Here is a 144,179-nt window from a genome sequence, read left to right as displayed (position 1 = left end):
ATTTGATAAATATTAACAATAAATCCACAGACCAAAAATGTATGTGTTGTGTAAAACGTGTCAAACAGCTGTATAATATAACACGGCTCACCGATTCCAGCAATACATTAGCCTAATCAATGGCAAGTAACAAAAATAAATAAAAAAATGAAATTAACAAATAAATAAATAAATTTACATTCAACCTTTCCAAAGCGGGTAGCCGACATTTGGTGAATAAAATCGTGTTATTAGCCAGAATGAAATGAATTAAGTAGGGCAATAAGATGAGACCATAAGACATACACTAGGCAGTTCCATGTCCCTCACCACCTGTCATTCCTATACATAAACTTGTCTAACCTTCTCTCAAAACGATCGATAATTTCAGCGCTCACTATATGGTTACTAAGTCCATTCCATTTGTTAAACCAGTTCTTGCCTATTTCCTTTTTAAAATACTAGAAGGGAATTAATCTAATCTTGAAACCTGGGGGACACCCCAATACGCCTAATAAAACAGTCTGGCGCTCGCCAGAATAAAATGTATAAAGTATGGCACATTTTGGAAAAGGTTATACCTCAATAGTGTAATGTGATGAGACACTGTATCATAACTCAAACATATATCATAACTATACAAATATATTTTCTTTTACGTTTCTATATACAATGGTTTTCTATTGATATAAGTTGTTTGATTTCAGAATAAATATTTATTAATGTAACATATTTTGTTTTACCACAGGACAGTAGTACAAAAACCCCTTCCATCGAGCCAGAGAGAATAGGTATATACACATATACACACATGTATATATATATATGCAATAAAAACACTAGGAACGTGTGTTCACAAATGCGTAAGTAACCACTAGGAAAAAGTAAACTAAAGAAGCAGTGCTTTCGTATAATTACATCTTCGTGCTGATACAAAGAAGGAATTGTATCAACACTGAAGATGTAATTATACGAAAGCGCTCTGCATCGTTAGTTTACTTTTTCCTAGTGGTTACTTACGCATGTGTGTGTGTGTGTGTGTGTGTGTGTGTGTGTGTGTGTGTGTGTGTGTGTGTGTGTGTGTGTGTGTGTGTGTGTGTGTGTGTGTGCAGCTTTTTATGTAAGCAACACTAATTCTACGTATTGTGATAGCGCAGGGGTGGGCAAGCTTTATAATCGCGCCTGCCAAAATCGGCCAATCTTCGACGCTTTTTTTATGTACCAACCAAAATTGCTGGGAACTTATCATTATTTACTACATCTTATTTTTTTGAGGCAACTTTTAAGAAAATGGAGAGGTAAACTTGAAGAACAGTGTCCACTATTTTCAGTGATTATGTCGTTGTCACCCCCAGACTATCGCCAGGGAGTTTGAACTATCATTCGCATTAATTATTATTTTTACTATCGTGATCACTACTACCATTCTGGTATTAAAGATATTACTCAAACACCATCATAATAGTCTCTACCAATTACATCATGAATACTATTTTGATCAATTCTCTAACCATCACATTATCGGATTACACACACACGCGCACACACACACACACACACACACACACACACACACACACACTTAACGGCGCAGTAGTAGCGATCGCGGCCGCCACTACGGCGGTTCGGGTTCGAATCCCGCCCAAGGCTGAAATAATTTCAGTATCGCTGCGCTGCGAGTCGTTACTCCGACTCTCATAGGCGGGGAGTTGGGTGTGAATGTGCATGTAAGGTCACAGCCTTACCCATAGATAGGTCATATGTATGAGCTCTGAGCTCTCTTCCGGAAGAGAAATATTTGTCGATCACGAGTCCAACACGTGATACAAAGACCATGGTGAATCACACACACACAGCTGAATAAAATCATTTGGCGGCAGTCAGGATAATTGGGTTAGGACAACCCGGTACGCCAGGAGGCTAAAACAATACAATATAAATATGATCATCATATTGTCATCTTTGGCTATTTTCATTATGATTCATGTCATCGCGGTCCGCATTATTCATAACTTTCTAAATCTGCTCACCCAATTGGCACAATTTACATATTTTGTTTCGTTGTACGATAGAAAATGGACCCCTATAGAAAATGGACCCCCGGGTCCATTTTCCACAGCGGAAAATGGAGCTCCCATATAGGAAATGGACCCCCCTCTCAAAATACTAGTAAAGTTTATTTCTCTATTTATAAACAGATAATACATCAACATTGAATAAGTATTGTTTATCAAAATACCTAACCTAATCTAACCAAACCTAACCTAATGACAATAAGTTGCATATTTTAGTAGGGTGTCCATTTTCTATAGGGAGTGTGTTCATTTACCGCTGTGGAAAATGGACCCCGGGACGTTACAATACTAAATCTCGAGGATCGAAAGCGTGCTATTCTCGCATTCGCTTGGTTGTGGGTTCGAATCCCGCAGTCCACTCAGATTCCCAGAAGTGACTATTACCTACCCCAACAGTCCACGAAGTGCAGAGCTCCTCAGCTCCTCCTGGCGTAGGTTCCTCACCACCTTTGTTGAGGATACTCGTCAAAGCTTGATCCAAGTCACTCACATAGGCTACAATGATTCCACGTTTAGCCAGCAAATGATAAACTAGTATGCTGAAGGAGTTTAGGAGAACAATTAACCCGCTCACTCCGGATGCCAGCCTTGAGCTGAATAGAATCGTCTGGCATTAGCCAGAACGAAACTTATAAAGATATTTATGTACGGGGTGAGGCATAAATACTGCCTTCAGAAATCGTCCACAACAGTGTAAAGTGAATAGAGGGCACCAATAAGGGGATGTGATTTTTAAACTGTAACCTTTTGTTTAAACAAGAGTAATATATATGTATGCATGTATATATATATATATATATATATATATATATATATATATATATACACACACATATACATAACTTCTGACAGTCGACCCTGGGTTCGAACCGAGGTCTCGCTCATCGTTGTTACTAACGTTTCACTTCAGTTTTATATATATATATATATATATATATATATATATATATATTTTTTTTTTTTTTTCTCTCTCTCTCTCTCCCTGCACCAACACATACATACATACATACATATACCAAGGCTTTTTTCCCCTTACAAGGGAGGTAGCCAAAAAGGGAAAGGCATAAAAACACTCCCACCCATTTCATCCCTACATACACTCCACACACCTCCCACCCTCCCTCTCATCTGAGCACCTCCTGGATGACGGGTCATCCCTGCACCCTGCCCACCGCCCTGGGTCAGAAGCAGTGTCGCAAGACACAGCACATCCACAGCAAGGCCGCTTCATTTAATCGGCGACCCCCCCTCTCCGTCCCCCCTTGCATATAAGGAGAGGACGGGGAGAAAATCCCTTCGGGCTGCGTCAAATGGATGCGAAGAGGAGACTGTATGAAGGAGTGATTGTGCCAACAGCACTGTATGGGGCAGAAACGTGGAACATAAGAGAAGAAGAGAGAAGGAGTTTGAATGTGTTTGAGATGAGGTGTCTGAGAAGTATGGTGGGGGTTACTAGGCTGGATAGGGTGAGAAATGAGGAGGTGAGGAGGAGAACAGGGGTGAAAAAGGATTTGGGAGATAGGGTTGATGAAAGAATATTAGGATGGTTTGGACACATGGAAAGAATGAGTGAAGAAAGACTAGTAAAAGAGGTATGGAAGGCAGATGTGGAGGGAGTGAACATGAGGGGACGTCCTAGGATGAGGTGGATGGATGGGGTGAAGGGGGCTTTGGGGAAGAGGGGAATGTCTGTTGAGGAAGGAAGGGAGAGGACGGAAGACAGAGGTGAGTGGAGAATGGTTGTATATGGATGATGTTGTGATTGCATGAGGAGGAATGGGCAGGGGGGTGGGGTAGTATGTGTGAGTAAATTTTGACGCAGCCCGAAGGGATTTTCTCCCCGTCCTGCACCAACACAGGAGTAAATATTTCCTGGAACGAATTTTATCGTTATCCTTTTGGGAGATGAGAACTTACTATTTCACATTTTCTACATTTTTCATAAAATATGCAGATCGAAGTAATCTTGAATGAACATGGAAATTATCTGCTGCAAATTGGTCGAGAGAGTCTGAAAACACTTCTAACAATGGCGTTTTCATACTTAAGGTTTCTCATATTCTATATTTCATATTCTATATGTACTTAGTTATTTCATTAGACTTTTAGATCGGAATATTATTCTAAGACAAAAATCTGATCTACTACAAGTTTATTGAAGATATCTATCATCAATGCTTTGTATATTTCACATTCTATCTTTCTATAGCTTAAAGCTACGGTTACACTCCAACCTTGGATGAAATCCAACAAAATGGTTGGAATCCACCCATTCCGTTGACTAGTGTAATCGTAGCTTTATCAAATTTAAAGATTAGAACACCATTCCTCAAAGAGCGTTTCATTGATCTACCACAACGATGATTAACAGATAATGATAAATTATGTTTTGAGTTCCAATTACAAGAAATCCGCAGCCCCACAGTAACCGGCAATGGTCATCGTATCACCTTACAGATCTTTGGGAAGAAACTTTGGATTGTTGTATGTGTTGTAATAATGGTCACATTTTCATGATAGTCACTGGAGTATCGAAAGAGTCACTGACTACCAGGTCTGGTTTACCAGTGGAGTGGTTAACGAATGGAACAGACTTAGTAACCATGTAGTGAGCGCTGAAATTATTGGTTCTTTTAAGAGAAGGTTAGATAACTTTATGGATGGGGATGATAGGTGGGAATGAACATGGAACTGCCTAGTGCAGGCCTTACGGTCTCTTGAAGTCTTCTTCATTCTTATGTTCTCATGTCACCTTCTTGAAAAGGTGAAAAAATACACCTAATGTTGATAAAGAGAAAATTTAGGCTCGGTCCGGGGACAGAGCGTCAGCCCCTCGGGGTTGCACCTCCAAATGAAGGTGAGGATGGTTACGAGTTTTGAGGATGGAAGGCAGGGAGACGATTCTCTCTGACGTCCATCTTGTAGGATCACAAATAGCAGGTACCTGTCATCGGTGATTAAAAGACTAAAGGTACGATTTGCTCGTTGCGATTATCGTTCAACGGTGATCGTTCATGGCTCAATGATGGCCCATTAAAAAAAACAGAGCTACAATTCTTTGTTTTTGAATGGGGCTGTTTTACTTCGAGCTGCAAAGTACGAGGCTAATCATTTTAACCGAACCTTCCAACGCGTTTACACAAATGATGCACGTCAACCGGCATTGACTGCGGTACGCTACTAATTGCATCGAGGAATACAATCCTGGGTTTGAACTGAGGCTTCTGCTTTCTGGAAAGAAATGAATTTTTGGGAAAGAGAATTCGGTGAGGCAATGCCGCGGCAAAGCAAGCGAGCTCGAGGGCACTGTTGCATAACAAAACCGAAGGCCAAAAAAACAAAGTAAACAAGATGAGGAATAAAAGTTCGGTAACGACTGGATTTTTGAATCGGAGGGAACAGTCGACAGTAACGGTTGTGACGGTTTGTAACGGTTTACGTAACGCCCCAAGACGGACTCTACCACACCATCATCTGAAGGCTTAACCGTTCACTAATTCAAGACAGAAAAAAAAAAAAAATAGGCTGGCAACTTACTCATGAATATTTTCAGGTAATTTATTTTTCATCCTTCCTTGGTGTTAATATTTAAAGATTATATTGCAGAAACCTGATCTTAAAAGACTACTAAATAGGCTTCTCCACTGTTGAGCTCAAAGGTCCAATTTTTACAGTCAGAAGGTAATACAAAGACTTGCACAGCCTAGTCTTACTCATTGTCTTGCATCTGGAAGTCTCGTGAAATATTCAGGTCCTTGTATACGCCATCATTTTTTTCTAGTATATGCATGTACACAAGTACGCATGTATGCATGCATGCATGTTTTTGTATGTATGTATATATGTATGTATCCATGCATGTGTATATGTATGTATACATTTTTGAAGATAGGGGTGAATGGAGAAGGGTTGTGTATAGATGAGGCTGTGATGCATGAGGGGGAGGGGGTGGGGGATGGGGGGGGGGTGAGGAAGTATGTACGAGAAAAATTTTGACGCAGCCCGAAGGGATTTCTCCCCGTCTTCTCCTTTCCTGCATGTGGGGACGGAGAGGGGGGTCGCCGAGTTTATGAAGCGGCCTTGCTGTCGATGTGCTGTGTCTTGCGACACTCCTTCTGACCCAAGGCAGTGGACAGGATGCAAGGATGACCCGTCACCCAGGAGGTGCCGAGATAGGAGGGAGGGAGGAGGGTGGAGGGGAGTGGAATATATGGGAAATGGAATGGGTGGGAGTGATTTCTATGCCTTTTTCTTTTCGGCTACCCCCCGTGTAAGGGGGAAAAAGCCTTTGGTATATGTATGTATGTATATACGTATGTATATATGTATGTATATATGTATGCATGCATGTATGTATGCATGTATATATTTATGTATATATGTATATACGTATGTATGTATGTATATATGTATGTGTGTATGTATATATGTACATATGTACATATGTATGCATGTATGTATGTATGTATGTATGCATGTATCGTACGAAAAAACATAGACACCAGACTCGATGGGTGAGGTTTGTTTTCAATAAAACTGAGACATCAAGACTGGATTCCATACTCCAGGTCACACGTATGAATGTATGTATACACGCATGTATGTATATATGTATGTACGTATGCATGAGTGAGCGAGAAGGAAATAGAGACAGAGACAGGTAGACAGAGAGGTAGATAGAGAGAGAGAGGGAGAGGGAGAGAGAGAGAGAGAGAGAGAGAGAGAGAGAGAGAGAGAGAGTGGGGGAGAGGATGAGAGGGAGTGAAGTAGGGAGGGGAAGGGAGGGGAAGGGACAGAAAGAGAGAAAGAGAGGGAGGGGAAGGGAGAGAAAGAAAGAGAGAGAGAGAGAGAATGAGTGTTTGCAAAACTATTCCAGAAGTTATAATGTGAAAGAAAAAAAAATGGACACGCGTTAAGTCCAAACATACGCCCATCTGAGCCATGTGAAAAAAAAAAAAAAATCAGTTCCCCGACCCCCATTTTTTATTTCTACCACCAGGCTATTTTCTTCATCTGCGAGGGGCCCATTTTGTTCCAGCTCTTTTCCTGAAAAAATGAGAAAAATCGCGCTTTTGCCAGCCAAAACACTTGTGAGTAAACAGCTTCGTATTACTTCCAAGGGCTTAAAGCAAGAAAATCTGCAAAGATTTTTTTTTTTTCTGGCATATTTCGGTATACTACACTTTCTTTCAAAACGTCCACTGAAGCCCAATTTCTTTTCATTTTTATGTACCTGAACTTGTCTGCGGAACTCTTGCAATGTAAACTTTAGGAATTTTAATATTTCTCCAGCCTTGTCCGATAAATATTGAAACACGGTTGAATATACTAAGAAAGACTTGCTTCCCCCCCCCAAGTTCCCTTTAAGCTTTGATCGATTTCAATAGTTTCCGCTCAAATCCAGGTGGATATTCAATTAATACACTGTATCTCTCTGTATATACGAGTTCTTTTGAAACTGGAAAGTCATTCTTCGGTTGAATGAACTCGATTCTTATTCACCCGTACTGAATACCAAACAATACCTTCACTAAGGCCCTGTTCACACTAGCGGTTTGAACCGCGCGGAAACCGCGGCGGTACCGCAGAATCAAGGAAAAACTGCGCGGAAGTGTATGATCTCCTCCATTCGATTGCAATGTAAATGAGGTGTCGCGGTTCTAACCGCGGCGGTTGAAACCGCTAGTGTGAACAGGTCCTTCTGCTGTTTGACGCCAGGGAGGAGCGGGGAGTGGGGACACCCGATCTTCATCTGAACACGAGAGCCTCCTTGAACAAACTATATAAAGACTGCCACTCGGGTAAATGGGGAAAACTTAGGCCCTGTTCACACTAGCAGTTTCAACCGCGGCAATTAAATTACACTGTAAGTCAGTGGAGGCCTTCACACACAACCACGTAGTTTTCCCCTTGATTGTGCGGTGCCAACGCGGTTTCCGCGCGGTTCAGACCGCTAATGTTAACAGGGCCTGATAGTGTAGCTATGTTCTAACCATTCCATCATCATCCACGTAACTTATATATGATCCTTCAGGTCCTGACGAGTCTTTTATGTTTTTATTCTGGCTAACAGTAGGCGTTTTTATTCGGTTCTGAGGACCGGGGGTGGTAACAAGATTGTATGGTAAGTTTCCAGCACCAAGTAACCCAAAATTGATTTTTTTTTTTTTTTTTCCCCTCCAAAGCCGAGGGATCCTATTCAGATAACGGTCCCAAAATTATTTAAATTCTTCGCCTCACCAAGGCCCGACTGCTCAAGAAAAAAATAATAATTTGGTCTTCATCAAAACAAAGTATCACTGACGACGTCACTCACAGCTGAGGTGGTGATAATTTCTATTATGTTTGACGCTGTGTGATTTTATTCAAATGAGCTATACAATTATGATCAAAAGTGTTGCAACAGTCTATGAGATTTTATTATGTAAATGCATCTTTATATCTGAGCTCTGGGCTACGTTTTTTCTGTAGTGTTTACCTAATAGTAAAATGATTTTTTTTTTAATATAAAACCAATATATATATATAGAATAATCAGCAACAAACGTTACATCTGCTTAGTGGGTCAGGAATTTTGTCCATGACTTTACCAAATCCACTAACCCCAAAATCACATACCCCCGGTGTCTGGACACACACACACACACACACACACACATACATACACACACACACGCACACACATTTTTTTTTTTTTTCAAACGCTTCACCATTTCCAGACGCAATGACCCGGCGTTCCTGGAAAATGCTGGAATACCCAATTCCCATTGTTTTCACTCATGAACGAATTCAAAATCACTTTGGGAGGTGGGGGGAGATGCCAGGGGGGTGGGGGGATGACTGCCTTCCCCTCCCCCCAGGGGGGAGTTGTTCGAACCTTTTCAACATGGTAATGTATTCGCGTCTTCATTTATTCATTTGTTTATCAATTAATCCATCTACTATTCTAGATCACGCCAGACAATTTTATTCACTCAAAGGGTTAGAGGAGTGTGTGTGTGTGTGTGTGTGTGTGTGTGTGTGTGTGTGTGTGTGTGTGTGTGTGTGTGTGTGTGTGTGTGTGTGTGTGTGTGTGTGTGTGTGTGTGTGTGTGTGTGTGTGTGTGTGTGTGTGTGTGTGTGTGTGTGTGTGTGTGTGTGTGTGTGTGTGTGTGTGTGTGTGTGTGTGTGTGTGTGTGTAAAGTGTGGGTCTGCCTTGAAGGTGAGAACATATTAACCGACCCCAAACGTGTTCAAGAAAATTTTTCTTTAACAAATAGATGTTCATTTTCCGCGAGGCGTTGAACATACACCTGAGGACGAAGAACGCATCTTGCATATACATATATATATATATATATATATATATATATATATATATTATATATATATTTAATATTATATATATATATATATATACTATACATATACATATATATATTATATATATTTATATATATATATACATATGCATATATAGGGATATATATGTATATACATATTTTATATATATATATACATATACACACACACACACACACACACATATATATATGTATATATATATATACATATATATATATACATATATATATGTATGCATGTATGTTACGGTCCAATACCTCCGACGTGATTGTTCCATTACTTCCGTGATGTCAAACTCCGAGTACCATCAGATCCCCCGGCATTACTACATCAAGCCCCGGGTGTTCATCAGTACTCCCTAGGTAACTTGGAAATGTCCACTAAGTGTCTTTACTCAAAACGTGTCTCTAGAACACCCGTCATTATTATTAGTACGAGAGTATTTATAATATAATTATTAAAGTAATTCGAAAGTATTTATTAGGTGTAAGGCCGTAGCTAGATCTCGAGATATATATATATATTTTAATATTCACCAATTACTCTCAAAGTGAAAGTATTTGTTGTTACTCTTCACTGGAAGGTACTTTTGGCGTTACCTCTTCGATTCGATTACTCTATATATTTTGTTCTGGTTATCGTCAGACGATTTCATTCAGCAAAAGGTTGAGAACAGACTCGAGATAAAATGGTTTCGGTCGATCAAGACGGGATCATTTTATTCCTTCAGCTGATTAAAATCATCTAACGACATCCAAGACACGTCACTTGATGACGTCATCGAGTTGGAAAGGTTACCGGGTATTTTTGTTACCACTTGAGAGCCAGGTCCTCGTCCCTTAATCAGTAGGGGGACATGCTTCCCTCCGACCACCCACCCACCCAACCGAGAAGGCTTCAGTCTCTTTGTGAACTTTACTTACCTTACCTACTGTTGACCAGTTGAAACCAGCTGGGTGGAAAGGCGACGACGACGACAACGCTGATGACCTGCTATCGTTACATCATCGACGGTGACCTTGCGTTCACAAATCTGTTCAGATGGTTCGCCAGCTGGAACGCGCCAAGATATTTCTTTTCTCTCTCTCTCTCTCTCTCTCTCTCTCTCAGAGGAGTAAAATTCCCAACAGATGGTTGCTGCTGCTGCTGTTAATGTTGTTTTGTTGTTTGTGTTGTAGCTTTTGTCGGTGGTTAATAACACCCTCTTGGATTGTCCGTCTGGTGTAAGAAAAAATAACGTGTCGATATGCAGAGATTCTTGTGTTGATAGAAGAAAACAATTTCCAAGTTGTGTTTCGTTAAAGAGGATTGAGCTCGAAAAGAAGAGGTCTAGGCAGACCTAATTTCGTCTAGAAATCGTCGCTAGAGAGTGGTCAGGCATACTGCACGCACCATCGGACTATCTAGTTACAATTATCTAACTATAAGTCTATATACATGCAACTGTTTACACAGATACGTTTATATACACTTAAATATATAGGTTTGTGTTTATTTCAAGGTGGTCTAGATTTCTCTACGGTTATGATGATATGATATGTATGCGGTTACCACATTAAGTTGCATCAGAACTTAACTACAAAGACATCGATAAAAGCAAGACATTCACAGCCCTGTCCTTTTACCTCATGCAAATGCCCCAGGGCGTGCGTGCCTGACTTCACACTTGTCGTTCTGTCAGTCGATTAAGCTCAACACTTGCAGCTGACCACCCCCCTCCCACAGTCTCCTCTGTTGTTGTGATTAAGGGAAAAATGAAGTAAAAGGGAGATGATGTAAATTATCTGTGTTGTATGTTGTGTTGTCGCAGCTGCCTTGTTCTTTCCAGCTCCCTTTTCTTAGGCAGCCAGCTGCAGCAGCTCCCGCGTGACGTCGTGAAGTTCCTGCGTCACGTTCAACAGCTGCCTCGTGATCCGAAACAGCTCCTGTATGATGTGACACAGCTGCTCGCCCAGCTTCGGGCGCCTATCTACTTTTCGCTGCAGCTCGCATGTCACATGGAGCAGCTGTCGTGTCGTTTGCAGCAGCTGCTGAGTCGTCTCGAGCACCTGCTCGGCAATGCAATGCACCACCTGGGTCGTGACAACCAGCTGTTCTTCGTTTTGGTTCACCCAGAACTCGGGAGGAGGAGGTGAAGGAGGAGGAGAAGGGTGCAGCTGGTCTACCTCCGTGGCGTCATGTGGCTAGAACTTCATATTAGTCCAGCTGCAAAAACCCAAACACATCTACGTCACCCTCGCCTGTAAAAAAAAAATCACAAGATCCTCAAGCTTCAGGTGTTCTTCACTGTCCTTCTGAAGGCGAGGACCTCACAACAAGCACACTCGCTCTCGCTCTCTCTATCTATTCTTTGGAGATGCCACACTTCCTGGTCGGGAGCTGATGAGGTAGCTTCACAGTGAGCGTGGCCTAGGTTCGAAACCTGCACTAAGAAGTACGCCAGAGACTCTGCAAGGCGTGAGACCTAAGTATCTTATCACTGACAGATGGTGGAGGTCATAGACACCGTGACAGAGCGGAGGGAAAAAGAAAGAAGAATTCTTACACGACTAAAGTTTTCGTAAAGAAAACTTCAACGAAATAATTCGAAACTTTCCGTGTCCGTCTGTCACGAGGTGGACTGCTCCACCATCTGCGAAGGGGGAAAAAATACTAAGGTCTACGATGAAAGTTCTCAGAAAACGAGAGGCAGAAACCTAGAAGCGTTCTCCAGTATCATCACGATTTTTCAAAAGCACAAAATATTCATAAGTTTTTTTCGATGAACAGTTAGGTGCACTGGACCCTGTGGTCATCTATACGTATAACGAACTTCCTCTCTTCTTCAGACCGATTAGAGAAACGGAAAGAAATCAAGGGGGGCCCACTGCATGTCACTATGGTACAGTTTTCCGTCGCGGAGATGTCTTGCCGTACGTTAACAATAAGTTCAGTACTACTTCCTTCAAAAAACTACCACGAGGTTTTATACGCACGCACACACGCATTCACACATACACGACGGGAGGGAGCGGGGGAGGTAGTGAGGGTGAGAGTGAGGGAGTGAGGGAGGGAAGCTAGGACCGTTCCGCGCCTCACCAACACACGCACTCAACTGACACCGCTAGCACGGCTTCCAACTCCCTCCCCCCGGCTCCTCCTCTTACTACTGCTACTCCTGCTGCTGTCGCTCTTGCTGCTGCGCCTCCTCCCTGCTGCTGTTGTTGCAGCTGCTGCAGCTGCTTGGTTGTGACCACCCTCCCCCCTCCCTATTTCCTCCTCCCCTCTCCTCTCCTCTCCTCTCTCCCATTCTTTCTTCCTCCTCCCTCCCCCACCTTCCCACCCAACATGCACTCCTATGTTACCGCGTGTTCTGATGTTGCAGAAGATGCTGAGGAGGAGGAGGAGGAGGAGGAGGAGGAGGAGGAGGGTGCCTCCCCCAGTCCCTCGATGGATGTTGATGCTGTTGATGTTGATGACGGTTGGCGTGGCTGATGTTGGTTGGTTCGTTCGTTTGTTTGTTTGACTCCAGGGGTGGTGGTGGTGGTGGTGGTGGTGGTGGTGGTGGTGGTGGTGATGGTGGTGGTGGTGGTGTTCTTCGGCGTTGCGTACGCTCCGCCTCGCCGCCTCATCTGCGGCCGGAGCCTCCTGCAGAGGGCTCAGGTCCCGCCAAAGCAATTGCTCTTCATGGCGAAGTTAAGGATCAGGATGATAAAGATGGTGGTAGTAGTGGTGGTACTGACAGCAATTGTGGTGGTGGTGTTAGTGGATGTGGTTGTGGTGGTGGTTGTGCTTGTTGCTGATGCTGTGGTGGCTGGTATGGTGATACTAGTAGTGGAAGTGGTGATAGTGGTGCCAGATGTGTTAGTGATGGTGGTGGTGCTAGTAGTGATGGTGTCAATTATGGTGGTGGTTGTGGTGGTGATTGTGGTGGTGGTGATGAGTGATCACGGGTAGAGGTGGTAGTGGTGGTGTGTGGTCCTGGGTGGTGGTTATGGTGGTGATTGTGGTGTTGGCGGTGGTGTCGGCGGCGGCTGCGGCAACGCTGGTGGTCCTTTGGCGAGGGTGGCCCTCGTCGTCAGACGTGCGTAAACAGATGTTGGCCTCCACAGTGGCCCTCTCGACGTGGCCCCTGTCGCATGCGGGCCACTGATGGTCCTCCTCCTCAAAAAAAAAAAAAAAAAAAAAAAAAAAAAAAAAAAAATAATAATATTTTTTTTTCTCGCAACTCCCGGGCCGGATCAAGGTCAGGACTATTCCGAATGAGAATCGACGTCCGAGGAGAAGATGAGATTCGACGTTTGAGCGGATGACGCCTTATTAGGGACTCGGGGTAGTGGTACGTAGTGGTGGTTGTGGTGGTGGTTGTGGTGGTGGTTGTGGTTGTGGTGTTGGAGGTGGTGTGGTCGTGGTGGTTGTGGTGGTGGTTGTGGTGGTGGAGGTGGTGGGGGAGATAGCCGAGTTGGCTGTGGTGAAGGTGGTGTTGTTACAGCTGTTGTTCTTCAGGGAGATGGGAGGGAGGGTTCTGCGATTTTAACCAAAACAAAATATATAAAGTATGGCACCGAATTCGGGGTCACAGCTGACATCAATTTTCCCTCGAAAGACAAGTCCCCCAATGTAATGCTGAAACTTGTTTGTCTATGCTAAAGGGCTTCCTTCATATTGAAGCTCTTTCAATTTATGCTCAAACTATTTCGGTTGATGCTGAAGCCGTTTCGGTTTCCTCTATTCTTGGCTATAACCAGAGTTTTCCCAAAACTATTCTTTAGGTTACCATACCCCTTATCCCCACCTTCAAGTGAATATGATTGGCTGCCTATTGGAGTGACGTCATACTTCTCCGAGGCTTATCAGCTCTTACTGTTCAGCAGAGGCGGGGCTTTGGTGAAAGGGGGAGGGGCTTCTTCACAAAGTGGGACCATGACTTGTACATCTAAATATATATATATATATATATATATATATATATATATATATATATAAAAGTGGGACCATGACTTGTATATCTAAATATATATATATATATATATATATATATATATATATATATATATATATATAAAGTGGGACCATGACCTGTATATCTAAATATTATATATATATATATATATATATATATATATATATATATATATATATAATTATATATATATATATATGTAATTTTTTTTTTTTTTTTTTTTTTTTTCCCCCACCTTGATACTTATGAGTTATGACGGTAGTACGATGACGTTTGAAGAGATTGCGGTGATGGTAGAGGTGGTGTTAGTCGTGGTAAAAATAATAACAGAGGTGGTGGTGGTGGTGGTGGTGGTGGTGGTGGTTCCTGCTGTGATAGGTAATATGTCACCAGCCTGGAGGGGTTGATCGCTGAATGCAGACATGTAGGATACAATCGTAATCTGACTTGACATGTTCATCATCATCATCATCATCGTCATCTTCATCAGCATTGCCATCTTCATCGGCATCATCATCATCATCGTCATCATCAGCGTCATTATTATTATTATTATTATTATTATTACTGTTGTTGTTGTTATCATCATCATCATCGCCATCGTCATCTTCATCAGCATAATTATTATCATTATCATCATCATCATCAGTCATCATCACCAACCTCATCATAATCATCGTCACCATTGTCATCATCATCATCATCACCATGGCACCTATGGCACTCCTGCCGTATTTCACGAATCTTTTAATCAAGTTAGGTTAGGTTAGATTTGGTTAGTACAGGTTAAGTTAGGTCAGGCTAGGTCAGGTTAGATAAGGATACGATAAGATAGGTATGGCCAAATATTGGCTGGGACTTTGAAAATACATAATCATAATCTAAGCCCAGGTCCCTTTCTCTCTCTAACTTCGTTTGTGTGGCAGTGTCGAACTCTAATCACTTTATTCTGGTCAACGACAGGAGATTTCATTCGACTGAGGGAGGAGGAGGAGGAAGAGGAGGAGGAGGAGGAGGAGGAGGAGGAGGAGGGGAAGGAGGAGAAAGAAGAGGAGGAAGAGGAGGAGGAGGAAAAGGAGGAGGAGGACGAGGATGAAGAGGAGGAGGAGGAAGAGGAGGAAGAGGAGGAGGAGGAGGAAGAGGAGGTAGGGAAGGAGGAGAAAGAGGAGGAGGAAGAGGAGGAGGAAAAGGAGGAGGAGGACGAGGAGGACGAGGAGGAGGAGGAAGAGGAGGAAGAGGAGGAAGAGGAGGAGGAGGTTGGGAAGCTTCAACCCTGTGTTACACTTTAATGTTTTTATTCTGTAGGGGGAAATCTGCTCTTTAAACGCGAAAGAGTTATTGTCCCTCCCGGTTAACCTTTTCCTTTGAAACTGCGGTTAATTCGTTTAACTTGGTGGCCCGTGGGTTAATCTCTCGCAGTTAAACCCCTTCAGCGTTTTTCTGACTATTCTGCCTAACGCCAAAACTATTCTATTCGTCGTTTCGTCAACATTCGATAGATAGTATGTGGGTGACAACTATTCCCATAAGCCGTAAACAGCGGAGATCTTTTTTCGTTCCTTCTGGTTGTCGCCAGGTGATTTTAATCTGACAGGGGAATGAATCCTTAACTCCTTTTCTCTCTCTCTCTCTCTCTCTCTCTCTCTCTCTCTCTCTCTCACGCAGTTTAAAGATTAATTCGTTCACGAGTATTAATCTTGTTGAGGGAAACCTGAAGCAATTTTACTGAGTCGAGACGAACTCCCGTGTCCGTAGAATTTGAGATCCAGCACTACAGCTGTCACCTGAGTGGGTCCTGTCGCTTCAGGGAGTTTACTTGTTGTCAAAGATTCGGGCAATGGCCCTTCAGATGGTGGAATCGTTTTCCACTGAAGTTGTTGACAACAAACTAATAACTCTCTTGCAAAAAAAAAAAAAAAAAATCTTTGCAGACAGCGTGATCCCATCACTCATAAATGTTATCAAACCCACACCAATAACAACCCATTAGGAACTTGTTGACCTGTTATTGGACTCAAACTGTTGCAAGGGCAGGTAGGAGCGGGACACGGGCGGCCACGCCCACCTCTGGCCCCGGGCCACGCCCACCTGATGCTCACCGCCTCCGGTGGCTCACGTGTCCCTAAACTCGTGGGTGCCGTGACGAGGGTCCCAATGTCTGTCTACCTGAGTGCGTGCGTGCGTACGTACGTTCGTAAGCTCCCGCGTAGGCCATGTTTGTACGTGCGTGTGTGCGTTCGTGTTTGTTTGCTAGCTGTGTGCGTGCGTGTATGTGTTTGTGTGTGTGTTTGGTTGCTTGTGATTTACCATGGTCTTGGATCACGTGTTGGACTCGTAATCGACAGTTATTAACCTCCCGGATGAGAGCTCAGAGCTCGTATGACCGATCTATGGGTAATACTGTGACCTTACACGCACACACACCCAACTCCCCGCCCACGAGAGTTGGAGTAACAACCCGCAGCGATGCGATAATGAAATTATTTCTGCCCTGGGCGGGAGTCGAACCCGGACCGCCGTTGTGGCAGGCGAGGACTCTAACCACAGTGCGACAAGGTGTGTGTGTGTGTGTGTGTGTGTGTGTGTGTGTGTGTGTGTGTGTGTGTGTGTGTGTGTGTGTGTGTGTGTGTGTGTGTGTGTGTGTGTATGTGTGTGTGTGTATACGTGTGTGTGTGTACCAACAGCCAAAGCAAGTGCCGGCAGCAGGGACTCGAACGGCAGCAGTCATAAAATTAAACGAAAAAAAAATCGATTCAGTTACTACAACTACGAAACCTTTGCCCTAAATGCTAGGACATCCTCAACGAGTGAGGTCGTCGACCTGCCGAATGTTGATCTTCCTTCATCATTTTACTTAATCTTTACACTTATTTACACATATATCTATTTCTTCATTTCTTCACTTATTTATTTATTTTTATCTACTGACTCTTTGATCTTGGAAAGAAATCTCTGAGGCTCCGAGGACCTAGTACTTTGGGCACAGGTAGCTCTTCGGTTCGACGTTCACGAGTTTCCGAACACCGAGTGCTGCGGTTTACGAATTCTTTTCCTTGGTGTTCGGAATCGCAAAGCGCCCACAGAAGAAGAAGAAGAAGAAGAAGAAGAAGAAGAAGAAGAAGAAGAAGAAGAAGAAGAAGAAGAAGAAGAAGAAGAAGAAGAAGAAGAAGAAGAAGAAGAAGAAGAAGAAGAAGAAGAAGAAGAAGAAGAAGAAGAAGAAGAAGAAGAAGAAGAAGAAGAAGAAGAAGAAGAAGAAGAAGAAGAAGAAGAAGAAGAAGAAGAAGAAGAAGAAGGAGGAGTTGAGCTTCATCAAATTTTTACCCGAGATGCGGTGAATGAAATACCCTGGCGGGCGGTAGCCCGGACGTGAAGGAAGGAAAAGTGACGCCAGGAACGGAAGGAATTTAGTATTCTTGTCCAAAGCCTTCTCGACACGAGAGAGAGGGGGGGTGGAGACGGGGGGAGGGAGGGACGGAGAGAGAGGGGAGGGAGAAAGAGAGAGAGAGGAAGAGAGGGGGAGAGAGAGGGGGGAGCGAGAGAGGGAGGGAGGGAGAGAGAGGGAGAGAGAGGGGGGGAGGGGGGAGGGCGGGAGAGAGGGAAGGAGGGATGGAGAGAGAGAGGGGGGTGGGGGGAGGGAGGAAGAGAGGGAAGGAGGGATGGAGAGAGAGAGAGAGAGAGAGAGAGAGGGGGGGGGAGTGAGGAAGAGAGGGAGAGGGGGAGAGGGAGAGAGAGAGAGAGAGAGAGGGGAGGGAGAGAGGGAGGAGACGGGGGGAGGGAGGGAGGGAGGGACGGAGAGAGAGGGAGGGAGAGGGAGAGGGAGGAAGAGAGAGAGAGAGAGAGATAGAGAGGAACGGAGGAAGGGTGGTAGAGAGAGATGAAGAGAGAGGGAGAGAGAGGGAGAGAGGGAGAGGGAGAGAGGGATAGGGAGATAGAGAGAGAGGGGGGGAGGGAGGGAGAGAGGGGGAGGTAGGGAGGGAAAGAGAGATAGGGAGAGACAGACAGAGAGAGAGAGAGAGAGAGAGAGAGAGAGAGAGAGAGAGAGGGGAGAGAGAGAGAGAGAGAGAGAGAGAGAGAGAGAGAGAGAGAGAGAGAGAGAGATATGGGGGGTTTCAGCCAAACATTTCATCCCTTTTGTAGAAGTGTTTCCTAGTCGGTGGAGATCGCCTCGAGTGGCCACCTGCTGCCTCCCCCCCCCCTCCCCCTCCCCCCTACGTTCGTCCATGCAGTCGATATTGGGATTCCTCCCCGTTTCGGTATTCCAAACCTTTAGAGGAACTTCACTAATTACAGCGCGCGCGTCCCGGGGACTCGACTTTGTGCTCTTGTGAGCCTAGGAACCTACATTTCTTCCTGTGCACGTGTAAATGTATATATGTGTGTGTGTGTGTGTGTGTGTGTGTGTGTGTGTGTGTGTGTGTGTGTGTGTGTGTGTGTGTGTGTGTGTGTGTGTGTGTGTGTGTGTGCGCACGCTTGTGTGTGTGTGTGTGTGCATACATGTATGTGTTTGCGTGTGTGTGTGCATACATGTGTGTGTTTGCTTGTGTGTGTGTGTGTGTGTGTGTGTGTGTGTGTGTGTGTGTGTGTATGTGTGTGTGTGTGTGTGTGTGTGTGTGTGTGTGTGTGTTTGGGTGTGTGTTTACATCATTGTTCCAGCGCCGTGAAAATGAACAGCGCAGCCTACCGCAGCTGCTAAAAAAAAAAAAAGAAAAAAAAATTAACTTTGGGTGCTTGTGGTTTTTCGTAATTAAAATGTGGGAAGGACAGAGCCTACAAGACGACACGTCAAGCGTGCCACTGATCCCTGTGGTGCATTCATAGTTTAGAGAGTCTCTCTCTCTCTCTCTCTCTCTCTCTCGCTCTTTCTTTCTTTCTTTCCCTCTCTCTCTTTTTCTCTCCCTCTCTCCATCTACCTATCTATCTATCTCCCTCTCTCTATCTGTCTCCTCTCTCCTTCTCTCTCTTTCTCTCGCTCTTTCTTTCTCTCCCTCTCTCTCTCTACCTACCTATTTCTCTCCTCTCTCCCTCTCTCTATCTATCTCTCTCCTCTCTTCCTCTCTATCTCTCCTCTCTCTCTCCCTCTCTCTCTATCTCTCTCCCTCCTCTCTCCCTCTCTCTCTTTTTTTTCTCTCTCTCTCTCTCTCTCAATGAACCACACGAAAGTATTTGAAGACGAGGACATATCAACGTTCCTAGAGTCTACTAAGGTAAATCAATACAAGAGTATTGCCTTTGAAAACGACGCCATTGTCGTCACTACGTAAACAAATCACTGTCAACACTTAACCTAACTTTACCTACGTTAGCCTAACCATACCGAAAGCCTCAGAAATCTAAAAAAAAAAAAAAAAAAAAAAAAAAACGATCTTGGTGCCAGTTTGGTCTCAATTGTGAGTCTGCAACTGAAAAAAAGTAAATTCCTCCTCATCCATTTCCGCCCCTCCCCCCCACCAAAGGTCAAGAAGTTCTCTGCAAGAAGAAAGCCGAGATGACACAATAACATATTGAAAGGAAATACACAAACAAATTGAACAAAAAAGAAATAAATAAGAAAATAAAAGACCTGAAATGAAATGGGGCTGCATCATTGCAAAAAAATCGTTGAAACGCCATATGAGAGAGAGAGAGAGAGAGAGAGAGAGAGAGAGAGAGAGAGAGAGAGAGAGAGAGAGAGAGAGGGAGAGACAAAGCGACAGAGCGAGAGTTAGAGAGAGAGCAAGAGAGACAGAGCGAGAGACAGCGAGAGAGACAGAGACAGAGAGAGAGAGAGACAGCGAGAGAAACAGAGAGAGAGAGGAGGGAGAGAGCGAGAGAGAGAGGGAGTGGGAGAGGGAGAGAAAGAGAGAGACAAAGCGACAGAGCGAGAGTTAGAGAGAGAGAGAGAGAGAGAGAGAGAGAGAGAGAGAGAGAGAGAGAGAGAGAGAGAGAGAGAGAGAGAGAGAGAGAGGGAGAGAGTGACAGCCCACCTGGCGTGAAAGAATGGTGGGACACAGGAGGGGGAGGCGGAGGAGGAGGAAGAGGCAAAGGGAGGCATCTGGTACCGAAGAACGGCGAGGCGACGAAGAATTGTGGGAACAAAGATGGGGACGGACGAAAGGAAAAGAGAAAAAAACGAAAGAGAAAAAGAAGAAGAAGAAGAAATGAAAGGGGGGAGGACAAAAGGGGAGAAGGAGAAGATTAATCAGGAGGAAGCATAGATGCGAAAACAAGATGTCCTCTCCCCCTTGCAGCGATGTGAGAGTGGGAGAGTGGGAGAGTGGGAGGGAGGAGTGAGAGGAAGGGGAGAGAGGCAGGAAAGAAAGAGAAGGAGGAAGGAAGAAATGAGAAGTAGGGAGGTAGAAAAGGGGGAGGGAGGGAGGGAGGGAGGGAGGAAGGGATGGAGGGAGGGAGGGAAGGGAGGAAGGAGAGAAAATGTGGGGGTAAGAGAGGCAGGGGAGGCTGGGGAGGGAGGAAAGAGGGGAGGAAAGACGGGAGGAAAGAGGGAGGGAAAGAGGAAGGGAAGGAGAGAGCAAGTAAGGGAGGGAGGGAGGTGGAGTGGGAGGGAGGTGGAGTGGGAAGGAGGGAGGGAGGGAGGAAGTTTGGGTAAGGAAGGGTTGAATCCTACACAACATATTGTTAACTTAAAGAACTTCGTTCTGGTTAACGTCAGACAATTCTTTTCAGCTCAGAGAAACTCATTCCACGGGCTTTTGGACTTAAAATTAAAACGCCTCAATTTTTTTTTTTTTTTTTTTTTTTTTGTCCAATTCATTTTTATTCTGATTAATGGCAAACGACTTTACAACCCAAAGGAAGTTCCTCCTCTACGACTCCATGTGGAGGAAAAGAGGAGGAGGAAGATGAGGAGGAGGAGGACGAGGAGGAAGGGGAGGAGAAGAAGAAGAGGAGGAATAGGAGGAGGAGGAGCAGGAGGAGGAGGAAGAGAAGCAGAAGGAGGAGGAGGAGGAGGACGAGGAGGAGGAAGAGGAGAAGAAGAAGAGGAGGAATAGTAGGAGGAATAGGAGGAGGTGGAGGAGCAGGAGGAGGAGGAGGAAGAGGAGGAGCAGGAGAAGGAGGACGTGGAGGAGGAAGAGGAAGAGAAGAAGAGGAGGAGGAATAATAGGAGGAATAGGAGGAGGTGGAGGAGCAGGAGGAGGTGGAGGAGGAGGAGGAGGAGGAGGAGGAAGAGGAGGAGGAGGAGAAGGGGAGGAGGAGAAGCAGAAGGAGGAAGAGGAGCATAAGGAGGAAGATGAGGAGGAGGAGGAGGAGGAAGAGGAGTAGGAGGAGGAGGAAGATGAGGAGGAGGAGAAGAGGAGGAGGAGTAGAATAAGGAGTAGGAGGAGCAGCAGGAGGAAGAGGAGGAGGAGCAGGAGGAAGATGAGGAGGAGTAGAAGAGAGAGAGAGGAGGAGGAGGAGGAGTAGAAGGGAGAGGAGGAGGAGGAAGAGGAGAAGGAAGAGGAGGAGGAGCAGGAGGAAGATGAGGAGGAGGAGTAGAAGGGAGAGGAGGAGGAGGAGTAGAAGGGAGAGGAGGAGGAGGAAGAGGAGAAGGAAGAGGAGGAGGAGGAGGAGGAAGAGGAGGAGCAGAAGGAAGAGGAGGAGGAGGAGGAGGAAGAGGAGGAGCTGAACGAGGAGTAGAGGGAGAAGGAGTAGGAGGAGCAGCAGGAGGAAGAGGAGGAGGAGCAGAAGGAAGATGATGATCAGGAGGAGGAGTAGAAGGAAGAGGGGGAGGAGGAGGAAGAGGAGGAGGAGGAGGAGCAGAAGGAGGAAGATGAGGAGGAGGAGCATAAGGAGGAGGAAGATGAGGAGGAGGAGGAAGAGGAGGAGGAAGAGGAGGAGGAAGAGGAGGAGAAGGAAGAGGCGGAGGAGGAAGAGGAGGAGGAGTAGAAGGGAGAGGCGGAGGAGGAGGAGGAGGAGGAGGAGGAAGAGGAGGAATAGGAGGAGGAGGAGGAATAGGAGGAGGAGGAGGAGGAGCAGAAGGAGGAAGAGGAGCAGGAAGCGGACCATGTATGGGAGGGAAAATAACGTCTCCTCCATCCCCTCAACTCCCTCTCCTCTCCTCTCCTTTTCCTCCCCTTCCCTCCCCTCCCTTCCTCCTCCGGAAAACACAATAGAAATGACGTCATGCACACTGGGGGGGGGGATGGGTACCTCTGGGGAATGGAAGAGGAGAGTCGGAAGAAGCATGTGGAGGAAGAGCTGAAGGTGGTGGAGGGAGGGAGGAGGGGGGAAAGAAGTTGATAGACAAGGAATGAACATGACATTGCAAACCTGTTCCTGCTTATATATGTGTGTGTGTGTGTGTGTGTGTGTGTGTGTGTGTGTGTGTGTGTGTGTGTGTGTGTGTGTATGTGTGTATGTGCGTAATCTTTCTCATAAGGGGGGAAACCCAAATCAAACAGACTCCCACACCAACAAACCAAAGCCCCCCCTCACCCCTTCGCCCCCCTTACCCCTTCACCCCCACCCCCACCCCAAGTCCCCAAAATAACAGAGTCCCAAGGAGTCTCAATCAAGTCTCAAAAAGTCGACGTGCTGTGCCTCAATTCTTGGAGAGTCTCACGAAGACCCTCAAGTCTTGAGGCTCCGAGTCTCAAGAACCAGTGCCCGAGTAGCAAGGTCCCACGTTACCGAGGCTTAAGCCCACAGTAACAGAATTTCAAGTAACGACATCACAGTTACTGAAGAATTCCAAAACCCCGAAGGCAACACTGCAGACTCTTCGGGAGAAGTCTCCAAGAAAGAGGAGGAAAAGAGAGAGAGAGAGAGAGAGAGAGAGAGAGAGAGAGAGAGAGAGAGAGAGAGAGAGAGAGAGAGAGAGAGAGAGAGAAGGAGAGTAAGAGGGATGGAGAGAGGGAGGAAAAGAGAGAGTGGGAGACAAAGATTGGGAGGGAGGAAGTAAGAGAGAATGAGGGAGAGAAAAGGAAAGAGAGCAAGATAGAGAGGGTGAAGGGAGGGAGGGAGAGAGAGGGAGGAAGGGAGGTAGGGAGAGAGAAGGGGGAGGGGAGGGAGGGAGAGAGAGAGGAAGGGAGGGAGGGAGAGAGAAGGGGGAGGGGAGGGAGAGAGAGATTGAGGAAGGGAGAGAGAGAGAAGGAGGAGGGGAGAAAGAGAGAGATTGAGGGATGGAGAGAGAGGAGGGGGAGGGAGAGGGAGGGAGGGAGAAAGAGAGAGGAGGGAAGGGAGAGAGAGAGGGAGTGAGGGAGAAAGAGGGTGGGAGGGTAAGGAGGGAAAGAGAGAGAGAGAGAGAGAGAGAGAGAGAGAGAGAGAGAGAGAGAGAGAGAGAGAGAGAGGAAGGGAGGGAGGGAGAGAGAAGGGAGGAGAGGAGGGAGAGAGAAGGGGAGGAGAGGGAGGGAGAGAGGGAGAGGGAGGGAGAAAGAGGAGGGAAGGGAGGGAGAAAGAGAGAGGAGGTTAGGGAACGAGAGAGAGAGAGAGAGAGAGAGAGAGAGAGAGAGAGAGAGAGAGAGAGAGAGAGAGAGAGAGAGAGAGAGAGAGAGAGAGAGAGAGAGAGAGAGAGAGAGAGAGAGAGAGACACACACACACGGAGGGAGCCGGCAGCCGGCCGGCTGAATAACCGCGCAGGCACTAGAGTGCCGGAAGAACCTGGGCCGGCGCCGGCCAAACCGGCAGCGCTGATCACAATGAATGCAACAAGGTCATCTCGGCCTTGGAGGAGATAAGAAAAAAATTATGAAGGAGCAGATGATAAGAGGAGAAAACTGCAATAGAGAGAGAGAGAGAGAGAGAGAGAGAGAGAGAGAGAGAGAGAGAGAGAGAGAGAGAGAGAGAGAGAGAGAGAGAGAGAGAGGAAGTGGAATGAAATGTAAAAGGAAAGAAGATAAAGATGGGAGTTGTAGAGGGAAGCGAAAACCGAAACAAAAGAGGGACGTAAACAGAACAATAAGAAGGTGAAGAAGAAGAAGATGAAGAAGATGAAGATGAACATGAAATAGAAGAAGAAGAAAAAGAAAAAGAAGAGAAAGATGAAAAAGAGGAAGAAGAAAGAGAATAACAAGAAGAAGAACACGAAGAAAAAGAAGTACAAGAAGAAAAAAAAAGGAAGTAGAAAGAATGGGAAAAGGCAAGGAGAGGGAAAGAACGAGAAAAGAGAGGATCGAACTCGGGAATACCTCAGGGTGGAAGCCACAAAGCCAAGACTCTCTTTCTGACCGCAAGAAACTCCAAGGGGAGTTGGGGTGGGGGGTTCAGCGGGCCTAATTGGTGCCATCCAGTCCGCCTAGGCCAGTAAGTATCAGAATTTTTCGCCCAATTTCCCCTTTTTCATTTTTTTCCAAAACCCAGCCCACCCACCCACCCAAAAAAAAATATATATATATAAATAAAATGAAATAAAATAGAAAATAAATAAATAAATAAATAAGACGTAAAAAATAATAATCAAACATTGCTTCATTACAAAGTTGATAACCACTGTTACTTCACGTCTGATGGAATTATTTTTATACTGAGATTCTTCACATCATATAGAAATATATAATTTGAAACATCAGACCATGACGCCCCCTCTAAATTCTTGTCATAGTTCCCTTTGGGGGTCACGGCCCCCATGGCCCCCAGTTTGAAACTCACCGAAGTTAAGGTCTTTGCGAGAGGAGGTAAAGGGTGAAGAACATTGCGTGAAAATAGTTTAAAAGTTTAAAGGAAATAAAAAGTAAAGAGAGAAACAGACAGAGAGAGAGAGAGAGAGAGAGAGAGGGGTGAGAGAGACAGATACACGAGTATATATATATATATATATATATATATATATATATACATATATATATATATATATATATATATATATATATATGTATATATATAGAGAGAGAGAGAGAGAGAGAGAGAGAGGGGGGGGGCAAAGCAAGAAGAAAAATATTCCAGTTGTAGAGGTAGAGCCAAGAGAAGGACGTGTAAAAAAATAAGATGAAAGAGAGCAGGAAGAGAAAGAGAAGGGAGGAGAATGCGAAGACGAAAACGAGATATAGAGGAAGGAGGAGGAGGAGGAGACGAGAGAAGAGGAAGGAGGAGGAGACAAGAGAAGATGAAGAATATTGTCATGGCACGGAGGAGGAATGAGAAAGTATAAGAGGAAAAACAAAGGATGGAAGGAAGAAAGGATGGAAGGGAAGAAGGAAGATGAGAATTCCAAGAGATATGAAAATAGGAAGGGAGGAGGAAAGAAGAATAGAGAAATGGGAGAAGGAAATGGGGAAAAGAGAATGGATGGATAACAAGAAGAGGAGTCAAGAAAGAAGGAAGAAAGGAAGCAAGGAAGAAAGAGAGGAACTAGGGGAGGAGGGGAGGAAGGAAGAGAAGAAGGAATGATGGAGGAAGGAAGAAAGGAAAGGATGACGGGAGGAAAGCAGGAAAGAAGGAAGGAAGAGAGGAAGGAAGGAAGATAGGAAGAAAGGAAGAGAGGAAGGAAGGAAGGAAAGAAGAGAGGAAGGAAGGGAGGAAGTAAGGAGGAGAGGAAGGGAGGAATGAAAAAAGGAAAGAAGGAAGAGAGGAAGGAAAGGAAGAGAGGAAGGAAGAGAGGAAGGAAGAAAGAGAGGAAGGAAGGAAGGAAGGAAGAGAGGAAGGAAGGAAGGAAAGAAGGAAAGAGGGAAGGAAAGAAAGAAGGAAGGAAGGAAGGAAGGGAGGATGGAAGGATGGATGGAAAGAAGGAAGAGAGGAAGGAAGGAAAGAAGGAAAGAGGGAAAGAGGGAAGGAAGGAAGGAAGGATGGATGGAAAGAAGGAAGAGAGGAAGGAAGGAAAGAAGGAAAGAGGGAAGGAAGGAAGGAAGGATGGATGGAATGAAGGAAGAAAGGAAGGAAGGAAAGAAGGAAAGAGGGAAGGAAAGAAGGAAGGATGGATAGAAAGAAGGAAGAGAGGAAGGAAGGAAGAGAGGAAGGAAGGAAGGATAGAAAGAAGGAAGAGGGGAAGGAAGGAAGAGAGGAAGGAAGGAAGGAAGGAAGGGAGGAAGAGAGGAAGGAGGGAAGGAAGGAAGGAAGGAAGAGAGAAAGGAAGGAAGAGAGAAAGGAAGAGAGGAAGGAAGGGAGGAAGGAAGGGAGGAAGGAAGGAAGAGAGGAAGGAAGGAAGGAAAGAGGGAAGGAAAGAAGGAAGGAAGGAAGGGAGGATGGATGGAAAGAAGGAAAGAAAGAAGGAAAGAGGGAATGAAAGAAGGAAGGAAACAAATGAGGAAGAGAGGAAGGGGAGAGTCAAAAATATGGATAAGAATGGAAATATGGGAATAAAAAAGAAACAAGAAAATGAACTAACAGAGAGAAAGAAGGACGGCAAGAAAGGCTGAGAAGAAGAAATAATGAGAAGAAATCGAAGAGAAGAAAAGGAGATAGTGAAAAAAGGAGGAGGAAGAAAGGAAATGAAGAAAGAAAAGAATATGAATGAAGGAAAGGACGAAGAAATGAAAATGGAGATGTGGGAAAGGAAAGAAAAGGAAAGAAGAAGAAACAGTGGAAAAGGAAATAGTAAAAGAAGATATGGAGGAAGGAGGAACAGGGTGAGAAGAAGAGAAGGAAAAGGGTACAATCAGAAGTGAAAGGAATGACGACGGAGAGAGGGAGAGAGAGAGAGAGAGAGAGAGAGAGAGAGAGAGAGAGAGAGAGAGAGAGAGAGAGGGAGAGAGAGAGAGAGAGAGAGAGAGAGAGAGAGAGAGAGAGAGAGAGAGAGAGAGAGAGAGAGAGAGGGGGGGGGGAGGGAGAGGGAGAGAGGGAGGGAGGTAGAGAGAGAGAGAGAGAGAGAGAGAGAGAGAGAGAGAGAGAGAGAGAGAGAGAGGGAGAGTACGGAAGGGAGGAAGATAGGGAACGCAGAGGAAAGGGGGAAACTGAAAGAAGGGAAGGCAGAAAATGGAAGAGAAGAAGGGTGTGAGGAAGAAAAAGAGGGAGAAGGGGTGGGAGGAAGGGAGGGAGAGAGGGAGGAAGAGAGAAAGTGAGGGAGATAGGGAGGAAGGGAGGGAGGGGGGAGGGAGGGAGGGAGATGAAGAAGAGGACTGAGGGCGATAGGACGAGGCAAGAAAAGTTTGAGAAAGGGGTCAGAACAGCTGGGCAGGAGGGGGAGGGGAAGGAGGGGCGGAGGGGGTGAGGGTAGGGAGGGAAAGGAGGGAGAGGGGTGAGGGTAGGGAGGAGGCAAGAAGTGAGGTATTGTCCTCATAAACTTGCAGGTGTCAAAGGCAAGCCCACTCGGACAGCGCCGCCTCGCGGGTGGTCTTGACACTAACTCGGCACTCTTCCCCCCCCTCTCCCCCCGGCGGGGTGGGGGGAGGGGGGTTGCCAACTTTCGAAGCTGTGCCGCGTTGGCAAAAGAGCCAACACGCCATTTGTTGCCGGTAATGACGTCATCACTAACGTTTCTGACAACGAGAGTCTCCGGGTCCTCCTCGAGAAGGATCTTCTTCCTTCAACGGGGAAGAACGCCACGGCGTTGGGGCAGACTGACCAAGTCAAGGCCATGGTGGATGTGGGTGGGTTGGTGGGATACTAAAATAACACACACACACACACACACACACACACACACACACACACACACACACAATTTTTTCACAATTTTTTTTCACCTTTTTTTTTTTTTTTTTTTTTTTTTTTTTTTTTTTTTTTTTTTTTTTTTTTTTTTTTTTTTTTTTTTTTTTTTTTTTTTTTTTTTTTTTTTTTTTTTTTTTTTTTTTTTTTTTTTTTTTTTTGTCTACCGGAAGTTCCAACAACTGTGAGGGACACACTTAACCTCAGGTGAAGAAATAGAGCCAGGACAGGGGACCACCTAGACACAGAATTCCCCGACACGAGGACCCTAACCACTGAACCCGTCCACCCTACCACCAAATCCACCTTCTGCTGAAAGATCTTTCGGTTTACTTACACATATCAAGGAGCAAAATAAAAGGTAAAAAAGTAAAAAGAAATAATTATAACAAAAATAAAATAAAATAAAAAATTTGCAAAGGACTGCGGCGTGTGTGTGTGTGTGTGTGTGTGTGTGTGTGTGTGTGTGTGTGTGTGTGTGTGTGTGTGTGTGCGTGTATGTGTGTGTGTGTGTGATTCACCATGGTCTTGGATCACGTGTTGGACTCGTGATCGACAGCTATTTTCCTCCCGGAATAGAGCTCAGAGCTCATATATGACCGATCTATGAGTAATGTTGTGACCTTACACGCACACACACGCCCAACTCCCCGCCCACGAGTTAGAGTAACAACCCGCAGCGCAGCGATACTGAAATTATTTCAGCCCTGTGTGTGTGCGTGTGTGTGTGTGTGTGTGTGTGTGTGTGTGTGTGTGTGTGTGTGTGTGTGTGTGTGTGTGTGTGTACTTGCGTTCGCATAAAATGAGACTAACAAAGACAACACTCATATCAACAACCGAGAATGAGATGGTTAAAACCAGACAATCTGCCCATGGGCCGAGATGTCGCGATGGATATGAACTAAGAAATTCATAGATGTTCAATACAGATATAAAAAAATATATACGATATCTCTTTATTTCCAAATAACAATTTGCCTTTATATCATCAGAATGCATCACTATTGATACATCAAGCACAGTAAAAACCATATATACAATCATATTTAGCGTAGTCAATATTCTATTTCATAATTATCAAAATATACATCCACAGTATCTCTATTATCTTTTTATATCATTTTACAGTAAATAATTACGGTTAGGATGATATTGCACTACCAATCTTTGATGACCTGAAATTCAATATGGCTGGCGTCAAATATCAGCCAGATGATTTCATTCTGTGCTGTGGGATCATGCCACTCCCCTCCCCCCCCCTTGCCCCTTAAGGGGAAACCAAGAGTACGGCCTTTACTCCTTTATTTCCCCTTAAAGGAAGAAAAAAAGGGGGTTACAAGGGGTCCTTCTCCCATCAGGACAACAGAAGACAATGACGGAGGAGCTCTTCCTCGGAGGAGGAGGAGGAGGAGGGGAAGGAGGAGGAGGAGGAGGAAGAGGAGGAGGAGGAGGAGGAGGAGGAGCTCAAAGGGCGGCATTAGAAGCAGCAGCATCTCTGTTGTGTGTGTCAGTGTGCAGAAGCAGCAGCTCCTCTGTTGTTCACTTCCGGATTGGGTTCTATTTTCGCACGCCAAGAGACAGAGAAAAAAAAGCAGGGGAGGAGGAGGGTGGGAGGGGGAGGGGAGGAGGGTGGGAGGGGGAGGGGAGGAGGGTGGGAGGGGGAGGGGAGGAGGGTGGGAGGGGAGGAGGAGGAGAGGAGGAGGGGAAGAGGGGGGAGGAGGAGGAGGAAGAGGGGAGGAGGGGAGGAGGAAGAAGAGGAGGAGGAAGAGGAGGGGAGGAGGTGAAGGAGGAGGAGGAGGAGGAAGAGGAGAAGGAGAAGGAGGAGGAGAGGGAAGGAGGAGGGGGGTGGGGGAGGGGGAAGAGGAGACGAATGTAATGGTGTGGTACGTTGTAGCATCGTACAATTATATATTATACTTACGTATTACTCAATTGGGAATTGCATGTTTTCCCCAATGTATAACTAATATTGTAACTGTGTAATTATGTTTGGGATGTTGTTAGTCCTTAATATTGTCATTGTATTGTTTATTTACTATCCTCGTACAGTCCGTAGGGAGAACCAGGCGAGCTTATGTACGTTTTCGCGCCGTGTCCAGGCTTGGCATCTAGTTGTAACTCAGCCTCCGAACTATACGCATGCATTTGTATATCGTGGTGCTTTGTCACATTTTCATTTAATATATGTTCGTTTGCAGTGTTCATGTACTTTTATTTAGCCACCCTACACAAGGAGGAGGAGGAGGAGGAGAAGCAGGAAAGGAGGGAGAAAGGGGAGGGGGAGGAGGAGAAGGGAGAAAGAAGAGGGGGAAAGGGAATGGGATGGGACGGGGTGGAGAGGATGAGAGAGGGAGGAGGGTAGGGAGGGTGAGGAAAAGAAGAAGGAAAAGGAGGAGGAGGAGGAGGAGGTGGAGGAGGTGGTTGGGGAAGGGAGAGGGAGAAGGTATGACGGGGAAGAAGAAGAATAGAAAGAGGAGGACGTGGATGAGGAGGAGGTCGGGAACGAGGATGAAAGGGTATAGATGTCCAGGGCTGGGGGTTGTACCATCTACTTGTAAACCATCTTTACCACCATCTGCCGCCAGGCGATTTCATCCACCTTAAGGAACCAACCTCCAGCTGGTGCAAAAAGTCACCTTCCCTAAGGTTAGCTGACAGCTGGAGACATGAGCCCAGCTGGCTGGTGCTCCTTAGAAAACTGACATGTGAATTCAAGCCGCGAATGTTGCAGGAATATAACAAGGGAAGTTCAGCGCGGCCGGCATAGCTACTCGAGTTATGAATTTCATTTCGAGTTATGAAATTCATTTCAAGGACAAGGTTGGACACGTGCCTGCTTCCTCGTCAATGTATAAGAATATATAAATATAAATGCATGTAATGTATATATATTTACTTGATTACATAAGATATAATTATATACATATGAGAGAAATTCGCTAGTGACAGCGACATTAATCTGATCATTTTTATGACAGTCGCATGTAGGATTCGAACCCCACTGCTTTCGGCTCTGTGAAGGTAATCTTACGGGTGGCCGAAAGCAGCGGATTCGAATCCTACATGCGATTGTCATAAAGATTATCATATATACATATGTATATGTTTGAGGTAAGTCCTAAAGGACATAAGGAGGAGACTGTTAGAGACCATAAGGCCTACACTAGGCAGTTCTATGTCCCTTACCACCTGCCATTCCTATTCATAAATTTATCTCATCTTTTCTTAAAAAAACAACCGTTTCAGCACTCACTACATGGCTTATTCCATTAGACAAACACTATGTTGGTAAATCAGTCCTTACCTATTTCCTTCTTAAACCATTTAGGGGCACATGGTGCAAGGACTGTAGAGGAGGTGGAGGTAAGCTGTAGAGTGAGATGAGCAAGTAAATATCCTGGAGGAATAAAAAGTGCCATGAGAAATAGGTCCTATGGATGGACGCAAAGAGAAGACTGTACGAAGGAGTGACTGTAACTACGATACTGCATAGGGCAGAGCACTGAAATGTAAGAGAGGCAGATAGGAGTTTAGTTGTGCTTGAGATGAACTCTGAGAATAAAGGTGAGAGTTACGAAGATGGATAGCGTGAGAAATGATGAGATAAGGCGGAGAGCAGAGGTTGAGAGGAGGTTGGCAAACAGGGCTAATAAAAAAATATTGGTATGGTTTGGGCAAATGGAAAGAACAAATGAAGAAAGACTAATTAAAAGGGTGTAGAAGGTAGAAGTGGATGGAGTGAACTTGAAGGAAAGACCGAGAATGAGATGGGTGAATGGAGTGAAGGATGACCTTGGGTATAAGGGGAATGCCTGTTAAGCAGGGAAGAGAGAGGACACGAGATACATGTGAGTGGATAATGGCTGTGACTGGACGACAAATTGACGCTCCACTAATGGATTTCTCCTCCTCGTCTCTATTTACGCGTGAGGGGACCAGGAGAGAAGGCCACCACGTAAATGAACCGAAGGGGGTAGACCGACTTCGACTGCTGCGCTCTGATGTGGAGGTATTGTGTCTTTCTACACTGCTTCTGATCCAGGCACTGTTTGTGTGTGTGTGTGTGTGTGTGTGTGTGTGTGTGTGTGTGTGTGTGTGTGTGTGTGTGAAAGTGTGAGAGATAGAGAGAGAGAGAGGGAGAAAGAGAGACAGAAAGAGAAAGAGTGAGACAGAGAGAGAGAGAGAGAGAGAGAGAGAGAGAGAGAGAAAGAGAGAGAGAGAGAGACGAATATACGAGAGAAGCGAGGAGCAAGAGAGAGAGGAGGGGGGGCGACATAAATCTCTCGTCTTGGAAAGCCACGAGACAGCAAGACCGCAATTTTAGTTTCTCCCAGGAGCTTCGGAATCTGTTGTCCTCTTCCCCCCTCCTTCCCACTCTCCCCTCTCCTCTCCTCCCCTCTCCTCTCCCCCCTCCTCCCCCCCTCCTCTCTCTCCACCTCCTCCCCGCCGCTGTTCTCCATATATATAATATAAGAAACTCATCTTCGCTCAGGGAGGAAATCATCAGCACTTGGGCCATCGCTAAACTGCGCAAATTCGTTATCTTTTAGCGCAAAACTTTCCGAAAAATGAAAGAAAGAAAAAAATCTCGCAAGGCCCATACATTTAGTGGCAGCAATTGTGGAAGTTTCTAATCTAAAACTGTTGAGCGGGTACTTCATCTTCTCCCCCTCCCTCCCTCCCCCTTTGTGGGGGGTAAGGGGGAAGAGGAGACGTATTAGGACCCTACCCCCAACCCCAAGCGACCTCATACGGAGGGCAAAACGGAAGTGAAAAAGTACAATTCAGGGAATTTTGGAATGGTCACTTCCGGTATTTGTCTCCTGGAGTTCTTCCGAAAGCCCAGGGTTCGGCCTGCCGCTGAATAAAGCTGTCAAGGAAACGTCAGTCCGAGACAAGTTTATTGATATCTTACAACACTTAAAAAAAAAAAAAAAAAAAAAGTGTGTGTGTGTGTGTGTGTGTGTGTGTGTGTGTGTGTGTGTGTGTGTGTGTGTGTGTGTGTGTGTGTGTGTGTGTGTGTGTGTGTGTAAAGCATACTTTTCTTAGCTCCCCGAAGACCACAATCAGAACTCCTAACGAGGGACGGATGGATACGTCTCTCTCTCTCTGCTGATGAAGACTAACCAAATTTCCATCATTTTTATCTTTATTTTCTGACCAAGGCAAGACGATTTCATTCAGCTGAGAGATCGATAGCCACGGTTACAAAAAAAAATCAGCCAGGTCGCTGAAGTCTACAACCATTAAGGCCAACTACCAAAGAGATTTCATTTTCGAAGTTTTAAAACTAACTGTAGATCAACAAAATGCTGAACAGTCAATGGACTAATTCAATTTGTTGATTTTACTTCACTGTTTGGGTGTTTATCTACTTCTTTATCATATATACAGCTGGACGAGTGAATAGCGCTGATAAGAATAGAATTCCAGGACACGAGACTAAAGTGAGACAATGAAGTTACACATGTCTCTGAGAACATTATTGCCACTAATGATGTGTACTGATCATCACAAAAAGAAATTAAAAAAAAAGACGATGGAGGAGAAGAGGAGGAGGATACGGAGCACTGGGGGAGAAGAAAAAGAAGAAGAAAAAGAAGAAAAAAGAAAAAGAAAAAAGAGGAAAAGAAAAAAAAAAGAAAAATGAAAGAAGAAGAAAAAGAAGAAGAAGGAGGAGAAGAAGAAGAAAGAAGGCTAAAGAGTAGGATGGGATTGAAAGAAACGAAGGTGGTGGAGGAATAAGGAGGATCTGGAGGAAGAAGGCGAGGAAGACGAGGGAGGCAAGGGGAGAGAAAGACAGAGAGGATCATGAAGGGTGTGGGAGGGGAGGAAAAGGGGAGAACTGCTGGAGAAAGTGAGGCCGGAGAAGGAGAAGGAGGAGGAGCGGAAGAGGGAGAAAAAGGAGGAGCCGGAGAAGGGGAAGAGGGAGGGGAGAGGCGAGGGGGAGGAAGAGGAGGAGAAAGAGGTGGGGAAGAGGAGGAGGAGGGGAAGAGGGAGAGAAAGGAGGAGAAGGAGAAGGGGAAGAGGGAGGGGAGAGGCCGGGGGGAGGAAGAGGAGAAGAAAGAGGAGGAGGAGGGGAAGAGGGAGAGAAAGGAGGAGAAGGGGAAGAGGGAGAGAAAGGAGGAGAAGGGGAAGAGGGAGGGAAGAGGCCGGGGGGGGAAGAGGAGAAGGAAGAGGAGGAGAAGGAAGAGGAGGAGGAGGAGAGGGAGGGGAGAGAAGAGGGAGGAGAGAAAAGGAGGAGTAAGAGGAGAGGGAAAGAAAAACTGGAGCGAAAAAACAAGAGGAGGGGAAGAAGTGGAAGAGGAGAAGTAAGAGGAAGAGGAGAATGGGGAGGAGGAAGAGGAGAATGGGGAGGAGGAAGAGGAGAATGGGGAGGAGGAAGAGAAAGGGGAGGGGGAGGAAAGGGGTAAGGGGGAAAAAATGGGGTAAGACAAAAGGCAGAGAGAAGGACAGGTGATGGGGGATATTAAGTAGAAAGACAGAATAACATTAAAGATTAATTTTGAAAAATAAATCCACCATTGTTAAAAAAAAAAAAAAAAAATCAGCTCCTCCGCAAAGAACAAGGAGAGGCAGCAATTGATTGGCCTAGTTCGAGTGACGTGATTCCTCATTACGTGACTCCCCCCCACATTCCCCCTTCCACCCCCTCCTTGGGGGGGGAGGAGGGAGAGGAGCGTCGTCAGCGTACCGTCAGTCCGCCCGAGGCATCAGCTGCAGCGGTGGACCAAACGCTTCGTCAGCCCAATGCTAAACTGCAATTTCTCTCTGTCTCTCTCTCTCTCTCTCACGCACACATACACACACACTCACGTACGTACGACCGCACACACACACACATTTCAGTATCGCTGCGCTGCGAGTCGTTACTCCAACTCTCGTGGGCGGGGAGTTCGGGGTGTGTGTGGGTGTAAGGTCACAGCACTACCCATAGATCGGTCATATATGAGCTCTGAGCTCTCTTCCGGGAGGGAAATAGATTTAGATCACGAGTCCAACACGTGAAGATCATGGTAAATCACACACACACATCCCTTTCAGAATTATGAAAGGGATGGAAGTTTTCGATAGAGATGACCTATTGAAATGGGACAAGAGAGAAACAAGAGGACACGATAAAAAGCTAAAGAAGGACAGTTACAGAAGAGACCTGAAAAAAAAAAACAGTTTCCTGCATAGAGTGATCGATGCCTGGAACAAACTAAACAGTGAAACAGTGAATGCCAGAACTAAACACGAGTTCAAGAATAAACTGGATGTGGAGAGATACGAAAACGGGTCACAACGAGCATAGCTCCCGTCCCGTAAAATACATGTAGGTAAATACACAAAATGTTTAAAAACCCGATCCGCCCTAAACTGGAATATGCAGCAGTAGTACGGTTACCACATTCACGTATTATTTTAAAAGAAAAAATAGAGAATACAAAGGACGGAGACCAGAATTATCCCAAGCCTGGCTGATAAAACATGGGGAAAATCTGTAAAAATAAAAAAAATAAAAAAAATAAACTATCCACATTAGGGGAATGACGAGAGGTGAGGTAATATTAATGTGATATTTACAATTGAAAAATTAAAAAAGAAAAAAATACATTGAAGATCTGAAAGAAGGGTAGCAAGTCATAGTGAAAAATTAAAGAAGACAGATTTCTTAAAGGATGTTAGAAAGTAAGCCTTTACACAAAGATGTCTCACTCTATGGACAAAATTAGAAGAAATAATCCAAACCAACAGCATAAATGAACTTCTGGTGAAGGGTGACAAGTGGAGACATACAGACAGGACCCCATGAGCATAGACCCAAGCCCGTATACCACATTCGGGTAAATACAATTAGGGATGCAACTGAGGAAGAACGTGCGAAACAAGAAGAAAGGGAGTGAAGTAAAAAGAGAATTAACAGAATAAAAGAAAATTGGAATAAAAAAAAGACGAAGTTTTACTAGGAAGTGACAGCTCAGAAATTGGGAAAGTGGTGTTGAAAGAGTGAACCAGGGGAGAGGAAAAGAGGAGAGAAAAAGATGAAATAAAGAGCTTGAGAGCGACATACACTAATGTGGACGTACGGATGTCGGTCAGTTTAGATATCAAAGATAATAAATGATTCAAAGGTAACAGTCCCAAATATAATGTGATTCGTTCAGACTAAGATTAGTATGGGAAGTGAGTAGAACTCGTGGTAATGGATTTAAACTTAACAAATTTAGAATTAACAAGAAAATAGGCAGGACCTGGTTTACCAATAGAGCAGTTAACGAATGGAATAGACTTAGTGACCATTTAGTAGTGAGCGCTGAAACTATCTGTTATTTTAAGAGAAGATTGGATAACTTCATGGGTGAGGATGATAGGTGGTAATGGACAAAGAACTACCTAGTGTAGGCCTTATGGTCTCTTGCAATTTCTTTCATTCTATTCTTATGAAGGAAACTAAGACATGTGGAGAAGGCTTAGAAGAGACAAAACGAGAACAGTGATGATAGCGGTAAGCAAAAGCATAGAGGTAGATAATAAGCATGAGAATAATAATAATAATAGAAGCTGTAAGAGAGTCTTTGCAATGTCACGCGTCCCACCAAAAGACAAGAACGCAGAAGGAGGCAGAATACAAAGAATTAGTGCTCGAGTCAACTGAACAATTGCAGAAAACGACTGAAAACGTGATAACGTAGTCCTAGAAGACTTAATGAAGAGAGGTGGATTGAGAGGCGTGGTAATTAGAGTTGATGAACGATGGGGTAATACGCTATTCAGAGGTCACCAAACTTTTAATTCTTCACAGCGGACCAGATAACCGAGAGAATGAAGAACGCGGGCAGCTTAACCATTTCGTTTAATACAATTCAGGAAAAAAAAAAAAAAAAAAAAAAAAAAAAAAAAAAAAAAAAAAAAAAAAAAAAAGATAAATAAATGTATAGTGAGGCGGCGGGCCATAGTTTGGTGAACCTATAGCTACCGCAGCAACGTAATGGCATTATGTGTCAAGGAAACTATATTATGTAGGGACCAAAATATACTACCAAGATTGGAACTTATCTTAACATAAGAATCCGAAGCTGTTGAATCTCTAAAAGTCAATATCCTATTGGTAAAACCGATTAATCATATGGAGAAGGTAAAATACAGCTTCACCAGAGCAATTTATACAGAACTGAAGAAATTATTTTAAGGGATTGGAAAGACTTCAGCGAGACAAATGAAACAAAGAGGAACTGGGAGACCTTCTTGGAATCTTACAATATGGGAGTGGAAATATATGTGCCAAGAATGATTGGGAAAGGATTTCGTAAAAAGGATTGGTGTAATAGAAGATGTGAGACAGCAAATTTATATATATATATATATATATATATAGATACAAAGATTACAAAGGATTACAAAGGCGGAGCATGCCGACAGGAGACCTTTTGATCCATATCTAGGTCGGATGCATAAAAAAAAAAAAAAAAAAAATAATAATAAAATAATAAATAAAAACTATAATAATGTAAATAACAAATAAAATACATAAATAAATGCATAGGTATAGTTAGAATAATAAACAAACAGGTAAATAGTAAATAATAATAAATTGACATATAACTAATAATAAATGAAAATCAGACAGACAAATGATAACAAAACAAAAACAAATAATATAAGATAAATTATAATCATTACAGCATCTTACTTAGGTATTTATCTAAATGATTCTTAAAGCTTCGAACTGAACTACATTGCACTACCTGTGCAGGAAGTTTATTCCATTCATTAACTACACGGTTGGCAAAGTTGTTTCTACCTACTTCCAAATTGAATCTATTTCCGGAGAGTTTGAGACCATTGTTTCTTGTCTGATTCTCATTCAATGTGAACATTTTTGTCACTTTTGATGTTGTCAATTCCCTTTAAAATCTTAAAGACCTGTATCAAGTCACCTCTGAGTCTACGCTTTTTTTAGGGAAAACAGATTCATGTGCTTTAGTCGATTTTCGTATGATTTATTTTTGATATTTGGAATCAGTTTTGTGGCTCGCTGTTGTACTTTTTCCAGTCTGTCAATGTCTTTAATGAGATTCGGTGACCATACGGAAACAGCATATTCCAAATGTGGACGAACTAACGATTTATATAGCTTGTTAATGAGTGATGGACTTTTGAAATCAAAAGATCGCGCAATCAGTCCCAGAATCTTATTTGCTTTCTCAGAGGCTGAAATACACTGCTTGGATGATTTGAGGTCGTTACTGATAATTACGCCGAGATCTTTTTCACTATCCACTTTTGTTAACGAATTTCCAAATAACTTGTAATCGTACTTACTGTTATTTTTACCTATGTGCATTACCTTGCATTTACTTGTGTTAAATTTCATTAGCCACTTTTCAGACCATTGCTGTAATTGATCTAAATCTTCTTGAATATCTAATTGGTTTGAGTGATCATTTGCCACTCCGCACAGTTTTGTATCATCAGCGAATTTGGAAACAGTAGATTTTAGTCCATGGTCTATATCATTTATATATACTATGAATAGAAGTGGCCCAAGAACGGAACCCTGAGGAACTCCACTTGCAACACTTTTCCATCCAGAAGTTTTTCCATTTAAAACAACTCTCTGTTTTCGACCATTCAACCAATTACTAGTCCAACCTAATAGGCTACCACTTATTCCATGCAAAGCTAGTTTAGTAAGTAGTCTTTCGTGTGGGACGGTATCAAAAGCTTTTGCAAAGTCTAGATATACTAAATCTATATTGTTTCTTTTGTCATAATTCGAGATAACTGTGTTGTAGAATTCGAGTAAGTTAGTCACGCAAAAACGTTTCCGTCTGAAACCATGCTGGCTATCATTTATCAAACGGTTACTTTCTAAATGATGTTCGATAGCATCTCTGATGATAGTTTCCATTATTTTTCCTACTTTTGAAGTCAAACTTATAGGCCTATAGTTATTTGGTTTCTTTTTGTCACCTTTTTTGAATATGGGAGTAACGTTAGCTAGCTTCCATTCTCCTGGGACATCTCCGGATAAGATGGATTTCTTGAAACTAATTTCTAATGAAACATCAATCCCATTTTTCCTTTCCTTAAAGATTCTTGGATGCCAACCGTTAGGCCCTGGTGTTTTATCAACTTTGAGTTTTCTTATACACCTTTTAATTTTTTCTTTTGTTATATTTACAGTAGTGAGTAAGATCACCCTAGATTTTTCACAGGTTTCAGTTTGGAATTCACTTTGAGGTGTTTCGTTTACGAATACCGAGCTAAAATAATTGTTTAAGATATTACACATTCCTTCATTTGAATATTCAAGTTGACCGTCAGCAGATAATAGTGGACCAATGTGATTCCTAACAACGTTTTTATCTCTAATGTAACTATAGAATTCTTTGGGATTCTCTTTGGATTTATCAGCGATGTTCATTTCGTATTGTCGTTTTCTTTTTCTTATTGTCTTTTTTAAATCTCTCTGTATTGATACATAACTTTCATAGTCATTAGATGCACCCGAGCACTTATATTTCTTATAAGCCTGTCTCTTTTTAGCAATACTTTTTTCAGTTTCTTTGTCGAGCCACTTTGGGCGAGCCTGATTTGGGGGACGTCTGTCCTTAAAAGGAATGTAAGTTTGAATCATCTTAGTGAGCGTATTTTGAAATATTTCCCACATCTGATCTACAGGCCTTTCGTTTAATTTTGCCTCCCAATCTGTAAGCTGAAGCTCCTGACGTAGTCCTATGAACTGAGCTTTACTGAAATCGGGTATTTTAGAAGCACAAGTATCTATTCTAAAATTGTTTAGGAGTTTGAATCTGACTAAGTTGTGATCGCTATTTGCAACAGATTCACCGACTTCTACATCACTTACCATACTTTCGCGGCTAGTGATCAAAAGATCGAGTAAGTTTCCATATATTGTGGGCTCTTTTACATGCTGAATTAAGTAATTGCCACCAAGAAAATCAATCAAGCGACTACCTATATGGCCATGTTCAAGGGTCATCCAATCAATGTCAGTAAAATTGAAATCACCCATTATCAATAAATCCCGGTTGCAGAAACTAGACAGTTCTTGAAATAACAGTTTGTCGTCTGCTAATGATAATGTCTTTGGCCTATATATTACACCTATATTCATTTTTTGTCCATTTGTTTGGGTTAACTCAACCCACAAACTATCATATGCATCCTGTTTCACTTTCTCTAAAACACAAGCATGAACATTGTTTTTAACGTACAATAGAACACCCCAACCTTTCTTGTGGTTTCTATCCTGATGAAAGTGTTTAAATCCCGCAATATTAAATTCAGCTTCGAACTCTGTACCATTTAACCATGTCTCAGTTATTTCTATCATATCGAGATTTTCGCTTTTGACATACGCCTGTATTTCTTGAAATTTGTTCCTAATACTACGAGCATTAAAGTACATGGTTTTAAGAAACTCGTGATTATTTCTTTTTGACACATTTTGAGTTTCAATATCATGTCTTATATTATCATTTTGTTTTTTATTTATACCTTGCTCTATATTATTATCATTTGGTCCTTCATTGACATTCAATGCCTCATTAACATTTCTCCTATCAAAATTAACATTTCCCCAATCACGGACATCTGGTCGATCACGGTCATCCGATCTCTTTTGTACATTTTGTCCCCCTACGTCACTGTGATTCACGCCGGCCTCCCGTCGTTCACATTATGTCCGGCATCCTTTTCATAGGTAGATAGAAAGAAAGAGAGGAAGAGAGAAGGTATGAGAGAGAAACCATACCTAAGGTAAAGAAAGGACCATTAATACAAGAGAAGAATACAAGACAACCTGAAACGAAAACAGAGGTAAAAATAAATAAATAAACAAATAAAATAGGTGTGAATAATACATATAAATATAAACCTAAGATGTTCAATACTTTCGCAGACCGCATACTAAGACATAGAGAAAGAATTTCTGACCCAAAAGTAGACGTGATCTTATGAGGCACAAAAGAAAGTTCAGAAAACAGTCTAATCGGTATTCATCAAGGACAGTGACTTCGAGAGGGAGAAAGAAATACCACAAATAAGTTGTGCGAAACAATATTAAAACGAAAGACACACAAGTTAAGGTGGAACGTGGACGTGCAATCTGAGGATTCCTGAATTACCACAACACAATAATATCATAATAATGCATCTAGAACTCATAACCGTCATGAAAGAACGATCAAAAACGTTTTGTTAAACTCTCCCAGTGCTTACGTGAGGAACTGTGAGTTTGTATATGTATACATACATATATACATATATTATATATATATATATATATATATATATATATATATATATCTTTACATACACTAAATGGTCCCTGTTCACTTGTTACGTCTGAGCTGGATTCGAGTCCTTAGCTTGACCACATATCAGTTTCCGTATATATGCTTCCATCGAGCTCCTCACCAGTCTCGAATGTGATAGCATGGAATTAAAAGGTGTGTGTGTGTGTGTGTGTGTGTGTGTGTGTGTGTGTGTGTGTGTGTGTGTGTGTGTGTGTGTGTGTGTGTGTGTTTGTGTGTGTGTTTATATATATATATATATATATATATATATATATATATATATATATATATATTTCTAGGGCACAGGTTCTCACGGAGACAATTTTGATTAAAATCAATTGCGCTAATAGATTTAACTATTTTCAGTTGTATCTTAAGTTTAAGGAAGGACTTCCTATCAACTTCATTCAGCTTATGAACGAAATCATCCATGGTGAATGTGAAAAGAAAGGCGCTGGTGAATGCCGATGGTTTCTATTGGATGTGTAACAGCATGTAAAAAACTGTTGACAACGACACCTAAAACTTCGGAGTTTTTTCACCTCAATAAGAGGCTTCCTCAGGGTGAGAAGGACTTCATTGGTGTAGCCCAGCATTCCACCCGCACTGAGTCGGCTGAACCGTTCGACCGAGTATAAAAAGCCTCCCGCTTAGCCACCTTCTTAACTTGCCTCTAGACCTTCAAGACTAGAACATCGCCTCTACACCAATGAAGTCCTTCTCACCCTGAGGAAGCCTCTTATCGAGGTGAAAAAACTCCGAAGTTTTAGGTGTCGTTGTCAACAGTTTTTTTACATGCTGTTATACATCCAATAGAAACCATCGGCATTCACCAGCGCCTTTCTTTTCACATTCACCATGGATGATTTCGTTCATAAGCTGAATGCAGTTGATAGGAAGTCCTTCCTTAAACTTAAGAAGATACAACTGAAAATAGTTAAATCTATTAGCGCAGTTGATTTTAATCAATATATATATATATATATATATATATATATATATATATATATATATATATATATATATAATTGTTGCATCAAGATTTACTGACCGGAAACCTGTAGTCCTTCAACAGCTGAAAATAGTCTTCAGTTCTCTCCTAGATCTCTGTGAGAAGACTCTTTGGACTGATGTCTACTTATGTTTTAGTGTAGGAGGACAAATTCTACGTCACAGCGTTGTAGTAGGAGGGGACCAGTCCCCTGTTGTCAGCTCTCCAAGTCTCCTTATATGAAAAAGGAAGAGTAAAATTCAATCGAATTTGACAAAATAAAATCTTGGTCCCAGCTGGAGGACCGAGTATCAGTCCATCAGGGCTGCACCTCCCAACACAAGGGAGGATATGATGAGTTTTGAAGATGGGCGAGAGGTAGATGTTTACAATAAGCATATATATATATATATATATATATATATATTATATATACATACATATACATATATACATGTATATACATATATATATATACACACATAATATATATATATATATATTATATATACATACATATATATACATATACATATATACATATACATATATGTATATATACATATATACATATATGTATATATACATATATACATATATGTATATATACATATATGTATATATTCATATATACATATATGTATATATATACATATATATATATGTATATATACATATATACATATATGCATATATACATATATATATATATATATATATATATATATATATATATACATATTTTTGTCCTTATTAACACAAGGCATCCGCAATTTATGCACGTAGAACGCACCCCAATGCCTTCTTCTTCTCAGATCCACAACATAACGATCAGCCACGGACTCTCCAGATCAAGTTATCAGACAGCGAGGGGGGGGGGAGAGCCGCCCTCCTCCTCGGCGGGAACAGGACACCGTCTAGACGAAGACGACGAAGAAGACGACGACGACGATACGACGATGACGAAGAAGATGACGACATCGACGACGACGAAGAAGATGACGACGACGGCGAAGAATAAGATGACGACGATGACGAAGAAGATGACGACGAAGACGAAGAAGATGACGACGATAACGAAGAAGATGACGACGACGACGAAGATGAAGACGACGACGGCAATAACATCATCTCTCTCTTCCTTCTCCTTCTTCTCCATCCTCTCCTTCAATTTCTTCTTCTCGCTCTTATCCTTCTCCTCCTTCCTCTCCTTCTTCTTCTCCTTCCCCTTCATTCTCTCCTTCTCCTTCTTCTTTTTCCTTTCTCTTCTCCCTCTTATCCTTCTCCTTCTTCTTTTCCTTCTCTTTTTCTCTTTCTTCTTCTTCTCCTTCCCCTTCTTTTTCTTCTCCTTCCTCTTTTCCTGCTTCTTCTCCTCCTCCTTCCTCTTCTTCTCCTTCTTCTTCACAGCTACTTTGTACAGGTTTGGGTCGAGCTTAACAGGACCTTAGGGAAACAGAGGTTGTTCTTGATACGCGTGCGTGTGTGTGTGTATTCACTTGGTCTTTGGATCACGTGTTGGACTCGCGATCGACAGCTATTTCCCTCCCGGAAGAGAGCTCAGAGCTCGTAGGTCCGATCTATGGGTAATGCTATGACCTTGCACACACACACACACCCAACTCCCCGCCCACGAGAGTCAGAGTAACGACCCGAGGCACAGCGATACCGAAATAATTTCGGCCCTGGGCAGGATTCGAACTGGCTACTGGGAGCACTTCTGCTTCCCAGTTCAGCGCTCTACCAACTGTGCCACCGTGTGTGTGTGTGTGTGTGTGTGTGTGTGTGTGTGTGTGTGTGTGTGTGTGTGTGTGCGCGCGCGTGCGTTCTCGGACGCGTCGTGAAGTGTGAAAGAGGAGCTTCCGGGAGAGATAAACGATGAGAAAGCCTTAATGAAAGCAAAAAACTTCCAATCCACCCTCCGAATTCACCTCCTTTCTTCCCGTTTGAAGAATGAGACGAGAAGAGGAGGAGGAGGAGGAGGAGGAGGGGGAGCAGGAGGTGTGGAGGAGGAGGAGGATGTGGGGAGAAGGAAGTGAAGAAGTAGATGGAGGTGAGAGTGTACGAGATGGAAGAGCAGAGAGAGGAGGAGGAGGAGAAAAAGGAGAAGGAACAAGAGGAGGAGGAAGAGGAGGGGCGGAGAAGAAGGGGTAAGAGACTGAGTATGCATAGAAGGAAGAGGAGTAGGAGGAGGAGGATACGAAGGAGGAGAAAGAGGAGAAGAAAGAGGAAGAGGCTGAAAAGAAGAAAGTGGAGGTAAAAGAAGTAAAAGGCGGAGAAAACGAGGAGGAAGACGATGTGGAAGACGACGAGAAGGTAAAGGAGAAGGAAGAGGAAGAGGAGGAGGAGGAGGAGAAGCAGAACCGGTAAGGGAGGATATGGAGAGTGAACTGAACAAAAATTGTGATAAATTAAACGAAATTAAATAAAAGTAAAAAGAAAAAAATGCATAAAAAGGTGAAATCCAGGACAGTGGGTCTGGGAAGATTTGTATGCAAGTCTAGAGAGGAGAGGAGAGAGGAGGAGAAGGAGAAGGGGAGGAAGAAGGGACGGGAGAAAGGAAGAGGTTGGAAGAGGAAGGAGAGGATGTATAGTGCGGCGAGGAGGAAGAGGAAGACGAGGAGGAGGAGGAGGAGAGGGAAGAGGAGGTGGAGCAGCAAGACAGAGAGAAAGAGGAGAATGACTGGGTGAAAGATGAGGAAGGTCTTCGGGTTGGTGGGAGTGGAGTTGGAATGGAGGAGGAGAGGGAGGAGTGGTATTAGGAGAGGAGGAAGGAGAAGGAAGGAGGAAGATGGAGAAGGAAGGAGGAAGATGGAGGAGGAAGGAGGAGGAGGAGGAGGAGGAGGAGGAAGGAGGAGGAAGGTGAGAGAGGAGGAAGAGGAGGAGGAGGAGGAAGGAAGGAGGAGGGAAGAGGAGGGAGGAGGAGGGAGGAGGAGGGAGGAGGAGGGCAGAGGAGGGAGGAGGGAAGAGGAGGGAGGAGGGAAGAGGAGGGAGGAGGAGGGAGGAGGAGGGAGGAGGAGGAGGAAGGTGAGGGAGGAGGAGGAGGAAGGTGAGGGAGGAGGAGGAAGGTGAGGGAGGAGGAGGAGGAGGAGGAGGAGAAGGAGGAGGAGAATGGAGAGGAGGAGAATGGAGAGGAAGATGAGGAAAGAAAAAATGGAAGAGGCGTAATGTGATGGGATCAAAAGAAGGAAAAGGAGGAAGAGGAGGAAGAAGAGGAAGAAAAGGAAGAGAAGGAAGAGGTGGAAGAGGAAGAGGAGGAGAAGAAGGTGGTGGAAGAAGAGAATGGAGAGGAAGACGAGGAGAGGTGGAGGCAAAAAGGAATAAGAGGAGTTGTGTGAGGAGAAGGTCAAGAGGAGGTGGAGAGGAAGCAAGAGGAGGAGGATCAGGAGGACTAGGAGGAGAGAGAGGAAAAGTAGGAAGAGGAGGAGGAAGAGGAGGAAGAGTAGGGAGGGAAAAAGTAGTAGTAGTAGTAGTAGTAGTAGTAGTAGTAGTAGTAGTAGTAGTAGTAGTAGTAGTAGTAGTAGTACGAGGAGGAGGAGGAGGGCAAAAAGAGTTATCCAGCAGAGAGCAACAGCAAAGAGAGTAAGAGGAAAGTCAACCATACGGAGGTAAACAAGAGAAGAGAAGAGCAAATTTGCCAAAAGCCGAAGAAGGCGAGTCATCCAAGGTGGGGGGGGGGGAAGGATGGGGGGTGATTTCTCCAAGGAGAAAGAGTGGTGGGGGGGTGAGACCATCGAAATCTCTCTCTCTTTTGCTGAGAGAGGAGAGAGAATCATGGACGCGGAAGGAATATCTCAAGTGGAAAATCCGGAATATGGACGGCCCTTCGAAAAAAGGTCTCCCCCCCCAAAAAAAAAAGTAAAGAAAAAGAATAATAAATAAACTTAAAGTGGAGGAGATTCTCAAGGTCCCGTTTTCCCAAAGGGGGAAAATTTTGAAAAAGACGAAGAACGAAGAACAAGGCGTCTTGAGACTTCTTCCTTCCCGACCGCATTAGAAGGAGGCATGGGTCTACGATAAATGGGGCCAAAGTGTTTTCGAAAAAAAAAAAAAAATCGAAATGGAGAAGGTTTGGGTCTCAAGGTCCTGGAATTTTCGTGAAGACGAAGAACCAAGAACCAAATGTCTCTTGAGAGTTCTTTCCCTTCTCTTTGCACTAAAAGAAGAGATGGACAGCAGACTATTTATTATGATTAGCCTACCACTGGTTTCCAGCTTGATCCTAGGCCCCGGACACGATATATAGACCATCACATTGGTCCACTATTATCTGCTGACGGTCAACTTGAATATTCAAATGAAGGAATGTGTAATATCTTAAACAATTATTTTAGCTCGGTATTCGTAAACGAAACACCTCAAAGTGAATTCCAAACTGAAACCTGTGAAAAGTCTGGGGTAAACTTACTACGGTAAATATAACAAAAGAAAAAATTAAAAGGTGTATAGACAAACTCAAAGTTAATAAAACACCAGGGCCTGACGGTTGGCATCCAAGAATCTTAAAGGGAATGAAAAATGAGATTGTTGTTCCATTAGAAATTATTTTCAAGAAATCCATCATATCTGGAGATGTCCCAAGAGAATGGAAGCTAGCTAACGTTACTCCCATATTCAAAAAAGGTGACAAAAAGAAACCAAATAACTATAGGCCTATAAGTTTGACTTCAAAAGTAGGAAAAATAATGGAAACTATCATCAGAGATGCTATCGAACATCATTTAGAAAGTAACCGTTTGATAAATGATAGCCAGCATGGTTTCAGACGGAAACGTTCTTGCTTGACTAACTTACTCGAATTCTACAACACAGTTATCTCGAATTATGACAAAAGAAACAATATAGATTTAATATATCTAGACTTTGCAAAAGCTTTTGATACCGTCCCACACGAAAGACTACTTACTAAACTAGCTTTGCATGGAATAAGTGGTAGCCTATTAGGTTGGACTAGTAATTGGTTGAATGGTCGAAAACAGAGAGTTGTTTTAAATGGAAAAACTTCTGGATGGAAAAGTGTTGCAAGTGGAGTTCCTCAGGGTTCCGTTCTTGGGCCACTTCTATTCATAGTATATATAAATGATATAGACCATGGACTAAAATCTACTGTTTCCAAATTCGCTGATGATACAAAACTGTGCGGAGTGGCAAATGATCACTCAAACCAATTAGATATTCAAGAAGATTTAGATCAATTACAGCAATGGTCTGAAAAGTGGCTAATGAAATTTAACACAAGTAAATGCAAGGTAATGCACATAGGTAAAAATAACAGTAAGTACGATTACAAGTTATTTGGAAATTCGTTAACAAAAGTGGATAGTGAAAAAGATCTCGGCGTAATTATCAGTAACGACCTCAAATCATCCAAGCAATGTATTTCAGCCTCTGAGAAAGCAAATAAGATTCTGGGACTGATTGCGCGATCTTTTGATTTCAAAAGTCCATCACTCATTAACAAGCTATATAAATCGTTAGTTCGTCCACATTTGGAATATGCTGTTTCCGTATGGTCACCGAATCTCATTAAAGACTGACAGACTGGAAAAAGTACAACGGCGAGCCACAAAACTGATTCCAAATATCAAAAATAAATCATACGAAAATCGACTAAAGCACATGAATCTGTTTTCCCTAAAAAAAGCGTAGACTCAGAGGTGACTTGATACAGGTCTTTAAGATTTTAAAGGGAATTGACAACATCAAAAGTGACAAAATTTTCACATTGAATGAGAATCAGACAAGAAACAATGGTCTCAAACTGTCCGGAAATAGATTCAATTTGGAAGTAAGTAGAAACAACTTTGCCAACCGTGTAGTTAATGAATGGAATAAACTTCCTGCACAGGTAGTGCAATGTAGTTCAGTTCGAAGCTTTAAGAATCATTTAGATAAATACCTAAGTAAGATGCTGTAATGATTATAATTTATCTTATATTATTTGTTTTTGTTTTGTTATCATTTGTCTGTCTGATTTTCATTTATCATTAGTTATATGTCAATTTATTATTTACTATTTACCTGTTTGTTTATTATTTTAAGTATACCTATGCATTTATTAATGTATTTTATTTGTTATTTACATTATTATAGTTTTTATTTATTATTTTATTATTAATATGATTTTTTTTTTTTTTTTTTTTTTTTTGGCATCCGACCTAGATATGGATCAAAAGGTCTCCTGTCGGCATGCTCCGCCTTTGTAATCCTTTACTCTTTTTGGTATCTTTCCACGGTTCTCGAATTCCTAATCAGTCCAGGACATTAAAGAAATCTTGTACACTGGCCTCGATGTGGATTACCAAATGAAATGAAACAACATAAATCAGACATGCCTGACAAGATTCTGTCTGATAAATCTATCCAAACTATTACAAAAGGAAACAGACATATACATATAAAATGGATAAATAATTAAATAAATAAATTAAGATATATAAGCAAACAAACGAATAATTGAATAAGTCAATAAATGAAAGGATAAATATATAAACAAGTAAATAAATGAATGAACAAAACAAGTAAATGTATATGTAAACAGACAAATATACGAAAAATAAAACGTAACACGTGAGGCAACCTCAGCATGGCCCAAGGAATTTCTTACTGAACTTGAAAGAGCTGCTTGGAAGGGAAGGAACAAAAAATAAATAAATTGAATAAACAAAGAAATAAAAAAAAAGTCTGAAATACTGAATCAGCGAAGAACAGCCAATCATTCAGGTAATAAGGAAAACTTAGAGGTAAAAACAGAGAATGAACGTGGAGAGATAAAGTCGACAGAAAATGGAAACAGTAGTTTTTTTGTTTTGTTTTTTTTTGGGGGGAAAGGAAGGGGTCCCAAAGGGGTCAAATTCATGAGGGAAGTGGAGAGGGGTGAGGGTAGGGGGATAGCGACCTTGAGAGGGGAAATAATGTAAGAACATACGAAATGAAGGAGACTGCAGATCATAAAGCCTACCCTTGGCAATTCCATGTTCATTGCCATCTATGATCCCCATCCATAAGTTATCTAACCTTCTCATACCAATAGTTTCAGCGCTAACAACGCTACTAACTCTATTTCATTCATTAACCACTCTGTTGGTAATAAAGTTCTTGACTATTTCCTTCTTACATCTAAATTTATCCAATCTAAAACCATTACTGCAAGTCCTGCCTTGCTGTCTTAATATGATGACCTCGTCTGCATCATCCTTGTTAAAGCCCTTGGCCCAATTGAATACCTCAATTAGATCACCCTCCTCCGGCACTCTATATCTTTCCAGAGAGTGTAAGTTAAGGTGTCTAAACCTGTTCTTAGTAAAGTTGATCTCTGATCCCATTTATGTAATCTTCGAGAGGGGAAAGGGAAACGCATTAAAAGGGCCCAGGAGTGGAAAATAAAAATTCTTCCTTCTTAGGGGAACAAGACACAATGCCAAGTTATCCAAGACACAGTGCTTGGCTGAAGACACATTAGGCAACCAAGACACACTGGGCAACGAAGACACAACGGGTGACTGAAGACACATTAGGCAACCAAGACACAATAGGCAACCAAGACACAACGGGTGACTGAAGACACATTAGGCAACCAAGACACACTGGGCAACGAAGACATAACGGGAGACTGAAGACACAACGGCCAACCAAGACACAAAAGGCAACGAAGACACAACGGGTGACGGAAGACACATTAGGCTGGACCAAGACACACTGGGCAACGAAGACACAACGGCCAACCAAGACACAAAAGGCAACGAAGACACAACGGGTGACTGTAGACACATTAGGCAACCAAGACACAATAGGCAACGAAGACACAACGGGTGGCTGAAGACACAACGGCCATCCAAGACACACTAAGCAACGAAGACAACGGGTGACTGAAGACACAACGGCCATCCAAGACACACTAGGCAACGAAGACACAACGGGTGACTGAAGACACAACGGCCATCCAAGACACAACGGGTGACTGAAGACACAACGACCAACCAAGACACAACGGCCATCCAAGACACACTAGGCAACGAAGACATTACGGGTGACTGAAGACACTACGGCCAACCAAGTCACACTAGGTAACGAAGACACAACGGCCAACCAAAACCCAAAGGACAAATAGGATACGAAAGCCAACCAGGACACAAGAGGGGCTGACCAGAGACACAGTGACTCACCAGCAGGACAATGGTGGACCATAGGAGCCTTCGGGCAGGGAAAGATGATACACCCAAGATTAGCAAGAAACAAGAAAAGTTAGATTACTTATCGCCAACCCGAGCTGTTGCACTTGCACAGCCTGGAAAAGGGGAACAAGAGAGGCAGAAGAGGGAAAGGGATGAGTGAGGGGAGGAAGCGAGGGGACAGAGCGAGGGAAGGAAGAGAGGGGAAAGGGATGTGGGGGAAACGAGACCATGCAAAGGGAAAATGGCGACAGGGAGAGACATAGTAAGGGGCCAGGTAAAGGAACCAGGAGAGGGGAAAGAGGGGAAAGGACAACGTATGAGCGAGGGGAAGAGACGAAGAGGAAGAAGGGGAAAGGGCAGGGTAAGGGACCAAGGTTATTGGAAAGAAGGAAAGGGTGAGTGGAATAGGTGAAGGAGGGAAAGGGTTGGGAGGAAGGGGGAAGAAATGAATATATACCGTGACGTAAGATTAGGAGAGAGGGGAAAGGGAGAGGGGAGGGGTAAGAGGAAGTACGAGGGGAAAGGGTGCAGCAAGAAATAAGAGGACGGGGTCGATGCAAGAGCTAGGAGCAAAGGACAAGAGGCAAGAGGCAAGCGGCAAGAGGCAAGAGGCAAGCGGCAAGAGGCAAGGGTTACGGTAAGAGGGGTTGTTTCTTAAGGGAACAACTTAAGACACAGAGGGGAGAGTTTGAAATAAATCAAGAAAGCGAAGGTGACGAAAGAGAAGACGAAGAAAACACAAAGGAATATTCCGACAAATGAAACAAAGAAGAAACGAGAACACGAATGAAAGACGAAGAAGAGGGAACAGCAACTGAAGGAAGGGATGAAAGAAACAAATAAAAGAACTAAAGAAAATGTGTTCTTTACGAAGAGAAGGTGCGAGAGGAAGTTCTTTGCGTTCCTCGCACGCACGCGCGCGCGCACACACACACACATATACACACAGAAACGCACACACATACATACACAGACACACACACATACACACAGACACCCACCCACACACAGACACACATACACACATACAGACACATACATTCACACACAAACACACACCCACACACATACACAAACATTGACACACACACACACACACACACATACATACACGCACATACACACACATACATACATACACACACACAGACACACATACACACATACATTGACACACAAACACACACCCATACACAAACATTGACACACACACACACACACACATACATACACGCACATACACACACATACATACATACACATACACACACACACAAACATTGACACACACACACACACACACACACACACACACACATACATACATACACATACACACACACACACTCGATGGCGCGGTTGGTAGAGTCCCCGACTGTTACTACGGCGGTCCGGGTTCGAATCCTGCCCAGGGCTGAAATAATTTCAGTATCGCTGCGCTTCGAGTCGTTAGTCCATCTCTCGTGGGAGGGGAGTTGGGTGTGTGTGTGCATGTAAGGTCACAGCATTACCCATAGATCGGTCATACGAGCCCTGAGCTCTCTTCTGGAAGGGAAATAGCTATCGATCGCGAGTCCAACACGTGATCCAAAGACCATGGTGAATATACACACACTAGCTGTTTAACCAATATGGGGACTAGATTTCTAAAGCTGTAATATGCTAGACAGCTGTTCTAATTATGCTAGATTGGCAAAATTAACGCTAAACTAAATATTTTGTTCCTCTTTATACGTTCGATTTCTACCATATAATTTGATTAACATAGTATTATTTCAAGGTAAATATGTTAAACTTAACATCAGCACCGCTAAATATGGTCTCATTGGGCGCCTCCAATATGGACCACGCATCTCATATTTGGAGCGTTTTGTCTCACTCAATTCTTTTGGACCAGATCAAGTCCAAAATAATTTATTTTTTATTTTTATTTTATTTATTTATTTATTTAGTTATCTATTTATTTATTTATTTGTTCATATACTGCGAAGTCTTCATCCTCACCCTGTTTTTTGTTTTGTTTTTTTCTCAGCATACATTCTTTATCCCATCTTTCCTTCCTCTCTCTCTTTCTCTCTTTAAAAGGGGGACAACTTGCCCATCTATACCCTTTCAATAATCGATAAAATAAAATAAATAAAATTAATAAATACGAGTAAGAGGTAAATGAGATCTACCATTAGGGCGCCTGTCTCTCTTTGATCGGTGACTTCCGACGACGACGACAACGACGACGTTGGGTCCATTCAGGAAGGCGTGGTGGTGGTCCTCATCAGCGCGAAGGTAATAAACCACATGACACACAAAGCTTTCCTTCGCCAATGAATCTTCACCTTGGTGCCAATACTGCATTTTTTTTTTTTTTTTTTTTTTTTTTTTTTTTTGAACGAGCTAGCAATTCCTGGGATTAGAGGATCGATCCAGGCATTCTGTTTCTTCCCATGAAATACATTAACTAGTAGATCGTAAATAAACACATACTGTAATTAAATAAAAAATAAATAGATTAATGAGTTTGTAAATGAGTGCGTGAATGAATAAATCGATCAATAATATTGACAAATAAATAAATAAATAAAAATGTATCCTATATCGAATGTGTACTGGGCTACCGAAACCAGTTAGTTCATGTCTTGACTGAATAAAATCCTCATATCTGCCTGTTTTTACAGTCACTCATCAATAACAAATTGCTGAGTACGGATCTATACTTAAGGGGGCCGTCGCGCTCGAAAACGAACTTCGTCAATTATGATTTAAACAACAGTACAGATATATATACATGTTGAGTTAAAACTTCCCGCTGTGTGAGCTTGAATCACGCACACGCACACACAATTATTTTATAGAATTATACTGAAATGAGCTTCTTCTAAACCAATGGTTCTTAACCTTTTTCCGTACCCTTAGTAGCCCTTGATATCTCAGAAAATGGTCTCGTAACCCCATCCAATACAAACACAATGCAAACGTATGGAAAAGGATTCATGATACACACCTTGCTTTGCTTTCTCATTGTAAATACACAGAACCGATTGCACTGGGGGTATCATGTCCCGTACCCCCAGGATCAAGATTTCGTAACCCTTGGGGGGTACAGTTACCCCCGGGTTAAGTACCACCGGTGTAAACCAAGCTGCCAATGAAGTCTTGTTTCTGGTTAGCGAAAGGTGATTTTTTTCAAATTCAGCTGTCACTTGTTTTACTCTGGTAGCACGGAAAGTAAAATAAAAAAGGAGATAAAAAAGAATACAATAAGATAAAAAAAAATCGTTTTTAGGGGAGAGGAAAGATAAATTGGGACGTAAATGGGGAAGGGGGGGATTTAGTGTGGGAAAGAGAAGAACGAGACGAAGTGGTCCGTTTTGACTCGTACGTGAAATATTACATTTTTTCGAACATTATTCTCAGGTGCATGTGGCCTTCCGTACCAAATATGATAAAGACCAACGATGCGGTTTCAAAACTGCTCATCATATATTTTCATAAACAAATGGTCGCGTTGTCGCGTTTATAACAAACTTCTTTGCCCACCTATCATGGTTCCCTATCTTTCTCCTTCTTTTCTAATCTAACATTTCTTCGCCTGTTACATAACAATGACAATATTCATGCTAAACGAGGTCTAATTAATTGCAACGATTTGTTTAATCAATGTAAGTTGATCTCATCCTCGAACGGGTTCCCAAACCAAATTAATGAATTATATGAAACAAACAATGATGATAAATGGCGCATCCCGGGTATCCGAGATTAGTAGGTCAAGTTACGTTGGTAGGCCTGCGATAAATTGAATTTACTAATAAACAAAATAAACAAATAAAAAGTATATATAGATATATATATATATATATATATATATATATATATATATATAATGTAAATTGATAACGATTACGACTGACAAAAAGCTATATGCATATGCCGGTTTTCTTTTCTTTTCTTTTTTAACTATTCTCTTGTCTTTCACTTCTATGGGTGGAGAGGCCTATTGGTGTATGGACGGTATATATATGTATATGCATGTACACACACACATATATATATATATATATATATATATATATATATATATATATATATATATAAGGAAATATATTAATCACGTGATTTAATTTATTTCCTTTGCATGCAAGTGTGTAGTGCACATTTTTCAATTGCTGCACAAGTGGCATTTTATTTATTTTATTTTATTGTATTTATTCTTTGTAAATTAAATGTATATGAGATCCTTTATGTACAATTGGGTATGTAAGGTGGTCCAGTCGTCCGGTACTCGTAGCGACTGGAAGAGGAGGGGGACCCGGACAGCTTCGGCATGTTGAATACCTCTCCCAATCCCAACCACGGACAGAACATCAAGTTATTTTACCACTGTATATCTTCACACCCCTGAAGACGGTCCTAGGACTAAGACCGAAACGTCGGGCATTAAACCTCCCACTTTGAGTGGTGTTTACGTTTCTCCCCTTCAACATGGATACCAGACTCCAGATCTTCGCATACACGCACACACACATATATATACATGTATATTTTTTGAATGATGGTGGAGAAAGAAATGAGAAAATAGTAGGAAAATTTAACGCTGACGTTTCAACCTCACAGTGTCTTTATCAAAGACACTGTGAGGTCGAAACGTCAGCGTTAAATTCTCCTACTATTTCCTCTTTTTTCTCCACCATCATTCGAAATCTGTCAATATTTTATTTAATATATATATATATATATAAACAGCAACACCGGTCTAAACTGTGTCTTCGTCGTATACAATCTTCAGCCGATAGCGTTGAGACTCGAACTCACCACGTGTGTGTGTGTGTGTGTGTGTGTGTGCGTGAGAGAGAGAGAGAGAGAGAAAGAAAGAGAGAGGGGGAGGGGTCCGCGTATGATCCTCAACGGCTATCGGTGACTTGTTTGTTTTTTGGCAACCCGCTGTCCGAACTCCTTAGAAGCTAGGCGACTCCTGGGGTAAATTCCATTACTTTTATTTTTTCTTTATTCATCTATTAATTTATTTATTCAATTATTTTATTCGTTTAATTGTTCATCTATTTATCTATATTTCTATTTATCTATTCATTTATTAATTTATCTATTCATCAATTTTATTTATCTAATTTAAATTCCCGAGTAAATATATATATTTTGCTACACTATAAAGATTCTTAACCTTGGGAGGGGTGGGAGGCATATTAGAACCACAATTTTTTAGACCAAAACTGTCAGAATATCATAATTCTATAGATTTCACAACCTACATCATCTACAGGACACTTCGCAGACTGAATACAGAATAAAAATTAACATGAAATTTTAGGCAAACTTGCAAATTGGGAGGGGAGAGGGTTGATATACTCATATGTTGAGAGAGATAGGGAGCGAGAGAGAGAGAGAGAGTGGGGGTAGAGAGTGAGGTAGAAAGGGGGAGAGAGAGAGGAGGCGCGAAACGGCCCACCAGACCCACGCTGATCACTTGCTCCCCCTTCTTGCCCCGCTGCCTATTCTGACTTGCCCCTTCCTCCTCCTCCACCTCTTCCCCCTCCTCCTCCGTCCCAGGTGACCGTACCGCAATCAAGAGAACACACAGACGACGCCATCTGCATTTCAAAAGTACGCCATCTGCCTTTCACACTCTGGCGCGAGCGTGACTCTGAAAGGGACACTCGTGGCGAAATGGCTGGCACCCATGGATTTTTTTTTTTTTTTTTTCACTACTTGATTGGGCATATGCATGGTCATCCGTAGCTCTACAATGGCTAACCATGTGTGTGCGCGTATTGTATGGACGTATGTATATATGTATGTATATGTATGTATGCATGGATATATGTATGTATAGACAGTATGTATGTATATATGTATGTATGCAATATGTATGTCTGTACATATGTATGTATGGAATATGTATGTCTATATATGTACGTATATACAGTATATATGCAATATGTATGTATGTATATATGCAATATGTATGTATATATGTATGCAATATGTACGTCTGTATATATGTATGTATGCAATATGTATGTCTGTATATACTGTATGTATATATGTATGCATATACGCAACCAGCGTACCATTAAACCTGTAACATAATATACATTTGCATTTCGCTGCCTCGCAACAGATGATTTTATTCACATGTGAGTTGGTCACCACAGCCCTCTCCTTTCTGTGAGTTTCGACCTCAAACCAAAGGTGGAAACCGCCCTAAAACTTAAAAAAAAAAAAAAAAAAAAAAAAAAAATCAGAAAAAAATGGACGGCTACACAGACACTCCCCATTCGACTTCAAACCAAAGGTCGAAGCTGCCCCCTAAAACTTAAAAAGAAAAAAAAAAAAAAAAGGATGGCTACACAGACACTCCCAGTTAACCTCCTGCCTCTGGGTTCTTCCTTCGCCTCAATAGAATTATCAGATATCAAGTAGAACAAAACCTTCCCAAGGTGAGCTACCGGATCTTGAAGAAATGCTAAGAACAAGACTTAGAGGACTTAACCCCTTCCGTACCTGGTGGAACTTTTCCTGTCTACCGCCTGGCGATTCTATTCACCTCCGTCGGACCCCCAAGGACCGAGCAGTCTAGGGTGACTTGTGGTTCGCATCCCGCTAGAATCAGCGCGTGACTGCCTTAAATCCCAAACTCTAACAAAAGCTACCACGCCAAGCCATCCCTCACAAAGCAAATAACAGTTGAAATGTTGAATATTCTTTCTTTCTTTTTCTCTCTTTTTCTTAAAAAGCTGATAGGAGACAGCTCCCGTGATGCCTACCCCCGTGTTTGGAGCGCGTCTGAATGAATTGCTTCACCACTGCCTACATGATATATAATGTAATATTAGAAGGCTGCAAGGCGGAGGGGGAAGGAGATTTCCACACATGATGGAATGGACAAGTGAGGAACAGGAGGAAAGGAATGGAGGAAGAGGGAGAGGGATGAGAAAGGAGAGAGGTAGGAGAAGGGAGGGAGAGGAATGTAGAAGGTGAGAGGGATGGGGAGGGAGAGGTGAGGAAGAGAGGAGAAGGGGAAGGGATGGAGAGGGTGAGAGGGATGGGAAGGGGGAGAATTAGAGAGGGAGGTAGAGGAGGAGGGAGAAAGGAAGAAGAGAGGAAGGGGAAGGTAAGGAGGATGGGAGGGGGGATTACTGACACCTTCCGTACCAAGATGGAAATCCTCAACCCCACAAAAGCCGGCAACGATCCTCAGCGCCTCCTCGGGACAGATGTCTGTTGTGTTAGTGTGGTGCTGTTTCTGTGTTACCGGCTCAAAGTATGCGAGAGCAGTCGCCGGTTGTCAGTTCTCCATACGTAAAAATGATGAAAGAAACGCAGTTAAAATTGACACAATGAGTTTGAGCCCGGCGTAGAGATCGAGTACCAGCCTCCCAGGGTTGCACCTCAGGGTGTTTACGGTTTTTGAAAATGGAAAGAAGTATGATGATCTATGCCGTCCATCTTGCAGAACCGCTAACTGTCATTGGCCGTGTGAAGGGCTAAATAGTAAAACGAAAGAGGAGTATCAAGGAAACATAAAGAAGAGATCAATGACAAAGAGGAAAACACACGACAAAGTGGAGAAAACGGAAGACAAAGCTTAACATTGAGGAAGACAAAGTAGGCCACGGAAATAAAATTAAATAAAAAAAAATCCAGGAATTGAAAAACAAAAATCCAAGCGAGCGTGGTGGGAGGGGGGGGAGGAAGAAGAAGAAAAGGGGGAAGAAGAGAGAAAGGACAATACGGAAGAACAATGAAAGAGAACAAGGACAGGAAGGTTAAAGGAGATGGGGAGAGGGAAGAAGAGCGTGCAAAGAACCTGAGGGACAAAACTGGGGGAGGGGGAGGGGGGCGAGACCTCATCCAAGTTCATTAATAGGGACATAAAAAGGGGGGAGAGGTGGGGGGGTAAAAATACGAGAAAGAGAATGGTGGTGATGGTGATAGCGGTGGTGGTGGAAATGGTGTTGACAATGATGATGGTGGTGGTGCCGGTGGAGGTAGTCGTATTGGTAGAGGTGGTGATGGTGGTAGTGATGATGATGATGATGATGATGATGGTGGTGTTGGTAAGGACAAAAACGAAGAACAACCTGAAGAATAAACGAGGCTAAAATGATGATTATTATGGTGATACAGATGATGAGGACAATGACATTTAATATCAGAGGGCAAATATATGAATAATAGGAGAGGAAAAAGTACTAGATGAAAATAAAATTATATGAAGACAAAGTAAAGTTTAAAGAGAAAGCAGACTACAGGAAACCGAAGGAAAAAAAATCGGAAAGATGGGAATAAGACAGGAGCACGAAAAGTAAATGTGCAGAAAATAAGAAGAGCAGAAATGGCAGAAAAAGAGAAGGAAAAGGATGAGATTTGTAAAACTTAAATAAATAAGGCGGGAGAAAATGAAGACGAAAGAGGCTCACAAAGATTTTTCACTTTATTGTCCATGTTTTCTTTTTATTTTTTCAGTGAAGACGACAAATGTATTTGATAACGGAACACTTTCCCTCTCCACCGCGGCTGATTGTCCTTCGGCCATTCTCAAAAAGTATCGTCGCATATTCTGGTTTAAACATAATTCAACCTGAGCCGATGAGCATTGGGAAGTGCGAGTAAGTGAACGAGCCGTTTCGGAAAACGTCGACCAGCCAGAAACGACGCCGACGACACAACGTCAATCAGTGTAAACTCCACCAGAAACGATTTTATTCGGTTTAAACGGGACCTCGACCGACGAAAACCACATTCAGCTTTTACTCATCCATCGAACAAAATCGCTTGCCTTAGCCAAATTATTGTAAATTAATTGCGATTAATTACGCTCATTGTCCAATTTCATATGTTTTGTCTCAATCCCCTTCAATCCATCCGTTGCCGAGTTCACTCATAAATGATAAATCTGTGAGGAGACGCGTTGTAGACCGAATTCGTCACTGCTGCCTTATGTGCGTTAACTGTTAAGGCTAGCAACAGTCACTGCACGGAACCTATTACCAGGCCGATGGCGTATGGGCAACATCTTTGAGGTGGCACCCCATAATGGCTGAATAAAATCGTCAGAAACAAAACATCTTACGACTCGCATTAGTTTTGGTTGTCGTCTACGAAACTACTACACCTCTCCCCCAAAATGCAATCGAAAATGGCGTGCAGGTTACAAGATATGTTTTTCATGTAAAAACAACCCGTCCAACCATTTCACGAAGCTTACCAATTATATATTCACTCTAGCTGCTGTCAGGTAATCTTATTAATTTCGAAATCATGTGAACAGAAATTCAATCCAGGAGGGAGCAATTCTCAGCTTGATGAAACCATCTAATATCAACATAAAAATACATTAAAATATCATGTCTACTATTTGTACAACTAAAAGTTGTTGCCGTTAACCAAAAAGAAATATGTACTGGTACCTTTGTGACGTTGTTGCACTGTGGGAAGCCTTTGTAGATTTTCTTCTCGATACCTCTAAGAGATCTTATTCATATCACCCACACACTTTTCGAGATTTTCCACAGGACAGTGAGCCGTCCTACGAACTTTAATTAAGGTGTTTCCCGGGTTTGGCCTTGGGTGGAAAATTCAAAGTGTTCCCATCCCATTCAAAATAACGACGGTTATAGTTAAATCATTACTGAACACTATCATAGCAAAGGAATGTCACTTGCACGTTGGAGGTACCGACCATTTCGCTTCCCACGTCCCCAAGGTCCAAAATCGTCACAGGTTCCTGTGGAAAACCTCTGAAATTCATATCTCATCCAAACTGACTACGGTGACAGTGAACCCAAGGTTGCATTGCGAACACTATAGTTCAAATTTGCACCATAAATGTCACCTCTCACTCGATACATAACTACACCGTGCACTATACTTTTTCGTCACCACTAAAAAACCACGTCCTTTCATCTAAAAAATATACGATAAACGGCTGTCGTTTTCCAAAACCTTTCGTTTCACTATTTTATGAAACACAAAGCACTATCTCTTCTATCTTTGGCAATTTTCACTTACTATTAAGTCTTGCTCACTTGTCACTGTGAATTTATTTCTTGTCTCACTCTAAACAAGTGGTAGAGAACGACATTTCACACGACACAGCCACTACTACATCTTATATTTTGGTAGTTGTCATCCAACAGCGCCTACAACCTATGCTCGAACGCCAGTAGCTTAGCTCTGACTTGGACAAAGAAATTAAATTATAAATAAATGAATGAATGAATAATTGGCCACATAAATCAATCTATAAAAAGATATATTTACATATATATATTTCTTTACAACCACGCATACTGGGAATTTTGAAATGGAACTTACTATAACTATGTCCGATAGCTTTCGATGTGATTCTAATGATTCTGGTGCACGTTTCCATCACAAACCAATGATCCCACCTCTCCCTCAGACTCTCCACCACAAACGAGCAAAGGCAGAAGGGAATGTGGAGCCCTTTGAATAACATAAAGTAGCCGGATTCATTTCAGCTATAAGTGGGGCACTGCAATATATACAGTGAATAGATTTATTTTAACTAATATCAAGACGATGTCATATACAGTATATATATATATATATATATATATATATATATATATATGTATATACATATATATGTATATATATGTATATGTATATATATATATACATATATGTGTGTGTGTGTGTGTGTGTATTCACCTCGGATCTGCTGCAGTCTTTGTCGAGACAGCCAGACACCACCCTACGGCAGTGAGCTCAGAGCTCATTATTTGCCGATCTCTGGGTAGGTCTGAGACCACTCACACACCACACACCGGGACAGCAAGGTCACAACTCCTTGACTAACGTCCCGTACCTACTCACTGCTAGGTGAACAGGGGTTACACGTGAAAGGAGACAAACCCAACTTATCTCCACCCGGCCGGGGAATCGAACCCCGGTTCTCTGCCTTGTGGTGTGTGTGTGTGTGTGTGTGTGTGTGTGTGTGTGTGTGTGTGTGTGTGTGTGTGTGTGTGTGTGTGTGTGTGTGTGTGTGTGTGTGTGTGTGTGTGTGTGTGTACGTACGTAGTTGTATTTTACGGGAAGGGGAGCTATGCTCGTGCTGTCCCGTCTTCATATATAATTTTATGTAAACTATTTTTAAATTCATGTATTGTTTTTGCACACACCACTTTCTCGTCTAACTTGTTCCAAATGTCTATTACTCTGTGAGGAAAGCTGTTCTTTTTCATATCTCTTCTATAGCTGTCTTTCTTGATTTTCTTTCCGTGTCCTCTTGTATTTCTACCATTCCATTTTATTAGATCCTCTCTATCAATAATTTCTCTGCCTTTCATGATTCTGTAAATAGTTATCAAATCTCCTCTATCTCTTCTTTGCTCTAGTGTCTGTAGCTCAAGTTTTGCTAGTCTCTCTTCATATGATAGTTTTGAGAGTGTTGGTGCTAATTTTGTAATTGCTCTTTGTATTCTTTCAAGTTTTGTTATACATTTTTTGTACTTGGTGACCACATCGTTGCTGCATATTCCAATCTTGGTCTTATCAAAATGATTAGTATTTTCTTCACCATTTCTTCATCCAGGTATGTAAATGCCACTTTGATTGTTCTTATTAGATTATAAGTTTCTCCAAAAAATTTATTTATATGTTTTTCAGGTGACATATTATTCATAATAATGACTTCCAGGTCCTTCTCATTTTCAACTTTTTTATTCCTTCTTCTCCCAATTTATATGATCTTATTATTCTTTTTTTGCTTTTTCCAAATTCCATTATACAGTACTACACTTTTTAGTATTGAACTCCATCTCCCACTTCCTACTCCATTCCCATACTTTATTGAGATCACTCTGTAGTGACTCACAATCTTCTTCTGTGTTTACTTTTTTAATAGTTTTGCATCATCTGCAAAGAAGCTCATATAACTTTCAATTTCTTCATCCATATCATTATTGGGGCCAGAACTGTTCCTTGTGGAACACCACTTATTACTTCATCCCAATTTGAGTGTTTGTCTCTTATCACTACTCTCATTTTTCTTTCTTGCAAAAAGTCTTCCATCCAATTAAGCAGTTTGCCCTGTATTCCTCCTTCAGTTTCTAATTTCTTAAGCAACTTCTTATGTGGTACTTTGTCAAAAGCTTTTTTTAGGTCTAGAAATGCACAATCAGCCCATCCATCTCTTTCTTGTATTATATATATTAGCCTTGAATAGAAACATATTAAATTGGTGACGCATGATCGTCCTTGTCTGAATCCAAATTGCCTTGGATTTAGCACGTTGTTTTTTTTTTCCAAATACTTTACCCATCTACTTTTCACAAATTTTTGCTATTGTACTTGTTAGAGAGACTGGTCTATAGTTGGTAGGGTCTTCTTTATTTCCCCCTTTATATATAGGTACTATATTTGCTTTTTTGCAATCTTCTGGAACTTTTCCTTCTTTCAAGGAACTATTTATTATGCTATGTATTTTGTCTGCCAGTTCATTCCTGCATTCTTTCAAAATCCAGTTTGCTATTTCATCTGGTCCATGCGATTTTCTGACATCAAGATTACTCAAGTGTTTCATTATTTCATTCTTTGTTACTTCTATTTCTTTCATAGGGGGGACTTTCTCTTCCCATTCAATCTCTCCAGGTTGTATGTTCTCCCTTGTAAATACTGATATAAAATGCTTGTTCATAATTTCTGCCATTTCTATTTCCTCTGTGTATTCAACTCCTTGTCTTAATTTCTCTAAATCTTGTTTGTTTTTCAGTTTGTTGTTTACAAATCTGTAAAATAGTTTTGGTTGATCTTTACATTTTTCAATGACATCTTTTTCATATTTTCTCTTTTTCTCTCTGCACACTTGTACATATTCATTTCTATAACAAGTATATATTTTCCATTTTTCAGGTCTTTTGTCTTTCTTTTATTTGGTCCAGGCTTTATCTCTTTTGTCTTTTAACTCCCTACAACTTTTGTTGTACCAGCACTTTACATATTCTTTTTCTTGTTTTTGTCTTGGGAGATACTTTTCCACTCCTTTTTTATAAATTTTTGTCAAAATATTCCATTTCTCTTCCACTGTTGTTTCTTCTTTGTATATTCTTTCCCAGTTTTCTTTTTGAAAGAATTCTCTTATTTTATCCATTTTTTTAATTTCATACATCATTCTTCCTTTTCTATATTATTCATTTATTTTCATGTATTTTTCCTCGTTTAGTTCCATTTCAATCAATATGTGGTCACTTTTACTTATTGGTGTTTTATATTCAATCTTGTCCACTATTTTAGGTTCAGATGTGATTATTAGGTCTAGTCTTGATGGTTCTTCTTCATTTCTATACCTAGTGTTCTCTTGTATCCATTGTGTCATTGTATGGTCAATAATCATCTCGAGTAGAACATTTCCCCATGAGTCGTCTCCACCCTTTACTGTCATCTCTTCCCAGCAGACTTCTTTGCAATTAAAGTCGCCCATCATAACTATTCTTCCTCCATCTTCCATCATCTTATTTAATGTTATCCTTGTGTCTTCTAACATACTTTTATGTTCACTCTCTTCTCACGAGGCTATTTTTGGAGGCACATAATTAATTTATCACAAATTTTCTGCTCTTCTTATCTCTGTCTTCCACTTCGATCATAATCATCTCTAATGTATTCTTTCCATATGTGACACTCCTCACGTTTATATCTTTCTTAGTCAGGAACATAACTCCACCCCCTTGTTTTGTCTCTCTGTTTCTAACCCAATAAATATATGCATCATGTCCTACACTGTTGGGTGGTAGTGGACCTTTCAATTTTGTCTCCACAATTCCCATTATGTCTGGCTCTTTTTCTTTTAGGTAATCATTCAGTTCGTTCAAGCCTGTTATTAAGCCATCTATGTTTGTGTAAAACATTTTCAATTTTCTGCTACTTCCATCGCGTTTTCTGTTTCCCTTCCGTTTTTCTCTTGTATGGCCCATTTCCTCACTTTAATATTCACTACTCTCCAATAGAATTTCTCTTTTTCTGTCTCTGTTCTTTTCTCGTTTTTTTCCTTAGCTTCTTGTCTTTTTGTTTTCTCATCCTCTCTTTCCTCTTTATTCATTTATCTTTTTATCCATATCTGTTTAAATTGTTCACTGCTTGCTATTTTCCCTGTTTTTGCTAAGATATTCTCTGCTGTTGTTTGTGACCTGAATTTGATCTTAATTGGTCTGGTCTTATCTGTATTGTATTTCCCTAGTCTATATATTTCTTCTATTTCTTTCCCTGTTTCTGTTCCATCTTCTTGAACTACTTCCAACATCTTATTTACTTTCTCCTTCTCCTCTTTTATTCTTGTAGTCCAATTTGTATTATACTTCTCTTCCATCCCTAATATAATTATACATTTATTTTTGTCCTCTAAATCTGTCACTATATTCTCTTCCTCCCTCATCACTTTAATAATTGTGTCTTTAGTTTGATCTTTCAACTGTTGTGCCACTATATCCTTAAATACAATTTTTTTTATTCTCTTGGACTTTTTTCCAACCCTGTACTTCTTTTGCTATGGACTCTTTATTGTTCCTCTTTAATTCTTCATTCCCACCTTTTACTTCTTTTAGCTGTCTTTTTAATTCTTCTATTTCTTTAGTTAGGGTTTAGTTCTCCTTCTTTAACTCTTCCGATTTATCAACTGTCTACGCTATCCGTGTAAGTTGACCGAACCTACTCTCCCAATGTTCGGTCATTTTCTCTAGTTTTTCTTCTAGACTTACTAATTGGAGGAGGTTAGCATCCCCCCCCCTCATTAAAGCCATGGAAATTATTATTTTCACTTTCCATTGTGTTGTTTTTATCTATATTTCTAACCTTAATGTTTTTACTGATATTTTCGATTTCCTCTGTGTCGTCAGCAGACCTCTTGTTTATATTTTTCTGCTGTCAGGGGGAGCCCGTTAGTCTCCCTCCTCATTCCCTTCCATTTCCCTCCCCTTCTCCCCTTTCATCACCTTTCTACTACACCACGAGTTTTCCCCTTCCCTACTAATACAAAAAAGTACTCCCTCGTAGTTGAAATCCACGGAAATTGCGTTTTTTCGGAGTTCCAATCTTCGCCGTCAATCCGACGATTGTGTGTGTAGAGTATTGCAACATATGCAGTGACTATATTTATTTGAACTAATATCAAGACGTCATATATGTACACACACACACACGTGTGTATATATATATATATATATATATATATATATATATCGGGAGCTTTTCCCCCCTTATAAGGGAGGTAGCCAAGTCAGAGGGACATACCTATTCCCACCCATTTCACTCCCACCACTCCCATCTCAGCTCTCATGGATGATGGGTCATCCCTGCATTTGCCAACTACCCTGGGTCAAATCCAGTGCAGCAAGACACAGTATATCCATAGCAAGGCAATTTCACTTAATTGGCAATCACCCCTCTCTGTCCTCTCATATTGAAAAAGAGAAGACAGGGAGAAATCCCTTCAGGCTGCATCAAAATATCATTCACACATAAGCATCCCCCATCCCTCCCTTCCTTGCATAACAGTATCATCCATACACATTCTCCACTCATCCCTATCTCCTGCCCTCTCTGTTCCTTGCTCAACAGACTCAGCACCCCCTTTACCCCTTATCTATCCATTTCATCCTCAGTCATCCCATCAAGTTCATTCCCTCCACCTCTTTTACTAATCTTTCATCACTCATTCTTTCCGTGTGTCGAAACCATCCCAATAATCTTTCATGAGCTCTATCTGCCATCTCCTTTTCCACTCCTGCTCTCCTTGTATCTCACTCTATCCAACCTAGTAACCCCTACCATACTTCAGACATTTCATTTCAAACATGTTTAAACTTTTCCTCTCTGCCTCTTAAATTCCAAGTCTATGCTCCATACAATGCCATCAGCACAATCACCCTTTCATACAATCTCCTCTTTACATCTATTCCCAGTTACCTATTTTCATAACACTTTTTAATCCCCCAAGATATTTACTTGCTTCTTTCAATCTACAATTTACCTCCACCTCCATTCCTCCCTTTCCTGCCACATGCAACCCCAAATACCTAAAACTATCCACTTCAACGTCTCTCCTTTTGGACTTCCAATTCACTGCCACCCTCTACCCTTGTACATCTCATCACCTTACTATTACCCACATTTACCTTAAACTTTCTCCAATTGCATACCTTTCCAAACTCTGCCACTAACTCCCTTAATCCCTCCTCTGATCCAGCCACAAATGTAGTGTCAGCAGCAGACAACAACTGGCTCACTTCTCACTTTTCTCCATTTTCTTTAACCACCTCCAGTCCCTGCCCATTGCCCTCACCTTTAACTTCATGCACCACCCCATGTACACATTGAACAGCCATGGTGACATAACACATCCCTGATACAGTCCCACCTTTACCTCAAACCATTCTCCCCATTTCCAATTCTAATACAGGCTCTACTGTTCTCATGAAAACTTTTGACTGCCGTAACAGCTTTCTCCCAATCCCACACATCTGCAAAACTTCCCACAGTGCCTTCCTGTCCACCCTGTCATAAGCATTTTCCATATTTATAAAGGCCCATAAAACATCCTAACCTTTTCCTAAAGCTTTCTCACATATCTACAAAAATTTGATCCACTCAACCCCTACCTTTCCTAAGTCCACACTGTTCAACACCAATTACTTCCTCTGAACTTCTAATCCTCTCAATCAAAACCCTCCCATAAGCCTTCCCAACTACACTCAACAAACTAATCCCTCTCAAACTACTAACAATTGTCCCCTTTTCCCTTCTAAATTGGAACTATACAGACACTCCTCCAACCCTCTGGTACTGTACCCTCTCTTATACACACATTAAACAAACTCACTAGCCAGTCCACTGTTACTATATCTCCTTTCTTCAGACACTGCATGACACCCATCTAACCCAGATACCTTACCTATTCTCATCACTTTCAGAGCTATTTACACTTCATCTTTCATTTCTCACCTTTTTTTTTGTTCATTTGTTACTTGATCTGTGAGATGGCTAGGTATATCACTGTCATGTTAGATTTTTCTTGATGTTAAGCTCAGTTTATCACTTGTCACATTGACACTTTAATGTTACAAGGACCTAATATTATTACACGGTAACAACAAGAGGTTTTGTCAAACACCACAAGTTTGATTATTACTTTTATTTCATCCCTTTTTCAATTATCACCAACTTGATAAAATAAACTTTCTTATATATTATCTTTTACAAAATTATCCTCTTAATTTACAACAAAGTATAAAGTCATCCAGGGTAAAAAATAAAATGCAGTAACATTCCATTACTAAAACATTATTGTTTTACCAGTGATGGTACAGTAAATACCAGCAACTAGAGAAGCCATTCATTTTAAAATTTAAGAGCACAATCAAACTGAAAAGTCCATTCACCTCATCTATATCACCCTCATAGGTGAGATTCATACTCTTCTATCACGAGTCCAACACACGATCCAAGACCATGGTGAAGAGAAAGGATAAGTCACAGCAATAACTGATGGTAGTGACTGCAACCATGTCTAGATTTTCAGACTCAACTATTCATGAACTCTCATTAGACACATTTCAATGTTATCCCATCCATTTTTTTTTTTTTTTTTTTCATAAGCAACACCTGGGATGAGAGGAAAAGGGGTGAGTTTACTCTCCCATACCCAGCTACCTCATTTTGTAGGTAACACCTGACTGGATGAGGCTGGGTTAGGGAAACTTTTGATCTTCTTAGCTGAAAATGACATTGGTCATTGAATGGTTGAAACTGCTTGGTGTCTCAAGTCTAAGGCAAGGAAGATGGAGGGACTTCTTCATAGTATGAAGAAGTCCTAGTTGGACGAAACGTCAGAAATAAAACTTCAACGGATTCTTGGCGTTTAAACTCACCACCCTACCACTCATTCCGTCTTCGCACTTCAACATTAAAAAAAAATATATATATATATATATATATATATATATATATATATATATTTTAGCTTAAAGACATACATTTCGGTTTAGATATTTGCCAATTCTCAAAACTTTTATGCCAATGCAATGAATGACTCCTCACTGACCCCTCCAGCCTGGTAACATAATTATTTTCTTATCAAGACAATTTCATTCAGCTGAAGGCAGCCCCTTGACTGAGGAGGTTAAAACTAATTTGATTAAACCCTTCAGCCTAGAGGTATATTTCCTCGAAACCAATTTTTACCTAATACCAAACAATTCTTTTCAGCTGACAAATGTGCCCCAGTCTGAGGGTAAACATTTTCCCTGCTGGCATCCCCACCATCCCTGCCCATCTTTGGAAACATCTATTCCTCTGTTGTAGCAGAAACTGAGGACTTTTTGAAAGTAATGGCAATCTCTTTCACTTTAGGTGTAAATGTCTCTAGCTTCCCAAGTACTTCACTTTGGAGTTCAGCATTATCCTTGTTCTTCAGGGATTTCATAACATTGCCTGTGCAGAAAATAATATTTATAATTGCCACTGACATAAATGAGCAATGAAATTTATATTCAGTGAGAGATGATAACTATTTTGATCAACCATATATACATTAAGTTCCTGTGCCCATCAAAAAGGTTAACATGGAACCAACATGAACTTGAGATAAAAACCAGGAAACTTGGGACAGAAGAATTTAAAACTTTATTTACTTCAAAAAATTAAAAGAAAGAAATATCATCCATTATATTCAAGATACAAAAAATCCAGCATCACTTTTCTGGTTACTGAAGTAATCTTCAACTTAAGAAAACCTCTACACTAAGAATGGTAATAAATCCAATTACATAATATATCAAATACCCTAATCTTCCTTACCTTGGTACTCCAAAAGGATCTCACCAATCTCTGCAGGTAGGTGATCCTTGAGGTAGCCTAGTATTTGAGGAACAAACTTCCCAGAGGCATGAAGCATGTGACCTGCAATGTCAACAAGTAGTGTGTTACAATCAAATTATCATAATATTCACTAAAGGATATTTATAGAAGAGATCTGAGAGGAAAAAAAAAAAAAAAAAAAAGTGGTAGATGTCCGGAACAAATTGGACGAAACAATAGTATGTGTGCAAACACCATACAAGAGTCTAAGAACAAACTAGATGGTGAGAGATACAAAGATGGGTCACTACAAGTATAGCTCCCCTTCCTGTATAATTACAAATAGGTAAATACAACTAGGTAAATAAATGACTTTGGCTTACAAGATTGTTTAATGTGCCTATAGGAAGGAAATATTTCAGTGGACAGGGAGTGCACACACAGTTCCCCTGTCTAAGGGAAAAAGGGCATGGTTCATTAAATTCTACCCTACAAAGTCCTCTGTGAGGGGCACCATCCTAGCCTTCCGTTAGGGGGGAATTTGTGATGTTTAACATATCAAAAAGGGATAAATTTGAATGTAGTATTTTCCAAGGGATCAGTCTCTTATAGGTAGTTGTTAAGTTGTAAAGGAGGGTACTGAGAGGATCAATCAATCAATCCACTGCACCAGGTCTTTTGCAGGAGATTTATGTTCCCCAAGTAATTGGCAAGTAACAGCCACCCACCCGTCACCCGTCCCATACCTAACACCCATTTGTTTTCCCTTTTCTCATATTCATGAAATGTACAAGGTGTGATAATAGTGTTGGATTGGAAGTGTGTTTCAGGAGTAAGAGGATAGAGGAAGCGAAGACCTCAAGCATTTGGGATCACATGTAGCAGGGAATGGAGAAGTGATGGTGAAAGCAAGGGAAAAAAGTAAATGATTGGGAGAATGCAAAGTGTTATGAGATACAGGTATCTCAGAAATGGAAAGAGGTTGAATGAGAGTTTAAGTATGGGCCTGGGTTGGTTTCAATGTCACTGGCTAGGAGAAATGGTTTGAGAGTAAGTGACAGAGTAATGACCTCCTCCTCTGAAAACAGATTAGAAGGAATGGAAGAATGATAAAGAGAATGTATTTCTGGGCTTGATATGGATTCTAGGTACAGGTTCCTCAGGGGTGCACCTCTAACAGGTGGAGGGTGTAACAGAAGAAGCAGAAGACAAGATTAAAGTGGAGACAGCTGATCTATATATAAAACATACATACATATATATATATATATATATATATATATATATATATATATATATATATATATATATATATATATATATATATATATATATATACACACACTCACACACATATCAATGGGTTTTCCCCCTTACAAGGGAGGTAGCCAAAATTAAAGGCATAGATCCACTCCCACCCATTCCATCCCCACATACTCCACTCCCATTCACCACCCCTCCCTCCATCTTTTCTTGGTTCCTCCTGGATGATGGGTCATCCCTGCATCATGCCCACTGTCCTGGGTCAGAAGCAATGCAGCATGACACAGTACATCAACAACAAGGCTGCTTTATCTAATTGGTGACCTCTCCTCTCCATCCCCTCATGCAGAAAAAGAGAAGACAAGGAGAAATCCTTTTGGGCTGCATCAAAATATCATTCACACATACTCCCACATCCCCCACTCCCACCCTTCCATGTATCACAGCATCATCCATACACAACCATTCTCCATTCATCCCTATCTTCTGTCTTCTCCCTTCCTTCCTTAACAGACATTCCCCTCTTTCCCAATGCCCCTTTCACCCCATCCATCCATCTCATCCTTGGTCACCCACTCATGTTCACTCCCTCCATCTCTGCCTTCCACACCTCTTTTACTAATATTTCTTCACTCATTCTTTCCATGTCCAAACCATCCCAATACTCTTTCATCAACACCTATCTTCCAACTCCCTTTCCAACCCTGCTCTCCTCATTTCTCACTCCATCCAGCCTATTAATCCCTACGATACTTCTCAGGCATTTCATCTTGAACACATTTAAACTCTTCCTCTCTTATGTTCCATGTTTCTGCCCTATACAGTGCTGTCAGCACAATCACCCCTTCATGCAATCTTTTCTTAGTATCCATTCCCAAATGTCTATTTCTCATTACACTTTTTATACACACACACACACACACACCAAAGGCTTTTTCTCCCTTAAGAAGGAGGTAGCAAAAAAAAAAAAAAAAAAAAAAAAGGCATAAAATCTTCTCCCACCAATTCCATCCCCACATACTTCACTCCCATTCACCCCCCTCCCTCCCTCCCTCTTATCTTGGCTTCTCCTGGATGATGGGTCATACCTGCATTTCACCCACTGCCCTGGGTCAGAATCAGTGTTGCAAGACATGACTTTCAGACCCTAAGTGCATACAAGTGTATACTGACCTGTGACTGAATGGAAGAGGATAAGGGAAGCCAAGTGAAGGGTGAGGGCAGTGTCCATGGAGCCCTGCAACTGTTCAATGAGTCCTTCTCGGTGGTGGATCAGCATTTGCCTGTGAAACCAAAGTTACAAGAATATATTTCACCTCCCATCCACTCGTCTTCAAATCTCACTAACAACTTTACCTCAACCTGGAGGTGCAAACCTAGGGAGCAGGCATTCAGTCTCTTACAGCTTTGACTATCTTTCCTCCATTTTTTCACATAAGGCGAGTTGACAACTTGAGACAGTTTCTCTACTCTTAATGACAACTATGGCTGGGATTTTCAGAGTTACAGGTCTCATCCAAGAGAAATCCATGGTTATGGATTGATTGGACGATCAATCTATTGTTTCTGTCCTCTCTTGCATGGGACCTACAGCCCAAAGGTTTTTTGAAACAGACCCCAGATTAACTTATAAATCATTCAAAAGAAATTCTGTATTGCTGTCTGTAGTGTATTAGTGTTGTATAGTGTCAGATGACATGTGCTGTGTCTTCTGTGTAGTGTTTGTACCTGGGCCATATATTGCATTTCCAGGTTGATTTTGTGCACATGGGCATTAACTTGTATACCACTCCTTCCTAATCACACATATCTCCACTACAACAATACCTGTCCTTCTTATGATCTTTCTTCTTCAGCATGATATCAGCTGCTGATAAGGCACTGTCAGCACACGAGAAAAAGTCTTCCAGGCTGGCTCCTGTCAGGGTCTTGTGGACTGAAGCCATGGGTTCCTTGATGGCATCATCTAGTTTGGAAATTATTTTCACCCTTGCCTACAAAGGAAGAACAGAATAGGATACAAATAGCTTGGACATTGCAATAAATTAGCTGGAGAATATCTAATCTTATGTACTAAAAACACTTCTCTCAATTACAGTTCAAGTCAAGAGACATGTAGCCAAAACCTGAACTGTAACAGCTATAAAGCCTTACTATATATGGCATAACTAATGACAATGACAATTTGGATTAACATTACGAACTCCCCGTCAGGAGGCTAGGGCAGTGCCCCTTACAGAGGACTTTGAAGTATGGAATTTAATAAAACATGCCCTTGATTTAACTCATTGGCAGCAGGGTTCAAACTGCCATCACCTTGACCTCCGGCTCAAGTAGCAATACTCTAACCCACTCAGTCAACAAGCATCACTGAATTATAATCTATCTATATACCTTGAAGAAACCTTCCACTCCACCACACATTTACCTATCTCTTCATTTACTTATATAGCCACCCCTTCTCTCCATTGTCCTCTCTTCACTCTAGTTATCCTTCCCACTACACTCCCAAACTCACTCACCCCTCCCTTTCAACTTAGTTTCACTCTATGCCAACACATCCATCTTTCTTCTCACAAACATACTGCCTATCTCTTGCCTTTTACTCTCATATGTACCACACCCACACACATCAAAAGATCCAAACCTTAGGGTTTTGGTTGGAAAACTCCTCCCAGACCCTCTTATGCTTTTGCTTTATTTAGGAATGTTCCCTTTGTGGCTACAGAGGGTAGGATGCCTAGTCCTATCCTCCATGCCATTTTAGTCACCTTTTATGACTCAAGTGGGAAACTTGGTGGCAATATTCTTTTTCCCCTACCACAGGGTTTGGCAAAAATGGAAACATATATTCAGAGAAATGGTACAGGACAGTATTAAGTGAGGGGACAACATGACAGAGGGACAGTCGCAGTATAATAAAGTTATAATACACCAAAAAAATCATGAATGCTGTAGACCCTTGTTTTGATGGCTCAGGAGCATCAAGTTGTAGGAATAAATATTTAGTTACATTCTTTTATTATTGTTTTTTTAAGACTCCTAAAATTTACTGGGTCAATCCAACATACACAGTATATTTCTGTATCTATTAGACCAGTAACAGGAACCTAAGAAAATTTACTGTAATCTCATTCTACCTCAACCTATCTCAATCTCTCTACTATACCAATAACAGGCACACCTAAGATACATTAATATAATCTCAACCTTTATTTCAACTTCAACCTGAACTTCAATCTCAACCTCTCTCTCTCTCTCTCTCAATAAATTCTAAATTCTAAAACAGCACACATGCAATCCCTAACTTACCTCAGGGGTGAGAGCTTTATCACTTGCAAAGTCGATCATACTGTCATCTGCCAGGAACATGACCAGCTCATTCACCATATCAGTGCACAGAGATTTCAAAAGATGCTTGTATAACTGCTCTTGCTGGTCAGAGCCGAATGCCTTCATAAAAAGAAAACAGTAATTAATCCATCCAACAATATTGTACACATTGCTTTGTCAGATACAAATCACCTTTGTCCAAACATGGAAGGACCCATAGACTGATTGCAATTAAAATTACTTGCAAGTAACTTCTTCACTCCATTGGCAACAGATTTTTTTTCAAGCTAATTTCATCTATCTGGAGGACATCCACCAGAATAAAGGCCTTCCAAGAACACAATATCTATATACATACATACATACATATACCAAGGCTTTTTCCCCCTTACAAGGGAGGTAGCCAAAAAGGGAAAGGCATAAAATCATTTCCACCCATTCCATCCCTGAATACACTCCACACCCCTCCAGCCTCCCTCTTATCTGAGCACCTCCTGGATGACGGGTCATCCCTGCAAAATGTTTCTTCCCTCTCACAAGGGAGGTAATCCAGCCGAGGCAGGAACCCACCCACCCTCCATCCATCCCACACCCATCCAACATTCATTTGTTTCCCTTATGAAAATAGAACATTATATATCAATCTACCAAGGGCTTTTTCCCCCCTTATAAGGAATGTACCCAGTCAAGGCATACACCCACTCCCACCCATTCCACTCACGTCCACCACCTATTTGCTTCCCTCCCATCTTAGCTCCTCATGGATGAAGGGTCATCCCTGTCTCCTACCCATTGCCTGGGTCTGAAGCAATGCAGTAAGACACAGTGCATCCACAGCAGAGCCACTTCATTTACACATTGTGCAAAGATAAAGTGCCACTGAAATCAGAATTTTGAAATCTTTGGTATGGTACCAAGTACCATGAGAATGCCACTGAAGTTCCTGAAGTACTGATTATTCAATACCCCAATATGGGAATATAGTATATGAACTGAAAGTATCCCTGGTCCCTTGGATCTACCCCATATAACTGTTTTTATATCCCATGCACGGGTTATAGTGGTGGTATTCTTGTCCATAACACATGGCACTTGGAAGAATGAAGAGGCGTAGTCATATGGGTGGTGAAGAAGAGATTTAAAGAGGGCAGTAGAAAGGACGGATAGTCAAAGCAACACCCAACAACCATCCCATACTCATCTAAAAACCCAACTTAGCCTCTTGTGGATGTGAAGTCCTCCCTGTCCCCCATCACAATGCTAAGGTTTGAGGTAATGCAGCCTCTGACCCAAGCAGAATACACCATGAGCATAAAATTTATGGAAACCCTATACCTACCTTGATCCCTTTCTCAGAGAGTCTAATGGAAACAAGAAGCCCACTGACTTTCTCTTGCAACTGCTGGTGGTTCTTCCTTCTTGAGTCTCCAGCTGCTGCAAGACTGGCAAGGAACATGGACTTGGCAACCTCCTGGAACTTGCGGGTCATAGGTTGGTGCAGGCGTTGGGCAATCTCTTCTGTGAGTTCTTCAGGGCAATCTACCAGCATAGGGTTCTTTGTTACTTCTTGTAAAAGCTCTTCCCATGTGAGGAACTCTATTTCCTGTAGTTTACCAGGGTTGCTGCCAGTACCACTAGCTCCAAAATCATCGTCATCTGAATCAGAGTCATGTGCGCCCTGGGCAGAAAAAAATTGATCATCAACCTGCACTTATGAAACCATGACATAATTTTCACCGAAAAGTGATTCCACCCTTTAAAAGTTTTTGCCATGATTGTTACTGGTGTGAAAAGCATACTGCAATGCCCCAGTATATCATAGATAATGCATTCCTAAAAATGTTCATTAATGAGGAATTTAGAAACTTATGAATTCTTCTCCATAGTTTTCACCCTACAATCTTCATTAGACATTATGTAATGAAACAATTACAAAATAAGATTGTACATACACATCAGCAGTCAAATATTATATATACTGAATCACAACCCTAATTTTGTTTTGCAAATAGTTACAGCCTTGTGGTTATCGCTTATGGATTTTAAAATATCAACTGTCAATACCAAGGCACCACCTCAGTTCATTCACAAAACATGACACCAATGAAGTACTGACTAACCTTTCTTCCCTTATGCTTATTCTTGACGGACCTTGTCTTGGTTTCCCTTCCCTGAGTACCTCCTCCAGACTTCCCTCCTGCTGCCTTCTTCCTCCTCTCTTCCTTCTTACTCTTTGGACCCTCATCATCATCCATACGGAGCTTGCTGGCACTCAGCTGTTGCTTGAAGGCTCCTCTATCTATGGCTTGTTTTGCTTTGGGCGGCATCAGTGCCTCAATGTCACTGGTGATTTTGACAAATAAATGATCACTGACAACAATAGTGTCACAGAAGACGTGTGCCCCACTGGATGACTTCTTGTCTTGTCGTTTCTTCAGGGCCATATTAACTAATTGACAACCCACCTCACCAGAAAATACAGATGGGAGAAGTGGCTGTAGAATGAAGACAATAAAATCACTGTTAATTTTTCAGAATTATATAAATAGTGCTCGACACTATACAAAAATGAAAAGCTATCTCAAAGTTTATATTAGAATAAATAGTACATACACAGTAGCACACACCAAACACAATTTCCCCTTACATCAATTGAACCAAAGCACCATCCACTATATATACATCAAAATCCTATATTCACATATTCATATATACATACACACTAAATGGCCCAAGTCAAAATATACACACACTACATATACATTAAAACCCAGCATAAATAAATATTAGCTCCACATTATCAGCTATATACAAAAGCCTAAAGAAGTGAGGGCACAAGCATTTTTATCGCTGCAAACAACACACATCTGAGTACCTACATAGATATCCACCCAACCTCCTGACAAAAGTGCATCATCAACTGCAGCCTCAATTTGGTCAATGAGGCCTGGACCAACACACACATTGCCAACAACAGTCAGATGCTCATCCTTATATCGCTTGCGTATGTAACCTTCAGGATCTGTGATTCCCAGTCGTTTCAGAGATTCATATTCTGAAAGAAAAAATTATACACGACTTCATATGTTGTTGTCTGTATCTAACTCCTCTTTCTATATGTTCTATACTGAACTGTATTATCACCTGTAATACTGATTGAAGTAGATTAATTATCCACACCAAATGAAGTATGTATGTATTTCTGTATATAAAACATTTAACAAATCTAAAACATCCAGGAGGTGCCAAGATAAGAGAGAGGGAGGAGGGTGGAGGGGAGTGGAATATATAGGAAATGGAATGGGTGGGAGTGGTTTCTATGCCTTTTTCTTTTTGGCTACCCCCCTGTGTAGGGGTAAAAAGCCTTTGGTATATGTATGTATGTATGTAAAACTAGATCAATCAACATACTGCCCCAGGACTTTTTTGGAAAAGATCTATCCAGCCACTGCTCCTAATTCAACCCATAAGTCACTCAGAGACTTCTATGTTGTCTGGATAGTGAGTGCAAAGCAATGTAGAATGATGTGTTCTATATCTTCTGTGAGGTGGATGCATCAGGGGCAATTAGGAGTTTTAGCCAGGACAGTTCTGTGTTGGTACTGGTTCAATGTGGAGTGGTGACCTGAACACCATTGTGCCGTTGCAATTCTTACTTGTCTTGGGAATGATTTCTGAGTTAGGTTGATGTCTGGAGAAGATGGAAGTATTGAATTTGGAGGACTATCATAGAACACTTGTTCTGTGATCTGAGTATGTATGTTGTAGGTTCTGGGGAAGATTCCCACTCCTCTTATTACACTAAATTTACTTGCCTTTTACATTCATGGGAACAAGTAGCTTGAAAAATATAATGTATACAAGAACTTACCAAGATAGCCATTCTGCCTGAGGTACCCATCAACCCATTCCATTTGTGTGCGTGAATGGATGTCTGGGATGTAAACAGCTTTATTAGCCTGTCGTCCTCCTGTTAGGTTTCCAGGCAATCGACCATTTGCTATCAGTTTTGACACCACACCTGCGGGAGTAGAATATTTTAAGAGTATTAATGAATATGATCCCATTATCATCATCCTCACTGAATCATTATGCATATCAGTTATATATAGCAAGGACCTGTATTCAAGTTCATCAGCTACTGGTGACTTCTGACCTCTACTTGTCGCAGAAGTCACAGCACACAGGGAAAAGGTCACAATTTTGGTTGCAGTTGCCTGCCACCTGGTGTGAACATCTCTAACCTCTACACAATTAACACTTATAAGTATTTACTTTAGTTAACTCAGTTAATGAAAAATTATTTAAATCAGAGGAGGGATGAGCCCTTGGGAAAGAAAAAACAAAACAAAACAAAAAAAAATCAAGGGTATATCCCTATCAAGAATAATTATTACCCATAAGCCAGAGTAAATAAAAACTATAAACTATGTTTCCATATTGAAGGGTTTCAAACAAATTTTGTTCAGCTCTACTATTCAAATGGGTCTAGTAATTTTGTAAAGTAATTAAAAAATAAAAAATATAAATCAACTTTCATTGACAGAAAACCAGCAGCTCCATAAATGTTGGCAATGAACACTTCCCATAGATTTCTCTCAGAAAAAATTGGACTGCTGCCTATGTTGCATTAGTACAGGACATATTCTATATCACTGGCTTACAGTGATAAGAAAAAGGGAACAGCTGCTGATAGTCAGTTCTCATTATGTTAAAAGGTGGAGATCAACAAATACAGCAAAAAACAAATAAAGTTCAGAGATATTTTGTGCCCAATTTGGCCCTTTCTATTTTATATAAACTTACTGAAGAAAAGTCTTTCTTGAAAGCCGTGCTGACTAATGATGGTGGAAACTGGAATTGGTCGAGTAACCGCGGACAGCACACCACGCACCCTCGCTCTATGCCTTGCAACATAGGCATTCGTGAAAATGGTTCGAGGATCATAATCATCTTGCTGTCCATGAATAATTGTGCCCAGTCGATCAACAACTGCCTGTACGGAAAATTTGTTTAATAAAACCACTCAACTGAGACACCAAACATCTGTTCCTCGATGGGTATGGTGGCTTACGTTCACCTGCTTAAAATTGATGTAAATCTACCAAAAAATTAAGTATACAATATCCTGCATACAATAATGTTCTTATATCGATACTATGCACTCAGGCACCTTAAAGTATACAATATCCTGCATACAATAATGTTCTTATATCGATACTATGCATTCAGGCACCTTAATAGAAACATAAGTTTTCGTTACCAATGCCTAACAATTTCATTCACCTAAAGGACATTGTAGTGAAGGGGTTACTACATCATACTTAGGAAGTATTTATATCTCACTTAGCACAATATATTTTCATTCAGATTATTAGATGACACCAGACATTGATTTATAAATCAGACACAAATAAGAACTAACCTCTAAAACAAAGTCTCCTGGTAAATCATAAGCCTTTGCAATGTCACCAATGGTTGTAGTGCCATCCTGTTGGAGTTTTTCATTAATCTCCTCAGCTACTGTGTCCAGGTACTGGCGTGATATCAGCTGTTCAAAAGATCAAAAAGATGTTTGTGGATACATACAAACACTAAAAGCCCCTTTCCCCATACAAAAACAAAGTACACTTACTCGTCACCCATTCCACACTCATCCAAAGTCCATTTGCTTTCCCTTCTACCTTAGCTCCTTCAGGATGATGGGTCATTCCCTATCCCATGATCATTGACAGGTTTTCAAGATGGACAATAAAGACGACCACTTACAGGTACTAGTCACTGGTACCTTTAGAAATTTTATGCTTAATCCCACTTCCTCCCAATTTTCTTGAAACTATTATTATGCAAAAAATCAGGATTTCATCATAAAGTACTTTTATCAATAATTATGACAGATTCCCTTTTTTCATGCAGCATTATCTTATTTTGATTAGAGACTAATATCCCCTTAAAGAGAAATAAAGAAAAGAAAAAAAAATCAGTTTCCTGCCAGCATGCTCTACCATAACCCATAAAATTACAAGTAGTAGTCAGTACCTGCCCTAAGACGATACGAAGTCCAGGTTCCGAGTGGGAGAGCTCTGATGCACGTCCTTCAACAACGCTGAGATCAATCCCCAGGATGGCACTGACATCAACCAAGTTGATCCTTCCTGTAAGAATGAGAAAATCACAATCACATCCCTGTTCACAAGACACAAACTGGGTGAAAATGATTGATGTAATAGACAAAAAGAACATCCCTTCACACTGCATCATCCATTTGTTTCTTCATTCCTGCATTTATTCCTAATCTTTGCACTCTGTATACTATGCTCAAACAACATTCAATGTGTATTCAAAGTCCCCACCCCCCTCAATCATCCACCTCATTCTCTATCTTCCTCTTAACCTCACTTCATCCACTTTTGTTTTCCAAGTTTTCCCTACTAATCTTTCTTCATTCATTCTTTCTTTGTGTCAAACCACCTCAGCACTCTCTGATTTGACAACTCCCTTCCCAATTCTCTTTTCTGTCTCCCCTCCATATTCCTCATTATCCATTTTGTAATACTGATCATATCTCTCAAACAATTTATCTCAAAAACATTCAGACTATTCCTCTCTGCTACCTTATATTTCAAGTTTCTGCTCCATACAGTGCCATGGATACAACCACTCCCTCATGCACCCTTCTAGTATTCATCCCCAAATACTTATTTCTCACAACAATTTCCATTACAACCAGACATTTACTTGCCTCTATCACTCTTATTCACATTCATGTCCACTCCTCTACTCGGTCCTAACTGCAACTTCAAATACTTCAAACTCTCCACTTTCTCAAAACTCTCACCCTTAACAAATATTCAATGTGCCACCATCATTCTTTGTAAATCTCGTTTCTTTACTGTCAGACACTTCACATGACAACTATCTAACCCAGGTACCTACCAACTGCAACCTCCTTCAGTCCTCTGTTTCTCCTCTTTTCCTGCAGATCTATCCTTCTCCTACTCCATCATTTTCCAATCATCTACTACCACAAAGCTTCCCTATTCTTTTCTACATTTAACAAATCCCTCAAGTACTCTAACCATCTCCTCCTTGCAACCTTAACTTCCATTAGCATCTGTCCAATTGCATGTATAACCTTCTCTCAACCCTACTTGCACAACATTTATTCTTTTCAAAATTTTCTGTCAAACACCTACCCCACTTTATCTCTGCTCTCCTCTTGACATCCTACACCTTACATTTTACTTCCATCTCTTGCAGGAACATTATGGTAGCTTTCACTCTTTTGCTCTCTCTCGGAACATTGGTAAATTGTGTGTGAGGAAACCTTTACATACAGAAATAAAGTCTACCACCAAAATACATGACCCTCATGCATATTCCATTATTCCTTGTCTAATGCTTTGTTATTTTGTACAAAATTCTCACAACACTTCTTTTAGTTTTCCTCACCTCCATGAACAAAGAGTTCATCTTTGATTTCTCTGATGAGTTGCTGAGGTGTGACATATTCCTTTCCATTTGTCGTGTAGTAAACATTTAGAAGCTTCAATTCCACTAATTTGTTTATGATTTCAACACAGTTGCGTTCAGAGAGTCTGTAAAACAAAAATTCACATGATACACTTCATCAAATTCCCTCAAGAATTAGTTTAATTAAGTTTTCTCTGCCTTCTCTATAATGTACACTTCAAATAACTCATTTGTAATGTCCTAAACAAAGAAATTATGACGATACTATTCATGTTTATTCTGATTACTGGCTTCTGGTTACTGGGCTATCCACCTGAGTAAACTTTCACCTGAATAAAGGTTTCCAGATCATGAAGAAGCCCTTCTCGGATGCTACCATTACAGATAACAGGTAATAAAACTCAACAAGTCTACTTTTCCTTTCTTTTTCTCAAAGACAAGAAAAGACTAGAAGCACTTGCCCTGCCATTGTTTAAGGATCTTTTCCCCCTTACAAAAGGGAAGAATGGCTGAGTAAAAAGACATAGCCACAGTATACAAAAATAAAACCCATTAAACCACTCCTCGCACCTCAGCATATTGAGGATAGTGTCCCTGATCACATTACCTGTGCCAAAGGCACGGCTCAGTGTAACTTAAAGAGCACTAATATCCCTAATAATGGCCCTATCTGGTAATCCCTATCTTTCCCAGTACTAAAACCAGTAAAACAACTAAAAATCTATTTTATCACAAATATTAAAATAACCTTATTTTGAATATATTTGGGATTGTTCATAATTCATTCTGCCATGTTTAGAATGGGAGGGATGAGGAAGCAAACTTGGATTGCTACTCTTTATTTTGTATCCATAGCTCTTCGACTATAAGGTTCACCAGCTGGAGATAGTTCATCCCCACCACTACATCAAACAGTATCTCTAACCCGAACCCTAACTCCTCATCCATTCATCCATTGGAAAAATGGACAACATATAATTCATTTTAGTTGTCTAAGGCACATATGTGAAAATATTTCAACAAATGAGAATATAGCTTGGTAAAATTCTAGGATCATGCAAACATGAATATTGAACACGAGATTTACATTGTCCAATCTTCCAATAGCTCCTAATCTAACCTAACCTATGGAAAAAATAGATCTTTGAAATGCAAAATGAAAAAAATGAAATACAAATATTTCAACTGCTGGCCTTAAAACCCTGACTAGTACTTTTTACAGCACACACTAGGTCTTATGTAACAACTATTTTCCAAGTATCTAACTAGCATTTCTCTTGCTGAATTGTATTGTAAATGTCAAAAACATTGTAGCTCCATTTCTTACTTCCCATAAATTAAAAAATTATCATTTGTTGTTGTGAACTTTGGTAATATATAGAATAAGTGTTCATTCAGATGACCCATTTGATTTTCAATCATATCTCTGGCTTTTATATCAGTCAATCCTGCCAGTTGCATAAAGCTTACAGATAAATTTCAAGTGACAAGTTGCATATCATGCTACGGTATTTTGGTAGAATTCAATTCAAGTACATATTGGCAGTCCCTCTTAGCAACAGCATCAGCTGTCAGTGACAGTTGTCACGCAGAGTACCCATAAAACGTCATCGACAAACAATAATTAAGATACGAACTATAGTTTTCAACTGAATAATTCTATGAATTACACCAATTTCTTGTATTGTTTATTCATGACATTCCCCGGCCGTAATCATGACAAAAAAAAAAACTAACACCAATGTCTGTATAAATATATTTTAGAGTTGTTAGGAACTTAACGTCAAGTGATTACCGCTGTAGAGTAGACGAGAGTTGGGCTCGCTGAAAATCTGCAGCTAAACGCTTCACCTCCTCCCAGTCTGCTGACGACATATTGGTGACTGAGATAAGTAAGATGAAGGATCATGAAGTACAGGTAGTACAGCGTGGAAGATTATCAAAACTAATGAAACTGACATCTAGGAAAAGTAAACACCAACAACTAGATGTGACATCGTGTGATGTTCAGCAGTTGTCAAATTTTTATTTTTCCTCATTAAAGGACGTTACGAGAGAAAATGTTTTTGAGGTATAACTATTGTATAAATATAAAAATAGTTATATAATTTGGCTCTTGGAATAGAAATATTAAAATAACATTTGCAGAGATACACAATACATACATACTTAGGTTAAATAAAAGTACAGAATAAAGCCTATTGATATTTGTATTCCCGAGATAAATTTCTAACAAAGTAGGCTATCTAGTTCTCTTTACTTGTCACTATCTCACCTCCCATTTGTTCTTTCACACCAGTTCAACAAATTTTCGGTTAATTATTGTCTTTTGAATACAAAATAAAACAGTATGAAGTCATTTGTGTACGATTATGCGGTGAAACAATGAATTGCCGGTACCGCTACTCTATTACATTCACCGTTCATTGTGGCATGCGTTATGGTTTACTACTATAGCTATTCTGCCAAATCAACCTTGGTACATGCCTCTCTTATTTCCCATCTATATGCTATATCTTTCTGCATAGTATGCCACCCCAGAACGAACTATAGAGTATAGTAGCACTATAGGCTCTCCTTTTTTTAGATGCACCTGATGTGATAAAATCATATTTTGTCATTATGGGCACATAATTTAATTTATTACATATTCCATTAAGACAATTTCATCATGTTCCGTACATTTTATGATTTCTTTTTTATGTATTATTTTTTTTTGCAGTAATCAGAAAGTAAAAGAAAACAAATCGGCGGCAGGGCTGAGAAACAGATTCGAACGCGTAAGATATCCGAGAACTACATAACCTTCTAGAAGGAACTATAGGCATATTTGTTCACTGAGTGCTATGACACGGACAGCATGTCAATGAAGACGGATTTTGGTTGCTAGTATAATCGTTTTCAGCTGAGCAGAGCGTCATGCAAGACGGAGCTCAGCATCGAATCGTCACATCAAGTATCAAGTAAGTACTATTGTCCACTCACTGGCAGCTCGACACTCGGTGGTACTACCCACCAATAGGCCTACTGTGAGCCATCTATCTTGATAGATTTAGTAGGCGTGCTTATGCAGTTTGTTGGCTCTACTGTTTTTATCTATTTAATGCCATTCTAATAATTTAGCACAGGGCGTCAATCGTCGGTAGACGAAACAGAAAATAAGGCTACAAAAGGACAGAGCGACGGAGTACATGTTGGCCCTGCTCACACTAGCGGTTTCAACCGCGGCGGTTCAATTATAACGTAAGTCAATGGATCCGTTCACACACAACCGCGCAGTTCAAACCAATAGTTAACATGGCCTTACACTTATCAGAAGGCATGTAGTTTTTAATCTGAAGAATCTAGTGGATAGAGATAACTCATGAGAAGTTACATAGGGATGACTGACTTCCTGAATAAAATCGCCAACCAGGCGTCCAGAAATTATCAATTTATACTAATACGTCTGAACTAGTTTCCTATGGAAAATAAGCGCAGTGTGGCCATACAGGGGAAAACACTTAGTTCTATTGTTATACTAATGACCCACTTTTGGAGAAAAATAGGCGAAAGTAAAAAGATCCGTATATTTCGATCACTATCTGTGATCCTCTTCAGCAGATGTGAAGAGGATCACAGATAGTGATCGAAATATACGGAACTTTTTACTTTCGTCTATTCTTCTCCAAAAGTAGGCCATCAGTATAATTTTACCAATGTGCTACGACATTACTTTGTTGCAATTCTATTGTGTTTACTAATTCAGAGATAAAGTGTAAATAGTGCTCCATGGCCCTTCCTCAGATTTAGGTTAATAATAAATGTAGAGAGTCCACGATAATTGTGTCTTTTTGTATATGGCCGGCAGATTTCCTAAGTAGGTAACCTACGCGCTTTATCCGAAAATTCAAGTCAGGTGATTCATAAAATATACCTAGATACGTATCATGCTTCACAGTTCTTTTGGTATGTTTTAGTGTCTTAGTATTAAATGGACTCTGGTCCAATAATCTTTTGTTGGTTGTAATTACATTTACGTGCATAGTCAAATGAAAATTAAAGGATATTGATAACCAATTAAAAGTAAGGACATTTTTACACTTGTTTTAAAAAAAATCTGCCATTACACTTCTACCTCTTCATTAATGAAATCGATAGTCTTCGTGGAAACAATTACCGGGCTAGTCACGTTGGCTCCATAATCCTTAAATAGCTTCCTTCCCAGTAGGCCTTACCAGTGTAGATTAAGGTAGAAACATGGGCATAGCTAGCGGGAAGTGGCAATACATGTACAACCGCACCTCGCCGTTGTTTATAATCGAATTGATAATAACAGGCTAGTGCCATATGGTCACGTCATGTCCAGAACATCAAATTCCACGCGGAAACGAACGTAGAAAGGCACCGAAAAGACATAAGCAAAATTGAGACGTTTCAGAACGACACGAATCATTCCGAGTTTATTCAAGAATTTAGCCAAACGAAAACCGACAAAGAACTATCGAAACCACCGTGCGTGATATTGTATACAGCAGAACAGATTCGGAAAGCCAATGCACAGGGAAGGAAACGGAACTAAGTGCGCTCCAACTATCGCTGTCGACTGAACTTTCAATCTAGGACCAAGATACGTCACTACCAGTGACGTACAAATGGGAGAGGGGGGGGGCATCCGGTATGACAGGAGGTATCATTTGGGGAAAAGAAATTTAAATGCGAAGAGTGTGTATCCAATTGGCACTCCTCTACCAATCTAGGGTTTAATACACTTGGTTGATTATATGTAAGTCGAATAAAGTGTTTATTTTATATTTCATCTGTGTTTACGTTTTCAAAATACCTTCCCTTCTCATATTTCTCACCACTAAGCATTGTATTTGAAACTGTGTGCCATACAATCAAGCTGGCCCAGAGCATTGTTTGACTTCTGCACGCCGCGTTTACAAAAATACGAAGCTTAGCGAGAGAGGGGAGGGGGAGTGAGGGAGGGAGGGAGAGACAAAAACCGCCATTTTTCGGATTTTTTTCACTAGGATGGGGAATTTACAACATGCCAATGTTTCTTTTAGCATATCAAAGCTAATATGGTTGTAAGGAGTGACGAAGAACAGACAATTGGGAAAGAATTGGATCCCGCATGAGACCTGTGACTTGGTATTTGAGAAAATGTAAATAATTAATACATGTACTTGCCTTTTTATTTACACAGATTTGCAATTTTGCATACCTTGTCAGTTTTAAGATACGATTACTCTAGTCAACGGATAGGTTGGATTCCGAGCTTAGGAATGGATTTCGTGTAACGCTGGAGGATTTAGGTTGGACGCTCTACTCACCATTTTAGTTCACACCTCGGAAGAAATCCGAGGGAAAGAAATTGAACTTACATGTTAAGATATATTTTAAAAAATTATGTACAACTTATTCCGTAATAAGAGATGAATTATTTATATAGAACAAAATTCATCTTGAACTAGAAAGTTAATTTTATGGAATGTATATTGTGGCAATAATCAAACAGTCGTTTGAATTCTGCTGTATGTAAACATTGGTCATTTTTCTTACGCGCAAAAACTAGTGCTGGGCAAATACCGCTAATTTCAATACCGGAATTACCGGTGAACAACAATACCGTTACCGAAATTACCGGCAATGTACCGGTAACAGACTCGTGAAGCAGTAGTGATGTCCCAAGTTCTAGTCGAGTTCGAAAAATCAATGTTTTTGTCATTTAATAAGCTATATCTCTGGTTCTATTTTACATATCAATTTTATTGTTATGTCATTGTAAAGGGAAAAAGTCATACTTTAATTGGTGCTACTATAGTATGCTATCTACCGCACGAGTGAGTGAATGGAGGGTGTCTGAGGGTGGGTGTGGTGTATAAACTTTCGTCCGCGTCTGTCTGCATGCATGGGTTCATGTTTGGAGGGTGCATGTGGGAGTGGGAGTTTTGTTAATACACACACACATACACATATAATGAGCTTTGACTAATTTGTAATAAATGTTTTCTTAAAAACTAACCTAAACTGACTAATTTGTAATAAATGTTTTCCTAAAAACTGTTTTTAATGCTCCCTTGTTTTAATACTTATTTCATACAAATTAGCCCAGCACGTGATCCAAAGACCAAGGTGAATACTCAAGGATATATTAGATTTCATTGTCAGCATGTTTTTTTTATTATTATTAATTTCCTCAATTATCTTTTCATACAAATTAGTTCATATTCTTATTTAGAAACAGAAGCATATTGGCATTTTCATCACTTAAGCATATATATATATATATATATATATATATATATATATATATACACAGTATATATATATATACATATACATATATGAGTCTTCGTTTGGTGACACGCGGATTTTTTCGATGAAACTTTCACAATTAATATAATTTCGTATGCTGATCACAGAAATAACATTAATTCTATTGAGAAATTAACAAAAATGCTGAAAAAACGGTTTTAAAGGTAAAAAATTACCGAGACCTTAGCGGTACATACCTGCTTAATGGTAAAAGTTTAACCGGTAAAATTAGCGGTACACTGGGCCCGTCAGTACCGTCACTCAGCACCACCAAGCCGAGACGTGCTTACCGCTCTCTGAGTGTTACGGTATAGCTTATCGGTTAACGGAGCCTTAACGGTAGCAGAATTTTTGCCGGTAAGCTACCGTCAAGGTTGTTACCGATAAAACCCGTAACTACCGGTAGCTGTCCACCACTACCGTCAGTACCGTCACTCAGTACCACCAAGCCGAGACGTGCTTACCGCTCTCCGAGTGTTATGGTATAGCTTATCGGTTAACGGAGCCTTAACGGTAGCAGAATTTTTGCCGGTAAGTTACCGTTAAGGTTGTTACCGATAAAACCGGTAACTTTACCGGTAGCTGCCCACCACTAGCAAAAGCGTCTTCTCGTCGTTTGCTTGATATCTACTATTTTCGCCGTGATGGGGTGGAATACTGAAGTTATCCATGTTCTATTAGAAAATATACGACCACAAAAGGTGCTCCGGGATGTGAGGCATCCCAACTATATTAAAAAATAATGATAATATATTCTCTCTCTCACTGAATAAGTAATTCAATTACCATTTTCTATGGATGGCAAATATCCTTTGCCCAGTGTTCGATAATTAATCTATGTTTGTGTATTTACCTAATTATAGTATACAGGAAAGGAGCAATACTCGTTGGATCCTATCTCCTATTCTCTAATATTCTAACATACCCAGACTCAAATTCATGTACGGTTCCAACTTAATCTATATATTTGGTTTCCAACTATCATAATTAGATTTGAATTCATGTATTGTTGGAGCTTGGGCTATATCACCTAAGTTATTCCACATATTCATACATCCATATGGGAAAATGTATCTCTTCACATCCTTTCAACATGTGGTCTTTCTAAATTTGTGGTGATTGGTTTGACGACACCATCATCACCACTAGCTGATACTAGTTTATACTAGAGAGTGATACTAGTCGATACTAGTTTTCGTCATCGCATCGCGCGCTGGGCACCTTATCAAGCCATAAACACCATTTCTGTCTTGTGAGGTCGCCTTTCTGTAATGGACTCGTGACCTCTGACCCCAAATGAACCGAGCCCTGTCTGAGGAAGACAGGAATGTTTACAAAAAGGCATGTGTTGCCGTTGGCCATTTGTAGTATACAGAAAGATTCGTAGCCAATCATAATTAGTTGTTGGAGGAGCCTATATCATCCAGAGGTTTCCTCCTGGCCAGCAACAGCGTAAATTTCAGTCTGCTTTGACACTCAAAATTATTCAGTTTAAATGTCAGAGCTCTCAAAAGTTAAAGCCTAGTCAATTTCTAAACTATTACCACAGAGACAAGTTCAGTTCTATCAGTTCAAGAAGAGAGTGTACAAGTGATTCATTGAGTACGTTCAACGATTAGCGGTCACAGTTGGAACTGCAACCAGGATGTTCACATAAGGTCCGTATCGATTAAGTCTTTTAGTCCAGCCTCCCACACCCGCACACCCACACAGACATTCACTATCTAATTTGAATTTAAAATAATAAAATAACAAATAAAAGTCACATATTTAGGAAACATTAGTCTCATTCACCACCAGCAATGTTGTGATATAAGATACGTTTGTTCGTGTTCCTTGATCTAACCATCTTGGCCACAGCTACCACCTACCTATATATATATATATATATATATATATTATATATATATATATATATATATATATATATATATATATATATATATTCGAAATCAAGGAGCACGACAAATTCACTTCCATGACCTCCCAAAGCCGCCCCCCATCTCCATTCAGGAGATCCCCCTTTTCAGTGCAATCTACCCCCCTTTAGTGACCTGAATACTGTTATCATGTCACCTTCCTCTCTTCGATCTTTCAAAGCTGGCAGACCCAATACCTTCAGTCTTTCCTCACCCGCTCCGTGTTTGCGTGTGTATTCACACTGGTCTTTCGATCACATGCTGGACTCGTGAACGACAGCTATTTCCCTCCCGAAAGAGAGCTCAGAGCTCGTATATGACCGATCTATTGGTAATGCTGTGACCTTACACGCACATACACCCCCAACTCCCCGCCCAAGAGAGTTGGAGTAACAAACCGCAGCACAGCGATACTGAAATTGTTTCAGCCCTGGGCGGGATTCGAACCTGGACCTCCGTAGTGGCAGTCGAGAACTCTGCCAACTGCTCCACGAAACGTGTGTGTGTGTGCGCGCGCGCGTGTTTGTAAGATATGCAAAGATCGCCAAATATGCATTTTAGAGAGATCACGAGTCGTTCAATGTTATTAAGGATAAAATATTTGAGAAAAGTAGTAAGTGTCCACCCCGAAGTATATAAAATACCAGGTCTCAATTGTGATAAAGTGTAGACTACTGGGGACAAACGGGACGTGATCTACCTACTAGGATCAAAGAACATAAAAATTCATTAAAATACGGCCAAGAAAACTCTGCTGTATTCCTCCATTCTAGTCTTTTAGATCACAGAATTGATTGGAAGAATGCAGCTACAGTATATAAATCACATTGTAGTTTTAAAAGAAAAATTATTGAGTCCTCATTAATAAAACAGTTCCCAAATTATAACACTTCTAAAGGTCAATGGTCACCAGATGCCATTACTAGTATGGCAGTTAATAAATTCATCTCCAGAGGACGAAACGTCCGACCTCACTCAGGGCACGTGACCTGAGGCTTACTGAGTTCCCTATTGTAGTTTCCCCCTCTGTATATAAGTTCTTGTCTATGTACCATATAATTGTAAGGGCTGAAGAGGACTACAGTTAGTGGTCGAAATATACGGTTTACTCTGTATCTTAGCTTATCTTTCTCCGAGAGTGGGTTTAAGTTTTATTTTACTCTTGTGTTACATCTACGTTACTTGATATATATATATATATATATATATATATATATATATATATATATATATATATATACACACACACACATGTTGGATTAAATTTGACCGCAGCTTGGGCTAGAATCAACTTCTTGTTGATTGACTCAAGTTTTCTAATCAGAGATCTCGGCTCATCGGGGAGGCGGAATAAAATACTACCGTACGACGTGCCAAGGGAAAAGGGGACAAGTGTGAATGTAGTAGTTTCAGAGGGATTAGCTTGTCAAGTGTAGTTGGGAAGGCTTATGGGAGGATCTTGATTGAGAGGATTAGGAGAGGAACAGAAGGAGTAATTGGTGAGGAACAGTGTGGATTTAGGACAGGTAGAGGTTGTGTAGATCAGATCTTTGTGGTAAGACAGATATGTGAGAAAGCTATAGGAAAGGGGAAGGATGTTTTTGGGCTTTTATGGATCTGGAAAAGGCTTATGATAGGGTAGACAGAAAGGCACTGTGGGAGGTTATGCAGATTTATGGGATAGGAGGAAAGCTTCTGGGAGCTGTCAAGAGTTTTTATGAGAGTAGTAGAGCTTGTGTCAGGATTGGAAATGGAGAGAGTGAGTGGTTTGAGGTAAAGGTGGGACTTCGTCAAGGATGCGTTATGTCACCCTGGCTGTTCAACTTATACATGGATGGGGTGGTGCGAGAGGTGAATGCAAGGGTAGTGGGTCAGGGATTGGAGATGGTTAAAGAAAATGGAGAAAAGTGGGAGGTGAGCCAGCTGTTGTTTGCGGACGACACTGCGCTTGTGGCAGGATCGGAGGAGGGATTGAGGAAGCTGGTGGCAGAGTTTGGGAGAGTATGTGATAGAAGAAAGCTAAAGATAAATGTGGGTAAAAGTAAGGTGATGAGATGTACAAGGGGTGAAAGTGGCAGTAGACTGGAAGTGAGCATTAAGGGAGAGCGACTGGAGGAAGTGGATAGTTTTAGATACTTGGGTGCAAATGTAGCAGGAAAAGGTGGAGTGAAGGTGGAGGTAGAATGTAGATTGAGAGAAGCGAGTAAATGCCTTGGTGGATTAAAGAGTGTAATGAGGAATAGACATTTAGGAATGGATGCGAAGAGGAGACTGTATGAACGAGTGATTGTGCCAACAGCACTATATGGGGCAGAAACTTGGAACATAAGAGAAGAAGAGAGAAGGAGTTTGAATGTGTTTGAGATGAGGTGTCTGAGAAGTATGATGGGGGTTACTAGGCTAGATAGAGTGAGAAATGAGGAGGTGAGGAGGAGAACAGGGGTGGAAAAGGAGCTGGGAGATAGGGTTGATGAAAGAATATTAGGATGGTTTGGACACATGGAAAGAATGAGTGAAGAAAGACTAGTAAAAGAGGTATGGAAGGCAGATGTGGAGGGAGTGAAGATGAGGGGACGTCCTAGGATGAGGTGGATGGATGGGGTGAAGGGGGCTTTGGGGAAGAGGGGAATGTCTGTTGAGGAAGGACGGGAGAGGACGGAAGACAGAGGTGAGTGGAGAATGGTTGTATATGGATGATGTTGTGACTGCATGAGGAGGAATGGGCGGGGGGGGGGGGGGGAGGTAGTATGCGTGAGCAAATGTTGACGCAGCCCGAAGAGATTTCTCCCCGTCCTCTCCTTATATGCAAGGGGGGACGGAGAGGGGGGGGGTCGCCGATTAAATGAAGCGGCCTTGCTGTGGATGTGCTGTGTCTTGCGACACTGCTTCTGATCCAGGGCGGTGGGCAAGGTGCAGGGATGACCCGTCATCCAGGAGGTGCTCAGATGAGAGGGAGGGGTGTGGAGTGTATTTAGGGATGGAATGGGTGGGAGTGATTTTATGCCTTTCCCTTTTTAGCTCCCTCCCTTGAAAGGGGGAAAAAGCCTTGGTATATGTATGTATGTATGTACGACGTTTCGCTCATCTTTTAGCATTTTTAAGTACAGAATATATTTGGTACAAAGCTGTTACAGTTTAAATACAAACTAAAGTGGTAATTGGGAGAGGTCACAATAAAAGGGGGGGATTTTGTCACTGGGTGGACTCAGTGGGAATCTGTCCCTTGTGATTCTGGTGTGGCTTGTAGTGTGGGCCTAATGACCGGGTGCTGACTTTGTGATATTCTGTCAATTCTTCTTTTGGAGTTGATTGTGGTGGTGCATGAGTGTCCATGTAGAGTAGCCAGAGCCAGTGGAATAATTCTATTTTGTATATTCATAATGGGGGCTTTCTCCTTAATATAAAGGGCCTCTAGAATCTCCAACCGGTGGCTGTCATTGGCAGAATCTAGGATCCTCGTGTTGTCGACTAAGATCTCCCTGGACAAAAGAGTAGTGTGTGTGTCTGAAAAGTGTTTCTTTGGTGCTGCGGTCAAGTTTAATTCAACATGTATAAAAGAAGAATTACTGCCCACTTTTACGAATATATATATATATATATATATATATACATATATATATATATATATATACATATATATATATATATATTCAACAAGAACCCACTGTGTTGGATAAGAAGAAATGAAATGGATGATATCCATATATTTCGATCACGGAGGATGACAGTCCGTGATCGAAATATATGAATATCATCTATTTCATTTCTTCTTATCCAACACAATGGGTTCTTGTTGAATTTTACGAATGTGTTACGACATTACTTTGTAGTTATATATATATATATACATATATATATATATATATATTGAGACATTCTGACAGGTTGACGTAAGTCGAATAGGAAACACAGGAGTCTTAGTCTTGAGTTTATTCCTGACTAGTTACGCAGGTATGCCTGCGAAACTAGTCAGGAATACCTGCGAAACTAGTCAGGAATAAACTCAAGACTAAGACTCCTGTGTTTCCTATTCCGCTTACATCATATATATATATATATATATATATATATATATATATATATATATATATATATATATATATATATGTATATACATATTGGTGTCACCAGTGGCGTAGCTAGTGCTTTTGCCGCCCGGGGCTGCCCTCATGTTTGCCGCCCCTTCTCACAAGGAATTCAATAATTCAATATTACAAATGCACATTAACTTCTTAAAGGATATATATATATATATATATATATATATATATATATATATATATATATATATTTGTGTGTGTGTGTGTGTGTGTGTGTGTGTGTGTGTGTGTGTGTGTGTGTGTGTGTTTGATTGACAGTTGATGTTAATATATCCTTTAAAAGGAATGATTTAATACTAATGATTATTCATTAAGATCTTTTTTTCACCATACAAGGACCAAAAATGCCGCCCCTCAAAAAGTGCCGCCCTGGGCGGACCGCCCCCCCCCCCCTTAGCTACGCCACTGGGTGTCAGGCTCTTCACACTAGCGGTTTCAATCGCTGCGGTTCAATTATAATGTAATTCAATGGAGGCGTTTGCACCCAACCACGCATTTTTACTTTGACTATACGGTACCGCCTCTGTTTTCGCTTGGTTCAAACCACTGGTGTGAACAGGGCCTTGGTTTTTGGCGCGTTATGTCCTTCATTTAAGTTTGGTTGATTTAACGCCCAGATAACGCTAAACCAGTGTTTTGAACAACCCAGCTGAAATACTTTCATATGAGTTGGAAATAAAAATAACTGCAGAATAAAGAAGCATAGTTCAGAGTGGCACACGAATTCAATCCAGCCTAAAACAGTGTCAGATTTGCTCGATAAATCAACCCTAAAAATAATAATAATAATAATCAAAGTGTAAAGGCATGATTTCATTTTCAATTTAGTACTGTTGAATCATAGGGGAATGAGTATAGCCTATACAGCATTGAGTGATGAACCCACTGGTTTTAGTTCTTGGAATTACTGTAAGTAGTGCATTGTCGTATTTGGTGCTTAATCTCCACACGCTCTGTGGTTTCGAACCATTCCAGCTTATAACATAAAATGATAGAATAAATTAGAATGGAGGACAGTGGTTACCATAACTGATACTGACGTGGTGATTCGAACTGGGTTCGAAGAAGCATAAACGAATGACAAACTATCACAATGCAAACATTATTTCGCATAAATATCAATGTGCAATACACAAATCTAAATACAAGACATATATATAAAATACCACTTTACAAAATTATGAGACATCATCTATGAGACTATGATAAGTGAAGTTCCACAATACAATACTAATGACTACAAATTTACCAGAACAAGGGTTTGTTTTAATTTCATTTTAGTTATTTTCATGTACCACTTAAGTCTTGCAAATAGATCGCTCAAAATAGTCTGCATCTGGCTAGACCTTCACATTTCTTTCTCTGTCAATTCTTGTAACATTTATTACATTTCTTAGACACTCAATATCGAAACCAATCAATCTTCCTTATATTTCAAGTCTGTGTTTCATACACTCGCTCCTTATAATTTCAAATAAGCAGGATAACCATAAGATTTCGAAGACGATGCCATCTGTTGGTGGAGAATCAAAGTGTATACTTTCAATAAGTGCCAAAAATCGCCAGCAACATTGTGACGTCAATCTTTGTTTATTTCAGTCATAGAAAATGTGTCGACAATAACAAAAGTTTCTAAAGTATCCAATGTGTATATATTAAATAAAATGTGTAAATTCTCGCAGAGATTGAAGCATTAAAAGAAATGTACTTTTTCATTAAATATGTTATTTCAATCTTCGTATGGAGTTTGAAAAATGCATTATATTAGATATTATACTGTAGATACGTTTAGCTGATTTTCGAACGTGCTAACTTGTTTACTATCCTACTGTACCCGATACCGAAAGTCACCTTTTCTGGTGACACATATTCCTCCAGAAATAGACGACATAGTTCCCAGTTATCCAGAAGGTCTGTTAAATATTTGACTTGCACCCACTGTCTTTGTAAAGAATATGTCTGAATAAGCGAAGTGACTATATTAATATTAACTACATTCTAGAACCAAGGTTTGCCATTGCATGGCCATGGGTGTTTGGGTATATTCACTTTAAACTCTTCAGGCAATTATATAAGATATGTGTGAGTTTTAACGCCGAATTTGATAAAGAACATATCAAATTCAATTATTTTTTAATTTGCCTTTGAGAAGGCTTTGATTGTAATGCAGAATGGGAATAATTGTTTACAGTAGAAGCAACCAATGTGTTGTGTACAGGTACGTGCTATATAATATATTTTGTAAAGCCATGATCACATTTCCTCGAATATTAGAGATTTATAGGGTGGATTTAGAAGTCCAAGGCCAGTTTTGATATTATCAATCAGGTGAGCATTATTATCATAATATCAGAGAAATATCAGAGAAATTGCATAATAATTATGCAATTTGAATGTGTTGTGTACAGGTACGTGCTATATAATATATTTTGTAAAGCCATGATCACATTTCCTCGAATATTAGAGATTTATAGGGTGGATTTAGAAGTCCAAGGCCAGTTTTGATATTATCAATCAGGTGAGCATTATTATCATAATATCAGAGAAATATCAGAGAAATTGCATAATAATTATGCAATTTCTCTGATATTTTTCAGGCCAGGCTCCCATATCATATGATATTATAATTGTACCTGAAGCAAAATCATTTTTCAAGTTCCTAAAAGTGATAACTAACCAAACCCAACCTAACTTAAGCTAACCAAATCAAACTGGTTTCCTATATATTAGACAATTTAAAAAATGTATGGTAAAATTTTAGACATGGACACCAATAGAAAATTATTCATCTTGTAAATTACAAAATCATATGTCAACATAATTCAAATTTTTCTTGGCGGAAATCAGTGACAGGAAAAGTTGCTAAAAGCAATACACTAAGAAACAGAGCCATGACAACTGCTCAAGACCCGATTTATGTTTTGATGGATGTGCCAACACCCTTATGATATAAATCAGTGATAAATAACTACGTTTTCTTCTAGTACACAACAGGTAGATACAATTCAGTTCATACACCTGACATAATGACCCAACTTCCCTATAGTTTAAGAATATAGAGCTTGTATATGTACCTTGCAACATGCAGACTGCTGCACAAGATTGAAGTGGATTTTCACTACATGGATGAAGAGATGATGGAAAAACTCATAGAAACCCTGATCTATTCAAAACTATTATAAGCATCAGTAGTATTGTACCCGTACAGAGTAAATGATATAAGCAGGATCAAAAGAATAGAAATGGTAGCAACCAATCTGGCAAATAGACTATATGAAGAGAGACTAAAATCACTGGGTCTGCCAACTTTGAAAGATCAAAGAGAAAAAGGAGATATGATTATGATATTGAGATCGCTGAAGGGGATAACCTACATTGACTGAAGAGAAATCTTAATAAGTGATAAGAGGAGTTTCTGAGGTCACAAGAAGCAGCAATCATTCAAGGAACGAACACTATTGAACAAAACAGGGGCATGTTTAACATATCTCCTCACATTATTCCCCTAATATCCATGGCCAGCAAAATATTAAATATTTAAACCACCCTTTGTGGACATTTCGCCCACGGACGTTTGGGCCAGCATTCTCATCCTTTCCCAGTGTCCAATCCCCCCCCTTCTCCTCCTCCTTTTCCTTCCCCCCCCCCCTTTTCTCTCCCCGTTCCCTCCTTTCCCCTTATTTAATCTCAAGCATTTGTATCTCAACTTGTACTTGAAAAAGCTGTAATAAGCGAAACGTCGTACAAATAAAGGCTCCGTCCTCATATGGTGTTTATCTCGTCAATATTAGGAAAAACTACATGTCTAAAGGAGGTGTAGAAATGTTTTCCATATAGATGCATAAATACTTGGAATAACTAAGGTGATATACCCTAAGCTGGAAAAATACATAAATTCAAATCTAGATATAATTGGAAATCAAGGATAGAGACCAAGTTGGAATCATACAAGAATTTGAAGTTAGGTATGTTAGATTGGAAAATAGGAAGCTGGACCCCACAAGAGTTGCTCTTGTATACTACAGTTAGGTAAATATTCTACAAACTAACCCACACCACACACCAGAATTTCTTACTCGCTGTCATCATCATTATCATCTTTCTCTTCCTTTTCCTCTATTCCATTTCCTCTTCATCATTATCATTATCATTATCATCAGCTCTTCCTCCTGTATCTCCTCTTTACCTTCATCATCATCATTGTCATTATCAGTAGCCTTCTTCTTCTTCTTCTTCTTCTTCTTCTTCTTCTTCTTCTTCTTCTTCTTCTTCTTCTTCTTCTTCTTCTTCTTCTTCTTCTTCTTCTTCTTCTTCTTCTTCTTCTTCTTCTTCTTCTTCTTCTTCTTCTTCTTCTTCTTCTTCTTCTTCTTCTTCTTCTTCTCTTCTTCCTCCACCTCCTCCTCCTCTTCTTCCTCCTCCCCCTCCTCCTCTTCTTATTCCTCCTCCTCCTCCTCCTCCTCCTCCGTCTCCGTCTCCGTCTCCGTCTCCGTGATGGTACAACTTAGATAGATTAATTTGTTGATCGCTAGCCACAATTTAGATTCAAGAAATTAAATCTAAAATCTAGTTAATGGGTGTTGAGGTAAATTGTGGTGCTCTAGTAACCAAAAAGAACAGGAAAAAGAAGAGGAATTTGAGTACTTCATTAACAAATTCATAAGTAGTCAGGGTATTACTGCAATTTGCTGTTTCCTTAAATATATGAAAACTTAACAGTACCAAACACAATTGACTAAGCAATGTTTTTCATCAATACTCATAAGTATATTATATATACAACATATTTGCAAAGCCAGTACCATTTTATTAAATAAATAGAATTATGTCTACTGAGTAATGCCAGTGATGGGAAAGGCAGAAACTTTGGTAATTTTTTAGAAATGCACACCTAAACAATATACATATACTTATACCAAGGCCTTTTCCCCCTTTCAAGGGAGGTAGCCAAAAAGAAAAAGGCATAAAATCATTCCCACCCATTCCATCCCTAAATACACTCCACTCCCCTCCACCCTCCCTCTTATCTTAGCACTTCCTGGATGACGGGTCATCCCTGCACCTTGTCCACTGCCCTGGGTCAGAGGCAGTGTCGCAAGTCAGCAGTATAGCAATAGAAAATTAGATATTAATTTTGTAAATTATAATATATCAACGTGATATCTAATTTCTTGGCAGAAATCAATAACAGAAAAAATTGTTAAAAGTGATCCACTAACAAACGGAGCTGCAAAGAGTGTTTGAGACACCATCTTTGCTTAGATGCGGAAATTGAAGAAATTAAAGTATGATAAATTGGTCAAACCTAACCTGCATTTAGTAATGTGATACCTGTAATGCTAGAGGTCATCTGGGTTGTTGTCATCATCAGGGATGTTGATGGGTGGTTTTGTCATCTGATCAGACTGTGGGGTGTAGAGGAGTTTTATAGCTTCAAGAAAAGCATGAAGCTCACCTCCATTGCATTTTCAAAACTATGACATCACTCAGAGCAGGAAAACACCCAGTACACAACCTAGTCATTGCCATCGTCAAAATGACATTGACGGAACTGGGCAAACATGGCATCTCAAACCTATTGTCACAGCTACAGTCAGTAGTGTATTTGCTTTTAGCTAGGTTTGTTGTCATTGATTTGCATAAAGAAAATCATAGATTAAGCTATTATAATTTACAAAATTAATATTCAATTTTGAATTGCTATATCGTTCAGGTGTGCACTTCTGAAAATAAACCGAATTTTTTTTTACGTATTCACTCACCTGTTGATAAGAAAATGGCCTCGGATATAGACAATTCCAGACAGTTTTAGAATGACTTAAAGAGTAAGCCTGCCAGTAATTCCAATCTAATAAAGATTAAAAGAATGGAGGCCTTCAAGTGTTTGGAAGTGGGGAGTCTTAAGATATTTCATTATGAAATAATATTTACAGTAGTGTAAATTCAAGTAATATTGGTATGAGCCATGTTTTGTGTACATAAGAATGTATATATATGTGTATGTCTGTGTTTTCTGATGTCTGTAGGAATGTTTTATTTGCAAGGTCAAGATAAAAAAAATCCTTTTTAATTTACAGAAAATGCCATTAAGGCCTATCCTCAAGAAGACGGCACCCTCACCCAATGGGAGGGAGACTAAACGTGTATTCTTTGATACCAAGATAACTCCAAGAACAGTTATCCTGCACTATAAGGACAATCATGACCCAGCTGAATATCAAAGAATTTTTTTCCACTTATCATCCCATGAAACAGAGTTGAAAAGGTGGATTGTAATTATGACTGAAAATGTAGCTATATTGGATCAGCGGGTGGACCAGCTAGTTCTTGATTTTTTGGTATGTGTGATTTATATAATGATTTAGGCAACAGCCTATTCCATGAAAGGGATGCACCAAAGATTAATAGGTCATATTCTAGGGAAGAAATGTAGTACAGTTTTGTCATGGTTTAAAAACAGGAAGAAGTGATGGGAATAGATAAGATGGAATTAAAGGGTATGAGGATTTGTCTCAGGAAATATTGTACAGATTGAAAAAGTAAATCAAGTATATCCTAGGATTTGTGAGCTTATGTCAAGTTATGATGTATCTAATTCTTCACTCATACTTGAGCATCACTTTTCTTATTTAATGTTGACTTTGTAATTGCAGAAAATTCCATGGTTTGGACTTAAAGATGACATAGCCAATGAAATGAAAAACTTTGTGTTGACATTGGTTATGGCTCATAACTACTATACCCACCCAATTCTGGATATAACTTTCAAATTATTGGTTCCAGGTGAGCTTGACAAATTGGCATTAAGCCAAGATTTTTCTCTTAATCCCTTGAACAAGGTGGCATGCTTTATAAATTTGGTTTGCCAAGCAATTTCATCCTGCTGATACTGCTGGGTTGAAGGTTAAGGTCACCCCTTACCCACCCTACCCCTGCTCCCTGATCTTGGAGAAGCTCCTCAACTAAATAAAATAATGTATTTGCTAGGTTAAGATCAGTACAGTATTCTGTCAGTTTGAAGGCATTAAGCACCAACCTTTTGTGAATCTCATTAACCCATTAATAATTGTTTATGGAAAGATGTATTTCATATCCTAGAATGTCTATAGTAATCATTTTTTTTACTCATGCATGGACAAATTTGTACACCAAATTTTAGTTTATGTATGGAAATATTTATTCCTAATAACAGAAAGATAATCCAGTAATTTAAGAATCTTTCAGCCAAATGGTATGTGCATAGAATATTAATGGTGTGTCTATATCCCTTTTTTGTTGTTTCAGTATTGAAGCCTGGTAGTGAAGAAAAACTTAGAAATAACCCTCACATTCTTGCGGCTGATGACAAACTAATATTTTCAAGAGCTATTAATCTTATAGTTGCAATCCATAACCATGTTCCTATGTAAGTACTTGATGAATATCATATTGATACTTGGGTTTATTTGTATACTTGTAGCTTTTCAGTCAATTGTATTAGTATGTTTATGTTGTATACATATGCAACACTACGATGACTTGCGCATCTTCGTAGCTGATCATTGAAGTGTTGCATATAATGAATGTAACATTTACCATCTCATTGGTAATAACCATTAGTTCAATTCTTGTAGACACTATCACATTAATGTTATGAAGTCATAGAGATATTAGAGTAGATATATAATGAGGGGAGCAGAATGTATGTGTGTGTGGGGAAGGGCAGAGCGAGTTTGAAAATATAGTATTGACTAAACCAACAATCTGGTCCACGAAAAGAATGCATTTAGGATGAACTGGCATTATTGCCAATTAACAATGTTCAATTTTCACATGGATTAAGTAGGATAGAGTGAAAGGTATGCGTGTGATGTGAGTGAATTGGGTGAGAATACTCTTTTTCCTTGCTCAGCCATCCTGTTTTGCTAATGAAAGCATGTAAGAGAAAAGAAAATACATTTCAGAATATAAATTGATCAATCTTGCTATATACCAAGGGCATTTTCCCCCTTACAAGGAAGGTAGCCAAATCAAAAGGCAAGTACCCACTCCTATTCACCACCATTTCCTCCCTCTCATCTTATCTCCTCATAGATGACAGGTCATCATTGTGTCCTGCCCACTACTTTTGGTCAAAAGCAATGCAGCAAGACACAGCACATCCACAGCAAGGCCACTTCACTTAATCAGCAACTCCCCACTCCATCCCCTCACATGGAAAAAAGAGAAGATTGTGAGAAATCCCTTCAGGCTGCATCAAAACACCATTCATACAAAACCACTCCCTACCCAACCATCCCCTCCCTTGCATCACAGTATCATCTAAGCTATTCTCAATAAATATATGTATGTATAAATTGATGCCTTAGGCAAGATGCAGGGATGACCCATCATCCAGGAGGAGCCAAGAAAATAGGGAAGGAGGGGTGATGAGTGGGTGGGAGTGGAACTGTGCCTTTTGACTTTAGCTACCTCCCTTGTAAGGGGGAAAAAGCCCTTGGTATATGTATGTATAATTTAATAGCATGTGTTAAAGACTCGCCTTGCATTTTTTTTTTTTTTTTTTTCCTCCCTTCCTTTTCTCTAAACTGTGAATGTTTGGCTTTGGTATTAACAAAAAAACAGGTGCCGTGAGAATATATTGAGTCTGGCAAAAAATAATCGTCCCTTCTTCAAGCGTCATGTGTATCTCCACACTGTCTTCTGTAAGAATCTCCTACAGTTGGCCACTTTACTCCCTCATCTGCAGCGAGGAATACTTGAAATTATCATCTCCAAGTAAGTGACAGTAACACTGGACAACTCAAGTCACCAATGAGCTAGGGACCAAGAATATATGGGAGAAATTTATGAAGGGCTCCACTGAGGACATTTATTTGGTCTGGTTGGTATATTTCATTCATTGTAGGGGGAACCTTATGACACGGTCACAGTTCTTAGAAGAAACGGCTCATAGCCGAATATATATAGAAAATAATAATAACTAAATTTCAATTATTTCACTGAAATTTACATTTTTTCTTTGAATACATAGTATGGTCACAGTTCTTAGAAGAAACAGCTCATAGCCAAATATATTTAGAAAATGATAATAATAATAAATAGATTTAAATTATTTCATTGAAATTTACATTTTTTTCTTTGAATACATAGTATGGTCACAATAGATGTCCATGCACCACGGGCAGAGCTGAGTCTAGAGGAGGACAGTGATGAAGAGGACAAGGAAAGTGACAATGAAGATGACCTGTTTCATATGGTAAGCAAGCAGGGCTGCACCTCAGTGTGTTCGACTTAATTGTACTTCCCTGTGTACATGGGTATTGATTACATCTAACTATATTATCAATATTTTAGCGACTTTCAAAGTACCCATATAGACAAGAACCTCACAGTATTAACCCCTTCCATACGGTGCCGCACACGTAGGCGTCATGGACTTAGATCTCAGTGGCAGCAGCCAATGCCAGCCGTACGACGTGTCGTAATAATACTCGCATCATAAAATATAGTCACCGCTTATATCGATCGTTCTCTCTTTCACCCGCGAATTTTGAATACCACAGAGAATGGGATTCAGTGCACATTTGAGAGAATGTAAAAACACAGGGGCGACTACAATAAATATAATCAAGACGCCGATATGGCAGCCTCGCGAATACACTCGCTCCCCATGACGCCTACGTGTGCGGCACCGTATGGAAGGGGTTAAGGGGATCGTCCATTAGAAAATCGAACTTTTTTAGTTTGGGGTGAAAGTGGCTGAGATTTTTTCCTAGTAACTGTCTTGTCTCAGAGAAGATACCACCGAGTTTTCAAGTCATTTATGCTTATACTTTTTTTTTTTTTTTCCTTCTTTTTTTTTCGAGGGGGTAATTTTTGAAAATTTTGAAATTGATTCAGAGGATAGACCTTTGACTGGATATTGATTATTTTTTTGTCTTTATAATGGGCTAAGATAGATGAAGAAACGGAGGCAGAATTATGATGTTCTGATCAGTCTGTTATGAGAAAAAAAAATCCAAAGTAAGTTGATGAAAAAAGCAAAAAACAAAACAAAATGTATATATGAAAAAATCCTACTAGTCCTTGACAGAAGGACATGAATCTGCCTCCAAATGTTCTCCCAATTATGCTGAATTCGAAAAGTATTTGCAGTTAAAAATCAGTGAAGGCGTTTTGGATATGAATCAAGTTAAATGTGCAAAAATCAAGTTTTTCAGGAATGAGCGTCATAGTTTTTTTGTTCATGGTTACTGGTCCCCTTTCATCATTTAGGATGTTATGGTGTTGAAAGGGTATCATAGGCACAACCCTACTCTTTGTTGCCAGCTTTTGATTAATTACAGGTTTATATGATGAATCCAGTTAGTATCCACCAGGGTTATATTGCACTTTTCCTTTTCTTGGCGCGATGCATCTTTGGCGACAGACAATCTTTATCTGCCATCCTAAGCTGTTTTATGACATCACTGGTTGTTTTCCCTCTTGCTGATGGCATATATGCAAGTTCATAACCAAAGATGTGGTTCAGAACTGCAACTTGAGCACAGAATTGAACTCTAGCTGCTGATGCAAACTTCCTCTTTGAACTCAAAGCCCAGATCTTTGCATGGAAGCTTTCATTTTGGTTTTGTGTCCTTCCCTTGAGGCATTTCTCTAAAAGCTCTGTAGAGGTGAGGTCTTGATATATTGCCAGGATGGATTTCCGCTTCTCAGTGGGAATCTTCGCCAGGAACGGCTTCTTGACTCTGTGAGACTCAGGTTCCTCTTGCCTGGCTAGTGCTCTCTGGAAAAAAACACCACAAGTCTTCTCCCTTAGGACAGCAAGAATGCAATGGCTTCTCATCTGTGCTGACAGAATGCAGGTAGGAGGCCATGATAGCTTTACGCATTGTCTGAACGTCTGTATTCACACAATCACATATTGCCTTCCCATAATACTGTGTCAACTGTCGCAGCATCTGTCAACATATTAGCTCGTATGCTATTATTTATCATACAAAATCATAAATATTGTGCAAAATACACAGCTTCTTTTGTTAGCAAATATACGTAACAGCAGAAAACGTAATATGCAGTACGCAGAGCACACGACCCAGCCACAGTAGGGTGGGGGGGTACTGTATTATATTTTTTTTAGATAGTAAAAATCAAGATACAGCTTCCATACTCAGCCACAAGATAGCTTATGAGCAACACTTTTAGAGGAAATAATTCCAGAATTTCGTATTTTTTTGTATTTTTTCATGATTTTCTGATGGACGATCCCCTTAATGTATGTCAGAGTCATATCTCCATTCTGTGTTATATTAGTGTGGAAACATTTCTATAGACAGGGAGGGTGTATGCCTTGGCTGGTCACTCCTCTTACAAGGGGAAATGCACCTTTTTGTGTATGTAGCCTATATTGCTTCTCACCCAGGGCAGTGGACGAGATACAGGGATGACCCTTCGTCCACAAGGAGCTAAGATGAGAGGGAGGAAAGGGTGGTGGATGGGAGTGAAACAGGTGGGAGTGGTTATGTGCCTTTTGACTCTGCTACCTCCCTTATAAGGGAGAAAAGTCCTTGGTATATAGTTAGATATTTCTGTCACTGGCTGGAAGTAATAAGAAGGGAGTTGTTGCCAGTTGTCAGCTGTCCATGTGTGAGAAGGTGCAAGAAATACAGTTGAAACTGATAGATATATTTAGCTCCTCTTGATGGAGGTGAGGAGTTTGATGGGTTTTAAAAAATGGGTAATTCTGCTGTCCACCTGTAGGACCACCACAAACAGGTACACATCATTGAATGGTATGATGGAAAGGACAACAAATAGGTTTTTGGACAAGTGTAGGATGCATGTATGGTGAGCATATGCTCTGACGTGACACCTTTTATAAAGGCGTTTTGGTATATATGTACAATCTTTTATTGTTAATTTCAGGAAGTTGAGGAGACAAGCAGTGGCATTAAACAGGACAAGACTGCTGGAGTTATGAGTCACATGGAAGGACACACCTTAGACATGCTTATGGCTACAATGTTGTGGTATATTCATAGTGTTTGCCATGGTACATTAACATTCACTTCCCAAGAACTGAAAAACGAAAGTGACAAATGTCCCTTTAATGGAAAAGCTATGGAGGGCACAGAAAAGAAATTGACCCTAGGGTGCCAATGTCAGGGAAAACATCACAACTTGGAAGCACTGAAGAACCTCTACACAGATTTACAAGACATTTTCATTCGTATCATACTTCCCACGCATGCCTCCTCTCATGTTCAGTTCTTAATTTTCTACTTGCTTGCTATTCGGCCAGGCCTAGCATCCATATTTCTTGAATTTTTAAGAGTTAATAAATTTGAAAATCCAAATTCTGGTAGAGAAATTCGAAAAAATGCAATGTCATATATGGGTAGTTTATTAGCGAGAGGGAAATTCATACCTTTTAGTCATGTGCATTCCTGTCTTGAAGTCATCTGTAGTTGGTGTTCGGCATACTTAGAAAATCAGGTATGTTATTGTCCTTTTACCTTTTTGTCATTTTTATTTCCATTATGAAATAGATTTCCTTTATTGTGGTCAGAGTATGAGATTATTTGTGAAATACTCTCATTCTAAGGAGACCCTTAGCAAGGGAGAAAAAGCCCTTGATATATAGAAGGAAACCCCACTAAGACTTGTCAGATAAGTTCCCATTTTCTTACAGGAGCGAATCCAGACCAGAAACTATGAGGACCTGATGGTTCATTCTCCATTCTACTATGCTTGTCAAACAATTCTCTATGTCTTCACATTTCGGTATAGAGAATATACAGAAAATGAGAAAAGTAAGTTTTGTTCAAGGTACAAAAAATGTGATTTTTATTTATTCTACTATTTTTGAAGAGAGGTTGCATGAAGTGCAGTTTATGTAGCAATTTTATTATTCACTTAATGATGATTGGCGGAAAAAGTTATGCTTTCTCTTATGGTTATATCAAAGTTGAATAGAGCCTCTTTTACGTTTCAGAATTAAGTTTTGTTTTACGTTTCAGAATTAAGTTTTGCTCGGGTGCTCAACTTGGAACGTTTAGTATTGTCGAAACTCAATCCACTTCGGATTTGTGCACCAGCAATAGTAAGCAATTTTGCAGCCGTGACTCGTAGGTTTCAGTTAGCGTACTGTTCAACCATCCTCGAGAACAACAAAAGGATGACTTTGCCATCAGTCAGCAGCTCGGGTGGATGCTCAGAACAGGGCAGAAGAACACATTTGGATATGTTTTTCCCATTTGATCCATACCTTCTACAGAGGTGAGGAATTGTTGATTTTATTCACATCTTAAAATGGTAGGAAGAGTTAAGGATGTACATGTTCTAAGGGGAGAGAATTGGGGAATATCAGATCATTTTCTGGTGGAAGGTAAATTGAGAGTGGAGAAAGAGGAAAAGGGTAGAAGGTAGGGAGGTACTTAGAGTGAACTGCTTAAATGAGGAAAAAAAAGGAGAGTGAGTATGAGAAGAAGCTGAAAGAGGAGTGGGAGGGAGTAAAGGATAGAGTAGAACTTGGAGTGGAGGAGGAATGGGGATGGTTCAAGGAGGGAGTCATAAGGTGTGCAAAGATGGTGTGTGGAACAAGGAGGGTGGGAGGAAAAAGAAGGAAGGGTAGTGAGTGGTGGGATGAGGAACAAAGAAATGTGCAGAAGAGAAAAAGCAGGCATTCATAGATTGGCTGCAAATTAGGACGAGAGAATCGTATGAGAGGTACAAAGTAAAGAGAAGGGAAGCTAAGCATAAGATAAAGGAAGCAAAGAGGAGAGCAGATTTGAAATGGGGTAAGAGTATGACAGAAAATTTTGAAAGTAATAAAAAGATGTTTTGGAAGGAAATTAAAAGAGAAAGAGGAGGCGAATCAAGTAGAGAGGAAAAGGTAAAAGGTGCAGATGGAGAGATGATAATGGAAGAGAAGGCAGTGAGAGGAAGGTGGGCAGAGTATTTTAGGGAGTTGGTAAATGTGAAGGAGGATAGGTAGGGAAAGGTAGTTGCAGTGGGAAGCGCTAAGAAAATGAGTGATGAGTGAGGAAAATGAAGGAGAAATAGGGAAGGATGAAGTGAATGCAACTGTTAAGATGATGAGAGCAGGTAAGGCACCTGGTCTGGATGGATGCCATGCAGAATGTCTGAAGAAAGAAGGTACAGTTATGGTGGACTGGCTGGTTAGGTTATTTAATGTTTGTTTAAGAGAGGGTAGAGTGCCGGAGGACTGGAGGAGTGCCTGTATAGTTTCAGAGGGATCAGCTTGTTGAGTGTAGTTGGGAAGGATTATGGGAGGGTCTAGATTGAGAGGATTAGGAGAGGAACAGAGGGAATAATTGGTGAGGAACAGTGTGGGTTTAGGACAGGTAGGGATTGTGTAGATCAGATTTTTGTGGTAAGACAGGTATGTGAGAAAGCTATAGAAAAAGGTGAGGATGTTTTTTGGTCTTTTATGGATCTGGAAAAGGCTTATGACAGGGTAGACAGGAAGGCACTGTGGGAGGTACTGCAGATATATGGGCTAGGAGTCGAGAGTTTTTACAAGAGTAGTAGAGCTTGTGTTAGGATTAGAAATGGAGAGAGTGAATGGTTTGAGGTAAAGGTGGGACTTCGTCAGGGATGTGTTATGTCGCCTGGCTGTTCAATCTTTACATAGATGGGGTGGTGCGAGAGGTGAATGCAAGGGTTGTGGGTCAGGGGTTGGAGATGATTAAAGAAAATGGAGAAAAGTGGGAGGTGAGCCAGCTGTTGTTTGCTGATGACACTGCGCTTGTGGCAGGATCAGAGGAGGGATTGAGGAAGTTAGTGACAGAGTTTGAGAAGGTGTGTGAAAGAAGGAAGCTGAAGATAAATGTGGGTAAAAGTAAAGTGATGAGATGTACAAGGGGAGAGAGTGACAGCAGGCTGGAAGTGAGCATTAAGGGTGAAAGACTGGAGGAAGTGGATAGTTTTCGATACTTGGGTGCAAATGTGGCAGGAAAGGGAGGAATGAGGGTGGAGGTAGAATGTAGATTGAGAGAAGCGAGTAAGTGCCTTGGTGGATTGAAAAGTGTAATGAGAAATAGACATCTGAGAATGGATGCTAAGAAGATGTTATATGAAGGAGCATTGTATGGGGCAGAAACATGGAACATGAGAGAGGAAGAGAGAAGGGGTTTGAATGTGTTTGAGATGAAATGTCTGAGAAGTATGATAGGCAGAGGCGACTCCAGGTCATCAACGTCACTCGGGCTCATCACAGATTTCGCCTAAGACACATGCATAAATGAAGGTAAGAGACGTAATGCACACCGTAGATTTTTACCTCTACCAAGCTAATACGTATTAGCCCAAGTTACTGGACAGTTTTCCGTTCCTTTAAGAATATTGTATAATTTAAATCTTTCTTACATTAGAATTTAAATCCTAAGCTCTGTAGAAATCTATTGTTTCAAGGAAACATTGAATTTGAATTACTTTTAATTCTTACAATTAAAGATAACAACTTGGGCTGGTAAGCTCTGAGCCCGAGCGCATCATCAACTCAAGAGATGCCAATTAGTCTTTTACCCAGCTTACCAAGCTAATTTGTATTAGCCCGAGTTACTGGACAGTTTTCCATTCCTTTAACCCCTTCCATACGGTGCCGCACACGTAGGCGTCATGAGGAGCAAGTGGATTCGCGATGCTGCCATATTGGCGTCTTGATTATATTTATTGTAGTCGCCCCTGTGTTTTTACATTCTCCCTAATCTGCTCTTAATCCCATCCTCTGTGGTTTTCAAAATTCACGGGTGAAAGAGAGAACGATCGATATAAGCTGTGACTATATTTTATGATGCGAGTATTATTACGACACGTCGTACGGCTGGCATTGGCTGCTGCCCGCGAGATTTAAGTCCCGTAGTGAAGTGGTTAAGAATATTGTAGAATTGAGATCTTTCATACATTGGAATTTAAATCCTAAGCTCTGTAGAAATCTATTGTTTCAAGGAAACATTGAATTTGAATTACTTTTAAATTCTTACAATTATAGGTAACAACAAGGCTGTAAGCTTTGAGCCCGAGCGGTGGAGGCAGGATCCGGAAAAGCTCTGATTGGCCGAGCCGAGAAGCAGCCCGACTATCATTGGGTGACGAGTCAGGCGCGTTATATAGGAGCAATATTTATATTCTGACACAGCCCACCTAGAGTAGACGAATCCCAGACGCTGAACGAAAATATATGAACTGTGGCCAGGCGAAATAAATGGAGCCCGAGCTAACTGGCTGTAATTACATGTTCATTTTAGAAAATCTAATACTCAGGCTAAGCCCGAGTAGCCTGACGGCCGGAGTTGCCACTGATGATAGGGGTTACTAGGCTGGATCTGAGAAATGAGGAGGTGAGGAGGAGAGCAGGGGTGGAAAGGGAACTGGGAGATAGGGTTGATGAAAGAGTACTAGGATGGTTTGGACACATGGAAAGAATGAGTGAAGAAAGATTAGTAAAAGAAGTGTGGAAGGCAGAGGTGGAAGGAGTGAATATGAGGGGGCGTCCTAGGATGAGATGGATGGATGGGGTGAAAGGGGCATTACAAAAGAGAGGAATGTCTGGAGGAAGGATGGGAGAGGACAGAAGATAGGGGTGAATGGAGAAGGGTTGTGTATAGATGATGCTGTGATGCATGAGGGGGAGTGGGTGGGGGATGGGGGGTGAGGAAGTATGTATGAAAAAAAATTTGATGCACCCCGAAAGGATTTCTCCCCGTCTTCTCCTTTCCTGCATGAGGGGACGGAGAGGGGGGGTTGCCGAATTTATGAAGCGGCCATGCTGTGGATGTGCTGTGTCTTGCGACACAACTTCTGACCCAGGGCAATGGACAGGATGCAGGGATGACCCATCATCCAGGAGGTGCCAAGATAAGAGGGAGGGTGGAGGGGAGTGGAATATGGGTGAGAGTGGTTTCTATGCCTTTTTCATTTTGGCTACCCCCTGTGTAGGGGGAAAAGCCTTTGGTATATGTATGTATGTAAAATGCATCTTTATATACTTTCACCCATATCCTTAATGACATGCCCTTCCACTCACTCACACACATGTTGGCTTGATGGCACAGTGATAGTGATCTCAACTGCTGTCACAGCGGTCTGGGTTTGAATCCCGCCCATGGCTGAAATAATTTCAGTATTGCTGCACTGCGAGTCATTACTCCAACTCTCGTGGGCAGGGAATTGGGGGTGTACGTGCGTGTAAGGTCACAGTATTATCCATAGATCGGTCATATGAGCTCTGAGCTCTCTTCTGGGAGGTTAATGGCTGTTGATCATGAGTCTAACGCATGATCCGAGACCATGGTGAATGGTGAATCACATATCAACAGTGTCACTCCTATCCTTGCCCGTTTGTCACTCCTGACACACCACTTACCACATTCCCAAACTCCAGATCACCATTTTCTTTCAGTTGTGTTTCACTCAATGTTAACATATCCACACATCCATTTTCCTTCTAAGAAACATACAGTTGGTCTTTTTCATGCTGCTCTCATCCATTCCATATATATGCACATTCACCAACCCATTTGCTAGGGATCTGATCAGAGTCCTCCTGCCAGACCCTCTTATGGCTTGACTCTTCCCAGGAGAAAAATACAATGAGGTCCATAGTTTCCCCACTGTCCCCCATTTAATATAGCAATCTACAAAATGTGTGGGAACAAAGTGGCAGTAATTTTCTTCCCTACTACCACAGGGTGATGGACAAGATGCAGGGATGACCTGTCATCCAGGAGTAGCCAAGATGAGAGGGAGGGAAGGATGGTGAATTGGTGGTGAATGTGTGGAAGTGGAATTATTTTGACACCTCCCTTGTAAGGGGGAAACAGCCTTTGGTATATGTGTGTATATATGTTCTACCATCACCACAGAGGAATTGGAAAAGAGAGTTGGAGCCTTAAAAGGATATAGAGGATAGATTCAAGGAGGCAGCAAAAAGGAAAGACAGCTGTGGATGTGCTGTGTCTTGCTACATTGCCTCTGACCCAGGCCAGTGGGTGAAATGCAGGGAGAGCCAAGAAAAGTGGGAGGGAGGGGTGGTGAACAGAAGTGGCGTATGTGGGGATGAAACAGGTAGGATTGGATTTATGCCTTTGACTTTGGCTACCTCCCTTGTAAGGGAGGGGGCGGGGGAAGCTGTTGGTATATGTATGTATTATTAAAAAAAAATCCTTAATGAGTAGACATTTTTCTATAATAGACAAATGATGCATGGCTCTGGTGTGTAGAGGTGCCCCCAAACAATTCCTAAAGTATTAAAAGCATATAACCATGTAGTTAGTACCTCAGCAGAAGTACATACATGCATATACAAGGGAAGTAGCCAAAGTCAAAAGCATAAGTCCACTCCCACCCATTTCATCCCCACATATTCCACTCCCATTCATCATCCCTTCCCCCTTTTCTTGGCCCGTCTTGGATGACAGGTCATTCTTGCACCTTGCCCACTGCCCTAGGTCAGAAGCAATGCAGCAAGACAGCACATCCACAGCAAGACCACTTCATTTAACCCCTTTGTTACCGACCCGTCAACCTTACGTAAACAAACATTTCAAACCGTCCCACGAATGGCTGGAGCCTTATGTTTGTAAACACAGACACTTGCCACCACATGGGTAGAAATAACCCAGAAACCGAGGCCTTGAGAGCCCTCAATACACACAGCTTATAACTGTGACACGTGCGTGTCACGGGGAGCACGCTCGGTTCCTGGCAGGTGCACTCAGCCGTGACACGCAGGTGTCACAAAACACACATCCGGTACTCAAGGGGTTAATTGGTGACCCCCCTTCTCTGTCCCCTCATGCAGGAAAAGAGAAGATGGAGAGATATCCCTTTGGGCTGCATCAAAATAGCATTCACACATACTCCCTCACCCTCCATCCTCCACCCACTCCCTTTTATACATCAACCATACACAACCATTCTCCACTCACCCCTATCTTCCGTCTTCTATCCTTCCTCAACAGACACCCCTTTTCCCTAGTGCCCTGTTTACCCAATTCATCCTTGGTTGCTTCCTCATGTTCACTCCTCCCCACCTCAACCTGGTACATATACCAAAGGCTTTTCCCCCTTACAAGGGAGGTAGCCAAAAAACAAAGGCATAAAAACCACTCCCACCCATTCCATCCCCACATACTCCACTCCCACCCCGAACCCCCTTATCTTGGGTCATCCTTGCATCTCGTCCACTGCCCTGGGTCAGAAGCTGTGTCACAAGACACAACACATCCACAACAAGGCTGCTTCATTAAATTGGCAAAAAAAAAAAAAAAAATGCCTGGTAGACACAAAATAGAATGTAATCACCACATGGTAAACACAGAACACTTCATTGTACACTGTCCCACTTTTCCCCTAACCCGACAGCAACATAATATCTCTTCCATGTGACATGTGGGCCAATCCTGTAGGTGTTGTTGATTACCTGAGTCATGAGTCTTCTACAAGAGAGACCTGTTGCCACAAATTATTTGATTAAGTAGCATCCCTCCAGACCAGTCACATAACACTTTTATGATTTGAGACTATTCTTCAGTCAAAGAATGCAAGCTACTTATAACTTCAACAGTCCTTCTGTATGCTACCTTCCTATCCCTTTACCATCTTTGTGGCTCTACCTCTGTGGCACAGGATAGTCTCCAGTGATACAAGCATTCATTATCAACAGTGAAATGCAGGACATCAACATCCTCACCACCAGGAGGGACTGGTCCTCAAGCTCCAAACTGGGCCCAATATCTCTATATTGCATACATAAATACATATACCAAAGGCTTTCTCCCCCTTACACGGGGGGTAGCCAAAAAGAAAAAGGCATAGAAATCACTCCCACCCATTTCATTTCCCATATATTCCCCTCCCCTCCACCCTCCTTCCTATCTTGGCACCTCCTGGATGACGGGTCATCCCTGCATCCTGTCCACTGCCCTGGGTCAGAAGCAGTATTGCAGACAACTTAAGTATTTTTCCAATTCATTTTTAGAGGGAGGGTGGAGGGGTGTGGAGTGTTTTCAGGGATGGAATGGGCGAGATGATTTTATGCCTTTTTCTTTTTGGCTACCCCCCTTGTAAGGGGGGGGGGAAAGCCTTGGTATATGTATGTATGTATATATGTATTTTTACATTCCTCAAAGGACCCAGTGTATGCACCAGGTCCACATTTCACTAAAAGTAAACCAAGGCAGTAGCAAATAGTAAATTTTATAATTTTATGAACACTTTCCACTTTCTTTTACTTCATTTCAGATCAAAGAATTATATTACTCAGCATTATCGAGAGTTTGATGGTTTGCCAGATGATGTTAAGGTTCCTGATCTTTCCATGGAAATTGACGAAGATGATTTCTTGGAAGCTTCGTCATCTCCACGCTCGCTTGATTTCACTTACGGTACATCTCCTGGATATAAGAGATGGTGAACAAATAAAGACGAATTGAGTTAACCAAGTCATGAGCCAAAATATTAATTCAATTCACACATTGAATTGCAAAATAAAGTGATTGTTATAGTAAAAGATGATACAGGTAATTCTACTTGTAATTCAGTGTTCTGCAGGTCTCTAACAAGAGACCTGGGGAAATAGATTAATTTATTGTTTACTTGGGAAGGAATAGTTGAATGCAATTTGAATGGAATTGTGATGTATGCTTGTGTATAGGATGCCTGAGAATAAATGCATATATCAATATTCGAGTATATCATATTTAATTTATTTTTTTAGTGTATTATTGACTTTTGTTTGTATGGTACAATGTGTGATCACCTAATAAAAAATCTGACAAATTCCAGGAACTGCTTTATTTATGTATTTCCCCTCAAAGAGCTTTATCACTACACTGATCCTAGCAGAGGACAAAGATGGCCCATTATCCACAGACAGCTAAGATGGACAGCAAATGGGTGAAGGGTGGGCACATGTCTTGGGCCATTTGATATATATATATAAGATACATCTAAAAAAAAATTCAAAATTTATCAATTTATTAGCTGTAGTGAAGTACAGCTGTGCTCTTAACTTTCTTTGACTGCATGATTTTTTATGCAGTTCAGTTTAGGGACTTCAGTAATATATCCACATACTAGTTATGCAGCATTCTTTTATATTAGAGACTAATCTTTACTCAAAAAAGAATCGTCCCTAGAATTTTTACCACCCCTCCTTTCTGCTATCCTACTTAGAGCTCTCCTTTATCAAATCTATGACTCCACCTCTTCTGTATATTGTCCCCAAAAATAGAAGTACTGGTTATCAGTGATAATACATACCAAAGACCCTGGTCACCTCATCTTTTTTTTTTCTCTTGGATAAAAACAGTCTTGAATGAATTATGGACCAATACGCCAGCTGTTACCGATTACCTGGAATCTATGGGTCTCCTGCAAAATACTTGGGTCAATGGATTCATTGGTCTAAGGCCCTCACCCCCTTAAAAGTATATACATATACCAAAGGCTTCTTCCCCCTTAAAAGGGAGGTAGCCAAAGTCAGAGGCATAAATCCACTCCCACTCATTTCATCCCCACATACTCCACTCCCATTCACTGTCCCTCCCTCCCTCTTTTCTTGGCTCCTCCTGGATGACAGGTCATTTCTGCACCTCCCCCACTGCCCTGGGTCAGAAGCAAGACCACTTCATTTAATTGGCGACCCCTCCTCTCCATCCCCTCATGCAGAAAAAGAGATGGGGAGAAATCTCTTCAGGCTGCATCAAAATATCATTCACACATACTTCCCATCCCTTCTATGCATCATTCATACACTACCATTTGCCACTCACCCCTATCTTCTGTCTACTCCCTTGCTTAACAATGTCCCTTTTACCCCATCCATCCATCTCATCCTTGATCATCCCCTCGTGTTCATTCCTTCCACCTCTGCTTTGCACACCTCTTATACTAATATTTCTTCACTCATTTTTTCCATGTGTCCAAACCATCCCCATACTCTTTTATCAACCCTATCTCCCAACTCCCTTTCCACCCCTGCTCTCCTCCTCACCTCCTCATTTCTCACTCTATCCAGCCTAATAACCCCTACCATACTTCTCAGGCATTTCATCTCAAACACGTTTAAACTCTTCCTCTTTTATGTTCCATGTTTCTGCCCCCATACAGTGCTGTCGGCACAATCACCCCTTCATACAATCTCCTCTTAGCATCCATTCCCAAATGTCTATTTCAACATGTCTATTTCTCATTACACTTTTTAATCCACCAAAGCATTTACATGTTTCTCTCAATCTACATTCTACCTCCACATCCACTCCTCCCTTTCCCACCACATTTGCCCCAAAGTACCTAAAACTATCCATTTCCTCCAGTCTTTCTCCCTTAATACTTTCCTCCAATTTGTTGCCATCCTCTCCCCTTGTACATCTCATCACCTTACTTTTACCAACATTTATCTTCAACTTCCTTCTCTCACACACCTTCCCAAATTCTATCACTTCCTTAATCCCTCCTCTGATCATGCTACAAGTGCAGTATCATCAGCAAACAACAACTGGCTTATCTCCCATTTTTCTCTGAAGTAGGGTGGATAAATCAAAGCACTTACCCACTTCCATACACAATTTAATACTCATTTAACATTTCTCAACTCAGCATTTTTTGGATGAAGGGTCATCCCTGTCCCTTGCCACACCCCTTGGACCAAGGGCAGTGCAGCAAGACATAGTTCTTCCACAACAATGGAAATTCCCTCCTCATCCACTCAAAATAAATTAAGATGAGAGCATCCCCTCATGCTGTCAACCCAGCTCATACCAACTACTGTAATGTCTATTGCTACCATGACCATTCTTTTTGGTGGAACTTCCTTGTTAAATTCACCCAGTACCTGTGTGATGTTTGCGGAAAATGTGCTGGTGGAGTGCTTCCTTGAATCCATGTTGCTTAGGGGAGGTGGGTCGATACATTATGTTTCTGATGGTCTTTCACATCAAGAACCCCCCCCCCCCAATATAATTTTATACTCTTCAGCCTTTCAACCTTCAAGGCTTCATTGGGGCTAAGGTTATGAGTCCTGTTTCAAGATCTTGCAACCTACTTTACCTAATCATAGGTTACCTAAAATATGAAGTCAAGAAGTATTTTCCATGTCCACCCCACTGCTTTGACTGCCAATGATTTGGTTACACCTCAAAGGTGTGTATGTGTACAATGCACAGCCTCTGCATGTGATAACCCATGTTCATACCCAGCCAAATGCACAAACTGCAATCAAGACCACCCTTCATCATCATCAGTGTACACTGCATCTATTTAAATAAAACCCCTGTCTTAGAGACTGAACACATCAGTTTCAGAGAAGCCCAAATATAAGTATGATCCAAGATTATCAGACCTGGAGTCACATACGAACAAGCAATACAATCCATTAAAGGACCCTCAACCCCCAATAACAACCCCTACACTCCCTACACACACTTGTGTCAACAGAACCCTTAACTCAGCTTCCTATCCTCTACCTATTTGAATTACAGGAACCCAACCTCTAAACCTCACTAGCCCACCATGACTCCACCTACTCTTCCCACCCATCCCAGCACCTAGGATCCTACTGCTCCAAGAAAAGTCCCAACTCTTCAGCAAAAATATTAATGTAACTAAGTACATCTGAACCCCAACTCCTCGCAACAGTACCATCAAACCATCCCTCCCCCAAATAATCCCCATCCATCATGGTCATGAGAATATGCACAGCCTCAAAATAGGTGTGAGCAAAAATTCACCTACTCTGGTCTCACCCACACATCCTACTTACTCAACCCCTGGCTACAACCTCCTCCTCTCCCATTTCCCAGGGGCAGATCCAGAGGATCAGAATGGGGAGGGGTTGGGAGGAAGAGAGCACTAAACTACTTTTCACTTCTTCACTTGGCAAACCCCGTGTTATCCTTTCCAATCACAAGACTGAACATTAAATTCTGGATGCAATTTATATATGAATATGACCAATACACAAGTAAATAAGGTAATCACTGGCTGGACTTCCATGGTCTTCAGACCTAGAAATAAAAGAGCCAATTTTTCCAATATTATTTTGAAAAATCTTGGTAAAAGTAACCATAAGAGCACAAAATGTCATCTTACAACTGATGGATATTAAGTAAAAATTGTACTAAAACAAAGATTTATTATTAGTTAAAAAAAAATGGATTTTCAAATATATAAATATACAGTAAATTAGGAATAAGTTTTCCTATCCTTATGAAAGTGATGCTAACATTCCTTCAAAAGAAATAAATGAATCCTACAATACTCTATAAGTAATCCAACACTCGTGTCCATTTGTTATCAAGCAACTTCAAATAATTACCAGAAGCTGCAATAATAAAGTATCTTAGAAAAAATAAATACATGAAATTCATTACCTTATGAGTACTTACATTAACCTCAAAAAAAAAAAAAAAAAAAGTCTAGCTCATGCTTTTCTCCCCCTATCAGCTTGGTTATTACAAATGTGGAAGTACAATGTGTGTGCAAAATTCAAACCCCAAGGGCATATCTTAGAGTCCAGAAGCCCTTCTGTTACACATGTTACAGTAAAACTCCTCAAAAAAGATAGTCAATCAGCTGCATGAAAATTAGTTCACAATACTCTGGAGTTGTTTTACCAAACCCTAATAATTACAATTAAAATGTATTTAGAAATTGAGAAATTTATACACTGACTAGGTTACTATGGCATCTCTTTTGCAAAAGATATCACAACAGCAGAAAATGGGAATCTGAACAATTTACCACTGACACCCTAGGCTACAATAATTCAAACTAATTCTACGTAGACTCTTATAAACAACAACTATGTATCTCAAGATAGCTTTGGTATACATCACTTACACTTGTGTATATGTGCGGTCACACATATACTGTTTAAGGTGCAGAGCTCATGCCAGGAGGCACATTATATGTAGTTGAAGCCAACAGTTTTACCCAAAAGTACACAAGTACACACACACATATATATATATATATACATATATATATATATATAAATATATATACACACACACACACATATATACAATGCAGCCTCAATATAACAAACCTTATACCAAATTTTGTCTTTAACAGATACTAAAATCAGACCAAATCCTACCCAAATTTAACTTGGTACTACAAATTAACTTCTTTCTGATGAATCCAGCAGTAGCTGTTGTGTATTGTCTATAGTAATTCATTTATCAGTAAAAATACACATCTAGTGTCTGTGTGAAAATGAGGTTGAAACAACATATAGGGGACAGCAATCTGGTATAATGACATTTTGGTTTTATTGACAGCTTCTTCAATTAGTTCATTATATTGAAAGTTTACTGTATATTTATGTGTGTGTACATATGTATTTACCTAATTGTATTTACCTAGTTGTATCATACGGGAAGGGGAGCTACGCTCATGTTGTCCCGTCTCTGTATCTCGCCATATCTAATTTGCTCTTAAATTCTTGTATATGTATGTGTGCATACACCCACCCACCCACACATAAAGATTTGAAAAATTATATCTGCCAACACTGGTTGACCATTTACAGAATTATGAAAGGGTTGGAAATTCTTGATAGAGACGACTTATTAAAGTGGGACAAAAGAGAAACAAGAGGACACAAAAAGAAACTAAAGAAAGACAGCTACAGAAGAGACCTGAAAAAAATAGCTTCTCACATAGAGTGATTGATGTCTGGAACAAACTAATTGGAGAAACAGTGAATGCCAGGACTATACACAATTTTAAGAATAAACTGGATGTGGAGAGATACGAAAACGGGTCACTACGAGCATAGCTCTCGTCCCGTATAATACAACTAGGTAAAATACTTATATATATATATATATATATATACATACATACATACATATACCAAGGCTTTTTCCCCCTTCCAAGGGAGGTAGCCAAAAAGGGAAAGGCATAAAAACACTCCCACCCATTTCATCCCTAAATACACTCCACACCCCTCCCACCCTTCCTCTCATCTGAGCACCTCCTGGATGACGGGTCATCCCTGCACCCTGCCCACCGCCCTGGGTCAGAAGCAGTGTCGCAAGACACAGTACATCCACAGCAAGGCCGCTTCATTTAATCGGCGACCCCCCCTCTCCGTCCCCCTTTGCATATAAGGAGAGGACGGGGAGAAATCCTTTCGGGCTGCGTCAAAATTTACTCACACATACTACCCCACCCCCCTGCCCATTTCTCCTCATGCAGTCACAACATCATCCATATACAACAATTCTCCACTCACCTCTGTCTTCCGTCCTCTCCCTTCCTTCCTCAACAGACATTCCCCTCTTCCCCAAAGCCCCCTTCACCCCATCCATCCACCTCATCCTAGGACGTCCCCTCATGTTCACTCCCTCCACATCTGCCTTCCATACCTCTTTTACTAGTCTTTCTTCACTCATTCTTTCCATGTGTCCAAACCATCCTAATATTCTTTCATCAACCCTCTCTCCCAAATCCTATATATATAATGACAACTATAACAATACATTGGTTTCTAGGTGGATTTGAAAGCTTCTCCTGTCAATCAGGAACCAGCATGCTGTTATATTCATCCTGAGCATTCTCCTATTCTGACAGCAAATGATCAGTTACCAGTTTCTTGGTTTGTAAATATGCACATGCACACACACATATGAAGAAAGATTGTCAAAACTAGTACTACAGACTCTGGAACAAAGAAGAGAAAGAGGTGACTTGCTGACCATCTACAGAATTATGAGAGGTGTAGAAGTCCTTGATAGAGATGACTTACTAAGTTAGGATAAGAGAAACACAAAATGACATGGAAGGAAACTCAAAAAGGACAGTTATAGAAGAGACCTGAAAAAAAAAACAGCTTTCCCCACAGAGTGGTGGATGTATGGAACATACTAGATGAAACAATAATGTGTGCAAAAACAATACAAGAATTTAAGAGCAAATTAGACATGGCGAGATACAGAGACGGGACACATGAGCATAGCTCCCCTTTCTGTAAGATACAACTAGGTAAATACAACTAAGTAAATACATACACTGCAGAAAATTAAAGTGATGTTTCACTACATGGATGTAGAGATGATGAAAAAAATTATCGAAACCCTGATCTCTCCAACACTGGAATAAGCATCAGTAGTATGGTCCCCACACAGAGTGAGATATAAGCAAGATGAGGAAAACATAAAGGGCAGCAACCTAACTGGTCCCAAGTCTGGTAGATAAATCATATGAGGAAAAGCTGGGTCTGACAACTTTGAAAGACTGAAGAGAAATGTGTGATATGATTACAGTATTTAGGTCACTAAAGAGGATAGATTGCATTAACAGAAGAAATCTGATTAAAGATGGGAGGGTTTAAGAAGTCATGGGAACAAATTAAGAAAGACCACATGTCTAAAGTATGTGAAGAAATACTGTACAGTTTTCCATACAGATGCATAAATGCGTAGAATAGCTTAGAAGGTGATATACCCCAATCTCAAACAATACACGATACACAAATTTAAAATTCAAATATGATAATTGGAAATCAAGGATACAGATTAAGTTGGAACTGTACATGAATCTGAGGCTAGGTATCATAAAAATTGGAGAATAGGAGAAGGAACCCATTGATCACTGCTCCATTCCTGTATTCTACAATCAGGTAAATAAACACACACACACACACCAGCTCAATGATGCAGTGGTACCATTCTTGATCACTAATTCAGTGATCTGTATTTGAGTCCCACACAAGGTTAAAAAACTTCAGCATCATTGCACTATGAGCTCCAACTCTGGTGTTCAAGGTCACAGGATTACCCTTGGATCAGGCCATGTATGAGCTTTGAGTTCTCATCTGGTGGATGGTAGCTGTCGATCATATGTCCAACACATGATCCAAGACTGCATAAATCACACACACAAAAACACACGTTTTGGGTGGATGTGTGGGATGAGTTTACGCACTGACCCAGTCATTCCCTTTATAAGGGGGAAAGGTCCTCCGGTATGTATGTATGTATTTCATAATGCTGTCGGGTCCCTCTTAGTCCCCAGAATTACAAGTCAATGAGGTTCAGGGCCAAACATAGAGTTTATGCTTTATAGCCATCCCCTTTATAAAAACAAAAAGGTCTTTTGGTTAGTATACATGTGGTGTATTTCAAACTACTGTTGGATCCCTCCTAGTTGCTAGAATTACAAGTCAATGTGGTCCATGAGCAACAACAGACACAACACTTCAAAATCTAGATGTCTAAAACATATAGGGAGATAGCACCAACCATAAATGTTATGAATTCTGCAATGCTCCCAAGTACTAACTGCACATATCTGACCCTAAGTGCCTGTATATGGTAGTCCTGTGGGATGGGCATCAGGAGGATCATCTCCCCACCATGTCTCCAAAGCCCATCGACACTCTCACTTCCACTCAAGAGGCTTGGCATGCAGCTGGAACAGGTCCAAGATTTCAACCAACCTTTACAATTTTTCCACGACATTTTGGCAATGGAGTTTACAACAAGTGACTACTCCACTTCCTCTGTTTACTAGCTGGAGACAAACAAAGACAAAGAAAGAGCTGTACACAGCAGTCCATTTCCTGGAGGAATTATTGGGAGGACCTGAGCTCCCAGAAAAAAAAAAAATAATAATAATAAAATAGAAGAAATAAAAAAAAAAAAAAAAAAAAAAATGGAGGCACCCAATAATTGACATATTTACAGAGCTGGGCATGATATCACCAGACAGGTAATGCATTACTGAAAAATCTGAGGTACATTCCTGTCAATGTGTTAACGATTTGCATATATATATATACAGTAGAACCTCTACTTACGATTGCCTAAACATACGAATTTTCCAACATACGATGTGAAATTCGATCTAATATTTGACTCTACACCCGAAGTAATTTCCAACATACGAAGTTGTCGAAGTTTCGCATATATAAGCTAAGTTAGTTTAAAGTTCACCTAGTGTAAGTTAGAGTAGCCTAAGTTACGATATGTATCTCAGTCACCACCTCTCTACCCACACCTACCGTCTCCTGTATCGCTAAGCCTACACCTCCATTCGCCTGTCTCTAAGGTAAAGTGACAATAAAAACCCCTTTTTATTGATTATTTCCTTATAAATTATTTTTTTTTACATCTCTCTTATATACAGTAATGCATTTGTTTTATTGCTATTTGTAATTATCTGCAGTACAGTATTTATTAAGGAGTTATCATAGGTTTTTGGGCTGTGGGACGAATTAAATGAATTACAGTGTATTCTTATGGGAATATTTGATTTAACATACGACCATTTCAACAGACAAAGTAGGTCCTGGAATGAATTAAATTCATATGTAGAGGTTCTACTATATATATATACATATTTATACCTATATATATATATTATATATATATATATATATATATATATATATATATACACACACACACACACACACATATACATGTATGCAGTAATGTGAACCACTCTAAGTAAATTAAAATTAGTAAAGCATTGATGGAAATACACCCCAGATTTTTCGGTAACATACTACCTGTCCAATGGTAACACACCCAGCTCTGCTTATTTACTATATGGAATGTGTAAGAAAAGAAAGTTACAAGTACATGTGGGTGTGTAGTTATAAAATGTACAAGGAATGTTAGGGGAAGTTGAATGTGTGTGAAATGTAAGATACTTGATGGAATGGAGTTTCATTTATCTGGGGGTACATGTAACACTACATGGAGGTATGGATAAGGGGTGAGTCACAAACTAAAGGAAGTTATCAAATGTCTGGATGAAATTAAATATCAGGTATTGGGGAATGAATACAAAGAGGTGGTACAAAGGAATGCCCATGGCAGAGACTTGCAATGTAAGAGAGGCTCAAAGGACCAGAGTTTGAGGTGAGGTGTTTAAGAAATATGAAAGATGTTTGAAGAATAGAGTGGAAAATGTGAAAGTGACACAAAGAATGGGTGTTGAAAGAAAACTCTGATATGGTAAACTAAAAGGTGTTGAGAGGGTTTAGACATATGGAATGAATAAGGAACAACTAATGAAGACAATGTGGAAAGCAGAAATATATGGAATAAGCCTAAGAACCTAAAATGAGATAGATGAATGAGGTAAAAAGAATTTTGGATCCATTTGCTATGTCAAAAGAGCAAGGACGAGATGAATATATGCAAAGGTGGGTTACTGTATGACGAAGTTATAGGAGTAAACTATGGCACCTGAACTGCTCCACTGCAATGCATTTCATCCATTCAATATAATGGAGGGCATGCAACCCTTTGTCCTCATAGGGTTAGGAAGGGATAGGTAGTAAGAGATCATTTTTTGATGTGGGTGTATGCTCTGACTCAGCCATTGTATATATATATGTACTACACAAAATATCTTCACTTTTGAACACATTAAATTCAACATCATCTCCCAAGCTATTCACAACCCAAATCTCCTACAAAAAGACATGTTTCATTCCTGGTACACAGTTTCTGCAATGACAAGCTGGAGAAGTTCCTGAGCCAATGATGCCTTCTGCAGACCAAGTAAGTCTTCAACATCCTTGAGCACTGGCCCCATCTTTACACTATCCTCCTGCTGGGCATCCTGCAACTGGTGATACACTGCAAGGAGAACAAGGCACCAGATAAATCAGAGTGTATGTGAAACTAAGAACTCAAAGAATATATACATGCATGCATACAACTAACTGCATGTTCCCTGGAAGAAGGGTATGGGTCTCTGGACCTGAAATCAGCCAATGTGGTGCCAATCTACAAGGGAGAAAGCAGGGATCAATCAATTAATCCATTGTCCCATACAGTTCTTTCCCAATTACCCCCTTTTGTCCCCTCCTAATCCTCCCAATTAAGACCCTACCATATGCATTTCCTACTTTTAATAGACTGATTCCTCTAAAATTATTATATTCATACTTGTGGTGGACCTAAATGCGGCAATATCATCATCTAAGAAGAGACAGAGGCCTGTACACTTCTTCCTTCACTTGGGAGGCATTTTTCTGTGGGGTTAATGTGTGGAGAGATTTGGTGAAGGAGGGATTTAGGTGGTTGGTCTTGCGGTGCTTGTTTTGTGATCACAGTGTGAATGTGTTTTTGTATAGATGTGTTGTGCAATTCACCACAGCCTTGGACCACATGTTGGGCTTATGATTGACAGCTATTACCCTCCCAGATGAGAGCTCAGAGTTCATATATGGCTCAATCTATGGGCACAGGCCTAACTTTTTCCCCACCTGAGTTGGAGTGTCAGCTTCCAGTGCAGCAATGCCAAAATTTTCAGCCTTAGGCAGGACTCAAACTCAGAGCACTGAATTGATGGTTGAACATAGTACAACCACATACATCAAGCCATGTGTGTGGTGTAGCTAGAAGGTTCTTGTCAATGTTTGAGTAGAATGCAGTTGGTGTAGTGTTTTTTTTTTCTGTGTCCTACTGATTGTGTTTGTGTGATGCAATGAGATGGGTGAGGAAAGTTGAGGGCTCTTGGGCAGAACTGTATAGGTACCATTTTCATGTGATACTCTATGGGAAGGATTTGGTAAAAAAAAAAAAATAATAAAATAAAATAAATAAATAAAAAATAAATAAAGAAATAAAACAAAATAATAATAATAATAATAATAAATCAATCTATTTATCTATATACCATGATATTTTTCCACCTTATAAGGGAGGTAGCTAAGTCAAAGGTACATACCTATTCCCACCCATTTCACTCCCCTCCACCCCTCCCATCTCAGCTCCTCATGGATGACGGGTCATCCCTGCATCCACCAACTGCCCTGGGTCAAACGCAATGCAGCAAGACACAGTACATCCACAGCAAGGCCACTTCACTTAATCAGCGCCCACCCCTCTCCATCCCCCCATGCAGAAAAAGAGAAGATAGGGAGAAATCCCTTCAAGTTGCATCAAAATATCATTCACACATAAGCACCCCCTACCCCTCCCTCCATCCTCCATCCCTCCCTTCTTTGCATAACAGTATCATCCATACACAGTCATTCTCCACTCATCCCTATCTCCTGCCTTCTCCCTTCCTTGCTCAACAGACATTCCCCTCTTGCTCAATGCCCCCTTCACCCCATTCACCCATTTCTTCCTCAGTCATCCCCTCAAATTCACTCCCTCCACCTCTGCCTTCCACACCTCTTTTGCTAAAAAACAAAACAATAAATAAATACATACATACATATACCAAGGCTTTTTCCCCCTTCCAAGGGAGGTAGCCAAAAAGGGAAAGGCATAAAAACACTCCCACCCATTTCATCCCCAAATACACTCCACACCCCTCCCACCCTTCCTCTCATCTGAGCACCTCCTGGATGACGGGTCATCCCTGCACCCCGCCCACCGCCCTGGGTCAGAAGCAGTGTCGCAAGACACAGTACATCCACAGCAAGGCCGCTTCATTTAATCGGCGACCCCCCCCTCTCCGTCCCCCTTTGCATATAAGGAGAGGACGGGGAGAAATCCCTTCGGGCTGCGTCAAAATTTACTCACACATACTACCACCCCCCCACCCCCCCGCCCATTCCTCCTCATGCAGTCACAACATCATCCATATACAACCATTCTCCACTCACCTCTGTCTTCCGTCCTCTCCCTTCCTTCCTCAACAGACATCCCCCTCTTCCCCAAAGCCCCCTTCACCCCATCCATCCACCTCATCCTAGGACGTCCCCTCATGTTCACTCCCTCCACATCTGCCTTCCATACCTCTTTTACTAGTCTTTCTTCACTCATTCTTTCCATGTGTCCAAACTATCCTAATATTCTTTCATCAACCCTCTCTCCCAAATCCTTTTTCACCCCTGTTCTCCTCCTCACCTCCTCATTTCTCACTCTATCTAGCCTAGTAACCCCCGCCATACTTCTCAGACACCTCATCTCAAACACATTCAAACTCCTTCTCTCTTCTTCTCTTATGTTCCACGTTTCTGCCCCATACAGTGCTGTTGGCACAATCACTCCTTCATACAGTCTCCTCTTCGCATCCATTCCCAAATGTCTATTTCTCATTACACTCTTTAAACCACCAAGGCATTTACTCGCTTCTCTCAATCTACATTCTACCTCCACCTTCACTCCACCTTTTCCTGCTACACTTGCACCCAAGTATCTAAAACTATCCACTTCCTCCAGTCGCTCTCCCTTAATGTTCACTTCCAGTCTACTGCCACTTTCACCCCTTGTACATCTCATCACCTTACTTTTACCCACATTTATCTTTAGCTTTCTTCTATCACATACTCTCCCAAACTCTGCCACCAGCTTCCTCAATCCCTCCTCTGACCCTGCCACAAGCGCAGTGTCGTCCGCAAACAACAGCTGGCTCACCTCCCACTTTTCTCCATTTTCTTTAACCATCTCCAATCCCTGACTCACTACCCTAGCATTCACCTCTCGTACCACCCCATCCATGTATAAGTTGAACAGCCAGGGCGACATAACGCATCCTTGACGAAGTCCCACCTTTACTTCAAACCACTCACTCTCTCCATTTCCAATCCTAACACATGCTCTACTACTCACATAAAAACTCTTGACAGCTCCCAAAAGCTTTCCTCCTATCCCATAAATCTGCATAACCTCCCACAGTGCCTTTCTGTCTACCCTATCATAAGCCTTTTCCAGATCCATAAAAGCCCAAAAAACATCCTTCCCCTTTCCTATAGCTTTCTCACATATCTGTCTTACCACAAAGATCTGATCTACACAACCTCTACCCGTCCTAAAACCACACTGTTCCTCACCAATTACTCCTTCTGTTCCTCTCCTAATCCTCTCAATTAAGATTCTCCCATAAGCCTTCCCTACTACACTCAACAGGCTAATCCCTCTGAAATTACTACATTCACACTTGTCCCCTTTTCCCTTGTAAAGAGGAACTATACAGGCACTACTCCAGTCCTCCGGTACTCTACCCTCTCTCCAGCAAACATTAAATAATCTCGCCAACCAGTCCACCATCACTGAACCTCCCTTTTTCAGACATTCTGCATGACATCCATCCAGACCAGGTGCCTTACCTGCTTTCATCATCTTTACAACTGCCTTCACCTCATCCTTCCTTATTTCTCCTCCATTCTCCTCACTCATCACTCTCATTTTCTTCGTATTTCCCACTGCAGCTATCTTTCCTTCCCTATCCTCCTTCACATTCAGCAACTCCCTAAAATATTCTGCCCATCTTCCCCTCACTGCCATCTCTTCCATTATCAACTCTCCATCTGTACCTTTTACCTTTTCTTCCCTACTTGATTCGCCTCCTCTTCCTCTCTTAATTTCTTTCCAAAACATCTTTTTATTACTTTCAAAATTTTCTGTCATACTCCTACCCCATTTCACATCTGCTCTCCTCTTTGCCTCCTTTACCTTTTGCTTTACTTCTCTTTTCTTTTCTTTGTACGTCTCATATGACTCCCCTGTCCTCTTTTGTAACCAATCTGTGAATGCTCGCTTCTTCTCTTCTACAACCTTCTTTGTTTCCTCATCCCACCATTCACTACCCTTTCTTCTATTTCCCCCTGTCCTTCTTGTTCCACACACCATCCTTGCACACTTTAAGACTCCCTCCTTGAACCATCCCCATTCCTCTTCCACACCCATCTCTGCTCTATCCTTTACTCCCTCCCACTCCTCCTTCAGCTTCTTTTCGTACTCCTTCTCCTTTTCCTTTTCATTCAAGGAGTTCACTCTAAGAACCTCCCTACCTTTTGTCCCTTTCCTCCTTCTCCATCTATCCTCCACTCTCAACTTACCTTCCACCAAAAAATGATCTGACATTCCCCCACCCTCTCCCCTTAGCACATGTACATCCTTAACTCTTCCTATCATAATCCTATTTACCACTACATAATCCATTAGCGCTCTATCTACCACCCTTCCCTCCACCACCCTCTCCCATGTGTACTTATGCTTGACTTTCTTCCGAAACACTGTATTTGCTATCATCATAGACACATTTCCACCATCAACTCTCCACTACGATTCTTTCCTGGAACTCCACACTTCCCAACCACTCCATCGATTGGACCATTTCCCACTCTAGCATTAAATAAATAAATAATCATCATAATAATAGTAATAATAATTAGTGTAAGTAAAGCAGCCTTGTTATGGAAGTGCTTTGTCTTGCTGCATTTCTTCTGATCCAGGCAATGGGCAGAAGACAGGGATGACCCTTCATCCATGAGGAGCTAAGATGGGAGGGAAGCAAAGGATGGTGGATGGGAGTGGAATGGGTGGGAGTGGGTGCATTTCTTCAACTTGGTTACATCCCTAATAAGGGAAAAGTGGCCCTTGGTATACAAATACATATATATAGTAATAATAATGATAACCGTCTTGAATTTCACCGATTGAAAACTTGCAACCCCCACAGTTGCAAGCAATGGTCCTCTCTGAGCAGTAATGTTGAACTAATGTATTGTACTACAGCATGTGTCTGTTTCTATGCAACTGGTCAGTAGAAAAAGAAGAGAAACAGTTGCTGGCTGCCAGGTCTCCCCATGTGAAAAAAGGGAGGAAACATAGTCAAAATAGATGTTGGGTCCAGTTTGAAACAAAGTACTAGTCCTGTACCTCTACTGAGGTGAAGGTCCTTTGGATTTGGAATATAAGCAGCAGGAAGATCATACTCTCTGACATCTATTTCACAGGACCACCATAAGCACTGTTCCTGAACTTTTTTTTAAAGCTGAATAAAATCAACTGGCATTAGCCACAAAATCATTACACTATAAGACTGAAAAGAGTAATATGCTAAGTGATAAATACAGGATAAAGAAATGTTATTCCTGAACAAACGATAGGCCAATATGAGTGATAGCATTTCAATAAATTTTACACTTATCAATTTGAGCAAGTAAATTGAGCAAGAGATGTTGCATATGGAAAAAATACCTACCTTTTAGGAAAAGTTCCAACCCAAGTTCCCGCTCAAATTTTTCTTTCTGCTCCTCAATCCATCCATACACGTCTTCTCCCGAGTTTATGCTTTCGGAGCCTAAAAGGATTAAAAAATAGGAGTCTGTACTACTTTTAATCTAACAAGCACATCAATATATTCTATAGCCCATTTTATATATCTCAGCAGCCCCATATCTTTCTCCTATCTCAAACTGTTACTGATCTCCATTTCTTTCAACAACTGAGTGATGGAAATATAATAAAATATAATTCAGTTAAAAATAATATCTGGTAAAAAGGTAATCCATAAAGTTGCTAAGTGCCTTGATATTAACATAAACAGCTATGATATGGAATTGTTAATGAATATTTGAGCTAAACTATTTAGTCAACTTACAAATCCATGTATCTCCTTGGGATGAAACTGATCTTCTACACTCTGGTGAACTCTCAGGATCTGACACATGCTGCAGCAACAAAAGGGCCATATTCTTATGCAGACACTGTCCATCTTCAATTTCTTCTTCTTCCGTAATCCATCCGTCAGAAGCCTCAACACTATCAGTGGGAAACTGACTACACTTTCTCAAGTTAATTTTAATATTGCTGGTCATCTTTGGTGTATCTTGTGGGGAAACTAAAACTTCAATTTCTTTGCATTTACATGGAAACTGTTCCTCTTTGGTTTTGCTGACTTTTGTATTCCTTTCTCCTCTATAATAATCTAGTCTACTTTCACTACAGGGTGAATCTTCCCTTTCAACTTCACTGATAAGACTACTGGTAACTTTTACATTTGTTGACAGTCTTTCCTTCAAAGGTTTGCTACTTTTACTACAAACTTTACTAATGGTTCCACTAGTTCTACAACTGTCCTTCAAGTTTTCATCACATACAGTAAATTCATCTTTAATCCTGTGAGTCCCTTTTACATTTTTAGTAATTTCTGGCCTGTCTACTATGCATTCAGGTACTAAATGAGAGTCTTCTGGCAGTGTACTAATGCCATAACATGTATGAGAATCATTACCACTAGTCTGATGAAGAACATTAACGTCATGGGAATGTACTATGCTATTTGAGCTTATCTGAACATCATGTTGCTGAGGAAGACTTTCCACTGTCAATTCATTTCCCACCACCACTTCCTTTCCATGACAATGAACCGGACCAGCAACCACAGTTGATGAAAACTCAGAACTGCTGTCAGGTGCCCCACCCTCTTTAGGTTCCACTGAATTCCTGCCTGAAACAAGATATATATCAATATCATTGAGTGAAGTCATGGCAATGTTTTCAAAGGCTTTGAGTGTTTTCTCATCATCAATTTGCTCTTTGGCTTTTTCTAGCACTTGCTGGATGAATGTATGAGCAACCTCCCGTGCCCCATCCAGATTACAACTCCTGCCTGAATTCTCTTTCTCTACGGATGGCGAGACACATGTCTCAAGTAGTTTTTCATCTAAGCAAACATCAGATTGAGAGGAGATGCAGTATTTTTCCACACTTTCAGCTTCATCTTCAAGCTCCCTTGGTTGTGTTGATATTGTATCATCTTCCTGAACTTTAGTTTTCTCTTGCTGTGTTGTCTTATCATAGTACTGCACAGTTTCAGTTCCCAATTGTTGTATTGCCACATCAATGTTTTGAGCGACATCAATTTCTTTTAGCCGTGTTGTAAAATGGATTGGCATATTTTCTACATGGCTGACTACTTTTTCTTCATTCAGTATTACATTGTTTTCTATTTCTTCTGTTGTATCTATCTTTTCTTTAGTTAACAGCTGTCCTGACTCTATGGTCAAGTCATCTGTGGACTTAATTTGTCCCACAAAAGATTCACTCTGATATTCTAAACCATTTTCTCCTGCTTCCTCCTCCCTTCCACAGTACAAATCAGTTACCTGTGTTGTTCCTAACCCACTATCTCTATTGGAATCAAATGTTTTGGATTTTATCATAGTTTCAGTTGCTGAACCTTCTACTAACTGGTTTGTAGTCTGATGTGTGCTTAAATCATCAATTTCACCACCGCAGGGAGAACTTATTGTCCAACTTCCTTCCTGCTGATTCAAACTTTTTTGGGGCTGATTTTGTGCTATGTTCTTTTCCCTATCACTAGGTTGTAAAGTCTGTTCATTCTCAGTATCCATAAACCTACTCTTAATCTTCTTCAACAATGAACCTATTCCTTTCTTTTTGGGTCTACTTGATGAAGAGGCTAATTGATCTTTCTCGCATTCAGGTTCTTTCACCGTTTCCAAATTTTGATATAAGCTAGATTGTGGTTTATTTACAATGCTACATTCCCCACTGTTGGGTGCAGGAATATGAGATTCCTTATGAGGCAAGGTATAGGTTTCACTTAACCTAGGTTTCTCGGAGTCTTCTACAGACTCAGTGCTACTTAATGATTCTGTTGAAGTGTTATATTCTTTCATTCTGGCATAATTAGTGAGAGAAGTACTTTCACTCCCATCATGGGAGTTCCTAAGAGTACCATCATCTTCATTTTGGGTAGGAGATTCACTAAAAGGTATACTTTCATTCTGTGCATGTGACTTCCTAGTAAAAGTCTTTTCAATCAGATTCTGAGGTTTTTGAAGAGGAGTACTTTCATTTTGGCTTTGAGGTTTCCAAATAATAGTGCTTTCATTCTCGTTCTCTAGGTTCTTAAGTGAAGTACTTTCATTTTGGTTTTGAGATGCTCTAAGAGGAGTGCTATGATTCTGTATTTGAGGTTTTCTAAGTGGAGACATAAATTTCTCTCTTTCTTCCCCCCATGCTTCTCCTTTGGTATGCAATATGACAATATCATCCACTGATGTAGTGTCCATCTCTGATGCCGTTGATTCAAGTGCCACATTTTCTAAGCCTGCAGTACTGCAAGAGCCCCACTTGGCACGAGATCCTAAATTACTGTACAATCCATGTTTAGATCCACATTCAAATGTGGGTGGCACATGGCATGAGGAAGATACAGTTTTACTAGACACAGAATTACCATACAATTTCCCCAGTTGTGAATCTCTATTCCTCTCTGATCTATTACATGATTTACTTGTGTTTTCAACTTTAATTTTCTCCTTAAATGCAACTCTCTTCTTTATTGTCCTAGAAACACATGTTCCAGAGGCAAAATAATCATTTGATGTATTTCTACCAGCTGGAGTCTTCATTGAAGCTTTACTAAAACATTTTCTGGGAGACTTCTTCAATGTTTCTTTCTCCCTGTGGTATGCCTTGTTTCTCTTAACCTGCAAGTTATGACTTAACTTATGGATATTTTTCTTTGCAAGTTCCTGAATTCTTCTTTGTACCATGCAACGTAACTCCTCTGATATTGCATAAGCTGGATCCAGGTCAGCAGACTTGGAACACGTCTTTAGGCACAAGTTCTTTTGATCTTTGTTTTCTTTAGGGTTGTTGCTAAACCCTGAAGCCAGTAACTGTGTCATTTGATCAAAAACGCCATCTTTCTTCATTTTGTCTTCTTTTTCTTTAATACATTCATTCTTGTTTTCCTCTACAGACTGGCATTCAGTTTCATTTTCAAGGGAAGTGCGTGAGCAACTGGGTGAGTTGGTGTATTTTCCTTTTTTAATTCCACTGAGAATTGTTAAAATTAGGTCATTTTCAGACATATGTAATGTCTCTGGTTCACTACTTGTTAGAGTGTTCAAGGGTTCCTCACATTCAACTAACCTATGTCCTGCCACATCCAACTTCAGTGAATCATGAACACACATATCTTCAGAGTAATCCGGTCTGTTTCTAACAGTGCCTTCTGATCCACTTTGTTGAAAATCTAGTGACGATTTTAATTTAGCAACACTATCATGTGTGATGACACTCTTTAACATTAAATTCAATTTTTCCTGAGATGGACTTCCCTTGTCCTTTCTAGGGGTCAACTTTGTTTTCTTGGTCAATTTAACTGGAGTTGAAATTGACCTGCCTTTTCTTTTGTCCCTACATACAATACTTTTACCTTTGTCTCCTTGCAAGCTTACTTTTGTCCCAAATGAAGATCTCCCTTTGTTCTCCTTTGATGATGCTTTAATCTTTACTGGACTCGGACTTGGTACAGATGGTTGTGCTTTTCTGATTGCAAGACTCTGTCCATATTTTGCCGAAGGATCAGTGACATCCACAGGTCGTTTTACCTTTGGCTTTTTGTGAATAAGATTATTGAGTGATCGTCTCTTCTGGAGAGCTTTCATGAGTTCTTCCTCCTCTTCCATGTCCTGAACAAATTTGGGTACTCTTCGTAGAAGAAATGGCTTACGTAATATTGTTGTGACTGATGGCCTCACTTTTGGGTCTCTTTGAAATATCTGAGACAAAAGAACCCTTAGATCTGATGTGTAACGTGGTGGAAGGTCTGGATAGACTCCCTTGATGATTTTTAAGATGAGACCCTTCATATCATTGGCTTTGAAAGCATGGTGCAAAGCTGCCATTTCATACAAGACACACCCTAATGCCCACACATCACTCTTATTGTTGTACGGTTTATTCTCACACATTTCTGGAGACAGGTAGTATGGTGTTCCAATGCATGTCCTTGCAAGTTCAGAGGTTGCACTCAAAACCTTTGCAATGCCAAAGTCACCCAGTTTGACACTGCCATCCTTTGTAAGAAATATGTTCTGGGTCTTGATGTCCCGATGTAAAATCTTCTGGTTGTGGATGTATTTCACTGCTAGACAAAGCTGTACAAACCAATCCAGAATTCTATTTTCTGTCATGTAAATCCCATTTCGGTTTAAGATATATGAATGCAAATCACCACCACTACAGTAATCCATCACAATATGCAGAAAGCCATCTTCTTCGAAGGAATCTTGATACTGTGTGATGTACTTGTGCATTAAACTTGACAGGACCTGAAACAAAACAAAAATAAAAACAGAACATTCAAGATTGTTTTTATTCTGGAAATAAATCAAATGAATAGCACTTGAAATTATTTTTAAAGAATTATAAAGAAATATCATTACAATGCTTAAAAATTTTCATGTTCTGTTATCCTTGCATAGGTCTTTTCCATTAATTAATAAAAATAAATGTTGCCTTGAGTTTCACTACATGGAAAACCCACAGCCCCAAGGTGGGTGGCAACAGTCCTCAGGCCCTTCCACAGATCTCTGGGAAGAAACTTTGGACTGCTGTATTAGTGTGGGACCATTTCTGTTACTGGCTGAATTAGTAGGGGGAGGGATTGGTTGTTGACTATGGACAAACCATTTATAAATTCACTTGTTTGGATGCATACCCTCTTCCAAGAATAGACGACCTTGTCACAGATCTGTCTCATTACAAGTACTAAGAGTTCATTGGACCTGAAAAGTGCTTATCACCATATACCTATACAGGAAGAGGACAAGCCATATACTGCTTTTGAAGTGAATGGCAAGCTATACCAGTTCCACGGAGTACCATTCGGAGTTACGAATGACATTGCTTGCTTCCAAAGAACTAATGACATCATCATCAAGCTATAAAATCTACATGGAACTTATGCTTATGTGGACAATATTATTGTGGCAGGGAAGACCCAGCTGGAACATGATGAGAACTTGGCGAAGTTTCAAGAAGCTGCCCGGTTCCACAACCTTACTTTCAACGAGACTAAATCTACCATTTCTACAAAATCTATACATTTTCTTGGTTACACAATAACCCACGGATCTCTCAAACCAGATTCTGAATGTTTATATCCATTAAAGGAATTACCAATCCCTAAAGACCATACTTCCTTATGCCGTGTTATTGGTATGTTTTCCTAGTATTCACAGTGGGTTTCCCAATTCTCTGACAAGATAAGACCCCTTGTTAACACTGACACTTTTCCTCTGGGTCTAGAAGCCCTGAAAGCCATTGACGATATCAAAGAAGAGATTGGGGAGGCTGTTGTGCACTCAATTGATGAAACTATTCCTTTGGTAATTGAAACTGATGCAATTGATACAGCCATTGCTGCTACTCTGAATCAGGTAGGCTGTCCAATTGCCTTTTTCTCTTGCACTCTCATGCCTACTGAATGCAAACACTCTCAAGTAGAAAAAGAAGTGTGTGCAATTGTGGAATCTCTAAAAAAGTAGTCTTACTACTTCACAGGATAACATTTTACCTTAGTTATGGACCAATAGGCTGTCAGCTTTATGTTACATATGAATCAACCTTCATATCAACTTGGAAAAATCAAGAATTATAAAATTCAACAATGGAGGATCAAGTTGGGGTGCTACAACTATGACATCATGTACTGTCCTGGTAAATACAACATTCCTGCAAATACTCTCACGTGCTCACTGTGAGGCTATTGTCAATAACAAGAAGCTATCTGTGCTCCAGACTCAACTTTGCCATCCTGGTGCAACAAGACTTGCTCATTTTGTCAGAGTTAGAAATCTTCCTTATTCCATGGAAGACGTGAGAAAGGTGTGTTCTGAATGCCCTCAATATGTCCAATTGAAACCTTGGTTCTACAAACCACATCAAACTCCCCTTACCAAGGCCATGCAGCCCTTTAAACATCTTAGTCTTGACTTCCAGAAACCACTATACGCTCACACTGGTGGATGAGTACTCTTGTTTTCCATTTGCATTCGCCTGTAAGAACATGACTACTGGCACTATAATCCATTCCCTAAATCATATTTTTGCAATATTTGGTATGCCTTCCTACCTACATTCTGATCACAGATCCTCGCTTATGGCCAAGGATCTACGTGAATTCTTCCACAATCTAGGTATCGCCACTTGTTGAACAACACCTTATAATCCTCAAGGAAATGGGCAGTGTGAGAGGTATAACGCTATAATCTGGAAGCACAAAACCCTTGCTTTGGCATCCAAGAACCTTCGAGAATGTTGGTGGGAAAGTGTTGCCTGATGCTCTTCATTCAATTAGATCTCTGCTCTGCACAACCACCAATGCTACACCTCATGAGAGGCTCTTCTCGTACCAGCATCAATCTCCCAGTGGCCATTTATTGCCAACTTGGTTATCCGTTCCTGGACCTGTCTTACTACGATGTCACATTCACACCAGTAAATATGAACCCCTCATTTATGAGGTTCAATTGGTAGAAGCAAATCCACAATACACTTGCATAAGATTTCCTGATGGAAGCTAATCAACAATATCAGTACATGATTTGACTCCGACTGGTGATGTATTTTTGTATGATAGGCAAAAGGATCTCAACGTCGGTCCTTCTACAGAGACATGTTCAGTGAAGATTCTTCCAGCACCTACTGCCGATTCATCTGAGTTGAATTCTTCTGATGCTGTAGGTGATCAGAGTATATTCATCAAGGACGGAGATATGAAAGTTGATTTGTTTCCAGCCTGGGTGTCTAGTGCTCCAGCTAGTCTCCAACATAGGGATGAACCCTCCACTCCTACTCATACTGGTCCTGAACAACTGCGCCGATCTACGCGGGAACACCACAAGCCTCTCTGCTATATAGAGCAATGATTCTTCAAGGGAGGGGAGAATGTGGTGATCTGGGCTTTATAAAACTAATTGTACTTGTTAACCTAGTTGAAAAGGGTATAATTTCTTATATTAATTTCTGTTTTTTTTTTTCAGACTATGCTGATGTATTTTGGTTGAATAAAGCCTAAAGAAAGGTTCAGAGTATTCTTTGAGAATACCACAGTCAGCTCTCCATATGTGAAAAAGTGTAAGAAATATTGAAGTTGATAAAGCTTTTGGATTCAGCCTGGTGAAGGAAGGAGAGGAGGGGGTATTTACCTAGTATTTACCTAGTTGTAATATATGGGAGGGGAGCTATGTTCATGGTGACCCGTCTTTGTATCTCTCCACATCAAGTTTTATCTTAAAATCTTGTATAGTGTTTGCACATACTGTTTTGTTGTCTAATTTGTTCCATGTATTTATCACTCTGTGTGGGAAACTGTTCTTTTCAGTTTTTTTCTATAACTGTCCTTTTACAGTATTTTTCCGTGTCCTCTCGTTTTACCGTTGTCCCACACTAACAAGTCGTTCCTGTCTAAAACTTCCATTCCTTTCATTATTCTGTAGATAGTCAGCAAATCTCCTCTTTCTCTTCTTTGTTCCAGAGTTGGTAGATTCAATTTGGACAGTCTTTGCTCATATGTTAGTTCGGTGAGAGTCGGTGCTAGTATGGTTGTCGCTCTTTGTATTCTTTCTAGTTTCTTAATATTCTTTTTGGTACTGGGTGTCCAAAGTGATGCTGCCTACTCAAGTTTTGGTCTTATTAGTGTAGTTAGTATTTTCTTTATCATTTCTTCATCCATATAAGCAAATGCCACTTTGGGAGACAAATGAGGAGGAGTTGCAAGTTGTCTACTTGCCTTATGAGAAAATGTAGTATAAAAACAGTAGAAGTTGTATAAGAGAGAGAGAGATACTTAGGACCCCATCCAGAGATCAAGTGCTATAAATGTGAGTAAGCTATGGAGTCAAGTTTTGGAGAGATGGTCTTCTCCAAAATTTATCCTACTTGACACAAGATTTATGGCTGTCCAATACAAGGAAGTTGAGAGCTCAACATCTGCTCCTTTCTTTAGGTGTAGTGCTGCCAATGCATATCTGAATTGCAAAGCTGAACATCTCCTCTCCAGTCAATTTCAGAGGTTGTATATGGATGATGTGATTGCATGAGGTGGAATGGGCGGGGGGATGGGGGGTGAGGTAGTATGTGTGAGCAAATTTTGACGCAGCCTGAAGGGATTTCTCCCCGTCTTCTCCTTTTATGCAATGGGGGGACAGAGAGGGGGGGTCGCCGATTTGATGAAGCGGCCTTGCTGTGGATGTGCTGTGTCTTGTGACACTGCTTCTGACCCAGGGCAGTGGACAAGGTGCAGGGATGACCCGTCATTCAGGAGGTGCTAAGATAAGAGGGAGGGTGGAGGGGTGTGGAGTGTGTTCAGGGATGGAGTGGGTGGGAATGATTTTATGCCTTTTTCTTTTTGGCTACCTCCCTTGTAAGGGGGAAAAAGCCTTGGTATATGTATGTATGTATGTATGTACATCACTCTGGTTGATCATACTGCCACTGAGTCTACATCAAGTGAAAAAGGAAAAAATTGGATGTTACATCTCTAAAAGGTATGTGTGTATCAAAAGTAAGTCCCATCATTCTAATGTTTTTGTCAAATGGTTCTGATTTATGGATGCTAGAGGTAAACAACATCACAGATGATTTCCAAGGGGAAACTGACATTTCATTTGGTCTTGGCCATAGTTCTTGTTTGTGAAGGGATATTCTTTGTATTTTTGGCAGCTATTATATAGTTCCTACACTAGCCAATGATAGCTATGTTGTTGACATTGCTGAGATATTTGACATTCTACTCCAAGTTTGATATAGGAATATCATTCATGAATATATTGCAGTTGGTAATAGTATTGCTCCTTGAGGGATTCCATTGTACAATCTTTTGGTCCCTCACTGGTAGATGTTCTGTGACACAATGCATTCTCTACCAATTGAGTGGTTTGTCAGCCAACACTTGCCAATACTATGTATATAAATTTCTATTATTTTCTTACAAGATGTGTCTGAGGACTGCATCAAATGCCTTTTCATTTATGCCCATTGGTATAATTACAGTTCTATCCAGGGGTGTTTTCTTGCTGATGTCCTTTTGTACTTGCTGAATAAGATGCTGGTGGAATGGTCCTCTTGAAAATCTATGTTGATTTGGGGAGATGAGTAATTGTGTTTTGACTGTATCCAAGATAAGTCTTCCTATCAGTTTTTATGTGATGGAAAGGTGGGATATAGGTCAATAGGATGCTGGGTTTTCTGGCAGTTTGTTTGACATCAGGATGGGAATTATCTGTGCTCTTTCTCCAGAACAGTGGAAAAACTTTTGTGTGTAGTTTTATCTTGTATATCTCTATGGCTATTTTCCTATTTTCTGAAGCAATGGGTTTGAAACAAGTTTCTGGTGAAGTATTTATTGGTAATGAAGCAAGCAATAATAGATAATAGATAAAAGATAATAAAGTGGGCTAGATGCGGGGATTATTTGTCATCAAGGAGGAACCAAGAAATGAGGGAGGGAGGGGTAGTGAATGTGAGTGGAGTATGTGGATGAACTGGGTGGGAGCGGATTTATTGCTTTGACTTTAACAGGGCAGTGGGTGAGATGTAAGGCTACCTCCCTTATAAGGGGGAAAAAGCCCTAGGTATATGTATGCATTTGATGATAATGTTGCATTATTGTTTTGGTGATGAAATTTTGTTCTGAGTTGTATCTTCAGATTCATAGGTGGTGGTACATTCATCTTTGATTTTTTTCAGTTTATATAGTACTTCACATTCAATCAATTTTCCGTTTGTCCACCCAGGGTTTCTCTATGTTTTCCCCCATTTTATCTCTTTTTGAAGTCCATATATTTTGTGATATCTTTATTCACATATTATATAAGTTATATTTCTTAACCTGTTGGACATACAGCTTCCCTTAAAGTTTGTTTCTCTTTTTCATAGAAGAGACTATCTCTGATGTGAAGCTGGGGTTGCATTTTTTCTGTAGCTTCTGGAAACATATTTCTTGCATATATTTCAGTATAGAGTTTGTGATCCTTTCTGTTGATATATCTATGAATGAGTACTGGGATATGTCAAGATTCTCTAAGTCTTTTTCTATTTCTTCAGTGCATTCATGTAATTTTTCTTTCTTGTTGTTTACATATGTTTTTTGTGGGCTGGTGATTTTTTTCTGATAGTTCTATGGTGACCTTTGTGGAGATGTGATCTGAGGAGCATAAAATGTATTCATCTTACCCCTACAAATCATATATAAGTGAATGCATGTGTTGTGACGAAATATCCTAACTTTAGTGATTTCCTCTCTAGTAACTTAGATGTACCACTGGCTGAGCGGGTTAGGGTGTCGTTACTTGCGGGATAGGTCAGGGGGATGGTGGTTCAAACCCTGCCACTGGTGAAGTTGAACCAAGGGCATGGTTCATTAAATTCCATGCGACAAAGTCCTCTTTGTGAGGCACTGTCCTAGCCTTCCAATAGGGGGTACTTTGTAACATTAAACCATATCACCACTGTTAGTTAAATGATCATTTCCTAAGATTTCAATTATCTTCTTTTTTTTTCTACCCACTGATATGTTTATATATATGACATTCTGTGAAAATAAGAATTGATGGTAACACACCTACAAGAGGAATAGGTCACATTTATCAGTATAAAGAATTAGAAATTTTCATTCTCCAACATCATAGGCATACTAGTACCATAGATTGTATTTGTACTTCACTGTTGATAACCATTGCTTCTATCTTTAGGGATAATATCACATCAAAAGGGTGGAGTCAAATAGATGGTAAAAATGAGATTAAGGAAGGTAGCAAAAAATATGGACAAAGTGTGTGTGTGTGTGTGTGTGTATATATATATATATGTGTGTATATATATATGTGTGTGTATATATATATATATATATATATATATATATATATATATATATGTACATATATACATATATACATATATATATAAATACATATATATATATACACATATATATCTACACACACAAATATATATACATACATATATATATATATATATATATATATATATATATATATATATATATATATATATCTATATATATATATATATAAGCTTTTATTCTTGAGTGGAGATTAGTCTCTCATCCTCGAAAAAAAAAAAATGCTGCATGAATATGATCTGTAGCATTGTCACTATAGTCTTTAAAAGTCTGACAGCACAAAACTTAAGCAAGCAATATTGAATATTCAACTACTGGAAATTACCATTGATTACAACAGAGGCACAAATTAGTGAAACTACATGTTTAAAGATGCATAATGTCCCTGACGTTATTATATTCTTTGCAAGTTCTTTCTCATGTTCTGGCAAGCAGGCATACTTGTCCTCTGTTATAGGACCTTTCAGATGCTTTCACTTTACACTTTTCAAACACTTCTATTATACAAGAAAAAAAATATATATATATATTTCCATGACCATCAATCATAATAGTAATAAAACTTACCTCGACTTCTTTCCTGGCATCTTGAATTTCTTGACTATTCATTGATAAAATGCGAATTTTCTTCACAACAACCTGCTGCTTGGTACCTTTGAGTTGGGCAAGGTGGGCCGAGCCATAGGAGCCTATTCCTATCTTCCTTATCAATTCATAGTCCTCCATACTGATGTAAGTTTGGAATCACAGCACTGATTATATCGGAACAGGCTCAAAACATCGTAACTTGCTCCATGAAGACGAAGAGGGCTTGGTCCATCTTTGTCTTACAAACAAGAGAAATAATCCTCGAGCCTGCAAAGTGGAAGGAACGTTTATTATTTGATGATTTTATTGGCTTTCATTACATTCAATGATATGTATACATTCTTTCTGGCATATACTAGAGTTTCATCAATGAGTAAGAAAGTCTGTAAATTATTAAATCATACTTACATGATTACGTTCCCGCTGAACCAGTCTGTCAAATCCATCATGATGTAAACAATCAGTCCGAATTATGACTTTGGATTAGGATTCATACACAGCTTACGTTTTTCCTATCGATGTCAACCCATCTCTATGGCAGGGTCATCAGATTTTAAATTACATAAGTTTGTAAATGGCTATAAGTACATTAAGATGAGTATCAGTTGGGAATTAATTCAGAGAACGGAAGACGTGTTTCACGGTACTGGCTGAGAAAAATTAAACAATTTACAATTTACGCGTACAACCCACACGAAACAATAGAATATAGCTGATCTGAATTTTTAAAGCAATACACAGAGGACAAGATAAATAACTTAAATATTATCAGGTGAATAAATACGGGAAGACAAAAGCTATAGAAAACAATACGCAGAAAACTGGAATTGGGGGTCGTAACAAAGGAAATTGGCATCTTTTCATTTTATAATTTTGCGTATGTTGATGGTTGTTTTTATTCAGAAAGCACAGATTGTTTACAATGAGGTAATCCGCTTACATTATACTTATCATTTTAGACCTGGCGCCATTATGACATCATCATGGAATGTGGCGCAACGAATTCAGTCGTAAAAACACAGAATATGATTTAATTACCATTGCCTATAATACTTGATAAGTAGGCAGTGCGTGTAGTAGCCACATCCATAAATATTATATAAGAAGAAAATATATTTTCATTTCTGGTTTATTTCATGCCTTCGTAAACACACCTCGAGAATCTTGTAGATTCCTTGGTCAGAGAAATGTATATTTACCACTCTAGTAGAAAAAATATCTAAGACCAAGCTATTTTACCTGCGTTGGGTTTATTCGCGAATAACTCACCTCGCTGCAGAAACAGGTTTTGTGTAAGCTGGTGTGAGAGCCAGTTGCTGTTCCTCAGTTCAATCCTTCCTCTTCTTTTATTTCATTTTAATGTGTGATTTGTTTTCAACTCTTGAATATTCTGGTTGATGGGCATATGGTCAACCAAAAACACTATTTACTTTCATTTGTTTATTTTTCCTCACTTCAGATCCGAGTATGAAGACTTCCATCATCACTATACCCACAGAGAAGAAGCGAATATTGGGTTTCCCTCAACCACAGTGGGAAAATGAATCGGATTCCGTGTAGATCATCAAAACCCTAAACAAATATGACTTCTTAAGTTTCATCCGTCCATTTTCTTTTTGAAAAAACAAAAAAACAATCAGAGCGAAAGAAAAGCCCAAGACAACTGGAAACGAATGCACAGAAATCAGAAGAGAGGAAGAAAGAAAAATCTACTGGCTAACTGACTTCAGACCAATAAATGGAATGAAAAATAGATGTTGCACTTCCACGTGGAGAAGTTGAAACACGAGAATTGGAAGGTTCGAAAGATGAATTGCAATCTAGTCTGAAATTTACAAACCAATGGCTGAGAAATACATAGAACTGGTTACTGATACCAGACTTTCGTTTCTGGACACTTAAATAGAGTCAGCATGGCAAATAATTGTTATAATCCGACGGACCATTATTCACTTGGAAGAGTTCATCCTGCCATTGTAAAACTACATTTGAAATACGCAACCCAGATGTGGTGCCCATACATATATGTATATATATATATATATATATATATATATATATATATATATATATATATATATATATATTATATATATATATATATATATATATATATATATATATATATATATCTATAAAACAAGGGCTTTTTCCCCATTAGAAGAGAGGTAGCCAAAGTCAAAGGCATAAATCCACTCCCAACCATTTAATTCCCACATGTACCACTCCCATTCACCACCCTTCCCTCACTCTTGTCTTGGCTCCTCCCGGATGACGGGTCATCCCTGCATCTCGCCCACTGCCCTGGGTCAGAAGAAATGCAGCAAGACACAGTACATCCATAGCAAGGTCGCTTCATTTAATCGGCGACCCCCCTCTCTCCGTCCCCTCATGCAGAAAAAAAAAGAAAGAAAACGGGGAGAAATCCCTTCGGGCTGCGTCAAAATATCATTCATACATACTCCCTCACACCCCATCCCCCACCCACTCGTTTCCATACATCACAGCATCATCCATACACAACCAATCTCCACTCACCCCTATCTTCTGTCTTCTCCCTTCCTTCCTCAACAAGTATTCCCCTCTCTCCCAATGCCCCCTCTACGCAATCTATCCATGTCATCCTTGATCACCCCCTCATGTTCACTCTTTCCACCTCTGCCT

General features: G+C 40.6%; 3 protein-coding genes and 1 long non-coding RNA gene across 7 annotated transcripts in view; 1 reads left to right on the top strand and 3 right to left on the bottom strand.

Moving 5' to 3' along the window:
- LOC143022070 (uncharacterized) overlaps nucleotides 1–12,635 on the bottom strand; it is a 30,795-nt gene extending 18,160 nt beyond the window's left edge. The window contains exon 1 of the long non-coding RNA XR_012966023.1: nucleotides 10,321–12,635. This is a non-coding gene — a long non-coding RNA (uncharacterized LOC143022070). The remainder of the gene's footprint in view (nucleotides 1–10,320) is intronic.
- A 55,653-nt stretch (nucleotides 12,636–68,288) lies between these two features.
- Nucleotides 68,289–83,154, bottom strand: Ufl1 (UFM1 specific ligase 1). Its single transcript, XM_076179690.1, has 14 exons — nucleotides 82,995–83,154; nucleotides 81,179–81,324; nucleotides 79,766–79,881; nucleotides 79,152–79,277; nucleotides 78,533–78,722; nucleotides 77,598–77,747; nucleotides 76,606–76,781; nucleotides 75,847–76,221; nucleotides 75,066–75,404; nucleotides 73,706–73,846; nucleotides 72,221–72,387; nucleotides 71,567–71,676; nucleotides 69,131–69,232; nucleotides 68,289–68,764 (listed from the first exon to the last, which is right to left on the bottom strand). Exons 1-14 carry the CDS (start codon nucleotides 83,072–83,074, stop codon nucleotides 68,619–68,621), a joined length of 2,364 nt encoding a protein of 787 aa, XP_076035805.1. The 5' UTR covers nucleotides 83,075–83,154; the 3' UTR covers nucleotides 68,289–68,618.
- Nucleotides 83,155–84,142: 988 nt separating this feature from the next.
- On the top strand, nucleotides 84,143–114,310 carry Tif-IA (RNA polymerase I-specific transcription initiation factor RRN3 homolog Tif-IA). Of its 4 annotated transcripts, none has more exons than XM_076179592.1 (10): nucleotides 84,143–84,162; nucleotides 99,596–99,856; nucleotides 100,172–100,301; nucleotides 100,803–100,923; nucleotides 102,123–102,275; nucleotides 102,651–102,756; nucleotides 105,426–105,995; nucleotides 106,192–106,312; nucleotides 106,520–106,778; nucleotides 113,769–114,310. In XM_076179592.1, the coding sequence occupies exons 2-10, from the start codon at nucleotides 99,599–99,601 to the stop codon at nucleotides 113,938–113,940; spliced, it is 1,890 nt and encodes a 629-aa protein (XP_076035707.1). In that variant the 5' UTR covers nucleotides 84,143–84,162; nucleotides 99,596–99,598; the 3' UTR covers nucleotides 113,941–114,310. The 4 variants fall into 4 exon arrangements, with proteins under 4 accessions (XP_076035707.1, XP_076035706.1, XP_076035704.1 ...); XM_076179591.1 differs by lacking the exon at nucleotides 84,143–84,162 and adding an exon at nucleotides 95,133–95,158; XM_076179589.1 differs by lacking the exon at nucleotides 84,143–84,162 and adding an exon at nucleotides 95,198–95,432.
- An 8,593-nt stretch (nucleotides 114,311–122,903) lies between these two features.
- Nucleotides 122,904–142,043, bottom strand: LOC143021825 (uncharacterized). Its single transcript, XM_076179587.1, has 5 exons — nucleotides 141,924–142,043; nucleotides 141,495–141,782; nucleotides 129,840–134,331; nucleotides 129,441–129,539; nucleotides 122,904–124,129 (listed from the first exon to the last, which is right to left on the bottom strand). Exons 2-5 carry the CDS (start codon nucleotides 141,651–141,653, stop codon nucleotides 123,978–123,980), a joined length of 4,902 nt encoding a protein of 1,633 aa, XP_076035702.1. The 5' UTR covers nucleotides 141,654–141,782; nucleotides 141,924–142,043; the 3' UTR covers nucleotides 122,904–123,977.
- Between the last annotated feature and the right edge of the window lie 2,136 nt (nucleotides 142,044–144,179).

Source organism: Oratosquilla oratoria, chromosome 43 (assembly GCF_046742065.1).
Source record: "Oratosquilla oratoria isolate Oo_2021 chromosome 43, ASM4674206v1, whole genome shotgun sequence".
NCBI lineage: Eukaryota > Metazoa > Arthropoda > Malacostraca > Stomatopoda > Squillidae > Oratosquilla > Oratosquilla oratoria.
The sequence above is the reverse complement of the archived record's forward strand: the minus strand, read 5'-3'. Positions and strand labels throughout refer to the sequence as shown.

Coding starts and splice junctions, on each gene's coding strand:
- Ufl1 (XM_076179690.1), bottom strand. CDS start 83,074: ATGTCGTCAGCAGACTGGGAGGAGGTGAAGCGTTTAGCTGCAGATTTT. Junction 79,278..79,765: donor TTCGTATCGTCTTAGGGCAG/GTACTGACTACT, acceptor TCTTTTGAACAG/CTGATATCACGCCAGTACCT. Junction 72,388..73,705: donor ATAAAGCTCTCACCCCTGAG/GTAAGTTAGGGA, acceptor CTTCCTTTGTAG/GCAAGGGTGAAAATAATTTC.
- Tif-IA (XM_076179588.1), top strand. Junction 100,924..102,122: donor ATCCATAACCATGTTCCTAT/GTAAGTACTTGA, acceptor ACAAAAAAACAG/GTGCCGTGAGAATATATTGA. Junction 105,996..106,191: donor CGGCATACTTAGAAAATCAG/GTATGTTATTGT, acceptor ATTTTCTTACAG/GAGCGAATCCAGACCAGAAA.
- LOC143021825 (XM_076179587.1), bottom strand. CDS start 141,653: ATGGAGGACTATGAATTGATAAGGAAGATAGGAATAGGCTCCTATGGC. Junction 134,332..141,494: donor ATGCCAGGAAAGAAGTCGAG/GTAAGTTTTATT, acceptor GTTTTGTTTCAG/GTCCTGTCAAGTTTAATGCA. Junction 129,540..129,839: donor CCAAGGAGATACATGGATTT/GTAAGTTGACTA, acceptor TAATCCTTTTAG/GCTCCGAAAGCATAAACTCG.